Source organism: Ranitomeya variabilis, chromosome 2, assembly GCF_051348905.1.
Source record: "Ranitomeya variabilis isolate aRanVar5 chromosome 2, aRanVar5.hap1, whole genome shotgun sequence".
In the NCBI taxonomy this organism is placed as follows: Eukaryota; Metazoa; Chordata; class Amphibia; order Anura; family Dendrobatidae; genus Ranitomeya; species Ranitomeya variabilis.
This window is the reverse complement of record NC_135233.1, coordinates 780,345,128-780,489,306: the sequence shown is the minus strand read 5'-3', so window position 1 is coordinate 780,489,306 and position 144,179 is coordinate 780,345,128.

Genomic DNA, 144,179 nt, shown 5'->3' with positions numbered 1-144,179 from the left:
CAGGGCAGGCCAGCACCTCCAAGGCATAAAGAGCAAGTCAGGCCATGTGTCCAATTTGGAGACCCAGAGGTTAAATGGGGCAGACACATCAGTTAATACATGTAAAAGTATGTGTGGACACATACTCTTACACCATGATGTTGGAATGCTGAGCTCCTGCTAACAAGGACAGTATCAGATGGTGGTGTTGGATGTTGTAGAATGCTGAGAAAGTTTTTCCACATTTTGGTCAAGCTAACCCTGCCTTCCGAGGTAGTGGCAGCGCCTCAGCTACGTTTGTGACCTTCTCCATCTGTAACTTGTTTTTCCACAACATCCGCTGTCAGGTGGGAACGCCATCAGTAGTGCCTGCATTTTGCAATTCTGCTTCAGAGACAGAAATAATAATTGTATCTTGTCCTTGTAGCGGTGATCCAGCAGGGCGGCTGTTGTGGATTCTGTTTGCGGGCTCCCTCTGGTGGTTACTGCTGGTACTGGGTGACTTTGGTGGGTTGCGGCCTTTGGTTTCCATCTGTCCATCAGAGGCTGGGTGTTTCCTATTTTACCTGGCCTCTCTGTCATTTCCCTTGCCGGCTATCAATGTGTTCAGATGTGCTCTGTTTGGTTCCTGCCTACCTGCTCCCAGATCTTTCAGGATAAGCTAAGTGCTGATTTTCAGTTGTTTGGTTTTTTGTCCAGCTTGCTTAGAATGTCTCTTTGTTAGCTGGTTGCTCTAGTGGACTGAGGTTCTCCCCATGTGCCATGAGTTGGCACATGGGTTCTTGTAATCTCAGGATGGTTTTTTTTGATTAGGGTTTTTTGCTGACCGCTCAGTCCCCTTTTGTGTCATTCTGCTTTCTAGTTTTCAGCGGGCCTCTATTTGCTAAAGCTATATACATCATCTCTATGTGTGTGCCTTCCTCTCATTTCACCGTCAATACATGTGGGGGGCAACTATATCTTTGGGGTTAATTCCTCTGGAGGCAAGTGAGGTCTTTGTTTTCTCTGCAGTACTAGTTAGCTCTTAGGCTGGTGCGTGGCGTCTAGAACCAACGTAGGCACGCTCCCTGGCTATCTCTAGTTGCGTTTGTCAGGCGTAGGGCAGCGGTCAGCCCAGGTTCCATCACCCTAGAGCTCGTCCGTTATTTATTCGTACTTTGCTCGTCCTGTGCTATCCCTAGCCATTGGGGATTCATGACAGGCGGCCACCCAGTAATCAGCAGTGGTAACAATCTGGGCAACTCGGTGGTCATTGCGCAGGCATTAGGCACCAGGCCTGCTGGCCATTCTCGAGCAAGCTTTGCACTGATGTATAACTGATAGCACAGTTGAATCCTCTTTAGGAGGATGGTCATGACACTTGCTGGGCTTTCTTGGGTGTCACGAATCCTTCTTTGCAGCAATTGAACCTCTCTCTTTGAAGTTCTTGTTGATCCAAAAAATGGTTGATTTAGGTCAATTTTGCAAGCAGCAATGTTCTTGCCTGGAAGCTGTTTGGATGCAAAGCAATGATGACTGCATATTTTGCAGCTATTACATCACATGGTATAGTAGAGCCAAATAAGCAGGGAATGCTCACCTACTGTATTCTCACTCATCCCTTGTAGATTGTGAGCCTTCGCGGGCAGGGTCCTCACTCCTCCTGTACCAGTTATGACTTTTATTGTTTAAGATTATTGTACTTGTTTTTATTATGTATACCCCTGCTCACATGTAAAGCGCCATGGAATAAATGGCGCTCTAACAATAAATAATAATAATAATAATAATAAAATGCAGCAGACATTCGGTGGTAAATCTAGATAGTAAGAGGAGGTCACAGCTCACAATTTAACCAAAGATATATGCAAGAAAGATATAAAACACTGAATAAGCTGTATAAATAGTATATGATAGCACAGCAGTGAAGATTAGTGAGTGAATAACCTGAACACAACAATTTATCCATAGCCCTTCTTTTATTCATGTTGACATTACTAAGGCTATGTTTGCGTTAACGAGCTTGAAAGAGGTTGGATCCATTCTAGGAGACTTCAGAGTGTTATGCACAATTTTCAGGGCAATTGGAGGCTTTGTAGTACTTTCAATTTGCTATAAATCACATTGCAGAGCTGGAAAATTTGAATTTCAAAAGATTCACTCATCTCTAGCAACTAGAAAAACGCACTCATTGATTTGTGTTGTTTCAGCCCTTTCAGTGTGACCCTTAATTGTGTCCATATTGAGTCACACTACAGTACAAATTAATGCAATTCTTTAATTTCTATTCATAATGAAATTGTATTTAAAGGGAATCTGTCAGCAGGTTTTTGCTGTGTAAGCCGATGACAGCGTGAGGTAGGGATTGAAACATGGATTATATTCATGTGTCACATGTCATGCTGTGTGCTGTTGTTTACTTACACTGAAAGTTCTATAGCCTAGAGATTATCATTGTCTGAACTGCAGCAGGGCAAGCATGCTAGTCCGACTCCTCCCTCTCCTGTGATAAGCTGCTTACTGTCTATAGACAAGGTACATAGAGAGCCTAATGGGGGCAGTGCTAGCTTTCTCTGCTCTGCTGCATTGCTAAATCTAAGAAGTCTTTGTCAAAACCAATGCACCCATTAAACTAAGTGATACATCATTTGATTCAGTTTTTCTTCACCTGCTGACTAGTGTTGAGCATTCCGATACCGCAAGTATCGGGTATCGGCCGATACTTGCGGGTATCGGAATTCCGATACCGAGATCCGATACTTTTGTGGTATCGGGTATCGGTATCGAAACAACATTAATGTAAAAATGTGTAAAAGAGAGAATTAAAATAAAAAATATTGCTATACTCACCTCTCCGACGCAGCCTGCACCTTACCGAGGGAAGCGGCAGCGTTCTTTGTTTAAAATTCGCGCTTTTCTTTCCTTACGTGAAGTCCCGGCTTGTGATTGGTCGCATGCCGCCCATGTGGCGGCGACGCAACCAATCACAGCAAGCCGTGACGTAATTTCAGGTCATTCAGTATTTTAAAATTACGCTCCGGCTTTGTGATTGGTTGCGTTGCAGTCACATGGGCGACGCAACCAATCACAGCAAGCCGTGACGTAATTTCAGGTCCTTAAGGATTTTAAACTTACGTCCCGGCTTTGTGATTGGTTGCGTCGCAGTCACATGGGCGCCGCAACCAATCACAAGTCGTGACGTCACGGGAGGCTGGACACGCACGCATTTTAAAATGGGCGCGGGTCTAGCCTCCCGTGACGTCCCGGCATGTGATTGGTTGCGGCGCGGTCAACCAATCACAAGCCGGGAGGCTGGACGCGCGCGCATTTTAAAATGGGCGCGTGTCCAGCCTCCCGTGACGTCCCGGCTTGTGATTGGCTGCGGCGCGGTCAACCAATCACAAGCCGGGAGGCTGGACACGCGCGCATTTTAAAATGGGCGCGTGTCCAGCCTCCCGTGACGTCCCGGCTTGTGATTGGTTGCGGCGCGGTCAACCAATCACAAGCCAGGAGGCTGGACACGCGCGCATTTTAAAATTTTTAAAATGCGCGCGTGTCCAGCCTCCTGGCTTGTGATTGGTTGACCGCGCCGCAACCAATCACAAGCCGGGACGTCACGGGAGGCTGGACACGCGCCCATTTTAAAATGCGCGCGTGTCCAGCCTCCCGGCTTGTGATTGGTTGACCGCGCCGCAACCAATCACAAGCCGGGACGTCACGGGAGGCTGGACACGCGCCCATTTTAAAATGCGCGCGTGTCCAGCCTCCCGTGACGTCACGGCTTGTGATTGGTTGCGGCGCCCATGTGACTGCGACGCAACCAATCACAAAGCCGGGACGTAAGTTTAAAATCCTTAAGGACCTGAAATTACGTCACGGCTTGCTGTGATTGGTTGCGTCGCCCATGTGACTGCGACGCAACCAATCACAAAGCCGGAGCGTAATTTTAAAATACTGAATGACCTGAAATTACGTCACGGCTTGCTGTGATTGGTTGCGTCGCCGCCACATGGGCGGCATGCGACCAATCACAAGCCGGGACTTCACGTAAGGAAAGAAAAGCGCGAATTTTAAACAAAGAACGCTGCCGCTTCCCTCGGTAAGGTGCAGGCTGCGTCGGAGAGGTGAGTATAGCAATATTTTTTATTTTAATTCTTTCTTTTACACATTAATATGGATCCCAGGGCCTGAAGGAGAGTTTCCTCTCCTTCAGACCCTGAGAACCATCAGGAATACCGTCCGATACTTGAGTCCCATTGACTTGTATTGGTATCGGGTATCGGTATCGGATTGGATCCGATACTTTGCCGGTATCGGCCGATACTTTCCGATACCGATACTTTAGAGTATCGGACGGTATCGCTCAACACTACTGCTGACAGATTCACTTCAATATTAACTGCAGCAATTTAAAATCAGTATCTACCTAAAATTAGTTTTATGCATTATGTCACTTCTAAAATCTTTAAATTCCGCTTACATTTTACATATATAAATATGCATAATTATTACATGATACTAGTAAATGTTATGAAGAACAATAAATGGACCTAAAAAACACTTCTTTGACCCAACATTTTATTGATGTTTTGGGCATATTTTTGTTTCTTTTTTCTCATAAATTCTCATCTGGAGTTTTCCTTCGTATATTACATTAGTAATAATGCACTGAGCTGGTTCTTGTTTGGATTTCACCATATCTACTTAGATAACCTCTTTGCGGCTTGCACAGTTTTTAAGAACATAGATAACTTTATTCACGACATACTGTTTTTTCTGCCAAAAAGTTGTATAATTACTCCCTGGAGGCAAGGGTGAAGTGATGTATAATTTGTCTCCCTCAAACTCTTTTTTCCCTTTCCTTTTATCCCTTCTGTTTCTTATAATGGTGTGCTATTGTAGAGCAATGGGAAAATCACATTTTGCACAGATAACTATTTTCCTGTTAAAATACATGATATCATATTTGGCTCTTATTATTGGCAGTGAAATAATGTAATAATGAAAATCTGGTAGCTATGTCAAAACATTTTGTTTTATTGTTTTTCTCAGTCTACTTATGAATTAGTCTTAGGCTTAAATTAAACTTGCCTAAAGCTTCATGCACACGGCCATATTACGTCTCTGTTTTGTACAAACCTGTAATAAGGTTTCCATAGGGATTTGTTCTCATTCTTTTGTACTTCTTCATTTTTCTGATTTTATGCAGTGAAGAAGTACAAAGGTTCTGTATTCTTTCCTAGAAGCTTTCCAGCAGAACCTGTATGGCAATGCATTAAGCTTGAATGCAAGCGCTTATAAGGATACTTTCTCTTCCCTATATTTAAAAAAGGCAAGGCCACATCCCATCCTTTAGAAAAAAAAACAAATAATTTGTGAAGGAAAGGTTTATTAATGATTTCCCCTTTATCTAGACTGATATCTGTTTTATTTATTGTTGTTTGTGAGAAAAAAGCAGATTATTCAAGGTTCTCAAAGTTGAGTTTGGTGCAATGTATAAATAGAGATGAGCGGATCGATCTGCATGGGAACAAGATCAAATAGAAATTACTAAAATTTGTGGTTTCACTTCTCCATAATGCCCTGCAGTTGTGACATCTAGCGAATTATTATACCTTGTACACTGGCGGTCAGTACCTAGTTCATCACAGATCAGTGGCTGACAGTGGAGCGCAGCTTGTACGGCAGAGTCGTTATCCAGCTCCAGAGTATGTCTCATCAGTGTTTGTATGCCAAAGCCAGGAGTGGAACCTATAGAGAAAAACTATTATTGAAAGATTGACACCTTTTCTGTGTTTTGGACTCACAATCTAAATTTCCTATCAGTATAATTGTGGAGTTTCATAGAAAACTGGAGAACCTGGAAGAACCTACAAAAATTACGGCAATGGGCACCTTGAAAAAAAGAGAATCTCTATGGAACAGAAAAAAAATAGTTCGCTGTGTGGGAAAAAATTGGGGCTAGGTACATGAGGTCACTGGATAAGTCACGTCCAGTGGGGTTGACTAGCTGCATGTAAGTGAAAAGTTTTAGCTGAAAATACCCTTATTTTTATTATATTGGAGTGAAATTGCAATTGCTTGTAGATTTATATTAGAAACCGTAAGGACAACTATGAGAGCCGAGGACGAATGGGAAAACCATTAAAATGGCTTTAAAAAATACATTATATAAACAAAATTGTTATCGTTCTTTTTTCAGTTCAAGAAAATGTTCTCAGCCAGTAAACTCCATTTCATTTATTCCCATGTGTGTCAAAGTGTTAGAGAGAAAACATTAAACGAGAGCAAAAATTTAGTGATAGTGCCAGCTTAATGATGCTCATATGGAAGTTATAATGGAGGAGAATGTAGCACTGAATCCAACTCACTCATGTCTCAGCTGCTCCTTCTGTTAAAAGTAACAAACTAAGAATTAATTTTTGGTCCTTCTGATTTACTCTAATGAAAATCCACATCGAATGTAACTGATTTGATGAGGTGTTCCATTAATTTCTATTTAGAATGTGAAAATTTTTTAACCTGTGCCTGAAATTGCTGTAGTGGTAGAACTGTTTACTGGCATCTTGCCGTTATAACGGATATTAGAAAACAGTAATGTGCCATTTACTTTTTTTCAAAGCTCTAAAAAGGGATCACTCTAAAGCCAGGAACCCTTTTTAGCAATTTTTTATATATTTAATCCTACGGGGTGTTAGGAGCAAATCTAATAATAAAATAGTAATCATAATATTAATACTTAGCAGTAGTAGTATTACAATATCATAAGAGGAGTACAATACATTTATCCCAATATTATATTCATATAATAATATTCAGAAATGACAACACATTGCCTCTAATCTACCCAACCAACATGGTGCTGCACAAATGGTTACATTTCCTTTGAACCATATATCTTTTCCCACAGATTCAACGTGGTATATGGTATATACTTGATATATGGTACATGTCACAGTTTCATATGTGACTGTGGCCTAAGTATATATAGTAAGAACCTGGCACTCAACTGTTCATATGCAAGTAGATTTATTCAGTTCCAAAAACGTGGTACAGTAACAGTAAAATGTTTCGGTCACATACAACGACCTTCATCAGTTACTGTAGGTATACGTAATCTAACAAAATAAATAAATGTACAAAAAGAGAACCAACAACAAAATAAAGTATTTACAAAAAGTTATATGGCATTATAGTGGATTCAGAGGAAAAACATTCAGTGGAGAAATAGATCTGGGCACAGTCAAAATTGAGAATAGGCATTGTGAGAGATAACGTACCGTACTGTGAGTGATAGTGGGGTGGATGTTCACATCCAATAGGTGAACTGAGACTATCGAAATCAGTATCTGCAAAGCAATGAGGACATGTGTACCAAATGGGCAGGTAATAGTGATATATGAACGTGGTGTAAATAACAGCTAAGGACATACCTCGTAGATGGAGAGACTAGATCATGAGGAATGAAATGTATGCAGCCTGTGGAATAGAGCAGTGTCCTTGGTGAAAGATCCCTTTCATTAGGACCGGCATCTGTGGTGAAGAAGTAATAAGTGGCTTTACCTGTGAGACGGACAGAATGAGAGTCACGAGATCTCAGGTACAGAATCTCTGGTAGGTAATATCTCGTCGAGATCTCTGGGTATCACTGAATTGAGTGTCCTACAAAAGGGCCTTTCATTTTGTCCCTCTTACAAATGTAAAACTTTCGAACTGGAGATGGACCTACAACGGTTCTTACGTCTCCATAGATTGAAAGTTCACTTTTCTACTACTCCTACTCCAGATTCAAATCCTAGTGTAACTCAGAATACCTTATCCATTGCTAATTTGGGCTTGCGCAACAAAAGCAGTTTCTGCCCACCCCATGGGTCCAATGCTGTTGAAACATTTATTGATTTCATACAAAACTCCTTTCACTCTATATGTGAGGACATTGAAAAGGGTAGCAGTGACCATAACGGGGCATATACCATATGCTCACTGTTAGTTTCCGGCCTGTTAATGGTGACAGCTTGCGGCCCCCTTCGTTAATAATCGGATAATTGTGTAATTGTTGAGACGATAGAGGGCAGCAGAGAGCTGTTCGACACAAAGATCGCACACATGACTCACCCACTAGTGAAAAAAAGTATGAAAAAAATGCAAAAAATACAACATAGATCATCATTCAAGTTCTTAGAGGGAAATGGCATGTGATCACAGTTTAATAAAAAGATAATTAAAAGAATACCAGTAGCATTGTTTGATAAATGATCAAATGACCAAAAGTTTACCAGTCATGTAACCATGCCAATGGCAACATCAATAGAATCAATGGCCACATCATGACGTGAGCCAAAACCTCTTTGGGAAGTGTTTCTGTTGCCTTGAATACTGTTCCTATGAGTGCAATCATGGAATATAGGTGAGTGGAACATAACGAGGAAGTTGATAAATCAAGGTTAAACCTTTTTTCCTATATGGCAGATCAGGGATCGGGACCAATATAAGGAGATGTTTGGAAAGAATAAAGAATAGTGATGAGTGAGCATGCTTGTCATTACTCGTTACTCGCTCGATCATCATTGTGCTCCAGATGCTTATTACTTGGCGAGTATTTTTTTAATGCTTGAGCAGGAGTCCCTGCCCAGCATGTTTGGCACTTTTTACACAGCCAATGAACATATGAACATGTGGGGATTGCCTGCCAGTCACTGTAATGCCGTAGCCATATTGGTTGTGGCATTACTGTGATTGGCTGGCCGCATAACATCATCAGGTCTGTGTAAGACCCATGATGCTATGCTCGTCACACTGTATCCCGGAAACAGGCAGAGTAGGGAGAGCTGCTGGTGAGACGGACAGAATTGTAGCTGCGTATTAGCCATTGATTTAACCACATTTATATTTCTTTTATGTACAACAATGGCCCTTCTTAGAGCTAATTCTAATCAATAGTAATACTGCTTTTAGTAGCACTTAGGGAGAGATTGTGCTAAAGGGATAGTGTAGGACAGGATAGGGTGAATTGCATTTCCTTTATGCTGCAGCCTGCAACTGAAACCAAAATCCCTTCTCTGGACTAATAATATCTTTTTGCTCTTAATCCTGCAAATTCTTCTGAGCACGGAAATATTATACACCATTTTTACTGTGGCAGTTGTGCATCAAAAGCATATAGCCAGAGTTGGTTTGATCTCAGGTGCATTGCTATATTGATACTGCAGTCTCATATGTCCATCTGAGGTGTGCAAATTTGCCTGGCATTGTATTACTGCCTTTTTTTTTAACTGTGAAATTTTATATGACATTTATCGTGCTACAGTTGGGCCTCAAAACCCCCCACAAAAAAATGGCGTTGCTATAATTACACTGCAGTCTCATATGTCCATCTCAGGTGTGCAAATTTGACTGACATTGTAATACAACTTTTTTTTGAGCTGTGAAATTTTATCATTTTATTGTAATACTGCTTTTATTGTGATAGAGTTGGGCCTCAAACCCTCCCCCCTAAAAAATTAGTTTGCTAAAAAACGCATTGCTATGTTGATACTGCAGTCTTATACATCCATCTATAGTGGGCAAATTTCGCCGACACAGTAATACTGTCTGCAACGTTTTCTCAACAGGGATATCTCATACGTAATTTAAAATGGGCAAGGCGCATGGTAATGGACGGGAAGTGCACATGATGCTGATGTGAGAGCAAAGACTGAGTCGGTGGGCAAGGTGAAACTGTGTCTGCCGTGGGAGCACAACATACATACAAATCATGTTGATCTAGTTTTCTGTCCCACTTTGTAGGGGGGGGAACACAACTCTTGAAGCCAAACCAGTATGAAAAGGTTGTCGGATGGATAGCAGAAAATGCTGCAGTCCAGTTAACACCCAAAAATGCAATTTGCAACATCTGACATGCCAGCATCAGCAGGGGTAGCACAACTACCAGTCTGACCACCAGCATGCTCAGGCTCATACAAGCAAAGCACCCGACTACTTGGGCCAAACACTAGGGTCCAGAAATAGTGTCTGTGGGTGACACCACTGATTTTTCCCCTGTTCTAAGTGTACGCCAATCCCCTGTCCATGGCGTAGGCTAAGATGCCTCCCACCCTGCACCTGTCATTGCACACTTGCAACCACCGTCAACATACTAGTCCACGTCCTTGTTCCAAAGCAGCCTTCAATTGTCCCTACCCCAGTCCTTGAAACGCAAGTGTAAATACGCAGCCAAACACAGGCTACAATACCAAAGGGCCACATTTCCAGACTGCTTTCCCTAGAAATGTTGCAGTTTATGCTTGTGGAGATGGAACCTTTCTGAAATCTCTTGGCGGTAACCATCCCTCTGTAATTGGTCCCCAGCCGTCACTATTTCTTCCAGTGTGCCGTCCTGCCTTACACAAGCACATGTCTGTTATGATCCTTAGTGGCTGAGGATCACGAATAGACCAGCAAGTGAATAAACTAAGGACAAGCTCTAGGGAGATGGTAACTGGACTGATCGCAAATCTGAACCTATCCAACACAACTAGAGGTAGCCGGTGAACGTGCCTAAAAAATTCCTAGACGTCTCGAGCCAGCCTGAGGAACTAGCTACCCCTAAAGAGAAAGAAAGACCTCGCTTGCCTCCAGAGAAATAATCCCCAAAGATATAGAAGCCCCCAACAAATATTAACGGTGAAGTAAGAAGAAGGCACATACGTAGGGATGAAATCAGATTCAGCAAAAGAGGCCCACTAGTACTAGAAAGCAGAAAATAGAGCAGGGGTCTATGCGATCAATAAAAAACCCTTACAAAATATCCATCCTGAGATTTCAAGAACCCACGCACCAACTAATGGTGTGTGGGGAGAAACTCAGTCCACTAGAGCATCCAGCAAGCGAGGGAATCACATTTTAGCAAGCTGGACAAGAAAACATGATAAACACTGCTGATCAAAAAATGAGCAAACAAAACTTAGCTTGTCCTGGATGGACTGGGAGCAAGGTAGTCAGAAGGAATCTGAGTAGCACTGATTACATCGACAGCCGGCAACAAGTGGAAGTAAAACAGAGCTATATAGGAACCTCCCAGAGGATAACGAACCAGCTGATAGCCAGAGACCAGCAGGATAACAAACAAAGCCACCAGGGGGAGCCCAAAGCAAAAGTCACACCATACCACCAGTGACCACAAGAGGGAGCCTGAAAACAGAGTTCACAACAGTACCCCCCCTTAAGGGGGGGTCACCGAACCCTCATGAAAACCCCCAGGGCGATCAGGATGAGCCACATGGAAGGCACGAACCAAATCGGCCGCATGAACATCAGAGGCGACAACCCAAGAATTATCCTCCTGACCATAGCCCTTCCACTTGACCAAATACTGGAGCCTCCGTCTAGAAACATGAGAATCCAAGATCTTCTCCACCACGTATTCCAATTCTCCCTCAACCAGCACCGGGGCAGGAGGCTCAACCGGAGGAACCACAGGTACCACATACCTCCGCAACAACGAGCGATGGAACACATTATGAATAGCAAATGATGCCGGGAGGTCCAGACGGAATGACACAGGGCCAAGGACTTCCAGAATCTTATAAGGACCGATAAACCGAGGCTTGAACTTAGGAGAGGAGACCTTCATAGGAACGAAGCGAGAAGACAACAACACCAAGTCCCCAACGCGAAGTCGGGGACCCACACAGCGACGGCGGTTGGCAAAGAGCTGAGCCTTCTCTTGTGACAACTTCAAATTGTCCACCACATGATTCCAAATCTGATGCAACCTATCCACCACAACATCCACTCCAGGACAGTCAGAAGGCTCCACCTGACCCGAGGAAAAACGAGGATGAAACCCCGAATTACAAAAAAAAGGAGAAACCAAAAGTAGCAGAACTAGCCCGATTATTAAGGGCAAACTCGGCCAACGGCAAAAAAGTAACCCAGTCGTCCTGGTCAGCAGAAACAAAACATCTTAAATAAGTCTCCAAGGTCTGATTAGTTCGCTCGGTTTGGCCATTCGTCTGAGGATGGAAGGCCGACGAAAAAGACAATTCAATGCCCAACTTAGCACAAAAGGTCCGCCAAAATCTAGACACAAACTGGGATCCTCTGTCAGAAACAATGTTCTCAGGAATCCCGTGCAAACGAACCACATTTTGAAAAAACAGTGGAACCAACTCGGAGGAGGAAGGCAACTTATGCAAGGGCACCAAATGGACCATCTTAGAAAAACGATCACACACCACCCAGATGACAGACATTCTCTGAGAGACAGGGAGATCTGAAATAAAATCCATGGAAATGTGCGTCCAAGGCCTCTTCGGGACAGGCAAGGGTAACAGCAAACCACTGGCACGAGAACAGCAAGGCTTAGCCCGAGCACAAATTCCACAAGACTGCACAAAGGAACGCACATCCCGCGACAAGGAAGGCCACCAAAAAGACCTGGCCACCAAGTCTCTGGTACCAAATATTCCAGGATGGCCCGCCAACACTGAAGAATGAACCTCGGAGATGACTCTGTTGGTCCATCTATCCGGGACAAACAGTCTCTCCGGTGGACAGCGGTCAGGTCTATCCGCCTGAAACTCTTGCAGCACACGTCGCAAATCTGGGGAGATGGCAGACAAAATCACCCCTTCTCTAAGGATGCCAGCCGGCTCTGAATCTCCAGGAGAGTCAGGCACAAAACTCCTAGAAAGAGCATCAGCCTTCACATTCTTCGAACCCGGCAGGTACGAGACCATGAAATCAAAACGAGAGAAAAACAACGACCAACGAGCCTGTCTGGGATTCAGCCGCTTGGCCGACTCGAGATAAATCAAATTCTTGTGATCAGTCAAGACCACCACACGATGCTTAGCTCCCTCGAGCCAATGTCGCCACTCCTCAAATGCCCACTTGATAGCCGACAGCTCCCGATTACCGACATCATAATTCCGCTCGGCAGGCGAAAACTTTCTTGAAAAGAAAGCACATGGCTTCATCACAGAGCCATCGGGGCTTCTCTGCGACAAAACAGCCCCCGCTCCAATCTCGGAAGCATCAACCTCCACCTGGAAGGGAAGTGAGACATCTGGCTGACATAAGACCGGAGCCGAAGAAAACCGACGCTTCAGCTCCCGAAAGGCCTCCACAGCCGCAGAAGACCAATTAGTCACATCAGAACCCTTCTTGGTCAAATCCGTCAAAGGCTTAACAACGCCAGAAAAATTAGCTATGAAGCGACGGTAAAAATTAGCAAAACCCAAGAACTTCTGAAGACTCTTAACAGATGTAGGCTGCGTCCATTCATGAATAGCCTGAACCTTGACTGGGTCCATCTCAATAGTAGAAGGAGAAAAAATGAAACCCAAAAAAGAAATCTTCTGGACTCCAAAAAGACATTTTGAGCCCTTCACACATAAAGCATTGTCACGCAGGACCTGAAAGACCATCCTGACCTGCTTAACATGAGACTCCCAATCATCCGAAAAAACCAGAATATCATCCAGATACACAATCATAAACTTATCCAGATATTCACGGAAGATGTCATGCATAAAGGACTGAAAGACTGAAGGAGCATTAGAAAGTCCAAAAGGCATCACCAAGTACTCAAAATGGCCTTCAGGCGTATTAAATGCAGTTTTCCATTCATCACCCTGTTTTATACGCACAAGGTTATACGCACCACGAAGATCTATCTTGGTGAACCAACTAGACCCACTAATGCGAGCAAACAAGTCAGTTAACAATGGCAAAGGATACTGAAATTTGACCGTGATTTTATTCAAAAGGCGATAATCAATACAGGGTCTCAGGGAACCATCCTTTTTAGCCACAAAAAAGAATCCTGCACCAAGAGGGGATGAGGACGGGCGAATATGTCCCTTCTCTAAAGACTCCTTTATATAACTCCGCATGGCAGCATGCTCCGGCACAGATAAATTGAAAAGTCGTCCCTTAGGAAACTTACTACCAGGAATCAAATTTATAGCACAATCACAGTCCCTATGAGGAGGTAGATAATTGAGTTTGGGCTCCTCAAATACATCCTGGTAGTCTGACAAAAACGTAGGGACTTCAGAAGGAGTGGACGAAGCAATTGACACCACAGGAGCGTCACCATGAATTCCCTGACAACCCCAACTTGACACCGACATAGCTTTCCAATCCAGGACTGGATTATGAGTCTGCAACCATGGCAGACCCAACACGACGACATCATGCAAATTATGCAGTACAAGAAAGCGAATCACCTCCTGATGAACAGGAGTCATGCACATGGTCACTTGTGTCCAGTACTGAGGTCTATTCATAGCCAATGGTGTAGAATCAATTCCCCTTAGTGGAATAGGGAATTTTAAAGGCTCTAAATCAAAACCACAGTGCCTGGCAAATGACCAATCCATCAGACTCAGGGCGGCACCTGAATCTACAAAAGCATTAACCGGGTAAGATGACAGGGAACAAATCAGGGTAACAGACAAAATGAACTTAGGCTGTAAAGTACCAATGGTGACAGATTTATCAACCTTTTTTTTGCGCTTAGAGCATGCTGAGATAACATGAGCTGCGTCACCACAGTAAAAGCACAACCCATTTTGCCGTCTATAATTTTGCCGTTCACTTCTGGTCAGAATTCTGTCACATTGCATAGATTCAGGTGTCTGTTCAGAAGACACCGCCAAATGGTGCACAGGTTTGCGCTCCCGCAAACGCCGATCAATCTGAATGGCCAGAGTCATTGACTCATTCAGACCTGCAGGCGTAGGGAACCCCACCATGACATTCTTAATGGCTTCAGAAAGACCTTCTCTGAAATTTGCAGCCAGGGCACACTCATTCCACTGAGTAAGCACCGACCATTTCCGAAATTTCTGGCAGTACACCTCTGCTTCATCTTGCCCCTGCGAGAGGGCCAATAACGTTTTTTCAGCCTGGTTCTCAAGATTAGGTTCCTCATAGAGCAATCCAAGGGCTAGAAAAAACGCATCTACACTAAGCAATGCAGGATCCCCTGGCGCCAATGCGAAGGCCCAATCTTGAGGGTCACCATGCAAAAAGGAAATGATAATCTTAACTTGCTGAATGGCATCACCAGAGGAACGAGGTTTCAAAGAAAGAAACAACTTACAATTGTTCCTAAAATTCAGGAACCTAGATCTATCTCCAGAAAACAACTCCGGAACAGGTATTCTAGGCTCTGACATAGGACTGTGAACAACAAAATCCTGAATACTTTGAACTCTAGCAGCAAGATGATCCAGACTGGAAGCCAAGCTCTGGACATCCATGTCAGCAGCTGAACTCAGAGCCACACCAAGATTAAGAGGAGGAGAGAAGCTAGCCACAGAAGCTAGACACACGGCAACAAAAAAAAAAAAAATTCTCAAGGCTTCTTTTCTCCTGCTTCTGCCATGCAATTAACACTTTTGTGGCCGGCTGTACTGTTATGATCCTTAGTGGCTGAGGATCACGAATAGACCAGCAAGTGAATAAACTAAGGACAAGCTCTAGGGAGATGGTAACTGGACTGATCGCAAATCTGAACCTATCCAACACAACTAGAGGTAGCCGGTGAACGTGCCTAAAAAATTCCTAGACGTCTCGAGCCAGCCTGAGGAACTAGCTACCCCTAAAGAGAAAGAAAGACCTCGCTTGCCTCCAGAGAAATAATCCCCAAAGATATAGAAGCCCCCAACAAATATTAACGGTGAAGTAAGAAGAAGGCACATACGTAGGGATGAAATCAGATTCAGCAAAAGAGGCCCACTAGTACTAGAAAGCAGAAAATAGAGCAGGGGTCTATGCGATCAATAAAAAACCCTTACAAAATATCCATCCTGAGATTTCAAGAACCCACGCACCAACTAATGGTGTGTGGGGAGAAACTCAGTCCACTAGAGCATCCAGCAAGCGAGGGAATCACATTTTAGCAAGCTGGACAAGAAAACATGATAAACACTGCTGATCAAAAAATGAGCAAACAAAACTTAGCTTGTCTTGGATGGACTGGGAGCAAGGTAGTCAGAAGGAATCTGAGTAGCACTGATTACATCGACAGCCGGCAACAAGTGGAAGTAAAACAGAGCTATATAGGAACCTCCCAGAGGATAACGAACCAGCTGATAGCCAGAGACCAGCAGGATAACAAACAAAGCCACCAGGGGGAGCCCAAAGCAAAAGTCACACCATACCACCAGTGACCACAAGAGGGAGCCTGAAAACAGAGTTCACAACACATGTCCCTTAACATCGGCCGTGCCCTGATCAACGCAGTGACTGGAAAGGTCCACTTAACCACGGACACCTGGAAAAGTGCTTGTGGCCTGGGACCCTACATTTCCTTGACGGCACACTGGGTGAACATTGTGGAAGCCAGGACCCAGTTGGACCCTGGGACAGAATACGTGCTATCGACACTGAGGATTGTGGGCCCCTGGTTCAATCAGGGTTGCCCCCACCTTCTACAGCAGTTCCTGTACCTCCACACCCTCCATCTCACAAATATCAACGTCAGTCAAAAGGTGAAAGCCCAGCCTAATCTTATCTTCTCAACGTGGATTGGATGATGATGATGAGGCGTTACAGGAGCTAGTTGACTGTGCTACAGATATTAGTACCCACACCATGTCATGTCGACTAAGTGGCAACAAGTTCTGCTGAAAGTAATCTGCTCAGGTGACAACTGCACACCGCCGCAGAGTTGTTGAAAGGTCTAACAGACCATAGTGATCTGTGGCTCTTGACCCTAGAGCCAGGCCTGGTCATAGAAACTTGACTCCAGCTCACCCAGCCGCTCCACGCCCATCCAGCTGGGGCCCAGACACCGGCCTCGCCCCGGCCCCACACCAAGGAAAATAGAAAAAATTGGAGTCTGGTTCAACAGGACTGGATTTTCCTTTTCTTTTTATTTTTCAAGAGAAAATCTAGTGCATATAAAAGAAAAATTTACATGGTTGACATGACCCGTCGTGTTTCGACTGCACTAGGCAATTTTACTCATGACAGGCCTGGTCATGTGTGGCAATGGCCACAACCAAGTGGCAGCTCTGAAGCTTGGCAACCTCACACGGGTACCATGGGTGACCCACATGCTCAACTTAGTAGTTCAGTGATTTCTCAAAACCTACCCAGATCTGACTGAGCTACTTGTGAAAGTACGCCACGTGTGTGCCCGTTTCCACAAGTGAGCTACAGCTGCCACCACAATGGCAGTGCTGCAGCAGCGTTTGCAACTTCCAGCTCATCGACTGGTGTGCGATGTCACCATGTGTTGGATCTCAACATTATATATGTTGGCAAGGCTTTGTGATCAGTAGAGGGCAGTAGTTGAATACCAGCTATACCATGCACATCGGTATTCCAGTCAGTCTCCGCACATAAGAGCGTCACTATCCTGCTTCTCTGTCTACTGAAACGCTTGCAGCTCACAATTAAAGAGGAGGCTTTGCAGGCGGAGCAAGTTGAGATGGAGCAAGAAACTATACTGGGTGATGCTACGCTGCCCAGCGTAATCTTATCTTCTCAATGTGGATTGGATGATGATGATGATGAGGAGTTACAGGAGCTGGTTGACTGTGCTACAGATATTAGTACCCACACCATGTCATTAATCATCATGGCATCAGACATCTTGGATATCGGTATTACCTCTTGATGAACCGTGTGGACCGGGAAACGCGTCGGGTGCGCATCCGACTTATGCTAAGTTTACTCCCTATTTTCTATCATTAATTTCTATTTAGCCCAATATCTGGTCTGTATCATACATTATAATGTATAGTGGAATTGTTATAATAAAGAGGTCATTTAATTTATATCAGATTGTGGTCTGTGACCATCACCATTATCATTATTTGACACAGGTGATTTTAATTAGCAGGAGACTGCAAAGTAAGGGCTCTAGCCCATTTTGGCTCTCACTGAAGAGCAGGAGGAAGGTGAGTTTCAGTGCTCCTTTCATTTTGGTGTGGGTGCTGTGTGGTGGCCATTGTTGCTGTGGCTTTGTGCTGGTGGGGCGGCGCGGTCTGGAGTCTTTGGGACTATCTTGCAGCATAGGTGCTGTGGGGCACCAGGCTGTCTGGCCTGCTGGTGCATTGCCGCTGTGGCAGTGGTTGCCGCACAGCTCCGCTCTGTTAGGGCGGTAGGACCCACTACGAGGTTTGCCGTGATGTGTCAGTGGGCTTCATACAGTCTGATCAGAATGCTAAACTAAGAACCTCATTGTTAAGATCCTTAGTGGTTGAGGATCACGAATTACTCCAGCTAAGTAACAAACATAGGACAAGCTCTAGGGAGGTGGCAAACTGGACTGACCGCAAATCTGAACCTATCCAAACACACTAGAAGTAGCCGGTGAACGTGCCTAAAAATCTTAGACGTCTCGAGCCAGCCTGAGGAACTAACTACCCCTAGAGAGAAAGAAAGACCTCTCTTACCTCCAGAGAAATAATCCCCAAAGATATAGAAGCCCCCAACAAATAATAACGGAGAGGTAAGAAGAAGGCACATACACAGGGGTGAAAACAGATTTAGCAAATGAGGCCCACTAATACTAGATAGCAGAAAATAGTAAAGGGGTCTGTGCGGTCAGTAAAAAACCCTTACAAAATATCCACACTGAGATTTCAAGAACCCCCGCACCAACTAACGGTGTGGGGGGAGAAACTCAGTCCCCTAGAGCAACCAGCAAGCAAGGAGATCACATATTAGCAAGCTGGACAAGAAACATGATGAATGCTGATAATCAAAAAATGAACGGACAAAAACTTAGCTTGTCTTGGAGAGGCTGGGAGCAAGGTAATCACAAGGAATCTGAAGAGCACTGAATACATTGATAGCAGGCAAGGAACTGAGTATCCAGGTGAGTTAAATAGGAAACCAACCAAGGATAACGAACCAGCTGATGCAGCCAACCTGCAGAAAGACAACACTACACAGTACCGCTTGTGACCACTAGAGGGAGCCCAAAAATAGAGGTCACAACAGTACCCCCCCTTGAGGAGGGGTCACCGAACTCTCATCAAGACCCCAGGGCGATCAGGATGAGCCGCGTGGAAGGCACGAACCAAATCGGCCGCATGAACATCAGAGGCGACAACCCAGGAATTATCCTCCTGACCATAGCACTTCCACTTCACCAAATACTGAAGCCTCCGTCTAGAGATACGAGAATCCAAAATCTTCTCCACCACGTACTCCAATTCTCCCTCGACCAGCACCGGAGCAGGAGGCTCAACAGAAGGAACCACAGGTACCACATACCTCCGCAACAAAGACCTATGGAACACATTATGAATGGCAAACGATGCTGGGAGATCCAAACGAAAAGACACCGGGTTAAGGATTTCCAAGATCTTATAAGGACCGATGAAGCGAGGCTTGAATTTAGGAGAGGAGACCTTCATAGGAACATACCGAGAAGACAGCCACACCAAATCCCCAACACGAAGTCAGGGACCCACACCGCGGCGGCGGTTGGCAAAGCGCTGAGCCTTCTCCTGTGACAACCTCAAATTGTCCACCATATGGTTCCAAATCTGCTGCAACCTATCCACCACAGAATCCACCCCAGGACAGTCAGAAGACTCAACCTGACCCGAGGAAAAACGAGGATGGAAACCAGAATTGCAGAAAAAAGGCGAAACCAAAGTAGCAGAACTAGCCCGATTATTAAGGGCAAACTCGGCCAATGGCAAAAAAGTCACCCAATCATCCTGATCAGCAGAAACAAAACATCTCAAATAAGTTTCCAACGTCTGATTAGTTCGCTCGGTTTGGCCATTAGTCTGAGGATGGAAGGCCGACAAAAAAGATAAATCAATGCCCATCTTAGCACAAAAAGTCCGCCAAAACCTGGACACAAACTGGGATCCTCTATCAGACACAATATTTTCAGGAATGCCGTGCAAGCGAACCACATTCTGAAAAAATAGAGGAACCAAATCGGAGGAGGAAGGCAACTTAGGCAAGGGCACCAAATGGACCATCTTGGAAAAACGATCACACACCACCCAGATGACAGACATTTTCTGAGATACTGGAAGATCCGAAATAAAATCCATGGAAATGTGCGTCCAAGGCCTTTTCGGGACAGGCAAAGGCAAAAGCAAACCGCTGGCACGAGAACAGCAAGGCTTAGCCCGAGCACAAATCCCACAAGACTGCACAAAGGAACGCACATCCCGCGACAAGGAAGGCCACCAGAAGGACCTAGCCACCAAATCTCTGGTACCAAAAATCCCAGGATGACCCGCCAACACCGAAGAATGAACCTCGGAAATAACTCTGCTGGTCCATCTATCCGGGACAAACAGTCTCTCTGGTGGACAACGGTCAGGTCTATCCGCCTGAAATTTCTGCAGCACTCGTCGCAAATCTGGGGAAATGGCAGACAAAATCACTACCTCTCTGAGAATACCAGCCGGCTCAGAAACTCCCGGAGAGTCAGGCACAAAACTCCTAGAAAGTGCATCAGCCTTCACGTTCTTCGAACCAGGCAGGTATGAGACCACAAAGTTGAAACGGGAGAAAAACAGCGACCAACGAGCCTGTCTAGGATTCAGGCGCTTGGCAGATTCGAGGTAAATCAGGTTTTTGTGATCAGTCAAGACCACCACACGATGTTTAGCTCCTTCGAGCCAATGTCGCCACTCCTCAAATGCCCACTTCATAGCCAACAACTCCCGATTACCAACATCATAATTCCGCTCGGCAGGCGAAAACTTTCTTGAAAAGAAAGCACATGGCTTCATCACAGAGCCATCAGAGCTTCTCTGCGACAAAACAGCCCCTGCTCCAATCTCAGAAGCATCAACCTCGACCTGGAAGGGGAGAGAGACATCTGGTTGACATAAGACTGGAGCTGAAGAAAACCGGTGCTTCAGTTCCTGAAAGGCCTCCACGGCCGCAGGAGACCAATTAGTCACATCAGAACCCTTCTTGGTCAAATCCGTCAAAGGTTTAACCACGCTAGAAAAATTAGCGATGAAACAACGGTAAAAATTAGCAAAACCCAAGAGCTTCTGAAGACTCTTAACAGACGTAGGCTGAGTCCAGTCATGAATAGCCTGGACCTTGACTGGGTCCATCTCCACAGTAGAAGGAGAAAAAATAAAACCCAAAAAGGAGACCTTCTGTACACCGAAGAGGCATTTTGAGCCCTTCTCAAATAAAGCATTAGCACGCAGGACCTGAAACACCATCCTGACCTGCTTCACATGGGACTCCCAATCATCAGAAAAGACCAAAATGTCATCCAGATAAACAATCATAAATTTATCCAGATATTCTCGGAAGATGTCATGCATGAAGGACTGAAACACAGAAGGAGCATTAGAGAGTCCAAAAGGCATCACTAAGTACTCAAAATGGCCTTCGGGCGTATTAAATGCTGTTTTCCATTCATCTCCCTGCTTAATGCGCACAAGGTTATACGCACCACGGAGATCTATCTTAGTGAACCAACTGGCCCCCTTAATCCGAGCAAACAAATCAGACAATAGTGGCAAAGGATACTGAAATTTGACTGTGATTTTATTCAGAAGACGATAATCTATACAAGGTCTCAAAGAACCGTCCTTCTTGGCCACAAAAAAAAAATCCTGCACCAAGAGGGGAAGAGGATGGGCGAATATGTCCCTTCTCCAAAGACTCCTTTATATAACTCCGCATCGCGGCATGCTCTGGTATAGACAAATTAAAAAGTCGTCCCTTAGGGAATTTACTACCAGGAATTAAATTTATAGCACAGTCACAATCCCTATGAGGGGGCAGGGCACTGGACCTGGGCTCATCAAATACATCCTGGTAGTCAGACAAAAACTCAGGGACCTCAGAAAGAGTGGAAGAAGCAATAGACACCAACGGAGTATCGCCATGAATTCCCTGACAACCCCAACTTGACACAGACATAGCTTTCCAATCTAAAACTGGATTATGAGCCTGCAGCCATGGCAGACCCAAAACGACAACATCATGCAAATTATGCAGAACGAGAAAGCGAATCACCTCCTGATGTACGGGAGTCATGCACATGGTCATTTGCGTCCAATACTGAGGCTTATTCTCAGCCAATGGCGTAGCATCAATTCCCCTCAGAGGAATAGGAAATTCCAAAGGTTCCAGGACAAAACCACAGCGCCTGGCAAACGACAAATCCATCAGATTCAGGGCAGCACCCGAATCCACAAAAGCCATAACCAAGTAGGACGACAAAGAACAAATCAAAGTAACAGACAAAATAAATTTAGGCTGTATCGTACCAATGGTGACAGGTTTAGTGATTTTTTTTAAACGTTTAGAGCATGCTGAGATAACATGAGTAGAATCACCACAGTAAAAGCACAACCCATTTTGACGTCTATGACTTTGTCGCTCAATTCTGGTCAGAGTTCGGTCACATTGCATAGACTCAGGTCTCTGTTCAGAAAATACCGCAAAAGGATGAGCAGATTTGCGCTCCCGCTAACGCCGATCAACCTGAATGGCTAAAGCCATAGAATCACTCAGACTTGTAGGGGTGGGAAACCCCACCATAACATTCTTAACGGCCTCAGAAAGACCTTCTCTGAAATTTGCAGCCAGGGCACACTCATTCCATTGAGTAAGCACCGACCATTTCTGAAATTTTTGACAATACACCTCTGCTTCATCCAGACCTTGAGAGATAGCCAGCAACGCTTTTTCTGCCTGATTCTCAAGATTAGGCTCCTCATAAAGCAGTCCAAGAGCCAGAAAAAATGCATCTACATTAAGCAATGCAGGATCTCCTGGCGCCAGAGAGAAGGCCCAATCTTGAGGGTCGCCACGCAACAAGGAGATAACAATTTTAACTTGCTGAGCGGAATCACCAGAGGAACGAGGTCTCAGAGACAGAAATAACTTACAATTATTCTTAAAATTCTGAAACCTAGATCTATCTCCAGAAAACAACTCAGGAATGGGTATCTTTGGTTCTGACATAGGGTTATGAATAACAAAATCCTGAATACTTTGCACCCATGCAGTAAGATGATCCACACTAGAAGTCAGAGTCTGAATATTCATGTCTGCAGCTGAGCTCAAAACCACCCAGAGTTCAAGGGGATGAAAGAAGCTAAACAGACTGCAGCAAAGGAAAAGCGGGAGGGAAAAAAAAAAAAAATGTACTCAGGTCTTCTTTTTATCCCACTTCTTCGATGCATTAAACACTTTTTTGGCCTGCTATACTGTTATGATCCTTAGTGGTTGAGGATCATGAATTACTCCAGCTAAGTAACAAACATAGGAGAAGCTCTAGGAAGGTGGCAAACTGGACTGACCGCAAATCTGAACCTATCCAAACACACTAGAAGTAGCCGGTGAACGTGCCTAAAAATCTTAGACGTCTCGAGCCAGCCTGAGGAACTAACTACCCCTAGAGAGAAAGAAAGACCTCTCTTGCCTCCAGAGAAATAATCCCCAAAGATATAGAAGCCCCCAACAAATAATAACGGTGAGGTAAGAAGAAGGCACATACACAGGGGTGAAAACAGATTCAGCAAATGAGGCCCACTAATACTAGATAGCAGAAAATAGTAAAGGGGTCTGTGCGGTCAGTAAAAAACCCTTACAAAATATCCACACTGAGATTTCAAGAACCCCCACCAACTAACGGTGTGGGGGGAGAAACTCAGTCCCCTAGAGCAACCAGCAAGCAAGGAGATCACATATTAGCAAGCTGGACAAGAAACATGATGAATGCTGATAATCAAAAAATGAACGGACAAAAACTTAGCTTGTCTTGGAGAGGCTGGGAGCAAGGTAATCACAAGGAATCTGAAGAGCACTGAATACATTGATAGCAGGCAAGGAACTGAGTATCCAGGTGAGTTAAATAGGAAACCAACCAAGGATAACGAACCAGCTGATGCAGCCAACCTGCAGAAAGACAACACTACACAGTACCGCTTGTGACCACTAGAGGGAGCCCAAAAATAGAGTTCACAACACCTCATGTTAAGTTATATAAATTTTTTCCTAGCGGCTTTAGATCAACGTATGATTTTTGGAGGTGCTCTCCATTCTCTCTTTTTCAGCAAGAACCATCAAAAGTTGCAAATAGTCAACAGGGTCACAAAAAACGTGTTGAGAAAAAAAGATGCACATTAACTGCCAAAGATGTGATAAGGAGTGACCAGGAACTCCTCATCCTCCAGTGCTGTCAAATTCAAGAACTGCAACCTCCTTGTAGTGAGTAGAAGGAAGTACAAGGTGTTCTGTGCTCAGCCACATGTCCAAGGTAAGCAATGCTGAAACCCCACCACTGAACAAGACAAATAACTTGAAATGTCAAGAATGGGCCAAGAAATATCTGAAGACAGATTTTTCAAAGGTTTCCAAAGTCTTTATGAACTGACAAGATGAAATGACTTTTGATGGACCAGATGGATGGGCCCATGGCTGGGTCATTAATGAGTACAGACCTCCACTTCGATTCAGATGGCAGCAAGGTGGAGGTGGGGCACTGCTATGGGCTGATATTGTTAAAAATGAGCTAGGTGGACCTTTTTGGGTTAAAATGGACTCAAGATCAACTCCTAAACTTGTCAGTTTTTAGAAGACACTTTCTTCAAGCAGTGGCACAGGTAAAAGTCTGCACCTTTGAAGAAAACCATGATTTTTATGCTAAACAATGACCCCTTGCATGCATCAAAGTACTCCATTGCTTGGCTATCTTTTAATGGCCTCCAAGGTGAAATAATAATGACATGGTCCCTTCCTTTTCCTCATCTGACCTATACTCTATTGAGAACTTGTAAGCCCTTTGTAAATGAGAGATTTATGTTGAAGGAAAACAGTAAGCCTAAAGCTCGTGCTCAGCAATCTTGCTAGAGTAGAAGGTGCTGAATTAATCAAGAGCCACTTAATGCCACTTAATGAATTAGGTGCCTCTTCTCAGTGGCATGCACTTCTGTGCGCCGTGTAAGAAATAGTACTCTAGTCAGGGTTTCGGCAACTAGTAGCATTTCTGGTGTACAACTGCCTGCACATTTGATAAATTAGTGAGGAACTCTCCAACCCTGGCTTCTCTCCAGCTACACCCAATTCAGAAGAGCTGATTCAAACTGGCACGAAAATGCCAAAAGTTGCCAAATGTTTGCGCAACTCCCTGTTGCGGAAACGTTTTGTGGCTTTACAGAGCTTTTATGCCACTTTTCTGGTGTGAAAGCTTTGTTGAATTAGTCCCTAAGTGTAAATATTTTCTTCTTGCAGTTTGATTTGTTTTTGCTCCATTGACTGTAGTTCTTCTAAAGCATGTCCTAAGAACTCTAGTCCACATTTGCAATAGTTCAAGTGAGGTATGGCCCCCATTTGAAATTTCTCTGAAATATTATATGATTGGAACGTGGTTTGGTTGTGAGATATTCATTTCTAGGGGTGGATTATAATGAGAGCAATCTGGGCTACTGCTTACGGCCCCAGATTGCGGTCGGGCTCATGACTAGATTGCTCTCATTATAATATTTTGTGCACCACCATTAGCAGGGCAGGGAGAGTTCCTGAAGCTCTGCTGTGGCAAATTAAATGTAATGAATTAGGGGGACATGCAATTATAATGAATTGAGGGAGCATGTAATTATAATGAATTGGGGCAGGCAAACAAGGCAGATGCATAGGGCCCTGGCAAAGAAAGGGGGCTTTCTGCATCTGCAGCCCCTTTATAAAGTGCACAGAGGTTGTACAGCATTACTAAGAGCAAATAATGCTGTGCATCCTCTGTAGTCCCAAAGCGTCTCTCTCCCTCGCCCACATCTTTCCTTCTCCCCCGACCCAATCTCTCTCCCTCTCCCCATCTCCCTCCCTCTTACTGTCTCTCTCCCTCTTCCCTGCAGTGTCCGGTTAGAAGTTGTAAGTGAGGGGGAGGGGCTGTCTCACTGCACAGCAGAGGTCAGAGGTCGGGGGCAGGAAGATGCCTGTAGCCCTGTCTGTGTCCACTCCTCATCATCATGGCTGCTCCTAAACCCCTGTCCCGGTATCTGCACAAGTGAATCAGCAGGACCTGGTAAGTACACATATATACGTGTATCTGTGTGTGTACATGTGCAGTATATAGTGTGTGTCTGTATATGTGTATATAGTATGTGTGTACATATATACAGTATATAGTATGATTGTGTATACCTGTGGTGCATGTGTGAGGAGGAGGACTGGGCTGCAGGTACCCGTATTGAGCCGGGTCCGGAACTGTCGAGGCTGCGTCCCATGTTGCCCTGGAGAAGGAATAATGGACCGGACAGGCCCCATGACCCAGGAAGAGGGGGCATGTTTAAACCAGAAACAGAGCCGAAAGCGTGTGAAGCAGCAGTTAGTTTCACGTCGTCAGGGAGAGTGCACTAGCGTGAGCAGCACGCTCCACACCCCGGGCATCTGCCCGCGACGTACTGTGGCCTACATCCTCTGGGCACTTGAACATGATGGTGAGAGTGAAGAGTGTCGTGCGTCTGGCAAAAAGCTAGACTGCACTCACGCAGGGAAATGGGAGATGGCTGCTGGGCATTGAGTTGTGGTCCATCTGCTAGCCAGAGCGCAGCAGCCCATGCCTGACGCCGGGATTTCTGCAGCTTTATCGCTTCAGCTGCACAGGCTTATGGACTAGGGGCTCAACGGGTAAGTTGGACCGTTATTTGTGGGACTCCATCTGCGGACACTACTCTAGCCATTGTCAGTATTACAACCCCCAACGGATCATCTGTGGCTGAGGAACCAAAGAACACGATAACTTTGATAATTGGACTGTTGTTTCTTGGCAATTTCTCTTTTCAACTTAACCATTTATCTCTAGACAAGGAGTTCCCCTATTGTTTCAATTAAGCTGTTACACTGTTAACCCTTGCTCTGCCTCCCTTGCGTCACTGCATCCTGCTTACACATATATGTATATATATATTATATATATATATATATATATATATATATATATATATATATGTACATACAGTATATAGTACACTGCTCAAAAAAATAAAGGGAACACTTAAACAACAGAATATAACTCCAAGTAAATCAAACTTCTGTGAAATCAAACTGTCCACTTAGGAAGCAACACTGTTTGACAATCAATTTCACATGCTGTTGTGCAAATGGAATAGACAACAGACGGAAATTATTGGCAATTATCAAGACACACACAATAAAGGAGTGGTTCTGCAGGTGGGGACCACAGACCACATCTCAGTACCAATGCTTTCTGGCTGATATTTTGGTCACTTTTGAATGTTGGTTGTGCTTTCTTACTCGTGCTACTCGTGGTAGCATGAGATGGACTCTACAACCCATACAAGTGGCTCAGGTAGTGCAGGTCATCCAGGATGGCACATCAATGCGATCTGTGGCAAGAAGGTTTGCTGTGTCTGTTAGCGTAGTCTCCAGAGGCTGGAGGCACTACCAGGTGACAGGCCAGTACACCAGGAGACATGGAGGGGGCCGTAGGATGGCAACTACCCAGCAGCAGGACCGCTATCTCAGCCTTTGTGCAAGGAGGAAAAAGAGGAGCACTGCCAGAGCCCTGCAAAATGACCTCCAGCAGGCCACAAATGTACAAATGTCTGCACAAACGGTTAGAAATAGACTCCATGAGGATGGTCTGAGTGCTCGACGTCCACAGATGGGGGTTGTGCTCACAGCCCAACACCATTCAGGACGCTTGCCATTTGCCACAGAACACCAGGATTGGCAAATTCGCCACTGGCGCCCTGTGCTCTTCACAGATGAAAGCAGGTTCACACTGAGCACATGTGACAGACGTGACAGAATCTAGAGATGCCGTGGAGAGCGATCTGCCTGCAACATCCTTCAGCATGACCGGTTTGGCGGTGGGTCAGTAATGGTGTGGGGTGGTATTTCTTTGGAGGGTAGCACCACCCTCCATGTGCTCGCCAGAGGTAGCCTGACGGCCATTAGGTACGGAGATTAGATCCTCAGACCCCTTGTGAGACCATATGCTGGTGCGGTTGGCCCTGGGTTCCTCTTAATACAGGACAATGCCAAACCTCATGTGGCTGGAGTGTGTCAGCAGTTCCTGCAAGATGAAGGCATTGAAGCTATGGACTGGCCTGCCCATTCCCCAGACCTGAATCTGATTGAACACATCTGGGACATCATGTCTCGCACCATCCACCAACGTCACATTGCACCACAGACTGTCCAAGAATTGGTGGATGCTTTAGTCCAGGTCTGGGAGGAGATCCCGCAGAAGACCATCCGCCGACTCATCAGGAGCATGCCCAGGCATTGTAGGGAGGTCATACAGGCACGTGGAGGCCACACACACTACTGAGCATCATTTCCTTGTCTTGAGGCATTTCCACTGAAGTTGGATCAGCCTCTAACTTCATTTTCCACTTTGATTTTGAACATCATTCCAACTTCAGACCTCCGTGGGATATTAGTTGTGATTTACGTTGATCATTTTTAGGTTTTATTGTTCTCAACACATTCCACTATGTAATGAATAAAGATTTACAACTGGAATATTTCATTCAGTGATATCTAGATTTTAGTGTTCCCTTTATTTTTTTGAGCAGTGTATGTGTGTACTTATATACAGTATATAGTATGATTGTGTACATCTGTGGTGTGTGTGTGTATGTGTATATATATGTGCATATAGTTTATAGTATGTGTGTATGTGTATATTTATTATATATATGTATACTGCATGTATGCAGTATATTGTATAAATATATACTGTATATAAACTGTATGTGTATATGAGCATACTGTATATACTGTATATAAACTGAATATGTGTTTGTGTGTATATACTTTATGTATGTGCTTGTACACAATGTATGTGTCTGTATGCTGTATATACAATATATAGTGTATGTTTTGTAGGGATTTGCTCGGGTGAGCAGAGGTAGGGCCGCAGTAATGAGGCAACACACAGGCTTTCAGTCCAAACTTCAGTGGCTTATTGACACTTTAAACAGTCAGTGACAGAGAGTAAGAGAAAAACACAAACATACTCCAGCTTGGAGAACCACTGGTCTCAGACTCGCCCTTACATGGGACAGGCTTAACTAAGCGGCTGCCAGGTCAGCGGCTTCCGCCAGGTGCCATGCCCAGGGTTGCTAACAGTCATGTCACCGTCCTTTGCGGCATATGTGGCAGAGAAAAACAGTTCAGGCTCATTCCAGCCCAGCTCCAAACCCAGAATAACATGTGCCAAACAAAAGAAACTCCATTACATAGTCTATAGCCACACCCACAGGTGAGGTACCCATCACATGGGCTGATCACCTGACCGTGACATCACTGCAGGTCCTCAACCTTAGGAAAATAACAGGCCAAAACTTATCCTGCTGGGAGAAATATATCTTCCATCCATGACTACACCTTTTACTGCACCACAGTTTCTATATGTATAAAGTATATATAATGTGAGTACATATATAGTGCATATCTGTGTATATGTGTATATATAGCTCTATAATTGTAGTGTCGCAATAATAGGGATCAGCAGTTTATGTCTAATGCCTGTGTCTTACATTAGGGCCTGTTCACACTGTCTTTCTTTACTGCGACCAGTGGGTTCTGCCTGGATCCTGCATAGATTACAATAACAGGAATAGAGTTCAAATGAATTCCACTTGTAATGCTTTTTTTTCTGAACATGAAAAGTGGACACTTTTAGAAGAAAAAGCACAATCAAACTCACGAAATCCCCTGCCCACTATGCTTGCGTGCACTGATAACCGCGGCTTACCTGCGGAGACGGACATGTGGCGCATCTTTCCAAACCGCAGCATGTCGATTTATCTTGTGGAGACGCGAGTCTCCGCAAGGTAAATGTCACCCGTACAATGTATTGGACGCTGTGAATCCGCACAGTTCAGTGATCACAGAGGATTCACTTGCGTTCAACAGACGGCATGTGCTGCCTCCAAAGCGCTGCCAATTCCTGATCGTGTGCACCTACCATAAGAAAATAAATCAGTCAATTTCAGAAAATAAGAACAAATTCATTTGACCTCTGCTTGTGTCAGTGCCGTCTGTTGCCCCGTAGGGGATTTACGTGAATCCTATTTTATGGGGATTTAGGCAGAGCCCACAGACGCACTCCAGAAGCGCCGTGTGAACAGGGCTTAACCCCTTTCTGCCATTGGACGTACTATTCTGTCCATGTGGGGTGGGCCCTAATTCCCAAGGACGGAATAGTACGTCCAGCACGATTGGCCGCGCTCACGGGGGGAGCGCGGCCGATCGCGGCCGGGTGTCAGCTGCCTATCGCAGCTGACATCCGGCACTATGTGCCAGGAGCGGTCACGGACCGCCCCCGGCACATTAACCCCTGGCACACCGCGATCAAACATGATCGCGGTGTGCCGGCGGTACAGGGAAGCATCGCGCAGGGAGGGGGCTCCCTGCGGGCTTCCCTGAGACCCCCGGAGCAACGCGATGTGATCGCATTGCTGCGAGGGTCTCTTACCTCCTATCCCTGCAGGCCCCGGATCCAAAATGGCCGCGGGGCTGCATCCGGGTCCTGCAGGGATTACTTCCGGGTGCCGTGCCGACTGCAGATGAAAGCTGCAGCCTGCACGGCTGTAAGTGAGATCGGTGATCTGACAGAGTGCTGTGCACACTGTCAGATCAATGATCTGTGATGTCCCCCCCTGGGACAAAGTAAAAAAGTTAAAAAAAAAATTCCCACATGTGTAAAAAAAAAAAGAAAAAACAATTCCTAAATAAAGAAAAAAATATATATATTATTCCCATAAATACATTCCTTTATCTAAATAAAAAAAATCAAACTATAAAAGTACACATATTTAGTATCGCCGTGTCCGTAACGACCCCACCTATAAAACTATGTCACTAGTTAACCCCTTCAGTGAACACCGTAAAAAAAAAAAAAAAAAAAAAACGAGGCTAAAAACAACGCTTTATCCTCATACTGCCAAACAAAAAGTAGAATAACACGCAATCAAAATGACAGATATAAATAGCCATGGTACCGCTGCAAACGTCATCTTGTCCCGCAAAAAACGAGCCGCCATACAGCATCATTAGCGAAAAAATAAAGTTATAGTCCTCAGAATAAAGCGATGCCAAAATAATTATTTTTTCTATAAAATAGTTTTTATCGTATAAAAGCGCCAAAACATAAAAAAAATGATAGAAATGAGGTATCGCTGTAATCGTACTGACCCGAAGAATAAAACTGCTTTATCAATTTTACCAAACGCGGAACGGTATAAACGCCTCCCCCAAAAGAAATTCATGAATAGCTGGTTTTTGGTAATTCTGCCTCACAAAAATCGGAATAAAAAGCGATCAAAAAATATCCCGTGCCCGAGCATGTTACCAATAAAAACATCAACTCGTTCCGCAAAAAACAAGATGTCACATGACTCTGTGGACTCAAATATGGAAAAATTATAGCTCTCAAAATGTGGTAACGCAAAAAATATTTTTTGCAATAAAAAGCTTCTTTCAGTGTGTGACAGCTGCCAATCATAAAAATCCGCTAAAAAACCCGCTATAAAAGTAAATCAAACCCCCCTTCATCACCCCCTTAGTTAGGGAAAAATAAAAAAAATTTAAAAATTTATTTATTTCCATTTTACCATTAGGGCTAGGGCTAGGGTTAGGGCTAGGGTTAGGGCTAGGGTTAGGGCTAGGGCTAGGGTTAGGGTTAGGGTTAGGGTTGGGGCTAGGGTTGGGGCTAGGGTTGGGGCTAGGGTTGGGGCTAGGGTTGGGGCTAGGGTTAGGGTTGGGGCTAGGGTTGGGGCTAGGGTTAGGTTGGGGCTAGGGTTAGGGTTGGGGTTAGGGTTAAGGCTACAGTTAGGGTTGGGGCTAAAGTTAGGGTTAGGGTTGGGGCTAAAGTTAGGGTTAGGGTTTGGATTACATCTACGGTTGGGAATAGGGTTGGGATTAGGGTTAGGGGTGTGTCTGGGTTAGAGGTGTGGTTAGGGTTACCGTTGGGATTAGGGTTAGGGGTGTGTTTGGATTAGGGTTTCAGTTATAATTGGGGGGTTTCCACTGTTTAGGCACATCAGGGGCTCTCCAAACGCGACATGGCGTCCGATCTCAATTTCAGCCAATTCTGCGTTGAAAAAGTAAAACAGTGCTCCTTCCCTTCCGAACTCTCCCGTGCGCCCAAACAGGGGTTTACCCCAACATATGGGGTATCAGCGTACTCGGAACACATTGGAGAACAACTTTTGGGGTCCAATTTCTCCTGTTACCCTTGGGAAAATACAAAACTGGGGGCTAAAAAATAATTTTTGTGGAAAAAAATTTTTTTTTTATTTGCATGGCTCTGCGCTATAAACTGTAGTGAAACAATTGGGGGTTCAAAACTCTCACAACACATCTGGATGAGTTCCTTAGGGGGTCTACTTTCCAAAATGGTGTCACTTGTGGGGGGTTTCTACTGTTTAGGTACATTAGGGCCTCTGCAAACGCAATGTGACGCCTGCAGACCATTCCATCTAAGTCTGCATTCCAAATGGCGCTCCTTCCCTTCCGAGCCCTCCCATGCGCCCAAATGGTGGTTCCCCTCCACATATGGGGTATCAGCGTACTCAAGACAAATTGGACAACAACTTTTGGGGTCCAATTTCTCCTGTTACCCTTGGGAAAATACAAAACTGGGGGCTAAAAATAATTTTGGGGGGAAAATGTTTTTTTTTATTTTCACGGCTATGCGTTATAAACTGTAGTGAAACACTTGAGGGTTCAAAACTCTCACAACACATCTAGATGAGTTGCTTAGGGGGTCTACTTTCCAAAATGGTGTCACTTGTGGTTTTTTTTTTACTGTTTAGGTACATTAGGGCTCTGCAAACGCAATGTGACGCCTGCAGACCATTCCATCTAAGTCTGCATTCAAAATGGCGCTCCATCCCTTCCGAGCCCTCCCATGCGCCCAAACAGTGGTTCCCCCCCACATATGGGGTATCAGCGTACTCAGGACAAATTGGACAACAACTTTTGGGGTCCAATTTCTCCTGTTACCCTCGGGAAAATACAAAACTGGGGGCTAAAAAATAATTTTTGTGGGAAAAAAATGTTTGTTTTATTTTTACGGCTCTGCATTATAAACTTCAGTGAAGCAGTTGGTGGGTCAAAGTGCTCACTACACCTCTAGATAAGTTCCTTAGGGGGTCTACTTTCCAAAATGGTGTCACTTGTGGGGGGGTTTCAATGTTTAGGCACATCAGTGGCTCTCCAAACGCAACATGGGGTCCCATCTCAATTCCTGTCAATTTTGCAGTGAAAAGTCAAACGGCGCTCCTTCCCTTCCGAGCTCTCCCATGCGCCCAAACAGTGGTTTACACCCACATATGGGGTATCAGCGTACTCAGGACAAATTGTACAACAACTTTTGGGGTCCAATTTCTTCTCTTACCCTTGGGAAAATAAAAAATTGGGGGTGAAAAGATAATTTTTGTGAAAAAATATGATTTTTTATTTTTACGGTTCTGCATTATAAACTTCTGTGAAGCACTTGGTGGGTCAAAGTGCTCACCACACCTCTAGATAAGTTCCTTAGGGGGTCTACTTTCCAAAATGGTGTCACTTGTGTGGGGTTTCAATGTTTAGGCACATTAGTGGCTCTCCAAACGCAACATGGCGTCTCACCTCAATTCCTGTCAATTTTGCATTGAAAAGTCAAACGGCGCTCCTTCCCTTCCGAGCTCTCCCATGCGCCCAAACAGTGGTTTACCCCCACATATGGGGTATCAGCGTACTCAGGACAAATTGTACAACAACTTTTGGTGTCCAATTTCTTCTCTTACCCTTGGGAAAATAAAAAATTGGGGGCGAAAAATAATTTTTGTGAAAAAATATGATTTTTTATTTTTACGGTTCTGCATTATAAACTTCTGTGAAGCACTTGGTGAGTCAAAGTGCTCACCACACCTCTAGATAAGCTCCTTAGGGGGTCTACTTTCCAAAATGGTGTCACTTGTGGGGGGTTTCAATGTTTAGGCATATCAGGGGCTCTCCAAACGCATCATGGCGTCCCATCTCAATTCCAGTCATTTTTGCATTGAAAAGTCAAATGGCGCTCCTTCGCTTCCGAGCTCTGTCATGCGCCCAAACAGTGGTTTACCCCCACATATGGGGTATCGGCGTACTCAGGACAAATTGTACAACATCTTTTGGGGTCCATTTTCTCCTGTTACCCTTGGTAAAATAAAACAAATTGGAGCTGAAGTAAAGTTTGTGTGAAAAAAAAGTTAAATGCTAATTTTTATTTAAACATTCCAAAAATTCGTGTGAAACACCTGAAGGGTTAATAAACTTCTTGAAAGTGGTTTTGAGCACCTTGAGGGGTGCAGTTTTTAGAATGGTGTCACACTTGGGTATTTTCTATCATATAGACCCCTCAAAATGACTTCAAATGAGATGTGGTCCCTAAAAAAAAATGGTGTTGTGAAAATGAGAAATTGCTGGTCAAATTTTAACCCTTATAACTCCCTAACAAAAAAAAATTTTGGTTCCAAAATTGTGCTGATGTAAAGTAGACATGTGGGAAATGTTACTTATTAAGTATTTTGTGTGACATATCACTGTGATTTAATTGCATAAAAATTAAAAGTTGGAAAATTGCAACATTTTCAAAATTTTTGCCAAATTTCAATTTTTTTTACAAATAAACGCATGTAATATCAAAGAAATTTTACCACTATCATGAAGTACAATATGTCACGAGAAAACAGTGTCAGAATCGCCAAAATCCGTTGAAGCGTTCCAGAGTTATAACCTCATAAAGGGACAGTGGTCAGAATTGTAAAAATTGGCCCGGTCCATAACGTGCAAACCACCCTTGGGGGTGAAGGGGTTAATATCCTATTGTGTGGAATAGTGCCATCTACTATACTATTCCGCGCTGTCCTCGTGCAGCAGCCAGACACGACCAGCGGCCAGACACGGACATCGGCTACAAGACACTCTTTTTTACCAATCTGTTGCATGTCGTCTTTCAGCATTTCTGCAGTGTTTTTTTCCCTATACAAATGAATGGGAAACAAAAATGCAAGTGAAAAGGCTGCAAAAAAGCAGAATATTTCCTGCTAACACTGTAGATCAATCTGTAGCAAAAATGGTGCCTGTGAACCGACACTGCAGGGGTTTTCTGAGAATGTAAAATTAATTAGCATGAAATGATAAATCCCCTGCGGCTCCAGCACTGATGCTCCGGGGGTCTCTACCAGTCTCAGCACTGGGCTGCAGGCGTCTTGTGGCTCGGGAGGTCTCTGCTAGTCTCAGCACTGGACTGAAGGGATCTTGTGTCTCCGTGGGTCTCTGCCAGTCTTAGCACTGGGCTGCAGGGGTCCTGTTTCTCCGTGGGTCTCTGCCAGTCTTAGCACTGGGCTGCAGGGGTCCTGTTTCTCCGTGGGTCTCTGCCAGTCTTAGCACTGGGCTGCAGGGGTCCTGTTTCTCCGTGGGTCTCTGCCAGTCTTAGCACTGGGCTGCAGGGGTCCTGTTTCTCCGTGGGTATCTGCCAGTCTTAGCACTGGGCTGCAGGGGTCCTGTTTCTCCATGGGTCTCTGCCAGTCTTAGCACTGGACTGCAGGCGTGTTGTGGCTCGGGAGGTCTCTGCTAGTCTCAGCACTGGACTGAAGGGATCTTGTGTCTCTGTGGGTCTCTGCCAGTCTTAGCACTGGGCTGCAGGGGTCTTGTGTCTCCATGGGTCTCTGCCAGTCTTAGCACTGGGCTGCAGAGGTTTTGTGGCTCCGTGGGTCTCTGCCAGTCTTAGCACTGGGCTGCAGGGGTCTTGTGTCTCCATGGGTCTCTGCCAGTCTTAGCACTGGGCTGCAGAGGTTTTGTGGCTCCGTGGGTCTCTGCCAGTCTTAGCACTGGGCTGCAGGGGTCTTGTGTCTCCATGGGTCTCTGCTAATCTTAGCACTAGGCTGCAGAGGTTTTGTGGCTCCGTGGGTCTCTGTCAGTCTTAGCACTGGGCTGCAGGGATCTTGTGTCTCCATGGATCTCTGCCAGTCTTAGCACTGGGCTGCAGAAGTTTTGTGGCTCCGTGGGTCTCTGCCAGTTTTAGCACTGGGCTGCGGGGGTCTTGTGTCTGTGTGGGTCTCTGCCAGTCTTAGCACTGGGCTGAAGTGGTCTTGTGGCTCTGTGGGTCTCTGCCAGTCTCAGCACTGGGCTGCAGGGGTTTTGTGGCTCCGGGGGTCTCTGCCAGTCTTAGCCCTGGTCTGCAGTGGTCTTGTGGCTCTGGGGGTCTCTGCCAGTCTTCTTAGCACTGGGCTGCAGTGGTCCTGTAGCTGCAAAGTGAATAATAATAACCATCAGAGACCTCGAAACATCGACACTGAAGCCAGAGGGGATTTAGCAGGGTAGTTTGGAGGACATGTAAGACTTTTTTTTTAATCGCTTTTTATTCTGCTGTTAGTGAGGTAGGATGTAGAAAAATTCTGCTAATGTTTACTATTATGTGACTGTATGACCCCTTCATACAACCTTGTATCATGTTTTTTACAGATGCCACGTGTACCCTATTTAACCTACAGTGCTTCCCTCATGTCTGTGTTTTCCCAGCAGTACAGATGACAAGGGCCAATACAAGTCTATAGGTCCGTGTAAGCATGCAGTCTATGTGCCGTCTATGTACCGTTTATGTTTTGTATTTTTTAATCAGATAAATTTTTATTAAGGAAAACCAATTATAACAAATGACATTAAGCTGTTATTCACAGATAATCATATATTTTATGAACAAAACTCCCCCCCTTTACCCCCCTATCCCCCCCTTCGAGACCCCTTTAATGCCTTCCCAATTTCCCATCCAATATTCCTTCCCCAATTCAAATACAGTTGTATAGTATGAACATCATCTATACCATTATGCATCCTTCCCACAATTCTAATTCCATTCTATCCATGGCTGCCATATCTTTTGAAATACATCTAGTTTATTTCTCTTAGTATAGATACTTTTTTCCAATAAAATTATATGGTCCGCCTGCGTAAGAAAGTCTCGTCTAGTCGGAGGCTCCTCCCTGATCCAGAACCGAGCACCGTTTATGTTTAACACTGAAAGTATATGAGAAGCTTTGTCATTTCATTTCCAGTATCCATAGCGGAAAAACACGGCACACGATTGAAAGCACCGATATCGGTGTAACACGTATGTGTTTTATATGGACATGGCCTAATAGTGTTGTTGGTGGAATATTTCAGGATTGGGGGCCCCACTTTGAATTTTGCCCAGGGTGCCAATTTGTCTAACACCGCCCCTTGGTGGGGCATATAATTATGAATTAGAGGGGCATGTAATTGTAATTATAATAATTGGGGACGGAATAATAATGAATTAGCGGCGGGAAAATTAGTTATAATGAATTGGCAGGGCGTCTATTCATAATGAATTTGATTGAAAAAATTTAATCATAATTAATTAGGGGGATGATGTGTAATTATAATGTAATGAAAGATTAAGTGTAATGATAATAAATTGTGATATGACATATAATTATAATGTACTAGGCAGGAGGACATGTAATTATAATGTACTGGGCAGGAGGACATGTAATTATAATGTACTGGGCAGGAGGACATGTAATTATAGTGTACTGGGTGGGAGGACATGTAATTATAGTGTACTGGGCGGGAGGACATGTAATTATAATGTACTGGGCAGGAGGACATGTAATTATAATGTACTGGGTGGGAGGACATGTAATTATAGTGTACTGGGCGGGAGGACATGTAATTATAATGTACTGGGCAGGAGGACATGTAATTATAGTGTACTGGGTGGGAGGACATGTAATTATAGTGTACTGGGCGGGAGGACATGTAATTATAATGTACTGGGCAGGAGGACATGTAATTATAATGTACTGGGTGGGAGGACATGTAATTATAGTGTACTGGGCGGGAGGACATGTAATTATAATGTACTGGGTGGGAGGACATGTAATTATAATGTACTGGGCAGGAGGACATGTAATTATAATGTACTGGGTGGGAGGACATGTAATTATAGTGTACTGGGTGGGAGGACATGTAATTATAATGTACTGGGTGGGAGGACATGTAATTATAGTGTACTGGGTGGGAGGACATGTAATTATAATGTACTGGGTGGGAGGACATGTAATTATAGTGTACTGGGCGGGAGGACATGTAATTATAATGTACTGGGCAGGAGGACATGTAATTATAATGTACTGGGTGGGAGGACATGTAATTATAATGTACTGGGCAGGAGGACATGTAATTATAGTGTACTGGGTGGGAGGACATGTAATTATAGTGTACTGGGCAGGAGGACATGTAATTATAATGTACTGGGCAGGAGGACATGTAATTATAGTGTACTGGGTGGGAGGACATGTAATTATAGTGTACTGGGCGGGAGGACATGTAATTATAATGTACTGGGTGGGAGGACATGTAATTATAATGTACTGGGCAGGAGGACATGTAATTATAATGTACTGGGTGGGAGGACATGTAATTATAGTGTACTGGGTGGGAGGACATGTAATTATAATGTACTGGGCAGGAGGACATGTAATTATAGTGTACTGGGTGGGAGGACATGTAATTATAGTGTACTGGGCAGGAGGACATGTAATTATAATGTACTGGGCAGGAGGACATGTAATTATAGTGTACTGGGTGGGAGGACATGTAATTATAGTGTACTGGGCAGGAGGACATGTAATTATAGTGTACTGGGTGGGAGGACATGTAATTATAATGTACTGGGCAGGAGGACATGTAATTATAGTGTACTGGGCGGGAGGACATGTAATTATAATGTACTGGGTGGGAGGACATGTAATTATAATGTACTGGGCAGGAGGACATGTAATTATAATGTACTGGGTGGGAGGACATGTAATTATAGTGTACTGGGTGGGAGGACATGTAATTATAGTGTACTGGGCAGGAGGACATGTAATTATAGTGTACTGGGTGGGAGGACATGTAATTATAATGTACTGGGTGGGAGGACATGTAATTATAGTGTACTGGGCGGGAGGACATGTAATTATAGTGTACTGGGTGGGAGGATATGTAATTATAATGTACTGGGCAGGAGGACATGTAATTATAATGTACTGGGCAGGAGGACATGTAATTATAATGTACTGGGTGGGAGGACATGTAATTATAATGTACTGAGTGGGAGGACATGTAATTATAATGTACTGGGTGGGAGGACATGTAATTATAATGTACTGGGTGGGAGGACATGTAATTATAGTGTACTGGGCAGGAGGACATGTAATTATAATGTACTGGGTGGGAGGACATGTAATTATAATGTACTGGGTGGGAGGACATGTAATTATAATGTACTGGGCAGGAAGACATGTAATTATAATGTACTGGGTGGGAGGACATGTAATTATAATGTACTGGGCAGGAGGACATGTAATTATATTGTACTGGGCAGGAGGACATGTAATTATAGTGTACTGGGCGGGAGGACATGTAATTATAGTGTACTGGGCGGGAGGACATGTAATTATAATGTACTGGGTGGGAGGACATGTAATTATAGTGTACTGGGCGGGAGGACATGTAATTATAATGTACTGGGCAGGAGGACATGTAATTATAATGTACTGGGCGGGAGGACATGTAATTATAGTGTACTGGGCGGGAGGACATGTAATTATAATGTACTGGGTGGGAGGACATGTAATTATAGTGTACTGGGCGGGAGGACATGTAATTATAGTGTACTGGGTGGGAGGACATGTAATTATAATGTACTGGGCAGGAGGACATGTAATTATAATGTACTGGGCAGGAGGACATGTAATTATAATGTACTGGGCGGGAGGACATGTAATTATAATGTACTGGGCAGGAGGACATGTAATTATAATGTACTGGGTGGGAGGACATGTAATTATAATGTACTGGGCAGGAAGACATGTAATTATAATGTACTGGGTGGGAGGACATGTAATTATAATGTACTGGGCAGGAGGACATGTAATTATATTGTACTGGGCAGGAGGACATGTAATTATAGTGTACTGGGTGGGAGGACATGTAATTATAATGTACTGGGCAGGAGGACATGTAATTATAATGTACTGGGCGGGAGGACATGTAATTATAGTGTACTGGGCGGGAGGACATGTAATTATAATGTACTGGGTGGGAGGACATGTAATTATAATGTACTGGGCAGGAGGACATGTAATTATAATGTACTGGGTGGGAGGACATGTAATTATAGTGTACTGGACGGGAGGACATGTAATTATAGTGTACTGGGTGGGAGGACATGTAATTATAGTGTACTGGGCGGGAGGACATGTAATTATAATGTACTGGGCGGGAGGACATGTAATTATAGTGTACTGGGTGGGAGGACATGTAATTATAATGTACTGGGCAGGAGGACATGTAATTATAATGTACTGGGCAGGAGGACATGTAATTATAGTGTACTGGGCGGGAGGACATGTAATTATAGTGTACTGGGCGGGAGGACATGTAATTATAATGTACTGGGCAGGAGGACATGTAATTATAGTGTACTGGGTGGGAGGACATGTAATTATAGTGTACTGGGCAGGAGGACATGTAATTATAATGTACTGGGTGGGAGGACATGTAATTATAATGTACTGGGCGGGAGGACATGTAATTATAGTGTACTGGGTGGGAGGACATGTAATTATAATGTACTGGGCAGGAGGACATGTAATTATAGTGTACTGGGCAGGAGGACATGTAATTATAATGTACTGGGCAGGAGGACATGTAATTATAATGTACTGGGCAGGAGGACATGTAATTATAGTGTACTGGGCGGGAGGACATGTAATTATAGTGTACTGGGCGGGAGGACATGTAATTATAATGTACTGGGCAGGAGGACATGTAATTATAGTGTACTGGGTGGGAGGACATGTAATTATAGTGTACTGGGCAGGAGGACATGTAATTATAATGTACTGGGTGGGAGGACATGTAATTATAGTGTACTGGGTGGGAGGACATGTAATTATAATGTACTGGGCAGGAGGACATGTAATTATAATGTACTGGGCAGGAGGACATGTAATTATAATGTACTGGGCGGGAGGACATGTAATTATAATGTACTGGGCAGGAGGACATGTAATTATAATGTACTGGGTGGGAGGACATGTAATTATAATGTACTGGGCAGGAAGACATGTAATTATAATGTACTGGGTGGGAGGACATGTAATTATAATGTACTGGGCGGGAGGACATGTAATTATAGTGTACTGGGTGGGAGGACATGTAATTATAATGTACTGGGCAGGAGGACATGTAATTATAATGTACTGGGCAGGAGGACATGTAATTATAATGTACTGGGCGGGAGGACATGTAATTATAATGTACTGGGCAGGAGGACATGTAATTATAATGTACTGGGTGGGAGGACATGTAATTATAATGTACTGGGCAGGAAGACATGTAATTATAATGTACTGGGTGGGAGGACATGTAATTATAATGTACTGGGCAGGAGGACATGTAATTATATTGTACTGGGCAGGAGGACATGTAATTATAGTGTACTGGGTGGGAGGACATGTAATTATAATGTACTGGGCAGGAGGACATGTAATTATAATGTACTGGGCGGGAGGACATGTAATTATAGTGTACTGGGCGGGAGGACATGTAATTATAGTGTACTGGGTGGGAGGACATGTAATTATAATGTACTGGGCGGGAGGACATGTAATTATAGTGTACTGGGCAGGAGGACATGTAATTATAATGTACTGGGTGGGAGGACATGTAATTATAGTGTACTGGACGGGAGGACATGTAATTATAGTGTACTGGGTGGGAGGACATGTAATTATAATGTACTGGGCAGGAGGACATGTAATTATAATGTACTGGGCGGGAGGACATGTAATTATAATGTACTGGGTGGGAGGACATGTAATTATAGTGTACTGGACGGGAGGACATGTAATTATAGTGTACTGGGCGGGAGGACATGTAATTATAATGTACTGGGTGGGAGGACATGTAATTATAGTGTACTGGGCGGGAGGACATGTAATTATAATGTACTGGGTGGGAGGACATGTAATTATAGTGTACTGGGCGGGAGGACATGTAATTATAATGTACTGGGTGGGAGGACATGTAATTATAGTGTACTGGGCGGGAGGACATGTAATTATAATGTACTGAGTGGGAGGACATGTAATTATAGTGTACTGGGCGGGAGGACATGTAATTATAATGTACTGGGCGGGAGGACATGTAATTATAATGTACTGGGTGGGAGGACATGTAATTATAGTGTACTGGGCGGGAGGACATGTAATTATAGTGTACTGGGCGGGAGGACATGAAATTATAGTGTACTGGGCGGGAGGACATGTAATTATAATGTACTGGGTGGGAGGACATGTAATTATAGTGTACTGGGCGGGAGGACATGTAATTATAATGTACTGGGTGGGAGGACATGTAATTATAGTGTACTGGGCGGGAGGACATGTAATTATAATGTACTGGGTGGGAGGACATGTAATTATAATGTACTGGTTGGGAGGACATGTAATTATAGTGTACTGGGCGGGAGGACATGTAATTATAATGTACTGGGTGGGAGGACATGTAATTATAGTGTACTGGGCGGGAGGACATGTAATTATAATGTACTGGGTGGGAGGACATGTAATTATAGTGTACTGGGCGGGAGGACATGTAATTATAATGTACTGGGCGGGAGGACATGTAATTATAATGTACTGGGTGGGAGGACATGTAATTATAGTGTACTGGGCGGGAGGACATGTAATTATAGTGTACTGGGCGGGAGGACATGAAATTATAGTGTACTGGGCGGGAGGACATGTAATTATAATGTACTGGGTGGGAGGACATGTAATTATAGTGTACTGGGCGGGAGGACATGTAATTATAATGTACTGGGTGGGAGGACATGTAATTATAATGTACTGGTTGGGAGGACATGTAATTATAGTGTACTGGGCGGGAGGACATGTAATTATAATGTACTGGGTGGGAGGACATGTAATTATAGTGTACTGGGCGGGAGGACATGTAATTATAATGTACTGGGTGGGAGGACATGTAATTATAGTGTACTGGGCGGGAGGACATGTAATTATAATGTACTGGGCGGGAGGACATGTAATTATAGTGTACTGGGTGGGAGGACATGTAATTATAATGTACTGGGCGGGAGGACATGTAATTATAGTGTACTGGGTGGGAGGACTTGTAATTATAATGTACTGGGCGGGAGGACATGTAATTATAATGTACTAGGCGGGAGGACATGTAATTATAGTGTACTGGGCGGGAGGACATGTAATTATAATGTACTGGGCGGGAGGACATGTAATTATAATGTACTGGGTGGGAGGACATGTAATTATAGTGTACTGGGCGGGAGGACATGTAATTATAATGTACTGGGCGGGAGGACATGTAATTATAATGTACTAGGCGGGAGGACATGTAATTATAATGTACTGGGCGGGAGGACATGTAATTATAGTGTACTGGGTGGGAGGACTTGTAATTATAATGTACTGGGCAGGAGGACATGTAATTATAGTGTACTGGGTGGGAGGACATGTAATTATAATGTACTGGGCGGGAGGACATGTAATTATAATGAATTAGGGGAAGAGGAAGAGTAATTATAATGAATTGGGGGACATGTATTTGTAATAAATTGGGGGCAGGACATGTAATTATTATGAATTGGGGGAAGATGTGTAATTCTACGGAATTGGTGGGAGGGCATGTAGTTTTATTTAATTGGGGGTCATATATTTTATATGAATTGGTGGAAGACATGTAATTATGATGAATTTGGGGGAATATGTAATGATAAGGAATTGGGGAAATGGGAGGTGCACAGTTGTGTGGGGTTAATGTCAAAATAGTGACTGTTAATGAATTGGAGGAAAGAGTACAGGGGCTAATTAATTAATATATTTATTGTACAATGGAAAAGTGGCTAATTATAGTTAATGAGGGCACAGTTCTGACTTGTGACTTATTGTGAATGGTGGGCTGCACAATGTCTAATTATATACTATTGGTGGGTGCATTTCTGTATTCAGCGGTGCAGTGTGGGGGTTTTCTTAATTAGGAAACAATGTAAAGTGTATCTCAACTAATGAACGAACACACCACTCGTTCATGGGGTAAAATGATATATTGTGCAGTGTTTTTTCTGTAAACACTTGGAGTTTGCATTTTTCATTCTGAGGTGGCTAAGATATTTTTGAGGGAATGTGCTACTGTGCTTAATGGTTACTCTCTGGTCATAGACCCCTTGTACTTACTCCAGTGGACTAAATGAAACCACAGAGGACGTAGCACACTAAATTCCCAAAGCTACTGCATCCTTGCTTTAGAATGAAATAATCCACAGTATATGTTCTCTTATCTAGATTCTCCTAACCAAAGGATAGAAAGTAACCAGATCATAACTGTCAATAATTCATCTTAAAAACTCATTACCAATGATTTACTTCCTTTTTGTCATCAATCATTATTATATATTTATTTATTTATCATTTGATTATTTCTCAGCATTGGTATCATTATCATTCGCTATGTTCTCTGTGAATAGGATTTATGAATTGCTTTGTCAGCTTCTTTATATTACTGATTAATTTCCTTTATGTATTCACGCAATTCTTTCATACTTTCCACATGCTACAATGTACATAACAGTTACTAATATATTTACTAGGAGTTTCTTTACCCCCCTTCCAATCCACCCCCTGCTTTTTTCTTCTCTGCTCTATAAAACATCCCATATTTCAAAAAGAGGAAAAGGACGGAAGCAAATGTCATCTGATATTCAAATCTCAAACTTTATTAAATATAAAAAACCGAAACAGAAACAATTCTGAATATTTAAAAGTACATAAAAAATGGAGACCACATGCAAAAAGACCGCACAAAAACAGCAATGCAGCTAATTAAGTATACACAGATTTATCTATATGTGCATGGGGTACCTATTACACTGATTAGCTTCTCTATATCTGTTAAGGTGTGTAGTATCAATATTATAAAGCTATCCCAGCATTTTAGCAGCGCTGCACCACTGCTTTGGAGGCATAAAGGTTAAGTATAAAGAGATAAAGTGCATAGTGCAATATATCTAGCTATTTGCTACCATATAGCCACCAAGCTGTAAAAAGTGCATCTGCAATTGATGGAGCATCCACCTAGTCAGCAGTCCCTAGGCCCCATATACTCTGAGTGCATATACAGGAGTTAGACAGATTTAAACACAAATAAATATAAAGTGACAGTGCTACATAACCTGATTGTGCGGTCCTGAGCCCCAACGCGCGTTTCGCGTCTAGCTTCGTCCGGGGGAATGTTATCTCTTTATACTTAACCTTTATGCCTCCAAAGCAGTGGTGCAGCGCTGCTAAAATGCTGGGATAGCTTTATAATATTGATACTACACACCTTAACAGATATAGAGAAGCTAATCAGTGTAATAGGTACCCCATGCACATATAGATAAATCTGTGTATACTTAATTAGCTGCATTGCTGTTTTTGTGCGGTCTTTTTGCATGTGGTCTCCATTTTTTATGTACTTTTAAATATTCAGAATTGTTTCTGTTTCGGTTTTTTATATTTAATAAAGTTTGAGATTTGAATATCAGATGACATTTGCTTCCGTCCTTTTCCTCTTTTTGAAATATGTTAATTTAATGGAAGTGTCATATACCTAGGCCACTAGCTCTATTTTGTGACTCTATAAAACATCCCACAGATTTTTTTTGGTAAACTTGTGGACGAAACGTTTCTTTTTTATTTTACCCTTTATTTATTTATTATCATGTTTTTTTTTTTATAAAGATACCATTATGCTTGTATACCACATCAGTAAGAAGGTTTAACATCTATTTACCCACATCCCCATTCTGTCCCACTCACAGTATAATGTGCCAATAGAAATGCTATTTGAAGCAATGGAGATGCTCCCCAAAAAAGTGCTGCTCATGCTCAGGGATCACAATGAAGTAGCTGACGGCATGCCCATATATTTTACCCTCCAGTTTTCCATAGTTTCAGTCCGGGGTTGGTTCTTTGGTGACCTGGATGCTTTTCCTGGCTGAAATATAAATAGTGCATATTTGCAATAGGAGTTTGTTGATATGTACTTCGCATCTGATTTGTATTTATCACTGCTCTTAACTCCTTCATGACCTTGGACATCTCCATCATCCTGGTTGGGAAAAGGTTCTTGACCTTGGATGTATGGATACTTCAGGGAGCTGTGCCAAGAGATTGCCGCTGGGAGTTCGGCTTATGTGACAGATGACACCTGGCTCTCACAGCCAGTAGTGGTGCCTGAAGGGCCTCCGGCTCTTTAACCCCTTAAATTCTGCGATCGATATCTATCACAACATTTAGGGGGCTGGGAGAGGGAAGGGGTTCACTCTTGCATCTGATCGATGTCATCACGAGGGCCCAGTTTTTGCCATGGTGACCCGAGTTCCTCATGACGACATCCAGGTCACCAAGCTACGGAAAGCCTGTTTGGCCATGCTCAGAGCATGGTCTAACAGGCGATCTGTCAGTGCATTTATATATCAGTGGTCAGAGTACTATACAAATTAAAATTGGCAAAAAACTATGATTTATCATCATACCACTGAGCAAAAAGTGGAATAAAATGCTATCAAAAAGACAAATGTAAAAAAAATAGTATTGCTAAAAATGTCATATTGTCCCATAAAAAAATAAGCCACGATTCCGCTCCGTCAGCCGAGAAATAAAAAAGCTATAGGTCTCAGAATAAAGTGATGCAAAACAATTGATTTTTCTATAAAATAGATAATGTTGTGTAAAAGCGCCAAAACATAAAAAAAGATTTAAATGTGGTATTACTGTAATGGTACTTGCCCAAAGCTGTCTGATAAATTTTACCACACGTGAAGCGGAATAAACGCAAAATAAAATTCTGAATTGTTGTTTTTTGTTAATTCTGCCTCCCAAAAATCGGAATAGAAAGCAACTAAAAAAAAAGCTATGTGACTGAAAGCAATACCAATAAAAACATCAACTCGTCCAGGAAAAAACAAGCCCTCACATGCCTATGTTGGCAGAAATATAGAAAAATTATAGATCTAAAAATATGGCTATGCAAAAAGCTTTCTTTTTCCAAAAAAGCATCTTTTAGTGTGTGACATCAGCCTAACATGAAAAAAGATATAAATTTAGTATTGCATTAATCGCACTGACACAAAGAATAATGTCGTCTAATCACTTAAACCGTACAAGAAATAGCGTAAAATTTAATTGAAGCCAATTCTTCACCTGCTGTTGATTTGTTCACTCTGTCTCCCAAAGATCGCAGTAAGACTTGGCTCACTTTTATCCTGTGCTCTATGCTGAGTGCTTGCGCCGGGATTTCCATGTAACTGTCTGAGATATGTGATTTAGACAAAACTCCCACCTGAAGATTCCCTATAATGAGGCAGCTGGAGGCACTGTGGATACCATCTGGCCTATGGTCCAGCTGTGTCCATTTTTTTACGTGTGCACATAAGCACGGTCGACCGCAGTGTTTTTTTCACCTCTGTAAAGAAGGACACTGCAGAACAAAGCAAGATAGAGTAATGCTGTTTCCTCATTATAGTGAATGGATACCTCAGATGTTTCCTCTAAATTTCATTATTCAGAGATTTAGATGGAAGCCTCAATGTAAGTGCTCAGTGAAGAGTGCAGGATAAATGTAATCCCACCGTTATGTGAAATGTTCACAATATAAGCTTCAACTCAATCCATAAAAAAAGCAATTTCCCACTCAGGTCTGTCAATGGAAATATAGGGGGCGTCCACATTACTGGTACTACAAAGGCTCTGGAAAAGCGCTATGACTCTTCACCCCCACAAAAACAATCCATCAAATTCTGCACTCCCAAATCCAAATGCCCCCCTACCTTCTGAGATTCACAGTGTGCCTAAACTGCACTTAGCTTCCATGTTTAAGAAGGTGGTGTCATTCAATTGTGCTGCTGATAAAAGTCTCCCTGATGAAGCGGAAGCGAAACGCACATTAGATTGGTGTGTTGGGGGGGGAGTCTGTGGCGTGCTCCCCTGCTACCCTTAGGATTTTGTCCTGATGAAGAGGTCAGGCGGAACCTTGAAACATGTTGAATTGTTAGACCTGTATAGTTAAACTCCTTTGATTTTACCTCGGCCATTGAGCTTTTATCAGCAGCGCAATTGAATGACACATAATTGAATAATTCACATAACATCATGTTGATGTTATGTGAATTATCCGCTCTATTACATTTGAAGGTTTTTGCTGATAAATATTACTATTGTTAATTTTAAACATTAATAAATATTACTGCATTAAATATTATAGTACATTGTGGTTTAAGTCTTTTTGCGTTTTTTTCATGGTAATTTTAGACTTATCTTTGATTGGATTATATAATCCTATTTTATGATTTATTGGGTTTGTTTGCTTAATATTAAATGCATATTCTTTTATTTCTCTGAGAACCCCCTGAATAACTAGACAAGTAATGCATAAAATGATATTTGATGATAATGATATATGGCAGTATATACTGTATGTATTTTTATTTTTTTGTATCTCCTAGAAACTGATAATAAATAAATATTAAAACATATGAAACTGGAGTTTTGCATTGACACCAGCAATAGGACATTTATATAAAAAAGAAGAAATTCGAATAAAATAAGCTAAGGGTTGAAGCAACATTGGATATCATCCAACTGCTCTACAAACCAAACATAACTAAGAAGCAAAACAGATTTTTTAACAACTTAACAAAAAAAAAAATTCAATTACAGAATGTCTAAATTCTTATAATTACTGTTGTGGGAATACTCTTTAATGTGGTAACAATTTCATCTTGATTATATTTTCTAATACGTGTTATAAATGTACGTATCAACTGATTTTATATCATGTCAACAATTATCAGTATAATAGCAGTTACCTTCTACTATAGAAATGATGAATCACAGTTTAAGAAATGTGTTAATCCTGTATAGGAAATATGGGTTTTTAATTCAATATGTAGAGCCAATTTACTTTATTGCAAAAAAATTACTTTAAAAAAAATGATATTAATTTCCTGTATTTTTACCATAATTTCCACATATATCACTGCAAAAATGGCAACAATAAATTTTATTAACAGTTTATGCAGCACAATGTGCAGAATTCATCAGTTCTCAAAATGTTTCGCACTCTTTCCATGTAGGCTTTTTTTTTCCCTTATACTGTGTTTAGAATACAGAACAAGAGCTGACTTTAAAAGAAGCAATATTGGGAAACTTACTGACAAGTTGGGCAATAAATCGTCCTTCCCATGTAAATTACATTTCAAGCATGTTTTATGACTATGCTGCTCATAAATTTTTGTATTATAAAGTTTAAATTGTAATATTTTATCAGTGACTGAAATAAATAATATTATTTCACTGCTTTTTGCCTTTTACTTTTTTATGTGTTTGTTTAAATCTTTTATGTATGGAAATTTAGTTTTGAAAAATAAACTGAACTTAAAAATAGTCATGCATGAAAACTCTACACTAGACATTCAGTCCACATACCAATTAAGGTTGGTAGATTCTTATGTGGCTGGCTAGCTTTGTGCAGAGGTTGCTATAGATGTTAAGATTTTGCTTCCATTCTGAATGGTTTTTATTATTAATAGTTTCTCATTGAATCTAATTTCATCAGTTAAAACACATTGGCCCCTATTCACTATTTGGATTTTTGAAAAGTGACTTTTTTTGTCTTACGTTATTTGTTGCCTATTTTTTTACCAAATTCTTCAAAATGGTGCACCGCTGCTCATGAACTTCACTCAACTGTTTTTTTAATTTGTTATCACTAATCTTTTTTAGCATAAAAAAAGTTGCAAGTTTTGCAAAATGGTACAACAATTGCTTTAAAATATCTGTCATATGTAAAATGAATCCAGGGGGACTTGAGAACCCTTGCGATACATTTTGCTACTTTTCAAAAAATCATAAATGATGAATCAGGCAAAAACATCTGGAATGTATAAACACCACCCACAGTGGCGAACTAATAAAAAAAAAAAGATGATACATATAAAATAAACCAAAAAAAGTACAAATGGAGAGATGGATATGGTGCAAGCAGAAAAAAGGTGCAAAACATTTAAAACTTGACAAAAAACATGCAGATGTAATAGTGGTTCGAACTCTGTTGTAAAATGTTTTTGATTGTTCGCAGTAAACACTACAATTGTAGTACTTACGTTGCTCAGGAAAATACATATACAGCAATGCAATGATATAAAATAATAAATCTGGGAAAAAGAGTTATCCCTAAAATTTCAAATGTGAGGAATGCATAGAAGATAACTGTGGCACTCACCCAATTAAAATTTTTAAAAGACTTTAATACCAAATTTCCAAACTAGTAAAGGATGGTAGCCAGTAGAAACCCATAAAGTATTGACAACAGCCGTTTCACACACAGCCAGCACGTCTTCCTGATCTACCTAAATAGATAGGTGCTGCAACAATTTCTGGAACTCTGTGGCCTTTAAAGTATTTGTCTGTTACTTGGACAACCCCTTCTCAACCACTGTTTCCCCGTGATAAAATAATAACAGCTATACTCACCTCTTGTGTGGGCGCTGTTATGGCATCGTTGGCACTGCCTCTCCCGAGGCTTATGTGATTTTTATCTCCCACGATCCCTGCAGCTAATCAGTAGCCAATTTACTCTCACCTCCTTCAAAACTGACATCCAGAGGAAGTCAAAGCTGTAGCTGACCTATCATTTCCTCTGAATGTCAGGTTTGGTCGAAGGATTGGAAAATGAAGAAGCTGTCACGCAAGCACCGAGACAACCAGTGTCGAAATCACTATAGCGGTGCCTGGGCTAGAGGTGAATATAGCTGTTATTATTTTACTTGGGGAAAACATAATGATTGAGAAGAAGTTCTCCAACTAGTGGTAAACCCCTTTAAGTTGAGGACTGCATTGCACTTGGTGAATTATTTTAGAAATAACTGATGTTTGCATTTATGGTGTGTATATGTATATATGGCTGTTAAATTTGCACCAAATTTAATTTTTTGGAGCATGGTGGGTAGTACAGTTTGGCCCTTGCAAGCCAGTATTATTTGGGCAGTGTGCTATTATTTAAATTCTATATGGTGGCAATTTTAATTCTTTTATGCTATTTGAACTTTTCGCTGAATACTACTGTTATCTGAATGGTTTATGCTTGTATTTTGGCACCTTAATAAGATATTCTTGGCATATTTCTGGTTATTTTATGCAGTACTGGAACAGCCTTTTATCAGTTTGATGGATCAATGTGAAAAGGTTAAGGTGCAATATTATATCCTTGTGGAAGAAAAAAATAATATTGTGTTTTGGCATGAAAAAATATACAACACTTTTTGTAACCTGATGAGTTTATATGCGTTGTCAATAATTCAGTATTATTGCCTTTTTATATAATTGTTCTGGGACTAAATAGTATACTTATCCATAAAATCTCCAGTGGCTGCAAAAAAAGAATTCAAAACCTCTCAAGAAGTTTTTGACATTAAAATAACTGTAATTTGTATCTTCCCCCTAACTACAGATGAGGTCAATTCGTAACAGGCCATTTTTGGCAGCCGATTACGACCCTAGAACATTTGTAGATGCATGAAAAGATGTTTTTAGAACCTATTATATTATTGCAATGAAGGTATATCAAATTGGTTTTTAAAGAGGATCTTTCATCAAATTGGACTGGACACTAGGGTTGAGCGAAACGGGTCGTTCATTTTCAAAAGTCGCCGACTTTTGGCTAAGTCGGCGTCTCATGAAACCCGATCCGACCCCTGTGCTTGTCGGCCATGCGGTACGCGACTTTCGCGCCAAAGTCGCGTTTCAATGACGCGAAAAGCGCCATTTCTCAGCCAATGAAGGTGAACGCAGAGTGTGGGCAGCGTGATGACATAGGTCCTGGTCCCCACCATCTTAGAGAAGGGCATTGCAGTGATTGGCTTGCTGTCTGCGGCGTCACAGGGGCTATAAAGGGGCGTTCCCGCCGACCGCCATCTCACTGCTGCTGATCTGAGCTTAGGGACAGGTTGCTGCCGCTTCGTCAGAAGCAGGGATAGCGTTAGGCAGGGTCCACTAACCACCAAACCGCTTGTGCTGTAGCGATTTCCACTGTCCAACACCACCTTCGGTGTGCAGGGACACTGGAAGCTACATTTTTTTTTTCTCTCAGCGCTGTAGCTCATTGGGCTGCCCTAGAAGGCTCCGTGATAGCTGTATTGCTGTGTGTACGCCACTGTGGAAACCAACTGCTTTTTTCAAAGCACATATCCTCTTGTTCCTTCCTTTCTGCACAGCTATCTTTTTTGTTTGTCCACACTTTTTATTTAATTTGTGCATCAGTCCACTCCTATTGCTGCCTGCCATACCTGGCTGAGATTACTGCAGGGAGATAGTAATTGTAGGACAGTCCCTGTTTTTTTTTTTTTTTTTGTGGGAGATTAAGATTTGCATTTCTGCTAGAGTGCCATCCGTGTGTGTGCCATCCCTGTGTGCGCCATCTCTCACTCAGTGGGCCATAGAAAGCCTATTTATTTTTTTGCTTGATTTGGGTTCTAAAATCTACCTGAAAAAAAAACACTACATCAATCAGTGGGAGATTAATATTGTCCTCAAGGCTTGTGTGCCACTCCTGATCCTGACTCCTGTGCGCGCCATCTCTCACTCAGTGGGCCATAGAAAGCCTATTTATTTTTTTGCTTGATTTGGGTTCTAAAATCTACCTGAAAAAAAAAAACACTACATCCATCAGTGGGAGATTAATACTGTCCTCAGGGCTTGTGTGCCACTCCTGATCCTGACTCCTGTGCGCGCCATCTCTCACTCAGTGGGCCATAGAAAGCCTATTTATTTTTTTGCTTGATTTGGGTTCTAAAATCTACCTGAAAAAAAAAAAAAACTACATCCATCAGTGGGAGATTAATACTGTCCTCAGGGCTTGTGTGCCACTCCTGATCCTGACTCCTGTGAGCGCCATCTCTCACTCTGTGGGCCATAGAAAGCCTATTTATTTTTTTGCTTGATTTGGGTTCTAAAATCTACCTGAAAAAAAAAACACTACATCCATCAGTGGGAGATTAATACTGTCCTCAGGGCTTGTGTGCCACTCCTGATCCTGACTCTTGTGCGCGCCATCTCTCACTCAGTGGGCCATAGAAAGCCTATTTATTTTTTTGCTTGATTTGGGTTCTAAAATCTACCTGAAAAAAAAAACACTACATCCATCAGTGGGAGATTAATACTGTCCTCAGGGCTTGTGTGCCACTCCTGATCCTGACTCCTGTGCGCGCCATCTCTCACTCAGTGGGCCATAGAAAGCCTATTTATTTTTTTGCTTGATTTGGGTTCTAAAATCTACCTGAAAAAAAAACACTACATCCATCAGTGGGAGATTAATACTGTCCTCAGGGCTTGTGTGCCACTCCTGATCCTGACTCCTGTGCGCGCCATCTCTCACTCAGTGGGCCATAGAAAGCCTATTTATTTTTTTGCTTGATTTGGGTTCTAAAATCTACCTGAAAAAAAAAAATAAATACATCCATCAGTGGGAGATTAATACTGTCCTCAGGGCTTGTGTGCCACTCCTGATCCTGACTCCTGTGAGCGCCATCTCTCACTCTGTGGGCCATAGAAAGCCTATTTTTTTTTTTGCTTGATTTGGGTTCTAAAATCTACCTGAAAAAAAAACCACTACATCCATCAGTGGGAGATTAATACTGTCCTCAGGGCTTGTGTGCCACTCCTGATCCTGACTCCTGTGAGCGCCATCTCTCACTCAGTGGGCCATAGAAAGCCTATTTATTTTTTTGCTTGATTTGGGTTCTAAAATCTACCTGAAAAAAAAAAAAAATACATCCATCAGTGGGAGATTAATACTGTCCTCAGGGCTTGTGTGCCACTCCTGATCCTGACTCCTGTGAGCGCCATCTCTCACTCTGTGGGCCATAGAAAGCCTATTTATTTTTTTGCTTGATTTGGGTTCTAAAATCTACCTGAAAAAAAAAAAAACTACATCCATCAGTGGGAGATTAATACTGTCCTCAGGGCTTGTGTGCCACTCCTGATCCTGACTCCTGTGAGCGCCATCTCTCACTCTGTGGGCCATAGAAAGCCTATTTATTTTTTTGCTTGATTTGGGTTCTAAAATCTACCTGAAAAAAAAAACACTACATCCATCAGTGGGAGATTAATACTGTCCTCAGGGCTTGTGTGCCACTCCTGATCCTGACTCCTGTGCGCGCCATCTCTCACTCAGTGGGCCATAGAAAGCCTATTTATTTTTTTGCTTGATTTGGGTTCTAAAATCTACCTGAAAAAAAAAAAAAACTACATCCATCAGTGGGAGATTAATACTGTCCTCAGGGCTTGTGTGCCACTCCTGATCCTGACTCCTGTGCGCGCCATCTCTCACTCAGTGGGCCATAGAAAGCCTATTTATTTTTTTTGCTTGATTTGGGTTCTAAAATCTACCTGAAAAAAAAAACACTACATCCATCAGTGGGAGATTAATACTGTCCTCAGGGCTTGTGTGCCACTCCTGATCCTGACTTCTGTGCGCACCATCTCTCACTCAGTGGGCCATAGAAAGCCTATTTATTTTTTTGCTTGATTTGGGTTCTAAAATCTACCTGAAAAAAAAAAAAAAAACTACATCCATCAGTGGGAGATTAATACTGTCCTCAGGGCTTGTGTGCCACTCCTGATCCTGACTCCTGTGCGCGCCATCTCTCACTCAGTGGGCCATAGAAAGCCTATTTATTTTTTTGCTTGATTTGGGTTCTAAAATCTACCTGAAAAAAAAAAAATACATCCATCAGTGGGAGATTAATACTGTCCTCAGGGCTTGTGTGCCACTCCTGATCCTGACTCCTGTGTGTGCCATCTCTCACTCAGTGGGCACTGGGCCATAGAAAGCTTTTTTTTTTTTATTATTATTTGGTTTCTAAATTGTCCCTGAAAAAAACAATTTATCTTATTTGGTTTCTAAAGTCTCCCTGAGGGAAAAAAAAAAAAAAAAAAAAAAGGTGGGAGATTAATATTGACATTTGTGCTTGAGTGACAGTCCTGCGTGTGTGGCATCTCTGTGATTTTGTGCCACAGAAAACAGAGTGTGTAACATTGTGCCTGATTTTCCTTGTGGTCTCACCAACCTGTTAAGGGATATTGAAATCATACTGAAGTTATAGCTTACCGTGTAAGTTGTTTGACAGCAACAAATAAAGTTACTTTGGTTAAGTTTTTAAAACAATGAGGAAGTCTGGTGCAAGAGGTCGTGGCCGTGGGCGTTCATTGTCAGCTGGTAATGATGGTAGTGGTAGTGGAGCATCAGGTGGTCGTGGGGATAAAAATATTCCACGTAAGTCTGGAGCTGTGGAGCCAGTTTCGTCGTCTGGCTACACAAGGCCTCGAACGCTCTCTTTTCTGGGAGTAGGAAAACCGCTTTTAAAGGCGGAGCAGCAACAGCAAGTTTTGGCTTACATTGCAGACTCAGCCTCTAGCTCTTTTGCCTCCTCTTCTGAAACTGGTAAATGTAAAAGCAGCGCGTCGCTTGTGGATGTCCACGGTCAGGGACAAGTCGCTTCCTTGTCCTCTTCAGCAAAAACTACAACAAGAGAGAAGGATGCAGCAGGCGACACAACGGGTTACTCCATGGAGCTCTTTACACATACCGTCCCTGGCTTACAAAGTGAAACACTTAACAGGCCATGCCCATTACAAGTTGATTCTGACATGGAGTGCACTGATGCACAGCCACAGCCAGAGTACTATGCTGCTCCTTTGACTCAGAACACCACATTGCCCTCTCAGGGTACTGATCCACAATCAGACCCTGATGAGACTATGTTGCCCCGCCACGAACGCTATACCACCGACCGACACAGTGACACAGACGAAGTTGCACACGAGCTCGAAGAGGAGTTAATAGATGACCCAGTTATTGACCCCGATTGGCAGCCATTGGGGGAACAGGGTGCAGGCGGCAGTAGTTCAGAAGCGGAGGTGGAGGAGGGGCCGCAGCAGGCATCAACATCGCAACAGGTTCCATCTGCCGGGCCCGTATCTGGCCCAAAACGCGTGTCAAAGCCAAAACCTGTTGGAGGACAGCGTGGCCATCCGGTTAAAGCTCAGTCTGCAATACCTGAAAAGGGATCCGATGCTAGGAAGAGTGCAGTCTGGCATTTTTTTAAACAACATCCAATTGATCAGCGCAAAGTCATCTGTCAAAAATGTTCAACTAGCTTAAGCAGAGGTCAGAATCTGAAATGTCTCAATACTAGTTGCATGCATAGACACTTAACCACCATGCATTTTCAAGCCTGGACTAACTACCAAACGTCCCTTAAGGTTGTAGCACCCTCGGCCAATGAAGCTAGTCAGCAACGCAACATCCCTTCCGTCACTGTAAGGCCACCATTTTCCGCACCACCGGCAGTATCTGTGAAGGTTTCTTTGCCAGCCAAAAGCACTCAGGGTCAGGGAATCACCAGTTTTGTAGGAGGAAATATTGCATCTAGGTCACCGGCGGAAACAATACCATCTCCAACCGTCTCGCAGTCTGCCATGTCCACCGGCACACCCGCAAGTTCCACGATCTCCATCTCTCCAGTTCAGCTCACACTACATGAGACTCTGGTTAGAAAAAGGAAGTACTTATCCTCGCATCCGCGTACACAGGGTTTTAATGCCCACATAGCTAGACTAATATCGTTAGAGATGATGCCCTACCGGTTAGTTGAAAGCGAAGCTTTCAAAGCCCTGATGGAGTACGCTGAACCACGATACGAGCTACCCAGTCGACACTTTTTTTCCAGAAAAGCCATCCCGGCCCTGCACCAGCATGTTAAACAGCGCATCGTCCATGCACTCAGGCAATCTGTGAGTACAAAGGTGCACCTGACTACAGATGCATGGACCAGTAGGCATGGCCAGGGACGTTATGTGTCCATCACGGCACACTGGGTGAATGTGGTGGATGCAGGGTCCTCAGGGGACATCAATTTCGGGACAGTTGTGCCTAGCCCACGGTCTAGGAAACAGTTGGCTGTAGGCGTTCGCACCACCTCCTCCTCCTCCTCCTCCTCCTCCTCGTCCTCCTGCAGAAGCTACAGCTCTTCCACAGACCACAGTCGGCCAACCACTCCATCGGCAGATGACACTGTTGCACACCAGTTGTCCCATTATGGGCCAGCTACTGCCAAGTGTCAGCAGGCTGTATTGGCTATGAAGTGTTTGGGCGACAACAGACACACCGCGGAAGTTCTGTCCAAGTTCTTGCAACAAGAAACGCAGTCGTGGCTGGGCACAGTAGATCTTGAGGCAGGCAAGGTAGTGAGTGATAACGGAAGGAATTTCATGGCTGCCATCTCCCTTTCCCAACTGAAACACATTCCTTGCCTGGCTCACACCTTAAACCTGGTGGTGCAGTGCTTATTGAAAACTTATCCTGGGTTCTCCGACCTGCTCCTCAAAGTGCGTGGACTTTGCTCACATATCCGACGTTCGCCTGTACACTCCAGCCGTATGCAGACCTATCAGCGGTCTTTGAACCTTCCCCAGCATCGCCTAATCATAGACGTTGCAACAAGGTGGAACTCAACACTGCACATGCTTCAGAGACTGTGCCAACAGAGGCGGGCTGTTATGTTTTTGTGGGAGGATACACATACACGGGCAGGCAGTAGGATGGCAGACATGGAGTTGTCTGGTGTGCAGTGGTCCAAGATACAAGACGTGTCAAGTCCTTCAGTGTTTTGAGGAATGCACACGGCTGGTTAGTGCAGACAACGCCGTAATAAGCATGAGCATCCCCCTAATGCGTCTGCTGATGCAAAGTTTGACGCACATAAAGGAGCAGGCGTCTGCACCAGAGGAAGAGGAAAGCCTTGATGACAGTCAGCCATTGTCTGGTCAGGGCAGTGTACAGGACGAGGTAGCGGGCGAAGAGGAGGTGGAGGACGAGGAGGATGATGGGGATGAGTATATTTTTAATGCGGAAGCTTTCCCGGGGGCACTGGAAATTGGTTGCGTGTCACGGCCGGGTTCTGGTTTTTTGAGGGACACAAGTGACGTAGATTTGCCTGAAACTGCCCCTCAACCAATCACAACCGGAGATTTGACAACTGGAACTTTGGCCCACATGGCGGATTATGCCTTACGTATCCTAAAAAGGGACACACGCATAACGAAAATGATGAACGATGACGATTACTGGTTGGCCTGCCTCCTTGATCCACGCTATAAAGGCAAATTGCAAAATATTATGCCACATGAGAACTTGGAACTAATATTAGCAACCAAACAATCAACTCTTGTTGACCGTTTGCTTCAGGCATTCCCAGCACACAGCGCACGTGATCGTTATCACACGAGCTCCAGGGGGCAGCAGATTAGTAGTGTTAGGGGTGCACACATCAGAAGTGGCGTTGGACAAAGGGGTTTTCTGACCAGGTTGTGGAGTGATTTTGCTATGACCGCAGACAGGACAGGTACTGCTGCATCAATTGAAAGTGACAGGAGACAACATTTGTCCAGTATGGTTACTAACTATTTTTCATCCCTTATCGATGTTCTCCCTCAACCGTCATTCCCATTTGATTACTGGGCCTCAAAATTAGACACCTGGCCAGAATTGGCAGAATATGCATTGCAGGAGCTTGCTTGCCCGGCAGCAAGTGTCCTATCAGAAAGAGTCTTCAGTGCTGCAGGTTCAATATTAACCGAAAAAAGGACTCGTCTGGCTACCCAAAATGTTGACGATCTAACATTCATTAAAATGAACCACAACTGGATTTCAAAATCTTTTGCCCCACCTTGCCCGGCCGACACCTAGCTTTCCTATGAAAAGATCTTGCCTGTGGACTACTGTGAATTACTTTTCTAATGTCTAATTTTCTGCAGCTGATTGTCCGGCATATGACATGTTTACACCTCCCTAAATGGCCAAACTCCCCACACGGGGCCGTGGTATCGCGACTTGGTGCAAGCACCCGTGAGACAGCTGTTTGCCTGAAGAGGTGGGTGTGCTCGCTTTTGGTCGACGGCATTGGTACTGGGTCCCTCATAGTACAATAAAGTGTCTCTGGCGGTGGTGGTGCGCACCCAACGTCAGACACACTGTTGTAACATGAGGGGCCCTGGGCCTGTACCGCCGGCCACAAGAGAGTTCACCCACCCCCAGGTCAAACATTGCTCTACCACTTCCACAGTTATCTCTCACACTTCCACCAATGTTTAGTCTATGCCAGTGATGGCGAACCTATGACACGCGTGTCAGTGCTGACACGCGTAGTCATTTTCAGTGACACGCCGGCCGCCGGCCGCGGCCCCATAGAAATTGCTTCTTTCCCAGGGTCTGAAGGAGAGGAAACTCTCCTTCAGGCCCTGGGAACCATATTAATATGTAAAATAAAGAATTAAAATAAAAAATATTGCTATACTCACCTGTCCGACGCAGCCTGGACGTCCGCGAGGGTACCGGCAGCGTTGTTTGCTTAAAAATCGCGGTTTTCCTTCCTTCCTTGAAGTCCCGGCTTGTGATTGGTTGCGTGCCGCCCATGTGACCGAGACGCGACCAATCACAGCAAGCCGTGACGTAATTTTAGGTCCTTCAGGATTTTAAAATTACGTTCCGGCGTTGTGATTGGTTGCGTCGCCCATGTGACCGCACGCAACCAATCACAACGCCGGAACGTAATTTTAAAATCCTGAAGGACCTAAAATTACGTCACGGCTTGCTGTGATTGGTCGCGTCTCGGTCACATGGGCGGCACGCAACCAATCACAAGCCGGGACTTCAAGTAAGGAAGGAAAACCGCGATTTTTAAGGAAACAACGCTGCCGGTTCCCTCGCGGACGTCCAGGCTGCGTCGGACAGGTGAGTATAGCAATATTTTTTATTTTAATTCTTTATTTTACACACATTAATGTTGTTTCGATACCGATACCCGATACCACAAAAGTATCGGATCTCGGTATCGGAATTCCGATACAGCAAATATCGGCCGCTACCCGATACTTGCGGTATCGGAATACTAAACAATGGCATCCGATCCGATTTTTTATCGGATCGGATGCCATGCAGGAGGGTCTGTGGGTCCAAACAACAGAGCTCCGGTGCAGAGCGTCTAGGCCTGGGACTTCCGGTAGGCCAGGCGCAGCTCCCGGAAGTCCCAGGCCTCTGCGTCGGATCTGTGTTGTTTGGGCGACATTGCGCTGCTCCCTGCTGCGCCGACCAGAAGTCCCAGGCTGCACTTCTGAGGCCTGAGGAGATAGCTGTCTGGACTCAGGCCCTGTGATAGCTGTCTGGAGGCCCTGTGATAGCTGTCTGGACTCAGGCCCTGTGATAGCTGTCTGGACTCAGGCCCTGTGATAGCTGTCTGGACTCAGGCCCTGTGATTGCTGTCTGGACTCAGGCCCTGTGATAGCTGTCTGGACTCAGGCCCTGTGATAGCTGTCTGGACTCAGGCCCTGTGATTGCTGTCTGGACTCAGGCCCTGTGATTGCTGTCTGGACTCAGGCCCTGTGATTGCTGTCTGGACTCAGGCCCTGTGATTGCTGTCTGGACTCAGGCCCTGTGATTGCTGTCTGGACTCAGGCCCTGTGATTGCTGTCTGGACTCAGGCCCTGTGATAGCTGTCTGGACTCAGGCCCTGTGATAGCTGTCTGGACTCAGGCCCTGTGACAGCTGTCTGGACTCAGGCCCTGTGACAGCTGTCTGGACTCAGGCCCTGTGATTGCTGTCTGGACTCAGGCCCTGTGACTGCTGTCTGGACTCAGGCCCTGTGATAGCTGTCTGGACTCAGGCCCTGTGATAGCTGTCTGGACTCAGGCCCTGTGATAGCTGTCTGGACTCAGGCCCTGTGATAGCTGTCTGGACTCAGGCCCTGTGATAGCTGTCTGGACTCAGGCCCTGTGATTGCTGTCTGGACTCAGGCCCTGTGATTGCTGTCTGGACTCAGGCCCTGTGATTGCTGTCTGGACTCAGGCCCTGTGATTGCTGTCTGGACTCAGGCCCTGTGATTGCTGTCTGGACTCAGGCCCTGTGATTGCTGTCTGGACTCAGGCCCTGTGATTGCTGTCTGGATTCAGGCCCTGTGATTGCTGTCTGGACTCAGGCCCTGTGATTGCTGTCTGGACTCAGGCCCTGTGATAGCTGTCTGGACTCAGGCCCTGTGATTGCTGTCTGGACTCAGGCCCTGTGATTGCTGTCTGGACTCAGGCCCTGTGACTACTACAGCAACCATCATCCAGTGAACTGTGGGGTGTCATTGGCCATTACTGAGATAAGTGAGAGGGAGGCATCAGTGATGGCGAACCTGTGGCAGTCCAGCTGTTGCAAAACTACAATTCCCATCATGGCTGGCCATTCAAAGCAAAGGCTTTGGCTGTAAAGACATGATGGGAATTGTAGTTTTGCAACAGCTGGAGTGCCACAGGTTCGCCATCACTGGAAGAATTCCCCCTCCCCCTCACTTATCTTAGTTCACGGCACCCCACACAAGTTAAATAATAGCAAGACCAACAAAAGAAACCAACTGACAGATGAACAAAGAAGTCACTAAGCAGGTAAGTTAATTCTAATTATACATATTTGTTATTTAAACTATACATGTCGCAAAATTATGTTTTTTTATCAAGGTGACACACCACCCAAGTTATGCTCGGTTTTTTGGCGAATTTTGACACACCGAGCTCAAAAGGTTGCCCATCACTGGTCTATGCGCTGACATCCTTCCATACCTGCCACTGACAATACCATTGTGTTGACATGTATGATGGTACATAACATAGTCAGGGGCAGTGTCCTCTATTTACCACAGTAAATACTTTGCGCTAAATTAGTAGGTCTGAAACAACGCAGAGGATCCCACCCCTGAACCTAATGATTGCACCCTTTAGTGTCTTTGTTTTAATGCGAGACATTCACATTTATTTGTTGTTTTTTGACTACTAACTGGCAGACACTCATTACAATCGGCCACCATTGACCACACCACTGCTGCCCGTGTACCCCTGGAACCTATTTTACAGTGCCTACAGCCAGCCCATTTTATCATGTTAGGCCTTCGAAGCCTGTCTGCGGTCCCTCCTTCCACTAGGCCTCCACTGACCAGACCACTGCTGCCCGTGTACCCCTGGAACCAATTATAAAGTGCCTACAGCCAGCCCATTTTATCATGTTAGGCCTTCGAAGCCTGTCTGCGGTCCTTCCTTCCACTAGGCCTCCACTGACCAGACCACTGCTGCCCGTGTACCCCTGGAACCTATTTTAAAGTGCCTACAGCCAGCCCATTTTATTATGTTAGGCCTTCGAAGCCTGTCTGCGGTCCCTCCTTCCACTAGGCCTCCACTGACTAGATCACTGCTGCCCGTGTACCCCTGGAACCAATTATAAAGTGCCTACAGCCAGCCTATTTTATCATGTTAGGCCTTCGAAGCCTGTCTGCGGTCCTTCCTTCCACTAGGCCTCCACTGACCAGACCACTGCTGCCCGTGTACCCCTGGAACCTATTTTAAAGTGCCTACAGCCAGCCCATTTTATTAGGTTAGGCCTTCGAAGCCTGTCTGCGGTCCCTCCTTCCACTAGGCCTCCACTGACCAGATCACTGCTGCCCGTGTACCCCTGGAACCAATTATAAAGTGCCTACAGCCAGCCCATTTTATCATGTTAGGCCTTCGAAGCCTGTCTGCGGTCCCTCCTTCCACTAGGCCTCCACTGACCAGACCACTGCTGCCCGTGTACCCCTGGAACCAATTATAAAGTGCCTACAGCCAGCCCATTTTATCATGTTAGGCCTTCGAAGCCTGTCTGCGGTCCTTCCTTCCACTAGGCCTCCACTGACCAGACCACTGCTGCCCGTGTACCCCTGGAACCTATTTTAAAGTGCCTACAGCCAGCCCATTTTATTATGTTAGGCCTTCGAAGCCTGTCTGCGGTCCCTCCTTCCACTAGGCCTCCACTGACCAGACCACTGCTGCCCGTATACCCCTGGAACCAATTATAAAGTGCCTACAGCCAGCCCATTTTATCATGTTAGGCCTTCGAAGCCTGTCTGCGGTCCTTCCTTCCACTAGGCCTCCACTGACCAGACCACTGCTGCCCGTGTACCCCTGGAACCTATTTTAAAGTGCCTACAGCCAGCCCATTTTATTATGTTAGGCCTTCGAAGCCTGTCTGTGGTCCCTCCTTCCACTAGGCCTCCACTGACCAGATCACTGCTGCCCGTGTACCCCTGGAACCAATTATAAAGTGCCTACAGCCAGCCCATTTTATCATGTTAGGCCTTCGAAGCCTGTCTGCGGTCCTTCCTTCCACTAGGCCTCCACTGACCAGACCACTGCTGCCCGTGTACCCCTGGAACCTATTTTAAAGTGCCTACAGCCAGCCCATTTTATTATGTTAGGCCTTCGAAGCCTGTCTGCGGTCCCTCCTTCCACTAGGCCTCCACTGACCAGATCACTGCTGCCCGTGTACCCCTGGAACCAATTATAAAGTGCCTACAGCCAGCCCATTTTATTATGTTAGGCCTTCGAAGCCTGTCTGCGGTCCCTCCTTCCACTAGGCCTCCACTGACCAGATCACTGCTGCCCGTGTGCCCCTGGAACCAATTATAAAGTGCCTACAGCCAGCCCATTTTATCATGTTAGGCCTTCGAAGCCTGTCTGCGGTCCTTCCTTCCACTAGGCCTCCACTGACCAGACCACTGCTGCCCGTGTACCCCTGGAACCTATTTTAAAGTGCCTACAGCCAGCCCATTTTATTATGTTAGGCCTTCGAAGCCTGTCTGCGGTCCCTCCTTCCACTAGGCCTCCACTGACCAGATCACTGCTGCCCGTGTACCCCTGGAACCAATTATAAAGTGCCTACAGCCAGCCCATTTTATCATGTTAGGCCTTCGAAGCCTGTCTGCGGTCCTTCCTTCCACTAGGCCTCCACTGACCAGACCACTGCTGCCCGTGTACCCCTGGAACCTATTTTAAAGTGCCTACAGCCAGCCCATTTTATTATGTTAGGCCTTCGAAGCCTGTCTGTGGTCCCTCCTTCCACTAGGCCTCCACTGACCAGACCACTGCTGCCCGTGTACCACTGGAACCAATTATAAAGTGCCTACAGCCAGCCCATTTTATCATGTTAGGCCTTCGAAGCCAGTCTGCGGTCCTTCCTTCCACTAGGCCTCCACTGACCAGACCACTGCTGCCCGTGTACCCCTGGAACCTATTTTAAAGTGCCTACAGCCAGCCCATTTTATTATGTTAGGCCTTCGAAGCCTGTCTGCGGTCCCTCCTTCCACTAGGCCTCCACTGACCAGATCACTGCTGCCCGTGTACCCCTGGAACCAATTATAAAGTGCCTACAGCCAGCCCATTTTATCATGTTAGGCCTTCGAAGCCTGTCTGCGGTCCTTCCTTCCACTAGGCCTCCACTGACCAGACCACTGCTGCCCGTGTACCCCTGGAACCTATTTTAAAGTGCCTACAGCCAGCCCATTTTATTATGTTAGGCCTTCGAAGCCTGTCTGCGGTCCCTCCTTCCACTAGGCCTCCACTGACCAGATCACTGCTGCCCGTGTACCCCTGGAACCAATTATAAAGTGCCTACAGCCAGCCCATTTTATCATGTTAGGCCTTCGAAGCCTGTCTGCGGTCCTTCCTTCCACTAGGCCTCCACTGACCAGACCACTGCTGCCCGTGTACCCCTGGAACCTATTTTAAAGTGCCTACAGCCAGCCCATTTTATTATGTTAGGCCTTCGAAGCCTGTCTGCGGTCCCTCCTTCCACTAGGCCTCCACTGACCAGATCACTGCTGCCCGTGTACCCCTGGAACCAATTATAAAGTGCCTACAGCCAGCCCATTTTATCATGTTAGGCCTTCGAAGCCTGTCTGCGGTCCCTCCTTCCACTAGGCCTCCACTGACCAGATCACTGCTGCCCGTGTACCCCTGGAACCAATTATCAAGTTTATAAGCGTGTCCCGAGGAACACTCCGGTATAAAACATCAGAAAATATAAAAATAAGTATTTTGCTTATAATAAAGAAAATACTGGAGAGATATCAAATGCATACATTTTAACATTAAAAACAAAAACACATACAACCAAAAACTGGTACAGTACCAAAATTGGCCACCAGCTACAAAAACTTTCTCCTGCAAGTAGTTAACTGAAAGGTTTTTTTCCATTGAAAACACAGATATGGCATCCACCGAGTGTTGTCCTGTCGCGTCTTCTTTATATTATTGCAAAGAAGCTGCAACTGAATAAAGCTGTGCTTCAACCTTCTGGCTTTCGGCCTATAGTATCAGATATTAAACTGCATTTGGCCTTCAACTTTGGTTACGGCCTATTAACGGTGTCTGCCCCTCCCTGGTGTTGTCCTCAACTGAATACAGCTGAGCTTCAACCTTCTGGCTCTCATTAAGTGTTTTTTAAAAAACAAAATGGTGGTTAGGGCCTACTAACGGTGTCTGCCCCTCCCTGGTGTTGCCCTCAACTGAATAAAGCTGTGCTTCAACCTTCTGGCTTTCGGCCTATAGTATCAGATATTAAACTGCATTTGGCCTTCAACTTTGGTTACGGCCTACTAACGGTGTCTGCCCCTCCCTGGTGTTGCCCTCAACTGAATAAAGCTGTGCTTCAACCTTGTGGCTTTCGGCCTATAGTATCAGATATTAAACTGCATTTGGCCTTCAACTTTGGTTACGGCCTACTAACGGTGTCTGCCCCTCCCTGGTGTTGCCCTCAACTGAATAAAGCTGTGCTTCAACCTTCTGGCTCTCATTAAGTTTTTTTTAAAAAACAAAATGGTGGTTAGGGCCTACTAACGGTGTCTGCCCCTCCCTGGTGTTGCCCTCAACTGAATAAAGCTGTGCTTCAACCTTCTGGCTCTCATTAAGTGTTTTTTAAAAAACAAAATGGTGGTTAGGGCCTACTAACGGTGTCTGCCCCTCCCTGGTGTTGCCCTCAACTGAATAAAGCTGTGCTTCAACCTTCTGGCTCTCATTAAGTGTTTTTTAAAAAACAAAATGGTGGTTAGGGTCTACTAACGGTGTCTGCCCCTCCCTGGTGTTGCCCTCAACTGAATAAAGCTGTGCTTCAACCTTGTGGCTTTCGGCCTATAGTATCAGATATTAAACTGCATTTGGCCTTCAACTTTGGTTACGGCCTACTAACGGTGTCTGCCCCTCCCTGGTGTTGCCCTCAACTGAATAAAGCTGTGCTTCAACCTTGTGGCTTTCGGCCTATAGTATCAGATATTAAACTGCATTTGGCCTTCAACTTTGGTTACGGCCTACTAACAGTGTCTGCCCCTCCCTGGTGTTGCCCTCAACTGAATAAAGCTGTGCTTCAACCTTGTGGCTTTCGGCCTATAGTATCAGATTTTAAACTGCATTTGGCCTTCAACTTTGGTTACGGCCTACTAACGGTGTCTGCCCCTCCCTGGTGTTGCCCTCAACTGAATAAAGCTGAGCTTCAACCTTATGGCTTTCGGCCTATAGTATCAGATATTAAACTGCATTTGGCCTATTAGTGTGTTTGGGCCCTTAAAACAGTGTCTGCTGCTCCTGGGTTTGCTACTCCACTCAACAAAGCAATGCCGCCTGTTTAGTCCTGTTACCAATTTTGAACTGCATTTAGCCTACTTTATTCTTTGGCCCTATATCTGTTTCCTCCTCATCCTGCCCACTGCCCAGCCACTGCTACATGAGTCTGCTGGTACATTGACCTAGACCACTACATTCCCCTTGCACTCTACACAGCCAGAATCTGACCCTGCTGAAAGTCAGGTTCCCCTTCCCGCATGTTATACCACCTTACACAGGGACAAAGAGGAAGGTGCAGATGAAAGTACAGGTTCCTTCATCAGGTGGGGGGGGCATACTCGTTGGCGACGTCACTGGCACAGGGCCCCTCAGAGTACGCAAAAGTGTCGCTGCTGGTGGGAGGCGCCCCCGCTGTACTTTGAGGGGCCCTGTGCCAGTGCCAATGCCAACGAGTGGGCCCCCCTGCTTGCTTAGGATCACAGCACTTGCAAACTTGACATACTTACCTCTCACTGCTCCACCGCCGTGACGTAGTCCATGTTTCCTGTGCCCACTAAAACCTTGAACCAGCCCTACCCCCCACAACTTTTGCCAAATCACCCCCAATTTCCAGTGCCCAACTATTATTATAAAGTTAATTTAGATTGACAAGCTTCAGAAAACAAGAATGGATGTTTTTGGCATTAAAATGGGCACTGTAGGTGTTTTCCTGGCCTCCACTCACTGCCGGCTATGCTTCCCCATTGACTTGCATTGGGTTTCGTGTTTCGGTCGATCCCCGACTTTTAGCGATAATCGGCCGACTTCACTCGACTCGACTCTGGACAAAATCGGGTTTCCCAAAACCCGACTCGATCTTAAAAAAATGAAAGTCGCTCAACCCTACTGGACACATGATGTAATAGTGGCTGCAGAGCAGAGTAAAAGGTTTTATTATTATTATTATTATTATTATTATTATTATTAATATTATTATTTATTATTATTATTTATTTTATTTTTTTTGCTTCTCTGAAGCAGACATATTGATAATCAAAGTATTTGGCACCTAATGAGTTAACTTTTGCTAAGTCCAAGTGGGTGTTATCAGAGAAGGAACCCATACAGGAAGAAGAAGTACAGCTCCTCGTGAAAACACCCACTTGGGCTTAACTAAAATGAACTCATTAGGTGTAATGTATTATTTCGCACTGCAGCCACTACTACATCCTTGGTCCAGTTCAACATGAACAAATTGATCCTTTTCAACTTACTATACACCTAGCTAAAGTGTGTTTCAAGAACAGATATGTGCTTGTGCAGTCGTAAATGTATTTTTTTTAATAAAGCAAAATAACTGGATGTTGATCTTGTTTATCACTTTTCTGGTTGTGGCCTAGGAAGAAATATAAATAAAACTGAGAAATCTGCAATTGCTATCTCTTCTTAAAAACATCTCAAAGAATTGAGAGTTTTGGATGAAGAATTTCTGGGTATGGAACAGAGTCAGAGTGTGATTTGCTTCACTTAGGGAAATACTGGAATTAACATTGATTTCTTTTCTCCACACAGTACCTCATTGTTATAAAAAGAGGTGAGGTTCACGAAACTGTAAAACATGTGTTAAAATGTAAACATGTTGATTTTATTACTGAACACATTTGTGGAAATAGGGTGTGGAGCTGTAAGAGCTGTACTCAAAACATGGCACCTATTTAATGGCATTCTCTCTTCACCTATATACCTTTGCACTAATCTGTTGCAAATGTGGAAAATGCACTAATTATTACAATTCATAATGTGCATTCACTGAACTCCAGAACACTGCTGAAAGTAGGATGTCAAATAGCCAAAGTAGTTTTTGATTTTACAAATCTATATTTTGGACATCCATTACACCACAAAATTATGCTGGGAGTTGTAGTTGTTGTAACTAGACAAGTATAGAACCTCATTCATATTTGTATATTCAAATTGTAACACAACCATTTTTTGGGATCCTATACAACTTGGTTAGTCAAGTGTTAGTTAATGTGGCAATACACTCATGAATATGTATTCATGAGGTCTGCATAACTGAAAACATATCATGGCATATCACATACATAACTGTCAGAACATAAAACCACCTGCCTTGTCCCCCTTCTGCTGCCAAAACAACTCTGACCATTTGAGGTATGGACAGGATAAGCCCTCTGAAAGTATCCTGTGGTATCTAGCAGCAAGATATTATCAGAGGAATATTTATCTCCTTCCACTTGCAAGGTGGAGCCTCCATGGATCAGACCTGTTGCAATGCATCCCACAGATAGTCAATCAGATCAAGGTCTGGGAAATTTGGAGGCCAAGTCAACAACTTGAACTTCTTTTCCTCAAACCATTATCTTTATGAAGGTCATTGTGATTAGGGTTTACCATTGCCATGGTGTACTTTGTCTGCAAGAGTGCTTAGGAAAGTGGTACATAATATTCACAAGAGTGTCAGTGACCAAGTTTTTTTATAAAAAAAAAAAACATTTCCAACTGCTCAGACAGCTTGCCTTCTTCCCACCTTGCATCTTGGTGTTATCTATTCCCCAGGTAAGCAAAGCACATGCATAACAGACACCTACATCAGTTGCTCCTTGGACAAGTTCTGATATTCATATGCTTCAGCGTGGACAGTGGTCATCATTGGCGCATGAATGGGTGATAGAAAAGATTGGAGTCTGGCTCAACAGGACTGGATTTTCCTTTTCTCTTTATTTTTCAAAAGAAAATATAGTCCACTATATTTTTTTTAAAAAAGAAAAAAAAAATCCAGTCCTGTTGAGCCAGACTCCATTTTTTTCTATTTTCCTTGATGTGAGGCCAGGGCGAGGCCGGTGTCTGAGCCCCAGGTGGATGAGCATAGAGCAACTAGGTGAGCTGGAATCAAGTTTTTATAATTGCATGAATGAGTGACCTTATAGTGTGATTTGGCACCTTTCTACCATAATCAGTTTCAGTTGAATAAGAATAGGTGTGCTAACGTTTAGTATTGACTTGTATTATTAATCATTGAGACTGTTTTTAATTCACCCATTGTTCCTTTTAGGACAATCTTCTATAGGTACTAACCAGTGAATACCAGAAACACTCCCAAATACCTGCTATTTTGGAGATTTTGTCATCCAGTTTTCTAGCCAACTCAATGCGGCCCTTGTCAAACAAGCCCTTATTTCTCTGACCCTTAAGCTTTCCCATTTTTTCTTGCTTCCAACATATCAACCGTAAAAAAGCTGACTGTTCATTTGTTGTTTAACATATCTCACCTCTTGATGGGTGCCTTTGTCACAAGATAATCAGTGTTGTTCACTCCTCTTGTCAGTCTTTTAGTACTAGGGCAGATCCTCGTAAGTCTCGTATGAGTCACCCGTCAGGGCCGTGGGGTACTCGGTACCGGGTCCGATCACAATTAAAGGGGAGGTCATGGTGGCAGCGACCTGGTTCATGGCACTGGGTGCTCAAGTAAAAGGGATGGTCTTTAAAGGGGTTGTGGAAATAAGGAAAGTTTGTGATGCCACCTGTAGTTCTCGGTCAGAGGTGACCAACGCTGCTTAAAGGGATCCTCTGGGGGTGATGGTGCTGCAGCAAAGATGGTGTCGCTTCCCACAGATGAAGCGGTGTCCCCAGGGTTCCCGGTGTATGTGGCAGGGAAGGTGAATGCCGCAAATAATTAGAGGTTGCAGTCTTTACCTGGTTTACTGAGATGGTATTCAGCCTCAGTCCAGGGTACCAGTAACAGGTGTAGCTGGAGTCCAGGCAGTCTGAAGACAGGTGGAAATCCCCTTTGACAGGTCAGTTTGGGAGCCTTCCACTATGCACTGGTCTGTGGTCCCTTGCAGCCTGTAGCTCTCTAACAAGGCCCTCTTTCTTCCCTGTCCAGGGACAATACCTGCACAGTAGGCAACTTGAGCCATCTCTTTTGGGTCTCTATTCACGGTGACTCTTGACTCTGATTGATGCTGTACCTCAGGTATTATGTGGGCAAGACCCTTTTAGTTTCCTGCCCTCCTTTTCTGCCATGGGGCTTGCAGTCCCCCTCAGCCTCGGGCTCTCAGTACCCGGTTTCTGCGCTCAGCTTAGAGAGGCCCAGTAGCAGTCTTTCTCTAGCTCCTAAGTACCTCTGTGCTCCTTCACTGTCTGCTACCAACTGTCTGCTTGTCTGCCTAGCAACTGCCTAGCAACTGACCCATCCTCCCGACCAGAGAGAGCAGCTCCCGTCAAGTCGGGTGTAAAGCTCCCCCTTCTGGCCTCGAGTCAGAATGTGTTGCATGTAAGGTTACCTGCCAAAGGGATTCCTCCTGTCTCCAGGCATGGCATTACGATCCCCGAGAGGAAGGCAATACCGCTGTGGTACCTGAACTCCTGGGGTGCCACACATACTGTAAATTTGTATCAAGAATGTGATAAAAAAACTTTTATAATTTTAAAAAAGTATAGTCTTTCCGTATTCCTAATGTGTTCCACAAGTCATTGTTGAAGGAGTTTATACCCCTGTTCTGTGTTCCTCACCCCCGCCTCCTCCAGTGTCTATTGAGGGAAGCTTGGAATATGAGGTACAAAGGATCATTGATTCCCGAATGGTCTAAAATTCCCTTCCTTCAATATCTGGTACATTGGAAGAGGTATGAACCTGAAGAGCTGATCGGTTGGTCCAGTCCTTTCATCAGAGGTTTCCTGGGAAACCTGGGGGTCTAGTGGCCCCCCTTTGAAGAGGGGGTACTTTTACGATCTCCACTCTGTTCCTGTCTGATATGTTACTTTGTGTAGAGGTTGTAATAACTGGGTTTGTGCTGCATCATCTGTGTTCACTTTCCTTGATTAGTATTCTACTTAAGCTTTCTAGCTCCTTTACTCTGTGTCAATCGTACACTTGCTGCTGCCTGTGTAAGTCTGATCTCTCTGTGCTCTGCGCCTGACCCAGCCTGACTTTATTCCCTTCCTAGACTTGACTCTTTGCTTGTGGCCTGACTTCTCTTTTCCCTGCTCCCTATAAACTATATTTGCCTTTCTGGTTTTCCTAACCCCAGCTAGTGAATTGGATTTTGTCTCTGACTACCCCCCGTTGTACTGCGCCACTTCCTGGACCTGACCTCGGATCGTTTGACCTCCCTTTACTAATCCAGTAAGTAGTATTATATTACTATTTGTTATTGTAATCTTTCGCTCCGTTTTTGGGACTTATTACTACTATAGTGACTCGCGTCCCACCAATGTACTGGAATAAAGGACTCTTGAATTGCATACCTCGTGAGTGCTAATTTTCTTCAGTTTTCTTAGATGCACTATTTTGGTTTCAAACAAAACAATATGGAGCATATTCATGACTTCTACTCTTATTTTTATGGTTGCTCAGTGTGCAACATTGTTTTCTTTGCGTTTCCTAGTGCGCAAACAAGTCATTGTGTGTATCTGACACAAAAATGCTCTGTCGTTGTTTTAGAGAGTATCAAATAAAGGGAAGCAGAATTCATAATATCACAGCATCTGCCTTTGGAACACGCACATTTGATTGTTTATAATGAATCATGAGGTCCTTAGTACAAGAGTACATTAAGTTCTGTGGCCACCATGCTATTTGAGGCAGCCAGATGTGAACCTCATCATTGTTGCTCATTTCCATAGATCGTCTCACTGCATATAAAGGCCTTAAAATCACCTACTTTACAAACAATAATAATTAGTATCAGCAAATGGCTGGAGCCAATGCCCAGAAAACACATATGATTCCAATTCATTGAGGACAAGTTTTATATTTAAACCAGACCTAGAATTTAAACATATAAGCTCACTGCTTACAATGGAATGGAAGAAAGGTGCTGCAGACTCCATCACCACTGTATTTCCTTTCCTGATCTCTCTTCCCATTCGAATGTTATTCTTAAAGACATTGTGGAACAACGATACTGTGAAATTAATGTGATAGTTACTTTTTGGATTAACATCGGATTACAGATTCTTAATTGGTTAGTCTAATAAAAGAGTGTAATGTACAACAATTTACCAGATAGAAAGCTGCGCATTTATCCTTAAAAACAATATGAGGGACCAAAGTTCTCCAGTTCAGAAAACAAAAACAGCAAGAAAATACCGCTTTAATCCCCGGCTGATAGACATGAGCAAATTTATATAAGTGGAATTGAATTATCATCAAATTTTAACAAAATTTGTATTCTCAAGAATATAAATTCTTTGCAATTTGCTGATTTCAGCAAAATGGCGGCCAACTGCAGCCTCCATTTTCGAAACTTTACAGGGCCAGGGAAAGGGTTAAAAAAGTTTATATCTCATTGCTCACATATGCTGCCATCCTCACAACCCGGCGTCCATTCGTCAAAGCCTCTTCTTTTTCCCTTCTTCTGTCATTCACAATCTCTTCCGGAATCTCCACTGTAGGCTAGGTCTTGGATGTTACTGAGTGTTGTGACGTTGCACTGAATGTCATGACATCATGATGTTACAACACACATCACCTGAGTGATGTCACCGTGTACAGTGATATCAAACAAACATTTGTCAAGCTGGAAGTAAAGGTCTGGAGTTAGAAAACCCAAGGAGAATGCACGTGAGAGGGGAAGGAAAATAGAAAAGGTGCCATGGACCGGACGGTGGACTTCCGAGACAGATGATCGATTGTCACACTGTGACAGTCTTAGGTAAGGGAGGGAGGCCACAAACTGTCCTTGGAACTGGGACCCTAATTATCTATGTCCCGGGGGTACTCTTGTAGGTAGAGAGGCCCAAGTCTTCAACCTCACTGTGCTACTGTTATTCCCTCGTCTGACCCTCCCCCACCCTATGGAGCCTGGACAGAAATGTAATGTGAACAAGACACACAAGACAAAACAGGGATAACAGAAACCCTCTATCATACAAAAGCACCAACAAACAAGGGAGAAGGATACGGACAGAGAGGAAGAAACTAAGCAGGAAACAGGGACTAGGGAATAAACACACATGTACAACAGAGCATCTCTACAACAACTTCTCTCCAAAACACTTAGCTTAAGTACACAGCACAGGAGGACGAATCTCAAATAGCAACACTGAACTCCTATATAGTACAGCGTCTCCTAAGAGCAAGGAAGCAGATCTTTCACTGGCAAGACAGACCGTCTGGTCAGATTTTATAGGAAGAGTTAATGATCAGATCAGATGCAGCTGAAATGGAGCTGCATGTTTCTGACCAGCATATAAAGGGTCGTTAACCTCTTCAGCACCAAAGGAAACCAAATTCGTTATATATATATATATATAGCTGAGTGTATGTATGTGTGTGTATGTTTCAAGCCATGCCCACTCCACATATCCCTGCCCACTCCGCATAGCCACACTCACTCTACACACAAAGCTCCATCTACACGGCCAACATTGTTAGCGCACATGAACAGAGACACATTCACCTTGAAAGCCACCCTGCAAAACTCACCGGCTGCGACGTCTCAGCCGCTGCGAGCTATAATCGGGGCCGTCTTCAGAGTATCAGTGCACAGCAGGCACAAGCCACATCTAGCTCTGTCGTGTCTATAATGGAGTTGCTCCTGTGAGCCATGACGTCAAGGGAAAGGGAGGAGCCTCATGGATTACACTGCTATGCTCATAACAGGAAGTTGCTGTGCACGTGTGAGGGGAAGAGAGGAGTGAGGGAAAAATGAGAAGCGTGAGGGGAAAATGAGAGGAGTGAGGGAAAAATAATGGAGTGATCGGAAAATGACAGGTGTGAGGTCAAAATGACAGGTGTGAGGGGGAAAATGAGAGGATTGAGAGGGAAATGAGAGGTGTGAGGGGGAAATGAGAGGAGTGAGGGGAAAATGAGAGAAGTGAGGTGCTGCTGCAGTATGAGGCTGTGTTTAGAGAAGAGTGAGGTGTTGCATGTGGAGGCTGTGTATAAGGCCACTTTCACATGTTCAGTATTTGGTCAGTATTTTACCTCAGCATTTATAAGCCAAAACCAGGAGTGGGAGAAAAATACAGAAGTGGTGATGCATTTCTTATATACTTTTCCTCTGATTGTTTTACGCCAAGTTTTAGGTTACAAATACTGAGGTAAAAATGCTGACCAAATAACGTGTGAACGAGGTCTAAAGGAGAAAAGTGTGCTGCTGCAGAATAAGTAGGCTGTGTATGCAATGCGCTTTATTGCAATTAGTGCAATTTCTCTCAAGATCAAGTGTTTCCAATTGTATATGGAAGAGGAGTGTGAGGTGCTGAAGGAGGAGGCGACAGTAAAGGAGAAAAGCTGTGCTCTATGTGCAATATAATCATTATAATTTGTTATAACTAACCAGTAATAGTTAGTTACTATGCCCGGGCAACGCCGGGCTCTTCAGCTAGTTTAATATAGAATCCAAATACATAGGCTAAATGGAAGATCTGCGATTAAAAATGCACAATGATATTCTAGCCCAAGATCTCCCAGGTTGGCATGACATACTTGTGACATCGATGAGGTGAATATTATTTTATTCATCCTACATTTTATATCCCTTTGGTTTTTCAGAAACCTTAAAGCATGATAACCCCTTCTCATGTACAGCACCATGGAATCAATGGTGCTATACAAATAAATAATAATAATGATAATAATAATAATGATAAGGAATATTCAATTCATAGAGAATAACTTCTCTGTGAATAGAATTTTCCTGTAAAATCTGCATGATTTGCATGAAATTTGTATCTAGACAGATCCGCTCATCTCTACCTGCTGATGCATTGCAGCCCCTCCCAATCTTTGTGACCACTGCAGCCAATCATAGGCCATTATGCTGGCATTACTGTAAAGCAATGAACCATGAAACGAGTATGAATGATACTTGACCACTGCAGAAAAGCAGCCAGTATAATTGAGCAGTGCACAGTTATCTCTCATTTCATGCTGTGCCACAATGGGATGAATGTAATTAAAAAGACTTAAATGGGAAAAATATTTTTGTTTTTCATTGGTTAAACTAACAAGTTTCAGATAAATTAACAATGATGCAACTTATACTAATAAAGACCTACATAAGGAAAAACATTTAAGGTTTCCACACTCTCAGATTAGATTCACACAAGCATATAAAAAATTGTTTGGATTCCATTGCCGAAAACTCGGATGATTTTTTTTTTTACTTGCCATCTGTGTGCAGTCCGTATGCAATCCTTTTTTTTTTTTTAGAGCAGCAACAATTAATAATTTACAAGTCCATTTACAGTTTCCTATGTTGCCGAATAATAATGTATTAATAAAATTGCATGCTATACTGTGGCTCCGTATAGATTTTTTTTTTCACACCCATAGACTTGAAAGGGTGAGTCTCATCCAATTTACGACAGAAACTAGTACATGCTGCAATTTTTTTACAAGCAGATTCCTTCAGTGAAAAAAAATCTCTTATCTGAACAGACCCATTGAATAACATTGGTCTGAGTACTGTCCGATTTTTACACAGACAGCACTTGGACTGAATAAGGCTAGGTTCACATTGCGCTAGGTGAGTCCGTCTAACGGACACGTTTTTAAGTAGTGAAAACGCAATATAACGCACATACTAACGCGCCCATAGACTTGCATTGTCTGACGCCTCGTGACGCATGCCAAATTTGGCATGCGTTAGTCACATAACGTTTTTTTCTGACGGACCTTGGAACGCGGCTTGCAGCGTTTTCGGGTCCAGCCAAGCTAACGCAATACTAACGGAAGCGTTAATTCTGCCATTGATGTCTATGGCAAACGCAGCCAGACGCAAATCTTGATAAATTTCCAAATGGAACCATACGTTTTAATAGCGTTTGAGGGAGGTCCATGTGGTCATGTGACAGGAAACAGGATTTCGGCCATTAATGTCCCCAGCACACATCCTGAGGCCTGCTCCACACCAGAGAAAAAGTGTCTTGCAAAAGATCACAGGAAATGTAAGTACATTTGTATATATATATATATACTAGATGGTGGCCCGATAACGCATCGTGTATTCTAGAATATGCATGTCCACGTAGTATATTGCCCAGCCACGTAGTATATTGCCCAGCCATGTAGTATGTAGTATATTGCCCAGCGACGTTGTATATTGCCCAGTGACGTAGTATACATCACAGAGCCACGTAGTGTATTGCACAGTGAAATAGTATACAGCACCCAGCGACGTAGTATACAGAACCCAGTCACGTAGTATATTGCACAGCGACGTTTGTCACAGTACCCTGTGTGAGTGGTGAGCAGAGGGGTGTATGCGGGCGCCGGGCAGTGAGTGCGGGGCGGCCCTTTTTTTTCTGACTGTGCACGTCGCTGATTGGTCGCGGCAGCCATGACAGGCAGCTGCCGAGACCAATCAGCGAATTAATACCGTGACAGAAGGACAGAAAGACGGAAGTACCCTAGATAATTATATAGTAGATATCTCTGTATACATCATGGGAGTCTGTATTGTACGACGGATGTTTGTGTACTAAAAATGTATTGCTTTGTTGCAGATGTCGGATAGTGAGGGAAGCAGCAGCAGCAGCGTGTCTGCGGTTTTTTCTTCTCAGTCGGTAGGCTTGCACTTCAAAAAACCACTAAAATTTGTGTGAAAATTCAGTGTATTAAGCTAAGCACGTGTATAATCATGTTTTTATTGCAAATAGGAGTCTTCGGAGCCCGAGGCTGCTAGGCCCCCCCCAAAAAAACAGGCAAAACCAACAAAGGTACATGGCAGACATTTTTAAGTTTTGCAAACATAAATTTATTGATCAAAGAAATGTAATTTTTTTTTCCATTTACATACACAATAGGTTGTGGCACATGGAGGACACAAGAGGAAGAAGGTTCCTCGCCGTCTGTCGTCTCCACAACTGCCAGTGGTAAATATAAAACTTGAAATTTTCTATCCAATATTTATCTACAATCTATCTATCCACTATCTATCTATCTATCTATCTATCTATCTATCTATCTATCTATCTATCTATCTATCTATCTATCTATCTCTCTCTTTCGCTGTATCTATCTCTGTATCTATCTATCTCTGTATCTATCTATCTCTGTATCTATCTATCTCTGTATCTATCTATCTATGTATCTATCTATCAGTCTACCAATAAACTGAAATTGAACCTTTCAACATAACGTTTTGTGTTTACATAGTCCAAGTCAGCGAGCCAAAAAAAGAAAAGGATTGTGGTTGACGAAGAGCCGTTGACCATTCACAACGAGACACTGATCAACCTTGTGGAAGCCAACCCCTCAATATGGGACCAAAGCGACAGCTCCCACCATGACATAGTGAAGAACCACAAGTTGTGGGATCAAATTATCTCTCACTTCGATCCCTGATACATGGAGAAGTCGTCAACCTCAAAGAAAAAAATTGATAAATATTGGTGATGTTAAATTGTCTACTATCTATCTCTGAACTATCAACTACCTATACACTAAACTATTTCTCTATCATCTATAATTACTATCTATCAACTATCTATCTACTAGCTATATATCAACTATCTAACTATACACAATTTTTAAACTATCAATATAAGAACTGTCTACTAATATATATATATATTTTTTTTACCTTTTTTTAAAACTTACAGCGGATGCGGTCCATACCCGTTGGAAATCAATAAGGGACCGCTTTGTCCGTGACTACCGGAATAGTCAAAATGCACCAAGCGGAGCAGGTGCAAAACGAGTGACCCCGTATGTGCATTACGAGCAATTGCTCTTTCTTCAAAAAACAGTGTCTCAGCGCTCGTAAGTACAAATTGGTCTGTGTGCGAGACAAAATTGTTTAAAAATTTAAGCAAAATATATATATTTTTTTTGGTTACAGCACGATATGCAGTACCCCCGCGCCTAGACAGGCAGAAGAACTGGAGCCATCTCCACTGGAACCAAGTCAGCAGACGGGCGCTGAAGACGTGTCTGTCATCAGCGAGCCACGATCTGGGGCGAGAAGCACTGTGGCTTCAGGTGTGAGTGCCCGGTTGCAATCACTGTGTGGACGCAAGCGAGCTTCACAAAAAGATGAAGCTGATGCCATTATTGTCGATGGACTACAGCGGGTTGAGGACATGTGTCGGAGTGAACTGAAAGACCTGAGGCGGGAAATTACCGACTTGCAATCTCGCGAGTCTGTATATTCTGCAAATGAGTGGAAGCTACTTTTTTTGTCCTATGTTCCTGTAGCACAAAATATCCCGGCACACAGAAACCTTTTGTTTCAGCAAAAGACTGAATGACCTTCTTGAGGAATTTGTGGGCCCCCATGAACCAGCTCCATCGAGAACCAGAAGCATAGACATGCCGGCCTACAACCCTCAATATAGAGCCCGGTGTGAACCGAGCATGGAACATCAGAGACAAAGTAGCAGTCCATCATACACCTGGGCAGACAATACGCCCGCGCAATACCAGAGTCTATAGTACAGCTCACTGTCCCCAGCCAGGTGCAAACTGTGTTTCACGGTTTTTTTTGTTTATTGTTTTTTTTCCCACCCAATTTCGTGTGTTTTTTTACATCCCTATGGGATATCATATGTAACAAGTTCACAACTGTTCTTTCATAAAAATTTGGAAACTTAAGTAAACTGTTTAAAATCTGATTCTTGTATGACTGTGAACACAACATAACAGTAATGTAACATTTTACAAGACATATTTTACAAGACATATGGGAAATAAAAAAAACCCCAAAAAACAAAAACACATCAGGACACAGCTTCAGACTTTAAATAAATGTTACACGTGTCTGTCTTGCCATGGAACATGCCCCTCATGTATGAAGTACTGTGCAAATTGGTCACGAATCCTCATTATTTGTGCTGTAGACCGAACAGCAGTAGATTCAATGCTCATGAGGTTCGACTCACATTCATCGGGGTCAACCACCTGGGGTTCATGTCTGGCCACAAAATTATGCAGACAGATGCATGCCTTCACAACACGGTCCACATTTTCTGGTTGCAGTTGCATGCACGTTAGTAGAATTCGCCATTTTAATGTCAAAATACCAAAGGCGCACTCCACATAACGTCTTGCCTGACTCAAGCGATAATTAAAAATGCGCCTGGTGGAGTTCAGACTGCGGCTTGAGTACGGTTTGAGGAGATTTTGCCCAAGTTGGAACGCCTCATCACCAACTAAAACAAAGGGCAAACTTGGGTCTTCGGTCCCCGGTAGAGGTCGTGATGAGGGTAAGTTAAAATTGTTGCTGTACAAACATCTCCCCATGTTGGAGTCTCTGAAGACTCTTGAATCGTTAGTACGGCCATACGCACCAATATCCACAGCTACAAACCGGTATCTTGCATCCGCAATAGCCATCAAGATTATCGAGAAGTATTTTTTATAATTATAGTACAGGGACCCACTATGTGCTGGTTTCTGAATCCGAATGTGCTTGCCGTCCACGGCACCAATACAATTGGGGAAATTAGCCACATCCTCGAACTGTTGGGAAATCGCTAGCCACATTTCTGATGTTGGGGTTGGTAGCACAAGTGGTTGCAAGTTGTTCCAAATGGCATCACAAGTTTCCCGAACCAGTTAGCAAATTGTTGACTTCCCCAGTCTAAATTGGTAATGCAGTGACGCAAAAGATTCTCCAGTAGCCAGATATCTGTTGGCATTCAAAAAGAAAAAAAAAAGGAAATTGTTTAGGATTTTAAAGGACAACTAAAAGGCTACATACAATAGAATATACAATTGCTAAATGAACATTATGCCCCACGATGCCTAGATCTAGTCTTTGTCAATAGAATGAGAAAAAATTTTATAATTACCTCACAGTCACTACTAATCGTTCCTCCGCACAGATGCTTTCACGGAATGTGCTGCGATGATGATGTATCTCATCCTTCACATGTGAAAGCAGAACATCAAAGGTCTCAATGGACATCCGTAGATAGCGTTGGAATTTTGAAGGGTGATCCCGAAGCTGAAGATACAGGGTGTGAAAGGCACCATATGTACTCCGCAAGAAATTAACTTTGTGGATCCAATATCTCCTTTGCGAACTACGCTTTCTCTGCCGAAGTCGCAACCGCATCAAGCGAAATCGAACCAGCTCAGACACAAACATCTTGCTAGCAGAAGTTGACTCAATGCTTTCAAAATGGAGAATGAGTCTGCACCCACACCCCGACGAGGAGAAAAGGAGAAAAAAAAACCAAAAAACTTTATTGACAGTGACAAACGCAGACAAACGGATACATCGCGAACGGACATCAAAATGAGAAAAACGCTGTCAAAAGCGTTAACGCAAGCGTTAACGTTAAGCCGATTTTTCGACAAATTTGATCCTTTTCTGTACATGCGTTTAACGGATCCGTTTAACGCCATGTACTTGACGCAATGTGAACCTAGCCTAATAAACGTTCATGTGAACGAGCCCTTATCCTGTTCTCCTGTACATGTCCCCTGCTGGTTCTGTTCACTCATTGTAGTATTTAAAATTTTTGGAAATTAGCGTTAAGATCTTTTTTTCACAAAACCATCTTAAAAATTGTATTTGCAGAAGGACAGTTGGAGTTTTTCTGTTCCTGCGGAAAGGTCACAACAGTATATTTACATTTGGAGAAAGCTTTATATTTTTCCTGAATTTGAGAATTTTGCTGAATTTTGAATTCGCATCGTTCCTCCAAAATCTGCAAAACATTTACAAAGCGTATTGACAATTCTTTACCATTATGGGTTTAAAATGTATATTTTTCTGCTTTGTGTAGATGAGATTTGTTTTAATCTCATCTACTTTGCTGCTACTGTATTTTGTTGTGGGTTTTCACCAGCAAATCAAGATGCAAAAACCAGAGCATTTCCGCTACATGTGAACATAGCTTCCTATTTCCCAACATAACATAAAAGCAAACCAATGAAGTGCCAAATTCCAGTGGTACCAGTAATAAGTTAATGCTGAATGTGTGACCCTATCAAATGAAAGTGTTACTATCATCAAATGCACCTCCAGCATCTGCGGTAAAATGACTCATGCAATAACCCATAGGATAAAACACCTCATCCGATAATTATCACGCGCAAACTGTGGGTCTACATTCTCCATGTCAGCAGACCACGTAATAAACCTTCCCAATACATAAAAGTGCATTTGCTGATGCTTTCCGATTTCTCTACCACACATTGCTGCAGTAAAGAGGACTGGGAGCTACTTTTTGGTAACCAAAAACAATCGTTACCAAATGGGAATGTTGAGTATTAGCCAGCATTTTTCCTTTTGTTATAGAATTTGTTTCCGAGGCTTCTTTATTCTGGTAATATGTTGTACGGCACAGGACGTGTTGGCCAATATGCCACATCTATACCTGGAAACAGATTAATTTAGAAGTGCTAGTTCATTCTTCAAACAATAAGTCAGTATAACACACAAATGCGTCTATGTCAGCAGCATTTCGTGAATGTATATAGCTTCCAAGCTGCATTATTATAATATAAAACGAGAAAGGAAATGCAAACAAGAATGTTTCCTGTATGTCTAATTTACCAATAGTTTGTGATGCTTTAGGTTTAAGTACAGCAGGTGTCCAAATAGGATTGTTTTTATACTGCGGAGTGATTTCCTTGGTTTGTATCAATTACACATTTCTGAGATACCTACATAAAGTCACATGCATTTATATCCTTGTCCTGTCTTAGGTATTTCCTTCCTTGCCACAAAAGATAACATAGGATTTACATGTCGCTGAAACTCTCAAGACAGCGGAAAAGAAGTCATTAACATCAGATGTATCCTAACAAAACCTTAGTAAACCACCGTTTAATTCCAGTTTGACATTCAGCAGAAACAAGCAGTTTTCACTTGTAGGAATATGAAAAATCCATGAGATTGGAGATATTGTGAATGATGAGTTTTTTTTCAGCCCCACAACATTTTTTAAGTAAAAATTGCTTTACCTTCAGATCTCCCAACACGCCCTTGCAATGGTTCTTTCTGAACCTTAAGTTTTTGTCTATCACGACAATCAGTGACCATAGTTGGGATTAAGCGAGTCTCTTGCCTCAATACCCGGCACTGCCGCCGGAGTGTGTGGCTGTATGTATTTCTATGCAGCTGAACGCTCCGGTCCGAACTGCCGGCGGCAGGTTATATCTTATTACAATTATTCTGGGGGTCACTGAATGATGAGATCACCATATTGGCTCTTTCTTTTATTTGCAATTTAACAAAGTCCATAAATAAAATGGAAAAATATGTTTTTATAATGTAAGATTTCTCCAATTGTCTATTTGTGAAAATCGCCATTTGGTCTGTTGGTTAGTAAATCAGTATGTTCAGCGGTCTGATACAGTATTCTAACAGAGACACATCTGGGCTGATTTTAAAAATAGGCATGTAATGGGAGAAGGTGCAGTTTTAAAACGTCCTGAAATTTAGGAAGGTCTGTACTATTTAAGCATAAAGGACAGTAAGGGATTATCATACATTTTGTTTGGGCTACAGTCTTCCTAAAGACAGTTGTTTTATTTAGTAGCCAAATAATTAGAAAATTTGCCCATAATCTTATAATCTTGTAAAGCAATAGGTAAATTGAAGGTATCAGCTTAACATGTAATTGATATCACTGCATGTTAGTGAGTGCACATTGCTAAGAGATGCTCCATGGTAGTAAATATGGTAGTTATCTTACTATTCTTAAAAGCCCCATTCTATAAAATGTATTAAAAAATGCTAAACTGAGGAAATATCCTAAAAGTTAAAAAATAAAGTGTAAAGAAGGGAAAGGGATTATCCTATAGAGTAAAAGTGACCTTGCAATATGATTCTCTAGGTCAGTATGATTACAACGATACCAAACATGCAGATTTTTTTTTTATTTACGTAGTAATTTGAATTTTGTGGAAAACAATTTGCTTTCCCATTTTTCCGAAACCTAGAATGTTTTTAATTTTCAGATTATGGAGCTGTTTGAGGGCTTGTATTTTTGCTCTCCAATCTGACTTATTTATTTATTCCACTTTGGAGTACATATGATTTTCTGATTGCCTCTTATTGCATTTTTTGCGCTTTACAATGGCCAAAAAACGTAGTTTTGGAGTTTTGATTCCTTTTCTAATTACAGCATGTAACAATTAGGATAATTAGTTTTGTATTTTGGTAGATCAGACTTACAGATATGGAGATTCTAGTTTTTTTTTTAACTTTTGTATTTTTAATGGAAAGGAATATAAATAAAAAATGTTTTTAATATATATATATATTATTACTGTATTTTGTAGCCACTTTAGGGAACTTGAACTTGCAAATGGACAATAGTTATAGATAGTTAAAAATTGAAATGTGCCCTATAGGACTTTAATGATATTATGAATGGCATAATGCATGAACTATATGAAAAATAAATAAAAAACAGGAAAAAAATAAAGCAGGAAAAAAATAAATGAATGAAAAAGCATCTGCCAATCCAAATTGCTGTTACTAGCCCCACCCCAACTGAAAAAAATCCTAAAACATGTCTCTGCTATATAAAAGTTAATTGTTACGGAAAGGGGAATGCATTTTAACTGTATTTTAGTTGTCTTTTGTGGTCATAAAAAAAGAAAATGTTGAAAACAGACACATATTTTATTTATTTTCCCATTGATATTGGGGAAAAAAGTAAAAAAAAAGAGTATAAAAACATAAAACAAAGATGTAGAAATTATTTGAATATCTGAATGGGATGGTTTTTTTTACAGATCTTTAAAGCACATTTACGAAAAACCCTAAAAATGTGCCTGGTCAGGAATGGGGAAACTGGTGTTGAATTGGCTAAACAAAAGGATGTTATATTATTGTTTAAACTCAGCAATAATTTTTTTATTTATAGGATTTTAATTCTCCTGACTTTTCTCACAATATATATTTAATTGTTTTAAATACTAATACTTTGACACTTTGGTAACAATCTACATTAATGGAATGTAGTTTAATGCTGTTTTGCGAAGAAAGATTTGTCTTATATTTCTCTATCATTGGAAACTTTCTTCAATTTATTTCAGTGAGCTAAGTGTTAAATACGCTAATGATAGCTTTGGTCTGGGAATCACTTGATCCAGGGAATCACTTGATCCAGTGATTCCCAAATGGTGATTCATAACTATTGGCTTAATCCTTAGCAATCTTAAACGAAACACTCAAATAAATGTCACTGCACTTATTGCATAGTATGTAATGTACCTCCGAGCAGATGTCTTTGCTCTTTGACGCACAGCTGGCATCTAAGGGGGAAAATGCAGTAAAGAAGGCCTATCAAATGCCAGAACGAGACAGACACAAAAGACAATACAATTGGCAGACGTTTAACAAACGACTATAAGAGCAAAAACACCCAAAAGTCCATCACGCTACTTTTCATGTAATTAAATTTAACCAGTATAGCTAAATGCTCTGGGGAAAAGAATAGCTGTGGTATTGTCAACATGTATCTCCTTTATTGTTCAGTGTCAGTCATGTAAAGACCTGATATAGCCTCTCTAACAGAGCAGTTGTTCTGAAATGTTGGCTGTAAGGCAGCATTTCTATAAAATCCACAATGAGAAGTGTCCCTCTCAAAAAAGGTTCATATACATTGTATATAAAGGAACTGAACAAAATAAAACTCGGGAGAAATCTCATCTAAACCAAGAGTAGGCTTTTCAGAAAGGTCTTTTGTTTTAGAGGTTTTGAGGAGTGAAGGATTGAACTTCTTATTATTACCTACCTGTCCTGGCTCAGGCACCGGCTCTTGGTTACGTCTAGGAGTCTTTCCACTTGTGCAATCCATGCTGACATCATCATCAAAGGATTTTGTGTCTGACTCAGACAGCCATGTGCTGCCTGAGTATTCAGTTAGCATGACATTTAGCTACCATGTGTACTGCATTGTGCCTCATCCACTTCTCTTAGGTGTGTAATCATCTCTTCACCAAACTTAAGTCTGCTATTCAGTTTTCTGCAACTACATCTTAGCTCGAACTTGTGAATCCTGGTGTTATTGCACTTTCAACTCGTCTGAAACTCTTCTGATACTGTTAAAACTCTGCTCTATCAGATGCCTGATAATGAACTGTTCCCTACTAATACTGATGCGGTTCATACTTACAAATCTACTAGCTAGTAGTTTACCCATTCATCACTGTTGTCCTGTGATTAACCATTTGTTTGCCATTTTTCATACCTTGCTATTCTGGCACTTGCTCATCCACCATACCACCACCTCTGTTCCGTGCTGCTTGCCCTGAATTGCAGCTTAGAACATCTAACTTACAAGGTGAAACATAATACATGTATTTCATTTACACACTGACTTAGTGTCATCCTCTTTTACCAATAGATAGTACAGTGTTTATAATTGTATGTCATTTATTAAAAGCTGCATAATTAGTTAAAAGGGTTGTCTATTAACTGTCTGGCTACTAATAGCTTTTTTACAATAAGCGACCAACCAATGCAAAAGAGGCTACATTTTTTATAAGGTTGTTTCTGATGATGGTAATCCCTTAAAGGGAACTTGTCACCAGGAAAATACCGTCTAATCTGTACTCACCATGTTATAGAGCAGGAAGAGCTGACCAGATTGATATATAGTTTTGTGGGAAAGAATTTAGTATAACTATCATATTAATCATTTAAACCTCAGCATGTTCTGGGATTTTCAGTCCAGTGGGTGGTCCTTTCATTGACTGATAGCCATTTCTCTATGCTCACTTATATAAAGAAAACTGTCAATCACTGATAGGACCACCCACTGGACCAAAAATCCCAGCAGGATCAGAGGTTTAAATGATGAAAATGCAGATTATACTGAATCTTTTCTCACAAAAACTATATGTTATTCTACTCAGCTCCTCCTGCTCTGTGACATGGTGGCAACAGATTGGACTGTATTTTCATGGGGACAGGTTCCCTTTAATCAGCAATAGACATGAGCTCCTAATATTTGGGAGAACGCTACAACTTTACTAAGGCTACTTTCACACTTGCGTTTTCTGCTTTCCGCCGACGTGCAGTGAAATTACATATCGACAGATGTCATGAAAATAGTGAAAAACGTATGCGACGGATCCTGTGAAATGACAGATGCGTCGTTCTGATTTGTCAAGGGAAAATTCCCGGAATTCAAATGTCTGGGGACACGAGAGAGAGAGAGAGAGACTGACTTTTTCCCAGTCTTGAAAATCCTTCCAGGCATGCTCAGAAGGGAAAAACTGGATCAGTCGCTGGATTCCTGTGTGTGACGGTCCGACGTGGACAAAAAACGTTACAATGAACGTTTTCTCTGCACGACGGACCGCTATTTTACGACGGGTCCAGTGCACGACGGATGAAACGGATGGCCATCCGTCACAATCCGTCGCTAATACAAGTCTATGGGAAAATGCAGGATCCTGCAAATTTTTTTGCAGGATCCTGCATTCTTAAAAATCGACGGATTGTGACGGATCTGAAAAGACAGAAGTGTGAAAGAGGCCTGCGGGTTGTGAAAGACAACTTGGGTAGAAAACGAGTGATATGGTTGGCATCGATATGAGATCTGAATAATTTTTTATGTGTAGGTTAGAAGTTATTAAACCCAATGAGCACCTGCTTCACTCGCTTTGTTCTCACCATCTTTTAAGCAAAATAGGTTTATTGGACAGAAGGTAGCTTATGAGAGAATAGTCAGATTTCCAGATATTTATGAGTCCTGAATAATCTCTTTAGACAAATTCTAGATTTTGAATCTTTTTAATGATGTGATCACCATCACTTACCAAGTATTTTAATGTCCTGTTACTTTTCATGTGTTTATACAGTGAGCTAATGTGCTTTTTTAGCTAGTCGTGGGCGAATTATTGAAGATGTTAAACCGATACACCACAGACTCTTTTAAGCTGTCTACATGGAACTAGAATAGAGAAATATAGAAGTGTTTTTTCTGGACTGACAAACTCGTTCGGTGTAGACAGCTTTCAATTCCAAATAGCTGTGTATTTCCAGTAGGTAACACGAGGGCCATTTTTTAAGTGCAGTAGCGTATAAATATTTCTATTTAATGCAGTATATTACATCAGTTTAGCCATTTACATGTAAGTTAGCAAGCAAAAGAATGTTTCACAATGTTAGCTGCCAGGATAACTGTGAACTTTGAGTGGAAAGATATTACGAATACAAATAGAACTGGCAGTAGCTCTACAGAACTTAACTTTTTACATTTTTGAGTTGTATTGCTGAAATGAAACTTTTCGAGGAGAGTGTTAATTTCCATCTTATAGACTGATGACATTTTTCTAAGACATGCTATCAATTTATGACTCGTGTTGATCTGGCCTCTAGGACCATTGGCTATTCTAAGAATATTGAGGATGAGATGCTGATTTAGAAGTGCATCCATTGAGGTGAATGGGTACATTGTTGTGAATTCTGCTCTTGGGCTCCCTCTGGTGGTTGTAAGTGGTAGCGCTGCTGTCTCTGAATCACAGCATTTATCAGGTGTTTTCACTTTTTGCAATTTGGACTGGGCTATTTAGTCTTGCTTCACCCTTTAGTCAGTGCCAGTTGTCCATTGTTCCTGGAGGATTCACATCCCTGCCTGGTCTCTTCTGCTTTGCAGTTCTTTTCAACAAAGATAAGTTCTGGCCTTGATTTTGCTGTCCACATGCTGTGGTCTTATTGTTCAGTTATTTTCCATGTTGTGTCTTGTCCAGCTTTGTCTGTATAAGGATTTGTTTAGCCAAGCTGGTATCTCTGGAGATGCAGATATACCCTCCATGTCTTTAGTTAGCTGTGGAGTTTTTGTATTTTCTGTGGTGGATATTTTCTAGTGTTTTAATACTGACCGCATAGTACTCTGTCCTGTCCTTTCTATTTAGCTAGAAGTGGCCTCCTTTGCTAAATTCTCATTTCAGTCTGTGTCTGTTTTTTCCCTCTCCTCTCACAGTCAATATTTGTGGGGGGCTGCCTTTTCTTTGGGGATTTTCTCTTAGGCAAGATAGTTTTCCCTTTTCTATCTCTAGGGGTAATTAGTCCTCCGGCTGTGTCGAGATGTCTAGGGAACGCTAGGTACATTCCACGGCTACTTCTAGTTGCGGTGTTCGGTTCAGGGTTTGCGGTCAGTACAGGTACCACCTTCTCCAGAGTACGTCCCATGCTGCTCTTAGGCCACCAGATCATAACAGTACAACTGGCCCACAATGAGTTAACTGCATCTCAGAAGAAGGGAAGGAAAGTGCTGAGCCATTTTTTTTTCTGTAGTCTGTTGTGTTTTTTTTTCTCTTCCCTCTTTGCCTCTGGGTGGCTCAGGAGTTCGGCGCTGGTATGGATGTTCAGGGATTGGCTTCTCGTGTGGATCAACTTGCTGCTAGAGTACAGGGTATTTCCGATTATATTGTTCAGACTCCAGTTTTATAGCCTAGAATTCCAACTCCTGATTTGTTTTTTGGGGATAGGTCCAAATTTCTGAGCTTTAAAAATAACTGTAAACTGTTTTTTTCTCTGAAACCCCGTTCCTCTGGTGATCCCATCCAGCAGGTTAAAATGATTATATCTCTGCTGCGTGGTGACCTCCAGGATTGGGCATTTGCCCTGGAACCTGGGAATCCGGCGTTGCTTAATGTAGACACCTTTTTTCAGGCGCTTGGGTTATTGTATGACGAACCTAATTCAGTGGATCATGCAGAGAAGACCTTGTTGGCTCTGTCTCAGGGTCAAGAAGCGGCAGAATCATATTGCCAGAAGTTTAGAAAATGGTTTGTACTGACTAAATGGAATGAGGATGCCTTGGCGGCAATCTTCAGAAGGGTCTTTCTGAAACCGTTAAAGATGTTATGGTGGGGTTCCCCACGCCTGCTGATCTGAGTGATTCTATGTCTCTGGCCATTCAGATTGATCGACGCTTGCGTGAGCGCAGAGTTGTGCACACTATGGCATTGTCTTCCGAGCGGAGTCCTGAGCCTATGCAGTGTGATAGGATTGTGTCTAGAGCTGAACGACAAGGATTCAGACGTCAGAATAGGTTGTGTTTTTACTGCGGCGATTCTGCTCATGTTATTTCTGATTGCCCTAAGCGTACCAAGAGAATCGCTGGCTCTGTTACCATCAGTACTGTACAACCTAAATTTCTGTTATCTGTGACCCTGATCTGCTCATTATCGTCATTTTCTGTCATGGCATTTGTGGATTCAGGCGCCGCTCTATATTTAATGGGCTTAGAATTTGCCAGACGTTGTGGTTTCCCCTTGCAGCCTTTGCATAGTCCTATTCCTTTGAGGGGCATTGATGCTACACCGTTGGCTAAAAATAAACCTCAGTTTTGGACACAGCTGACCATGTGCATGGTGCCAGCCCATCAGGAAGATTGTCGTTTTCTGGTGTTGCATAATTTGCATGATGCTATTGTGCTGGGTTTCCCATGGTTACAGGTGCATAATCCGGTATTAGATTGGAAATCTATGTCTGTGACTAGTTGGGGTTGTCAGGGGGTTCATGGTGACGTTCCTGTGATGTCAATTGCCTCCTCCCCCTCTTCTGAAATTCCTGAGTTTTTGTCAGATTTCCAGGATGTATTCAATGAGCCCAAGTCCATTTCCCTTCCACCGCATAGGGACTGTGATTGTGCTATTGACTTGATTCCAGGCTGTAAGTTCCCTAAAGGCCGACTTTTCAACCTGTCTGTGCCAGAACATACCGCCATGTGGAGCTATGTGAAGGAGTCCTTGGAGAAGGGGCATATTCGGCCATCTTCTTCACCATTGGGAGCAGGTTTTTTCTTTGTTGCCAAAAAAGATGGCTCCTTGAGACCCTGTATTGATTATCGCCTCTTGAATAAGATCACGGTCAAATTCCAATACCCTTTGCCTTTGCTTTCTGATCTCTTTTCTAGGATTAAGGGGGCTAGTTGGTTTACTAAGATTGACCTTCGAGGGGCATATAATCTGGTTCGTATTAAGCAGGGGGACGAATGGAAAACTGCATTTAATATGCCTGAAGGCCATTTTGAATACCTTGTGATGCCATTCGGACTCTCTAATGCTCCATCTGTGTTTCAGTCCTTCATGCATGATATATTTCAGAATTATCTTGATAAATTCATGATTGTATATTTGGATGATATTTTGATTTTTTCAGATGATTGGGAGTCTCATGTGAAACAAGTCAGGATGGTATTTCAGATCCTTCGTGATAATGCCTTGTTTGTGAAGGGGTCTAAGTGCCTCTTTGGAGTACAGAAGATTTCTTTTTTGGGCTTCATTTTTTCTCCCTCATCTATAGAAATGGATCCGGTTAAGATTCAGGCCATTCATGATTGGATCCAGCCCACATCCGTGAAGAGCCTTCAGAAATTTTTGGGCTTTGCTAATTTTTATCGCCGTTTCATTGCCAACTTCTCCAGTGTGGTTAAACCCTTGATCGATTTGACGAAGAAAGGCGCTGATGTTACGAATTGGTCCTCTGCGGCTGTTTCTGCCTTTCAGGAGCTTAAACGCCGATTTACTTCTGCCCCTGTGTTGCGTCAGCTGGATGTTTCTCTTCCTTTTCAGGTTGAGGTTGACGCTTCTGAGATTGGGGCAGGGGCCGTTTTGTCTCAGAGGAATTCTGATGGTTCCTTGATGAAACCGTGTGCCTTCTTTTCTCGAAAGTTTTCGCCTGCAGAACGCAATTATGATGTCGGCAATCGTGAGTTGTTGGCTATGAAGTGGGCATTTGAGGAGTGGCGACATTGGCTTGAGGGGGCCAAGCACCGTATTGTGGTCTTGACCGATCATAAGAATCTGATTTATCTCGAGTCTGCCAAACGGCTGAATTCTAGACAGGCCCGATGGTCCCTGTTTTTCTCCCATTTTGATTTTGTGGTCTCGTATCTAGGTGCCCTCTCTAGGAGCTTTTTGTCTGATTCTCCTGGGGTCCTTGAGCCGGTCGGTATTCTGAAGGAAGGGGTGATTCTTTCTGCCATCTCCCCTGATTTACGACGGGTTCTTCAGAAATTTCAGGCTGATAAACCTGACCGCTGTCCAGTGGGAAAATTGTTTGTTCCTGACAGATGGACTAGTAAAGTGATTTCGGAGGTTCGTTGTTCTGTGTTGGCCGGTCATCCTGGGATTTTTGGTAACAGAGATTTGGTTGCTAGGTCCTTTTGGTGGCCTTCTTTGTCACGGGATGTGCGTTCTTTTGTGCAGTCCTGTGGGACTTGTGCGCGGGCCAAGCCTTGCTGTTCCCGCGCTAGTGGGTTGCTTTTGCCTTTGCTGGTCCCTGAGAGGCCTTGGACGCATATTTCTATGGATTTTATTTTGGATCTTCCGGTTTCCCAGAGGATGTCAGTTATCTGGGTGGTTTGTGACCGGTTTTCTAAGATGGTTCATTTGGTACCTTTGCCTAAGTTGCCTTCCTCTTCTGATTTGGTTCCGTTGTTTTTTCAGCATGTGGTTCGTTTGCATAGCATTCCGGAGAACATTGTGTCCGATAGAGGTTCCCAGTTTGTTTCTAGGTTTTGGCGGGCCTTTTGTGCTAGGCTGGGCATTGATTTGTCTTTTTCTTCCGCATTTCATCCTCAGACAAATGGCCAAACCGAGCGAACTAATCAGACTTTGGAAACTTATTTGAGATGCTTTGTGTCTGCTGATCAGGATGATTGGGTGGCTTTCTTGCCATTGGCCGAGTTTGCCCTTAATAATCGGGCTAGTTCTGCTACCTTGGTTTCACCCTTCTTTTGTAACTCTGGTTTTCATTCTCGTTTTTCTTCAGGGCAGGTTGAGCCTTCTGGTTGTCCTGGGGTGGACTCTGTGGTTGACAGGTTGCAGCAAATTTGGGCTCATGTTGTTGACAATTTGGTGTTGTCTCAGGAAGGGGCTCAGCGTTTTGCTAACCGTCGTCGCTGTGTTGGTTCCCGGCTTCGGGTTGGGGATTTGGTCTGGTTGTCTTCCCGTCATGTCCCTATGAAGGTTTCTTCCCCTAAATTTAAGCCTCGGTTTATTGGCCCTTATAGGATTTCTGAGATTATCAATCCAGTGTCTTTTTGTTTGGCCCTTCCAGCCTCTTTTTCCATCCATAATGTTCTTCATAGATCTTTGCTGCGGAAATATGTGGTGCCCGTTGTTCCCTCTGTTGATCCTCCTGCCCCGGTGTTGATTGATGGGGAGTTGGAGTATGTGGTTGAGAAGATTTTGGATTCTCGTTTTTCGAGGCGGAGGCTTCAGTATCTTGTCAAATGGCAGGGTTATGGCCAGGAGGATAATTCTTGGGTTGTTGCCTCTGATGTTCATGCTGATGATTTGGTTCGTGCCTTTCATTTGGCTCGTCCGGATTGGCCTGGGGGCTCTGGTGAGGGTTCGGTGACCCCTCCTCAAGGGGGGGTACTGTTGTGAATTCTGCTCTTGGGCTCCCTCCGGTGGTTGTAAGTGGTAGCGCTGCTGTCTCTGAATCACAGCATTTATCAGGTGTTTTCACTTTTTGCAATTTGGACTGGGCTATTTAGTCTTGCTTCACCCTTTAGTCAGTGCCAGTTGTCCATTGTTCCTGGAGGATTCACATCCCTGCCTGGTCTCTTCTGCTTTGCAGTTCTTTTCAACAAAGATAAGTTCTGGCCTTGATTTTGCTGTCCACATGCTGTGGTCTTATTGTTCAGTTATTTTCCATGTTTTGTCTTGTCCAGCTTTGTCTGTATAAGGATTTGTTTAGCCAAGCTGGTATCTCTGGAGATGCAGATATACCCTCCATGTCTTTAGTTAGCTGTGGAGTTTTTGTATTTTCTGTGGTGGATATTTTCTAGTGTTTTAATACTGACCGCATAGTACTCTGTCCTGTCCTTTCTATTTAGCTAGAAGTGGCCTCCTTTGCTAAATTCTCATTTCAGTCTGTGTCTGTTTTTTCCCTCTCCTCTCACAGTCAATATTTGTGGGGGGCTGCCTGTTCTTTGGGGATTTTCTCTTAGGCAAGATAGTTTTCCCTTTTCTATCTCTAACGGTAATTAGTCCTCCGGCTGTGTCGAGATGTCTAGGGAGCGCTAGGTACATTCCACGGCTACTTCTAGTTGCGGTGTTAGGTTCAGGGTCTGCGGTCAGTACAGGTACCACCTTCTCCAGAGTACGTCCCATGCTGCTCTTAGGCCACCAGATCATAACAGTACATGCAGTATTTCTCCTCTAGTGATTGGGAGTGCTACTGTGCAGGGAAAAACTGTGAAAGTCAGTGCTGTGGCCTTATAGTCCAAATTAGTGTTTACAAAAATATATAACCAAAACTAATATTTACAATACCTTTATTTAAATCAAAAAATAGGAATAAAAACTGACACAACACCCAAACCCCTTATAATGAGAGTGGGTCAATAAAAACCTGGCCCGATGACTAGAGGGCAATGGGTGGGAGCAAAATAGTGGAGTATAGGCTCTACACGTCCCTAATATGCTCCCTGCCTGTCTGCGGAGGTTGGCACCCTCTTGGACGCAATATGGCGCCCCCGCTCCTCGATGGCTAGCCCTTTAAGCCCTATGGGTCCCTCAACTGATATGGGAATGCTATATTACTGCTGATAACCCTAAATTGCCCACACCTTAGGGCCCAGAGATACTACACACAAATCTATGCCAGGTGGTAATTCACCAATGTGTCCCAGTCAAAAAGGCCTGGTCTGACCATACAAAAGCCCTTACCAGTGCTGTGGCCCCATCATTCTCAGAAGAATCGTTGTGATTCCTACCAACATGAAGGATGCCACATCCTAGCGATACATCATCACTTTATCAGATGAAAATACCTTTTAACAAATGTGTTAAACTGAGGCCCATTATGGTCAAATAAGGAAAAAGTATGTTAAATAGAATAGTTCTCCAAGAAGAATAAACTGGCTTTTAGGCAATACCTATATTTTAACGTCTGACTACTTCAAACAAAGACAGTGTACAGATGGGTATATGTTTCGGCTAAAAACTATCCATATATATCTAACAAGGTATAAGTGGCACCTAAAAAAAATCTTTCCAAGGAAGACAGGCTTAAATTAATTTGCCTACAAACAACATTGATCACCTTTTCACAGGTTGGTAGTAAATGTATGATGGCTGGGACCCCCACTGATCACGCTAAACACTCTTCCATTTGAATGGAGCAGTGGTAATACATGTACAATACAGCCACAATTAAAACCTTTAGAACTAGCAAAGCTGACCAAGCATCAATCGTCAGGCATTAGACATTTATCCTCTATCCTCTATAGATAAGTGACAGGCATACAGTACGTCAGAACCAACCCTGTTATGACCTGGTGGTTAAGAGGCCACACTGATATGACCTGGTGGCTAAAACGCAACATGGGACGAGCTCTGAGAAGGTGGTATCTCTACTGACCGCAGTCCCTAATCCTAACAACAACACTAGTAATAGCCGTGGGATGTTCCTGACTCTCCCTAGACACCTCTTCACAGCCTAAGAACTAACTACCCCTAAAGAAGGAAATAGAAAGCTATCTTGCCTCAGAGAAAACCCCAAAAGGAAAGACAGCCCCCCACAAATATTGACTGTGAGTGAAGAGGGAAATGACGTACACAGAAATGAAATCAGATTTCAGCAAAGGAGGCCAATACTAAACTTGATAGACAGAGAGAAAAGGATACTGTGCGGTCAGTATTAAAAACTACAAAATCCACGCAGAGTTTACAAAAATGAACTCCACACCGACTCACGGTGTGGAGGGGCAAATCTGCTTTCCCAGAGCTTCCAGCTAGCCTGAATATGACATAGTGACAAGCTGGACAAAAAGAGACATATTTGCAGAGCAATAGAGTCCAAGCAAATGGACAAACAAAAACTAGCAAAAACTTATCTTTTGCTGACAAGGACAGGCCATATGAGAAATCCAAGGAGAGAACCAAATCCAACCAAGAACATTGACAGCTGGCATGAACTAAAGCCCAGAGCAGGTTTAAATAACAAACCCAGGCAAGGCGATTAGTGAAGGCAGCTGCCACAGCTACCTAAAGGAGCAGCAATTCCACTCGAAACCACCAGAGGGAGCCCAAGGGCAGAACTCACAAAAATACCATTAGCAACCACAGGAGGGAGCTCCAGAACGGAATTCACAACACAACCCCTTCAAACCCTTTTCTGTCAAGAGGAATCAATATAGTTTGTCAATGTCATGAGGTTGTACTTAGTGTATGTACTGTAAAACACTGTAACATATTTTTTATGTCTAGATACATTATTATATTCTGATAATTTTTAGATTTATACTTTGCTTTTGAATTTAATTGAACCTCATTGTATGGCCACATTTGGTTTGGGCCCGGTATCTCCCCTTTACTATGGAATCTTCTTGATACAACATTGTACATACAATCTAATCTGTGGATATCATGGTACAAAGAAGGGTATGCTGAGCAGAATGACTTATAGGTTTGTTGGAAGAGATATGAGTCCAGTGGGCAGTCCTGCTCAAAGATTGACAGCCTTTCTCTTCGTGCAAAGGCATACAGGTAATACTGTCAATCAATGAATAGGACTGCCTACTGGATTCATATACAGAAACACCAGAGATTTCAATGAATAAAATACTAGTTATAGTGAAAATGCTCCCATAAAAATGTAGAACCATCTGATCAGCTCCTCTTGCTCTATAACATCCTCCTCTATAACATCCTTAATGCAGATCAGATACTATTTGTAACATGGCAAGTTCCCTTTAAAGAAATGGAAACCGTTTTGCCCTGGCTAATAGTGTTACATATTTTTATGACCATAACATATTGTAGTTGAGCGTATAGAGATGGCTAACCATATTGCGATAACCCCTTTAATTCTGCTAAAACCTTCCAAACAGCAGCACCTTGAGAGCTTCACATTTTGATTCTGAACCAAATTCTATTAGTCACAGTTCCCTTTTCAGCCACGCTCACCGGAGTAAAATAAGAGGATCAGTCCTTGCTTGTATAAAATTCTGATTTATTTAGCCGTATAAAGCATATTAGAGAAGGTTTATTTTACCATAAGTATTCTTTCTACATTTTTTTCTACATAGAATGCAATTGCTATCAGAAAAACTTTTTTAAGAATGTTAAAGCCATTTCTTTAAGCATTGTTTGACCCAAATATTGGCAGGATAATAAGCGCTGAGATCAGGTACTATAATTTCTCCAGGAAGAAATAAGTTCTTTATACCAGCCAAGTTTCTGAAATAGGTTTCCAATACAATTACTGGACGTAGTTTTAAGCTTTCAGTATAATAAGATGCAGATTTTCATTCCAACCACACTTGTCTATAGCGAATGTACTATTCTTTAAGAGTGTGATTTGAGTAATATCTGAGGAGTGGGTTTCCACCTCAAAAATGGTGAACCTTTCCAAAATGAGGAGAACACATTAATGTGTTAAATTTACACAGTGGGTTTTGATGTAGTGCGAATACTTTTATGGAAGAGAAAGTACAGAAATACTTACATATGTCGATTTTCACTTGATACGTGCATCGGAAAAGCTTTGTTCATAGACGTGATATAACTTTCCGTTGATTCACTTTCCCACATGATGATCTAGTTTTGATTTCTTTTATCATAGCCTCATCAATGAAGTAATATGTCATTTACTAATCATACTGATTAATATACTTATCTTCAAAGCCTAGTTGTCTCATTACTCTTCTTTACTCAAAGACAGTCTTATCTTCTGTTTCAATCTGTTATCTTATATGCAACTCAGTAAACTTTACTTGCTGGGAATCTCAAGTCCCATGCTTTATTAGGCTACTTTTGGGAAATTCTAACTAAAGGTCCGTTTATATTAGCCGATCGATGGCAGTTACTACCAATTGGTGACTCGTTTGCTGATCGGCTGTTGTTCAGAGGCACTTCAGATCTGAGAACTGAACAATCTGTATTAAATGGTTCAGTGCGCTTAGCGCTTAATGGTGATTTTTTGATGCAAACCAAAAGATCGTTATACCCAAGGAACTAGCATTTTAGTCTTACAGTGTAAATGGTCTTTTATTTTTTATGCGTATTAACAGTAGAGAAAGACCATGGTTGCTTAGTGTGTTAATCTAATAACTTTTTCTGATGATTTCTGCCTTGTATGATTACAATTTAGACCATTCTGGCTATGTGGTCTATAAAAGCCAATTTACAAGGGGGAATAATTGGCAAACAAGCAATCATAAGAATGCGTTTTCACGTTCATTAGCCTGTGCAAACATGTTGACGAATAGCCAACAAACGAGCAAAATGCTTACTCCTCATAATTAGAATATTCATACAAGCCACAAAACATCATTGTTGGAAGCATATCACACTGTAAGATCTTCTTGTATATAGCTGATCAATGGCAGTTTATGGGCAGAAATCGGCCAGTATAACTAGGCCGTATTCATATCACTTTTTTGGCTTTTTTTAGCATGTATGCATGAAAAAGTGCCTGATGTAAACATGAAAAGTATCCATAGGGTTCTATTACAGAGGATGTCTACCACTATTTTATTTTGATATAAAGTGGCCAATCATAGTTTAAAAATAAAAAATACAGCCTACCAACCTAGCAATCCCCTGTCATTCTCTTAACGGTGCCTAGGTCTCCTGTTAGTCTGATTGTTTCTTCTTCCATCAGCAGATTACATGTGTCTGCTATGGCCAATGATTGACTACAGCAGTCATATGTCTGTTCAAGGGGAAAAACACCAGACTTGTGACCGCTACATCCAATCACTGGCCACATGTGCCTTTACCCGAGGCATGAAGAAGGAGACTAAACGAGGGAACATCCACTTCTAGAAAAGGAATAGAAGAATAGTACTCTACTTCAAGTACTGGTATCCATTAAAAAAAAAAATCAGGAGATCGTATGGATAACTGATTCTATTTTATGGCAACTATAGGAGGTATACGTCAAGAACTTTTACAAAATACAGACCATTTACATGATCTGATCAAGGTGTAAGACCAATCTGTCCAATAGGCGGTTTTGTATTTTTTTTAATGAAAATATTTACTAAGCATGGTCTGCTTTTGTCACCAGTTAAGATAAGCCATGATGATGGCATTATTGACTTTATTGCAAGTGTGTTCCTTTTTATTTTACAAGCTTGATGGTCTTATCTACATCAGCTGATTTGCTTGATTTGTTTCTAAACCTTGGCTATATTTGAAACATGTCACATTTTTAGCCAAGTAACTTTTCCAGCCTCCAAGTAAAGACATGACTCCTGTTAGAATGAGCCACAATCCGCTTTGATACATAATAAATTTGCTTATAACTACTTATGCCAAAATTTGGTGTAAAAGGTTGAGGAGCCTTATGACAAGTAAATCTGCCCCATTGCATCTACTGGGAATACTTTTGTATACATGATTCTACATTAATCTGAGAAAAAAATCATCCACTTGCCTCTGAATAAAATGAAAAGGCACAAGGAGGTATACTGTGTTACAGTAGGTGGCTTATTACTGATATATATGACAGGCATCCATTTCACTGATATGTATGTTCCCTAATAAACGTCACACGTCTAACTGATTTGAGCTTTGTCTTGAAGTTCTATTGGCTGACTATTAATCTGAAAGTTATAATATTTGTATTTTTGTATTTAAAAGTAAATAGATAATAGTAATATTAATAATAAATCATAATAATAAGTCAAAAACGTTGTGCCATTTGGTACAGAAGAAGACCTTCTTTGTAATGTCTGTGTAGCTACATTCCTATTAGTTGTCCCCCTCCTTTTTTAATACAACAAATGTCCAGAGCACACAATTGATTTGCTGGAAACAAAACAGTAACAGCCACAATATGTTCTGATGACAGCTGATTTACTTGTGAGATCTGTTGTAACAAAATGTTGCTAATGATTAGAACAGATGGACAGAAATAAGGCAGAATGCTAGAATGTGAGAGAAGTTAAAGGTCAACACAAGCACGCTAAATGATTTTTAAGTGATGTGCTGGCCATTTACAATAAACAAAAAGGGAAATGATGTCTAAAAATTAGTTTTTGCAATGCTGGACAAAGTAATAGTATTTTAACTATCACACATAGCATTATAGGACATACGTACTTAGCATAAAATCCAGTTAACAAATTTACGAAAAAAAATTCCATATAATGTATGTTTTGATGTATGGGCCTATGTGATGAAATGATAGAATTATTCTGCCAAGTGTTTATTATAGTGATTAGACACCTAAGAACTAATTCCCAAAAAGAAAAAAAGGAAATCCCATGCACAGCTGCAACCTAGACATAAGGTTCACAGTTGGAGATGGAGAAGAAAAAATTGTTGAGTAGATTTTCCAAAAATAATTTTGCATACGTGTAGTATATTGGACATGTAGTATGGAGTACGGTGTAGACCTATAGATAAAATGATTTTATTGTTTTTTTATTCAATATTCAAATCCTGATCTCTACTTACAGCAGTAAAGTTGATATAAAGAACATGGCATAAATTATACCCTAATTATGAGAAAGTGATAAAAATTAATAGCATAAGTAATTTAAAACATTATTGTATTTACGATCACTTTGTGCTACAAATTTTAACATAAAATTATTGATATAATATTGTTTTAAGAAATTAAGTTTCCTTTCAATGAGTCATCCAGGCTTATGATATTGATCTCTCTATAAAATAGGCTTGAGAAAGGTTGGTCACAACCGAAACTTTGCCACACCATATGGGCAAATAAAGTCCACTTTTTTCACAAAAAACTTCTTAGGTCAAGCCACTCATGACCAATAGACAACGCCAGAAGAGTCTTACTTGGGCCAAGGAAAAAAGAATTGGACTCTTGCTCAGTGGTCAAAGGTGTTGTTTTCAGATGAAAGTAAATTTTGCATTTCTTTTGGAAGTAAAGGTGCCAGAGTCTGGAGAAAGAGTGGAGAGGCACTCCATCCAAGCTGCTTGAGGTCTGTTGTGAAGCTTCCACAATCAATGATGGTTTCGGGAGTCATGTCATCTGCTGGTGTAGGTCCACTGTTTTTTACCAAGACCAAAGTCATCACATCCATCTACCAGGAAATTTTAGAGCACTTCATGCTTCCCTCTGCTGACAAGCATTTTAGAGATGGAAATTTCATTCTCCAGCAGGACTTGGCACCTGTCCACGCTGCCAAAAGTACCAATACATAGTTTAAAACCAACAGTATCACTGTGCTTGATTGGCCAACAAACTCGTCTGACCTTAACCCCATAGAGAATCTATGTGGTATTGTCAAGAGGAAGATGAGATACACCAGGCCCAACAATGCAGACGAGCTGAAGGCTGCTATCAAAGCAACCTGGTCTTCCATAACACCTCAGCAGTGCCATAGGCTGATCGCCTCCTTGCCATGCCGCATTGATGCAGTGATAGATGCAAAAGGAGCCCCGACCAAGTATTGAGTGCATTTACTGAACATATATTTCAGTAGGCCAACATTTCGGATTTTAAAATAATTTTTCAAGCTGGTGTTATAAAGTATTTTAATTTACTGAGATAATGACTTTTGGGTTTTCATTGGATGTAAGCCATAATCCTGAACATTAACAGAAATAAACACTTGAAATTGACCACTGTGTTTGTGATGACATTTTAATGATATTCTAATTTTGTGAGAAGCACCTGTAGATCATCAATAGCTGATAGGAGGTGGTCCAACACAAAACACACCCAACAGCGCGCTATTGTCTGCTCTACTCAGATAGATGTAAACAGTAAACTTAATTATTCAAGCACAGCCTCACCCATTGTGCAGTGGCTTTGACCGAAAACTGTATATCAGTTAGTTGAAGAGGCTAGAAGTTGAGCTTCATTTTTCATCAACCACCATTACATTGTGAAAGTGTGCTGTTCGATCTCCATTCGCTGTTTATATTTGACCTCCACCAGACCTGAAAAAGCTGGTCAGTGGAAAAGATGGGTGTCAGACTCCCTCATATCGGATATTGTTGACTTAACCTAAGTAAATGTTATCATTATTATAAGCCTGGTCAACTACTTTAATTCAGTTATTTTTAGAACTACTTCTCTCTCTTTTTATAAACATTCTATGTGCTGTCATATGAAAAACTTGGCATTATGAAATATGTAATTCAATGGACAGTAAAAAATACAGTAGGTCTATCTTTACTAATTTATGAAAAAACACCATATGCCCACAGTATGTGCTGTAATACATAAGTGCCATTTTGTCCTTACGCTACACGTTCATCAATGGAAAAGAAATGTATACATTTGTGCTCATAAGGCCTAAGCTGAGGCACATGTATATTGCTATGGAACAAACTGATATGAAGTTTGTGTTTTCCCAGCATCTACCTATCTTCATTATATGCTATTCTTAATTATTATAAGAGGGAAAATTAAATAAAATTCAATATCAATATTGCTAATATTAATTTATCTAATTGGCGGTCATTTGAAAATGAGAATTATATCTATTAATCTTACTTGCGTGTCCTAAAGCAACAGAAATTGAGACAGTGAGGGCAATAAGTTCCATTTGGAGTTGTCCCCCCTTCTCTTTCCAATGTGCTCTCTTGTCTAGCTTATCTAGACTGATAAGTTAAGGAAAATATAGGGTGCAATCTGAAGCCAGGATTCTGAAGTTAGTGGTTTCTGTCCTCTTTTAAGTTAGGGCTTAAGAATGTTCTTTAAAGGCATTGTCCAGGACTTTAAGATTTGATGGCATATCCTTAGGGTAAGTCAGCGATGTCTGATCAGTGGAGGTGTGACACCCGCAACCCTGTCAATCAGCTGTTTCTGGTGTCAGAAGTGGCCGTAGCTGCTCAGTTATGTAACGGAACTTCACAACGCAGCTCAGTCGATGGAATACAGGCCGGGGCAGGGTACTGCACATTCACACCTTATTTACTTGAATAAAGGGCGAATGTGCAGTACTCGGCAGAGGCCATTATAGAGTAGATGGAGCTGTGCTGTGCAGCTCCATGTCGAGCAGTTCTGGCCACCGCAGACATTGGGAACAACTGATCAGTGGGGGTGCCGAGTGTGGCACACTCACCAACCTGACATTAATGATCTATCCTAAAGACAGGCAATGTTAACCTCCCAGACAACCCCTTTAACCACTTTCTCTTGCCACCTTATGTTCTCTTATTTTTGTTTAGCTGTAAATATAGTACTTGAGTTGATAGATGGGAGAGGAGCATTCTAATGCAAGAGCATCAATAAAGTTGTTTCTGTATGATTATAGCTTCATTATATGTGTTGTGTTTTGTAGGTCATTTGTGCCTTTCTAAGGATGCTGCAAGTAGTGCATCAATTCTCCCAGTTCAAAGGAACTGCTGATGGAAACTCCTGAGAGTTTTCTGGTAACATCAGTAGGCTACTCAGGTTGCACTGCAATACAAAAAAATTATGACATGAATAGCCTCATAGCTAGTGTTGAGCATTCCGATACCGCAAGTATCGGGTATCGGCCGATATTTGCTGTATCGGAATTCCGATACCGAGATCCGATACTTTTGTGGTATCGGGTATCGGTATCGAAACAACATTAATGTGTAAAAGAAAGAATTAAAATAAAAAATATTGCTATACTCACCTCTCCGACGCAGCCTGGACCTCACCGAGGGAACCGGCAGCGTTGTTTGCTTAAAATGCGCGCTTTTCCTTCCTTCCGTGACGTCACGGCTTCTGATTGGTCGCGTGCCACCCATGTGACCGCGACGCGACCAATCACAAGCCGTGACGTCACGGGAGGCAGGAGACGCGTGCATTTTAAAATGCGCGCGTGTCCAGCCTCCCGTGACGTCACGGCTTGTGATTGGTCGCGTCGCCCATGTGACCGCGACGCGACCAATCACAAGCCAGAACGTAATTTTAAAATCCTGAAGGACCTGAAATTACGTCACGGCTTGCTGTGATTGGTTGCGTCGCGGCCACATGGGCAGCACGCGACCAATCAGAAGCCGTGACGTCACGGAAGGAAGGAAAAGCGCGCATTTTAAGCAAACAATGCTGCCGGTTCCCTCGGTGAGGTGAGTATAGCAATATTTTTATTTTAATTCTTTATTTTACACATTAATATGGTTCCCAGGGCCTGAAGGAGAGTTTCCTCTCCTTCAGACCCTGGGAACCATCAGGGATACCGTCCGATACTTGAGTCCCATTGACTTGTATTGGTATCGGGTATCGGTATCGGATTAGATCCGATACTTTGCCGGTATCGGCCGATACTTTCCGATACCGATACTTTCAAGTATCGGACGGTATCGCTCAACACTACTCATAGCCTATTAACATGATTTGCTTTTGAAAAAAAAAGCTACTAAAATAAAGGAAGGGGCAAACAACCTCCAATATTAATAATCAACACCATAGATATTTTGGTAGCTAAATGGCATTTTTAAAATTTGCTGCATATTCCTAAACATTTTTTTAAATTCCAGTTATGCTCCATAAAATAAAGAATAGAAAGCAATACTTGGGTGTGATTCTGATTGATTTATACAACATAACTAGGACATTATTCAGATTATAATAGTTTTTTCTTTCCTTAAGGCCTCCTTCACATGCCCTGGTGTTGCCTGTACAAGAAAAATTGGTACTGGTGAGATCCGTGGTCCGTGTGCCATCCATATGTATATATGTAACATCCATGTGACATCCGTGAATTAGTTTGCTGTCCATGTGTCACATCTGTGTGCAGTCCATGTGACCCGTACCGGCACGTGGGAAAAGCAGTACAATCCACGCTGATCCCAAGCACCGGTTGCTGAAGGCAACTTTCATCATTGTCGCCTGGTCTCCCTGAGATTAGTGCAACCAGGTAACAATGATGGGAGTTGTTTCAGAAACTGCTATGTACATGCTGTGTGAAATTAAGAATTAAATAAAAAAAATGGTGTGGGCTCCCATGTAATTTTGATAACCAGCAGAGCAAAAGCCCACGGCTGTAGGCTAATTTTAATAATCTGGGAAAAGGGAAAATATCCCAAAAAGTTCCCAGGCTATTAATAACAGCTCACAACTGTTTGCATAGCCTATACTGGTGAGTTTATGGGGGACCACAGAAAAAAATGACCTAGGGTCCCCTTATAAATTCAAGCCAGCAAAGGCTAAACATACATCTGTGAGTTGATATTTATAGCCTGGGAACTTGTCATGGATATTGCTCCCCCTCCCTGGCTACCAACATCAGCCCTCACCCCAGAAATGGCATATCCATAAAAAGTGCCACATCTGGTGCTTAGCCTTGCTCTTCCATTGTGTCCTGTGGTGGTGGAAAGTGGAGTAATAGGGTTGGGGTTGATGTCAGTTTTATATTGTCAGCTTACAACAAGTCCAGGGGTTAGTAATGGAGAGGCGTCGATAAAATGCCCACATTACTAACCCCATAGTAAGTTTTGAAATAAACACACAGAATAATAAAATCCTTTATTTGCAATAAAGCTCAACACCCTCTTTTACACATTTGCAAAAATATCCCTTGAAGGCCATGTCCACTGTAAAATAAACAAAAATAATAAACAACCATATTCCTTACCTGTCCCACAAGAAGATAATCCTCTCATGCCCATGTCCCCTGTAATAAAACAAAAATAATAAAGAACCATATTTCTCACCTGTCCTACGAGAAGATAATTCATACTGTCCCACGCCGTTATCCATCTCTGCTACAACTGGATTTCAAACTGAACTGTGCCATGATGTGACCTGTTCAGGCTGAAATCCAGGAGACAATGATCTGCTGAGAGTGTAGCTTCTTCTCTGCTAGTGGTGATCACATTAAGGTCTCCGCACTTCATCAGGCCTCTCACAATGAGCTGCTCTTGGTAACCACACCTTCCTATCTGATGTCATGGCTCGTCACTGAAGCTGCGCTCTCCACAGCTCATTGTCTCCCGGACTTTAGTCTGAACGCTCCCATACTTTTGGAGTATGGAAGAAATACTATGGGAAAATCCACACAAACATGGAGATAACATAACAACTCCTTGCAGATGTTTTCCTTTGTGGAACATAACAACTCCTTGCAGATGTTTTCCTTTGTGGGATTTGAAGCCAGAACCCCAGTGCTGCAAGGCTAGGGTGCTAACCACTGAGCCACCGTGCTGGTCTATGTCTATCCCATTCCCAGTCATTTTTTAAATGCATGTTATGATGTTACCATATACTTATGAATTCAGTGTCACATCAAATTATGTTTACAACATCTGGGATTTAGAGCTTATATTTCCAGAAGTTTAGCTGTAAAAGTAGGAGATTTTAAAGTTTAAAACAGACAGCATATTTATTGGATGTTGCAGTAGACTGGTAAAATTTTCCTATCCTTGGGTGGGTGCCAGAGAAGCTGTTACTATACTAAATTAGGTGTTTAAAGTACTGTGGTGGATATATCTTTCAAATGTAGTCAGTGGTTAAAGTTTACATTATATTACGTTTGAAGTAAGTCCTTAGTGTCTTACAGTATCCAAAAGTTCAACTACTATATTGGTAAGTGAAATTATTTTTGCAACGGTTAACACTTCACAACTTTATAACACATATTATACATGGTGTACATAAATATATATATATACTGTATATATATATACATATATATATACTGTATATATATAATGTGTATATATAATCTTCTTTACCATCTTTTCTCTGATTAATATTTATATGTATTTTAGATATATTTGGAATAAAGTAATTTTTCTTATACGCTTGAGTTTGAAACACTTTTTGGTCTATATGTAATATACAGGATCAGTATGTCTATTCATCTTGTAGAGTGTTACCCATTCCTTGTTTAAGGAAAATGGGTGTGGGTATTATGTTTACATATAAACACATATATATGTGTGTATATATATATATATATATATATATATATATATATATATATATATATATATTTATATATATATATATACACTCACTGGCCACTTTATTAGGTACACCTGTCCAACTTCTTGTTAACACTTAATTTCTAATCAGCCAATCACATGGCGGCAACTCAGTGCATTTAGGCATGTAGACATGGTCAAGACAATCTCCTGCAGTTCAAACCGAGCATCAGTATGGGGAAGAAAGGTGATTTGAGTGCCTTTGAACGTGGCATGGTTGTTGGTGCCAGAAGGGCTGGTCTGAGTATTTCAGAAACTGCTGATCTACTGGGATTTTCACGCACAACCATCTCTAGGGTTTACAGAGAATGGTCCGAAAAAGAAAAAAAATCCAGTGAGCGGCAGTTCTGTGGGCGGAAATGCCTTGTTGATGCCAGAGGTCAGAGGAGAATGGGCAGACTGGTTCGAGCTGATAGAAAGGCAACAGTGACTCAAATCGCCACCCGTTACAACCAAGGTAGGCCTAAGAGCATCTCTGAACGCACAGTGCGTCGAACTTTGAGGCAGATGGGCTACAGCAGCAGAAGACCACACCGGGTACCACTCCTTTCAGCTAAGAACAGGAAACTGAGGCTACAATTTGCACAAGCTCATCGAAATTGGACAGTAGAAGATTGGAAAAACGTTGCTTGGTCTGATGAGTCTCGATTTCTGCTGCGACATTCGGATGGTAGGGTCAGAATTTGGCGTAAACAACATGAAAGCATGGATCCATCCTGCCTTGTATCAACGGTTCAGGGATGTGCAGCCGACAAATCTGCGGCAACTGTGTGATGCCATCATGTCAATATGGACCAAAATCTCTGAGGAATGCTTCCAGCACCTTGTTGAATCTATGCCACGAAGAATTGAGGCAGTTCTGAAGGCAAAAGGGGGTCCAACCCGTTACTAGCATGGTGTACCTAATAAAGTGGCCAGTGAGTGTATATATATCTCACTCTCTCTCTCTCTCTCTCTCTATATATATATATATATATATATATATATATATATATATTCACACATATACATATATATATACACATAGCTATATAAATACACATATATGTACACACACACATTTATATATATATATTTATATATATTTTAATATGTACCATATATATTAGCAGTTTATTTTACATAATTATTTTCTGAAACGTCATAATGTAATTTACCGACTGCATACAATCTTCTGGTGGGAATTAAAAATAAATTGAAAGAGTTTATACTTCAGGGCTCTAGGTGGCCAAAACATTTAAAACTTTATATTCTTTTGGCTAAATTCTTCTAAACCTCAGGCCTGGCTAGCAGGCTTGTGGCCAGACGATTTTCATTTTCAAAACATTCACATCTAATAAACTGCACAAAACCTAGTGTGAGAAAAAAAAGGAGACAGGAAATGGTTCTGTTGCCGTTATTACATCCCATTGCCTGTGGGTTGCTTTGTTATGAATTTTAACTGTGTAAATATGACGTATATGACATCAGAATTTAATCTAAAGCTACTAGGTGGAGATTGAGTGTGACTTTATTGTTAGGGCTAAAATCAACTGGGTGCTGACAGATTTCAAAAGTCACAGCGCAAAAGCTTGAAAAGTAAAAGCTCAGACTGATAAGCTGTTCCTTGATTGACAGCTCAAGGTTTGACTGCGACTATTAGAAACAGTTGGGCATGGTGGAAAAAAGTTTTATGTTATAAGGAGCTATACTGGGAAATAGAAGTGAATTTATTGGCTGATTTAGTACAAAAACTTAAGAAAAAACAGGTGTGACTTTATAAAACTTGGACGGTTTGTTGTTTGTTGGGAATGGTGGGGTTTAAACTTAGTAATTTCTTTAGTATATAGAAATGACGGAAAATCAATTGGTGCAATGAGATTTGGGTTAATTCTGCTATACAGAGCAATGAATACATTTATAACTAATTATATAAGCACATGGTCTCTCATTATTGAAATGTTGTAATAAAACACACTGCAGTTACATCCAATATTTTTGAAGGGTAAAATTTCGTAAAAAAAAAAAGGTGACTTAGTGCAATAATTCAGTTATTCATAATGGAAATATAAAATGTAGGTTAACCGATTCAACCACAGGGAAACATTTCATTCATGAAGTGTATATCACAAAGATATCTGCACCATAAACTTTTACAGTCGAATATGGAATGTCACTTGGCTAAAACACCATTTCAGTTGTAGCATCATCACATTGAGATGGAAAACATACTCCGTTGTGGCAAAGTGTTAAAATATTGCAATTCTCTAGAGATAAATGAAAGCACTATGGTTCATCATAAGCGTATAAATAACAATCCATGAATGCAATATTCATTTCCTAAAGTGGGTACAAAATGAAACCTCATATGAAATCTAAAGCATGCCAGACCTTCCTAGTTTATGTGATTTAACTCATTGGTATATTAGAAAGTATTTAGTTTTATATAATGCAGTATAGTTTTATAAGCTGAGTTTATAGGTTGAATAGTAAATCCTTCACTATTCTATTGATAATATACAAACAAGCCATGGAAAGGCAAGCTGATGTTCTTTATATCTGACTCCCTTTGTAAGAGAAGCATGGAACTCGGTGAACTCTAACTAGTGGCTGCTTCTTGGTGATTTTGTTGGTTTGACTGGAGTAACAAAATTGGCACCATGTATTCAGATATGGAATACAGGCCGTGCAGTTTGGAACAATGGGCCTGATTCATCAAGATATGGCGATGTTCTTTCCGGTCTTGATGAGGTGACGTGCTGGAGTCAGACGCTCCTGATTCAAGAAGAGGAATGTAAGGGGATGAAGAAGTGAAGAAACACATATAATAGTGTTTAAGCCGAGTGTCTGTAAGCAAACACTGCAAATAGATAATGGCTGCACTCAATTTTACTGTGCTAAAGCAAGGAAATGTGCGATACATGAAATGTGAATAGCATAATGGCTTGTGAAATCTATGAAAAAACACATGAGATGCTTGCTTAGCACAAGATTTGGCCAAAAATTGTAAGCCCATCCACCAAATGTCAAGGTAATCTCAGATTGCATGGGTAACTGACCTGTCTGCCTAGTGTGAACACTTACCTATGACAAATAATAACATGGTAAAGCCTGCATTTATAGGAAGGTTAGAACCAACTGTGTTTGGATGTAAATACAATCACAGCATGGTGAAGGGCGGGGTGTTCAAGTCAGAAAAAATAATACATAGTAAATATAGGAAAACTGACTGAACAGCAATGTAGTCTGAACTGGTGCATAACCAAAAAAGTCTTACATAGCAAATAGATAATGGCTGCACTCAATTTTACTGTGCTAAAGCAAGGAAATGTGCGATACATGAAATGTGAATAGCATAATGGCTTGTGAAATCTATGAAAAAACACATGAGATTCTTAGCACAAGATTTGGCCAAAAATTGTGAGCCCATCCACCAAACGTCAAGGTAATCTCAGATCGGATGGGTTTTTTCTGACTTGAATGCCCCGCCCTTCACCATGCTGTGATTTTATTTACATCCAAACACAGTTGGTTCTGACCTTCCTATAGATGCAGGCTTTACCATGTTATTAGCCATAGGTAAGTGTTCACACTAGGCAGACAGGTCAGTTACCCATCCAATCTGAGATTACCTTAACATTTGGTGGATGGGCTCACAATTTTTGGCCAAATCTTGTGCTAAGCATCTCATGTGTTTTTTCATGGATTTCACAAGCCATTATGCTATTCACATTTCATGTATCGCACATTTCCTTGTTTTAGCACCGTAAAATTGAGTGCAGCCATTATCTATTTGCCATGTAAGACTTTTTTGGTTATGCACCAGTTCAGACTACATTGCTGTTCAGTCATTTTTCCTATATTTACTATGTAAGCAAACACTGCTATCTGCAGGTGTCAGGTGACACCTATGGCACAGATACTAAATATAAAACGGTGTGTCCAGGCCAGAAGGGGGGAGTTAGCCCAGAGCCCGTACCAGGAAGGTCATATGGTGTGCAAAGTGGGCTTACAGCCACCATCGCCACAGAAGGGTCCAAGAGTGATTACATCCCAGAAAAGGCCTGAATTTCATAGTTGCATAGGATGAAAAAAGATCTAGGTTCAACAATTATAACCCCCAATGTTATGCATATTGAGGAAACCATCCAGACCTTTTTTAAAGGCTGTTATTGTGCCTGCCATTACTACGTAGGGCATTCCACTTTCTGACTGCTCTAACTGTAAAGAACCCTTTCCTATTTAGCTGCCAGAATCTCCTTTCTTCCACCCATAATGAGTTTCCACTTGTCCTTAGAATGGTGTTTGAAAGGAATGAATAAGTCACGTACCAGTCCCTTTTACTGATCACACATATAAATGAGATCTCTTCTGAGGCGTCTTTTTTCTAAGCTAAACAAGCTTAGTAATAATCTTTTTGGCTGCCTTTGAACTGAGTTTAACTTATACCTGAACTGAGAGGAAGATAATTCACCTGAGCCGAGAGGAAGATCAGTTACCCGAGCTCAGCAGAAGACTGTGACCAGTGCCAGTAAACGACTGTAACCAGATCTGAACCAGGCTCGAGAGACAATCCAGCTTTAACGGAGGACCATTCCTGTGTGCCGTTACTTTCAGCGTAGATGTATGGTACAAAGCGTGAGTCGGGGCTGTGCTTCAGGGAACGAAGACATCCATTGTGACAAGTACACTGTTTACCAAGTAACTCACATATCTTGAACTTGCGGCCTAGGGAGAGATACTGGTGACCCCCATTAGGACCAGTGCAAAGATTGGAGTTGCTTAATGAGAATATGAAGGTGATGGGCCTGGTAGTGAGAGTGACCCCTTTTTAGCTGAGACATAAAGGCTAAACAGTACTGAGCAACTTACTTGCTAGATAATAAAGACAGTGTATATAAATAGAACCTTGAATAGATATCGTATTTAGTCGCATCGCTGTGTTCGGACAGCTTCCTAATACAACTCCTGGCAAAAATTATGGAATCACCGGCCTTGGAGGATGTACATTCAGTTGTTTAATTTTGTAGAAAAAAAGCAGATCACAGACGTGTCACAAAACTAAAGTCATTTCAAATGGCAACTTTCTGGCTTTAGGAAACACTAAAAGAAATCAAGAACAAAAAATGTGGTAGTCAGTAATGGTTACTTTTTTTTACGAAGCATAGGGGAAAAATTATGGAATCACTCAATTCTGAGGAAAAAACTATGGAATCATGAAAAACAAACAAATAAACACTCCAAAACATCACTAGTATTTTGTTGCACCACCTCTCACTTTTATAACAGCTTGCAAGTCTCTGAGGCATGGACTTAATGAGTGTCAAACAGAATTCTTCATCAATCTGGCTCCAACTTTCTCTGATTGCTGTTGCCAAATCAGCTTTGCAGGTTGGAGCCTTGTCATGGACCATTTTCTTCAACTTCTACCAAAGATTTTCAATTGGATTGAGATCCGGACTATTTGCAGGCCATGACATTGACCTTATGGGTCTTTTTTCAAGGAATGTTTTCACAGTTTTTGCTCTATGGCAGGATGCATTATCATCTTGAAAAAATGATTTCATCATCCCCAACATCCTTTCAATTGATGGGATAAGAAAAATGTCAAAATATCAACATAAACTTGTGCATTTATTGAAGATGTAATAACAGCCATCCCCCCCAGTGCCTTTACCTGACATGCAGCCCCATATCATCAATGACTGTGGAAATTTGCATGTTCTCTTCAGGCAGTCATTTTTATAAATCTCATTGGAACGGCAACAAACAAAAGTTCCAGCATCATCACCTTGCCCAATGCAGATTCGTGATTCATCACTGAATATGACTTTCATCCAGTCATCCACAGTCCACGATTGCTTTTCCTTAGCCCATTGTAACCTTGTTTTTTTCTGTTTAGGCATTAATGATGGCTTTTGTTTAGCTTTTCTGTATGTAAATCCCATTTCCTTTAGGCAGTTTCTTACAGATCAGTCATAGACGTTGACTCCAGTTTCCACCCATTCGTTCCTCATTTGTTTTGTTGTGCATTTCCTGTTTTGGAGACATTTTGCTATGTTTCAGGTCTTGACGATTTGATGTCTTCCTTGGTCTACCAGTATGTTTGCCTTTAACAACCTTCCCATGTTGTTTGTATTTGGTCCAGATTTTAGACACAGCTGACTGTAAACAACCAACATCTTTTGCAACATTGCATGATGATTTACCCTCTTTTAACCCCTCAGTGACAGAGCCAATTTGGTACTTATTGACCGAGCCAATTTTTACAATTCTGACCACTGTCATTTTAAGAGGTTATAACTCTGGAACGCTTTATCGGATCCTGCTGATACTGAGATTGATTTTTCGTGACATATTCTATTTCAAGGTCGTGATAACATTTCTTTGTTATTACTTGCGATTATTTATGAAAAAAACGGAAATATGGCGAAAATTTTTAAAATTTTGCAATTTTCAAACTTTGTATTTTTATGCCCTTAAATCAGAGAGATATGTCACAAAAAATAGTTAACAAATAACATTTCCCACATGTCTACTTTACATCAGCACAATTTTGGAAACAAAATTTTTTTTTGTTAAGGAGTTGTAAGGGTTAAAAGTTGACCAGCAATTTCTCATTTTTACAACACCATGTTTTTTTTAGGGACCACATCACCTTTGAAGTCATGTTGAGGGGTCGATATGATAGAAAATAACCAAGTGTGACACCATTCTAAAAACTGAACCCCTCAAGCTGCTCAAAACCACATTCAAGAAGTTTATTAACCCTTTACGTACTTCACAGGAACTGAAACAATGTGGAAGAAAAAAATGAACATTTAACTTTTTTTGCAAACATTTTACTTCAGAACCATTTTTTTTAATTTTCACAAGTGTAAAAACAGAAATTTAACCACAAATTTTGTTGTGCAATTTCTCCTGAGTACGTTGATACCCCATATGTGGAGGTAAACCACTGTTTGGGCGCACCGCAGAGCTTGGAAGTGAAGGAGCACCGTTTGACTTTTTCAATGCAGAATTGGCTGGAATTGAGATCGGATGCCATGTCACGTTTGGAGAGCCCCTGATGTGCCTAAATAGTGGAAACCCCCCACAAATGACACCATTTTAGAAACTAGACCCCTTAAGGAACTTATCTAGATGTGTTCTGAGCACTTTAAACCCCAAGGTGCTTCACAGAAGTTTATAACGTAGAGCCATGAAAATAAAAAAAATCGCATTTTTTCTACAAAAATGATCTTTTTGCCTCCAAATTTTTATTTTACCAAGGGTAACAGGAGAAAATGGACCCTAGAAGTTGTTGTACAATTGGTCCTGAGTACGCCGACACCCCATATGTGGGGGTAAACCACTGTTTGGGCGCATGGCTGAGCTCGGAAGCAAAGGAGTGCCATTTGACTTTTCAATGCAAAATTGACTGGAATTGAGATCGGACGCCATGTCGCGTTTGGAGAGCCCCTGATGTGCCTAAACAGTAGAAACCCCCCAAAAGTGACCCCATTTTGGAAACTAGACCCCCCATGGAACTTATCTAGATGTGTAGTGAGAACTTTGAATGCCCAAGTGCATAACAGAAGTTTATAATGCAGAGTCATGAAAATCAAAAATATTTTTTTTTTAACAAAAAAGATTTTTTAGCCCCCAAGTTTTTATTTTCACAAGGGTAACAAGAGGAATTGGACCCCAAAAGTTGTTGTCCAATTTGTCCTGAGTATGCTGGTACCCCATATGTGGGGGTAAACCACTGTTTGGGCGCATGGCTGAGCTCAGAAGGGAAGGAGTGCCTTTTTGGAATGCAGACTTTGATAGAATTGTCTGCGGGCGTTATGTTGCGTTTGCAGACCCCTAATGTACCTAAACAGTAGAAACCCCCATCAAGTGACCCCATTTTGGAAAATAGACCCCCCAAGGAACTTATCTAGATATGTGGTGAGAACTTTGAATGCCCAAGTGCTTCACAGAAGTTTATAATGCAGAGTAGTGAAAATAAATAATATATTTTTTTCCCACAAAAAAGATTTTATAGCCCCCAAATTTTTATTTTCACAAGGGTAACAAGATAAATTGGACCCTAAAGTTGTTGTCCAATTTGTCCTGAGTATGCTGGTACCCAATATGTGGGAGTAAACCACTGTTTGGGCACACGGCAGAGCTCGGAAGGGAAGGAGCGCCATTTTGGAATGCAGGCTTTGATAGAATGGTCTGCGGGCGTTATGTTGAGTTTGCAGAGCCACTGATGTACCTAAACAGTAGAAACCCCCCACAAGTGACCCCATTTTGGAAACTAGACCCCCCAAGGAACTTATCTAGATATGTGGTGAGAACTTTGAATGCCCAAGTGCTTCACAGAAGTTTATAATGCAGAGTAGTAAAAATAGAAAATATTTTTTTTTCCACAAAAAAGATTTTTTAGCCCCAAGTTTTTATTTTCACAAGGGTAACAAGAGAAATTGGACGCCAATATTTGTTCTCCAATTTGTCCTGAGTATGCTGGTACCCCATATGTGGGGGTAAACCACTGTTTTGGGCGCACGGCAGAGCTCGGAAGAGAAGGAGCGCCATTTTGGAATTCAGACTTTGATAGAATTGTCTGTGGGTGTTATGTTGCGTTTGCAGAGCCCCTGATGTACCTAAACAGTAGAAACCCCCCACAAGTGACCAAAGTTTGGAAACTAGACCCCTAAGGAACTTATTTAGATATGTGGTGAGAACTTTGAATGCTCAAGTGCTTCACAGAAGTTTATAATGCAGAGTAGTGAAAATAAAAAAATATTTTTTTTCCCCACAAAAAAGATTTTTAGCCCCCAAGTTTTTATTTTCACAAGGGTAACAGGAGAAATTGGACCCCAAAAGTTGTTGTCCAATTTATCCCGAGTACGCTGATTCCCCATATGTTGGGGTAAACCACTGTTTGGGCGCACGGCAGAGCTCAGAAGGGAGGGAGCACCATTTGACTTTTTTAGCGCAAATTGGCTGTCGTGTTTGGAGACCCCCTGATGTACCTAAATAGTGGAAACCCCCCAATTCTAACTCCAACCCTAACTCCACCACACCCTTAACCCTAATCTCAACCCGATCCATAATCCTAATCACAACCCTAACGATAATCACAACCCTAACCCCAAAACAGCCCTAATCTCAACCCTAACCATAACCCTAATCAAAACCCTAAATCCAACACACCCCTAACCCTAATCTCAACCCTAACCTCAAACCTAACCCTAATCCCAATACACCCCTAACCCTAATCCCAACCCTAACCTTAACCCTAATCCCAACCCTAACCCTAATCCCAACCCTAATCCCAAACGTAACCCTAATACCAACCCTAATCCAAACCCTAACCCTAATCCCAACTCTAACCCTAACTTTAGCCCCAACCCTAACCCTAACTTTAGCCCCAACTCTAACCATAACTTTAGCTCCAACCCTAACCCTAATTTTAGCCCCAACCCTAGCCCTAACCCTAACTTTAGCCCCAACCCTAACTCTAAATTTAACGCTAACCCTAGCCCTAACTTTGGCCCCAACCCTAACCCTAAGGCTACTTTCACACTTGCGTCGTGTGGCATCCGTCGCAATCCATCGTTTTGGACAAAAAACGGATCCTGCAAATGTGCCCACAGGATGCCTTTTTTGCCCATAGACTTGTATTACTGACGGATGGCCACATGTCGCGTCCATCGTGCTCTGGATTCCTTGTGTTTTGGCGGACCGTCGTCACAAAAAAAGTTCAATGTAACCTTTTTTTTGTACGTCGCATCCGCCATTTCCGCGTATGCGTGGCCGTAACTCTGCCCCCTCCTCCCCAGGACATAGACTGGACAGCGGATGCATTTAAAAACTGCATTCGCTGCCCACGTTGTGCACAATTTTCACAACGTGCGTTGGTACGTCGGGCCGACGCATTGCGACCGCCCCGTACCGACGCAAGTGTGAAAGAAGCCTAAGGCTACTTTCACACTAGTGTCATACTCGGCCCATCGCAGTGTGTCGGGCCGACGTACCGACGCTAGCGTTGTAAGCGCCGCACAACGGGTGCAGCGGATGCTGTTTTTTCAACGCATCCGCTGCCCCATTGTGAGGTGCGGGGAGGCAGGGGCGGAGTTCCGGCTGCGCATGCGCGGTCGGAAATGGCAGACACGTCACACAAAAAAAGTTACATGTAGCATTTTTTGTGCCAACGGTCCGCCAAAGCACGACGCATCCGTCGCACGACGGATGCGACGTGTGGCAATCCGTCGCAATGTGTCGCTAATGCAAGTCAATGGAGAAAAAACGCATCCTGCAAGCACTTTTGCAGGATGCGTTTTTTCTCCAACGACGCATTGCGACGGAAGCCAAAAAACGCTAGTGTGAAAGTAGCCTAACCCTAACCCTAACCCTAGCCCTAACCCTAAATTTAGCCCCAATCCTAACCCTAAATTTAGCCCCAACCCTAGCCCTAACCGTAGCCCTAACCCTAACCCTAACTTTAGCCCCAACTCGTCTCTCCTGCCGGCCGGCAGATGGCAACAGATGGCGGGCGCACTGCGCATGCGCCCGCCATTTTCTTTCCCGAGGAAGAAGCCGGCCGGCAGGAGGAGGCGCAGGAGGACCCAGGGATACTGGGTGAGTATGATAGGTTCCCTGAATCCCCCTATTTCTCTGTCCTCTGATGTGCGATCACATCAAAGGACAGAGAATTACAGATCGCTTTTTTTTTTTGCGGTCGCCGGTAAACAGTTAATTACCGGCGATCGCAAAACAGGGGTCGGTAAAAACCGACCCCGATCATGTTCTTTGGGGTCTCGGCTACCCCCGGCAGCCAAGACCCCAAAGATCTTCCGGGTGCCGGGCGGCGGGCGCACTGCGCATGCGCCCACCATTTTTTCCCATCGGGAGCCACGAGGAGCACCGGGGGAGATAGGTGAGTATTGGGGGGCGGTCGGGGACCCTCTTTCTCTGTCCTCCGATGTGCGATCACATCGGAGCACAGAGAAATTAAATGGCAAATCGCGTTTTTTTTTTGTTGCGACCGCCGGTAAACGGTTAATTACCGGCGATCGCAACTCGGGGGTCGGTAAAACCCCCCCAAATCATGTTCTCTGTGTTCTCGGCTACCCTCGGAAACCGAGACCCCAGAGAAAATCCGACTCTGGGGGGCGCTATTCACTTTTTCCACAGCGCTGTTAATTAACGGCGCTGTGGTTTAAGTACCCTTAGCGGCTGTCGTTAAAAGGCGTATCGGCGGTCGTTAAGGGGTTAAGAGTTTGATAATCCTCTCCTTTGTTTCAATTGACATCTCTCCTGTTGGAGCCATGATTCATGTCAGTCCACTTGGTGCAACAGCTCTCTAAGGTGTGATAGTCCAAATCAAATATACACAAGTATATGTAGGGATAGTAGACTCACACACACCCACAAGATAAAATGAAGCAAAGGGTATTTAGGCATTAGGCAAGAAAGTCTCCATAGAATGGAAAGAAACCTTGTGGTAAATCCCTATAATGATAATCATGGCAGCAGAGAGGTATCAAAAGAAGCCCGGGGTGTGTGGGAGAGCCCCTCACATGCACATGCAGCTTCGGCAGGGGAAAGTGCTGACTGGTGTCAGTGCATCTGCATACACAGTGTGGGGAAGGCTTTTGGAGACTGACCTGATGTGAAGTAGGACAGCAAAGAAACCATTTTGATCTAATAATAACATCAAGGACCCATTGATATTCTGTATGATGTATAGGGATGATACTAAAGAGGACTTGGATGACGTTATTAGACCTGATAGTCAGACTGCCAAGGACATCTGAAAGAATGATTGTCCAAAGAAGAAAATACAACATTAAATGAGGCCCTTTGAAGATGGCACCACAGTGGGACTATATGAATTCTATATAATGCAACTGAAAGCAGCAAGATTATGCTCGGCAAAGGTTAAGCAATGACCGGTATTCTTTCCTTGCTGCTCTGTATTCATTAGAAATCCTCCTATGTCATACATTGCTTCCACAAGATATGTACTGTCATGGTTCCCAATGGCAGGGACTTAGGCAAAAACGGACTAGCTCTAGGAAGATGGTAACTCAGATGACCGCGATGCTGAACCTAACACACAAATAACAGTAGCCGGGGGCGTGCCTACGTTTTTATCCCTAGACGTCTCGCACCAGCCGGAGATCTAGCTACCCCTAGTAGAGGAATACACAGACCTGACTTGCCTCCAGGGAAACCCCAAAAGTGATAGTAGCCCCCCACATATAATAACGGTTAGGTAAGAGGAAAACACGTACGCAGTATGAATATAGGTTCAGCAAAGAGAGGCCCTCTGACTAGATAGCAGAAAATACAAAAGAGGACTTCGCGGTCACCTCAAAACCCTAATCAGCCATCCTGAAATTACTTTAACTCCGATATCAACTCATGACACCGGAGTAGTAATTTCAGATCACTAGAGCTTCCAGCAGCAAGAGTGTATAAATGCATGCTGGACAAAACAAACACAAAAATACAAAAGATCCAACTTAGCTGAATTGCAGACTTGGAGCAGGTAGCAAGCAACAGAGGTGCTCTGATAACATTGATTGCCGGCACTAGAATGACTGAGAAGCCAAACTAAATAGGAAACTCCCAAACCCTGATGGGAACAGGTGCACTGGAAACAAAAGACAAAAGTAAGCCAGTACCACCAGTAGCCACCAGAGGGAGCCAAAAACAGAATTCACAACAGTACCCCCCCCTTAAGGAGGGGGCACCGAACCCTCATGAGAACCACCAGGGCGATCTGGATGCGCCCTATGAAAGGCGCGAACCAAATCAGAGGCATGAACATCAGAGGCAGTCACCCAAGAATTATCTTCCTGCCCGTATCCCTTCCATTTAACCAAATATTGGAGTCTCCGTCTGGAAACGCGAGAGTCCAAAATCTTTTCCACAACATACTCCAATTCACCCTCCACCAGCACAGGAGCAGGAGGTTCAACAGAAGGCACAACTGGTACCTCGTACCTCCGCAACAACGACCGATGGAAGACATTATGAATGGCGAAAGATGCTGGTAGGTCCAAACGAAAAGATACAGGATTAAGAATCTCCAAAATCTTATAAGGACCTATGAACCGGGGTTTAAACTTAGGAGAAGAGACCTTCATAGGGACAAAACGAGAAGATAACCACACCAAGTCCCCAACACGAAGACGATGACCCACACGACGATGACGATTAGCAAACTGCTGAGTCTTCTCCTGAGACAACTTCAAATTGTCCACCACATGACTCCAAATCCGGTGCAGTCTATCCACCACAGTGTCCACTCCAGGGCAATCCGAAGATTCCACCTGACCAGATGAAAAACGAGGGTGAAACCCTGAATTGCAAAAGAAAGGAGAAACCAGAGTGGCAGAACTGGCCCGATTATTAAGGGCAAACTCTGCCAACGGCAAAAAGGCGACCCAATCATCCTGATCAGCAGACACAAAACACCTCAAATAAGTCTCCAAGGTCTGATTAGTTCGCTCCGTCTGGCCATTAGTCTGAGGATGGAAAGCAGACGAGAAAGATAAATCAATGCCCATCCTGGCACAGAACGCTCGCCAGAACCTAGACACAAATTGAGATCCTCTATCAGACACGATGTTTTCCGGGATACCATGTAAACGAACCACATTTTGAAAAAACAAAGGAACCAACTCCGATGAAGAAGGCAATTTGGGCAAGGGTACCAAATGAACCATCTTAGAAAAACGGTCACACACCACCCAAATGACGGACATTTTCTGAGAAACCGGGAGGTCCGAGATAAAGTCCATAGAGATGTGCGTCCACGGCCTCTTCGGAATAGGCAAGGACAACAACAATCCACTAGCCCGAGAGCAGCAAGGCTTGGCCCGAGCACAAACATCACAAGACTGCACAAAAGTACGCACATCCCGAGACAGGGAAGGCCACCAGAAGGACCTGGCCACCAAATCTCTGGTACCAAAGATTCCAGGGTGGCCTGCCAACACAGAAGAATGAACCTCCGAGATGACTCTACTGGTCCACTCATCTGGAACAAACAGTCTCCCAGGCGGACAACGATCAGGCCTATCAGTCTCAAACTCCTGCAAAGCACGTCGCAAGTCTGGGGAGACAGCAGACAAAATCACCCCATCCTTAAGGATACCCGTAGGCTCAGAATCACCAGAGGAGTCAGGCTCAAAACTCCTAGAAAGGGCATCTGCCTTCACATTTTTTGAACCCGGCAAGTATGAAACCACAAAATTAAACCGGGAGAAAAACAGCGACCAGCGCGCCTGTCTAGGATTCAGACGCCTGGCAGACTCAAGGTAAATCAGATTCTTGTGATCAGTCAAGACCACAACCTGATGACTAGCACCCTCAAGCCAATGACGCCACTCCTCAAATGCCCACTTCATAGCCAAGAGCTCCCGATTACCGACATCATAATTTCGCTCGGCGGGCGAAAACTTTCGAGAGAAGAATGCACATGGTCTCATCACTGAGCAATCGGGACTTCTCTGCGACAAAACCGCCCCCGCTCCAATCTCGGAAGCATCAACCTCGACCTGAAAAGGGAGCGAAACATCAGGCTGGCGCAACACAGGGGCAGAAGAAAAGCGGCGCTTAAGCTCCCGAAAGGCCTCCGCAGCCGCAGAGGACCAATTGGCAACATCAGCACCCCTCTTAGTCAAATCAGTCAGAGGCTTAGCAACACTTGAAAACCCAGTTATAAATTGACGATAGAAATTAGCAAAGCCCAAGAATTTCTGAAGACTCTTCAGGGAAGTAGGCTGCGTCCAATCACAAATGGCCCGAACCTTGACAGGATCCATCTCAATAGAAGAAGGGGAAAAAATGTACCCCAAAAAAGAGATCTTCTGAACCCCAAAAATACACTTTGAACCCTTTACAAACAAAGAATTGGCCCGCAAAACCTGAAAAACCTTCCTAACCTGTTGAACATGCGACTCCCAGTCATCCGAAAAAATCAAAATGTCATCCAAATACACAATCATAAATTTATCCAGATATTCACGGAAAATATCGTGCATAAAGGACTGAAAGACTGAAGGGGCATTAGAAAGACCAAAAGGCATTACCAAATACTCAAAATGGCCCTCGGGCGTATTAAATGCAGTTTTCCACTCATCTCCCTGCTTAATCCGCACCAAATTATACGCACCCCGAAGATCAATCTTAGAGAACCACTTTGCCCCTTTAATACGAGCAAATAAATCAGTCAATAGTGGCAAAGGATACTGGTATTTGACTGTAATCTTATTCAACAGGCGATAATCAATACAGAGCCTCAGGGAGCCATCTTTTTTACCCACGAAAAAAAAACCTGCTCCTAAAGGAGATGAGGATGGACGGATATGTCCCTTTTCCAAGGACTCCTTAATATACTCTCGCATAGCAGCATGCTCAGGCACAGACAGATTGAACAAACGACCCTTAGGAAACTTGCTGCCAGGAATTAAGTCTATAGCACAATCGCATTCCCTGTGAGGGGGGAGAGAACTAAGTTTAGGCTCCTCAAAAACATCACAATAGTCAGACAAAAATGCCGGAACTTCAGAGGGAGTAGATGAAGCAATGGAAACCAAAGGTACTTCCCCATGAGCCCCCTGACATCCCCAGCTTAACACAGACATTGTTTTCCAGTCAAGAACTGGGTTATGAGTTTGCAACCATGGCAATCCAAGCACTAAGACATCATGCAAGTTATGCAACACAAGGAAGCGAATCACCTCCCGATGGTCAGGAGTCATACACATAGTCACTTGTGTCCAGTATTGTGGTTTATTCCTAGCCAATGGTGTGGAGTCGATACCCTTCAGAGGGATAGGAACTTCCAAAGGCTCTAGGCTAAACCCACAGCGTCTGGCAAAGGACCAATCCATAAGACTCAAGGAAGCGCCAGAATCCACACAGGATCCACGGTAATAGATGATAATGAACAAATCAAAGTTACAGACAAAATAAACTTAGACTGTAAAGTGCCAATTGCAAAAGACTTATCACCCTTTTTTGTGCGTTTAGAGCATGCTGATATAACATGAGCAGAATCACCACAGTAGAAGCACAACCCATTTTTACGTCTATAATTCTGCCGTTCATTTCTGGACAGAATTCTATCACATTGCATATTCTCCAGTGCCTGCTCAGAAGACACCGCCAAATGGTGCACAGGTTTGCGCTCCCGTAAACGCCGATCAATCTGAATAGCCATAGTCATGGATTCATTCAGACCTGTGGGCGTAGGAAACCCCACCATGACATCTTTAACGGCGTCAGAGAGACCTTCTCTGAAATTCGCCGCCAGGGCGCACTCATTCCACTGAGTAAGCACAGACCATTTTCGAAATTTTTGACAATATATTTCAGCTTCATCATACCCCTGAGAGAGGGCCATCAAGGCTTTTTCAGCCTGAATCTCCAAATTAGGTTCCTCATAGAGCAACCCCAGTGCCAGAAAAAACGCATCCACATTGAGCAGCGCAGGATCCCCTGGTGCCAATGCAAATGCCCAATTCTGGGGGTCACCCCGTAACAAGGAAATCACAATTTTAACCTGCTGAGCGGGGTCTCCAGCGGAGCGAGATCTCAGAGAAAGATACAATTTACAGTTGTGCTTAAAATTCAAAAAACGAGATCTATCTCCAGAAAAAACTCAGGTATAGGAATCTTGGGTTCAGACATAGGAGCATGTATAACAAAGTCTTGGATATTTTGAACTTTAGAGGCAAGAGTATTCAGGTTTGAAGCTAAACTCTGGATATCCATTTCTCAACAGCTGAGATCTGAGCCATTCAGGGATTAAGAGGAGAGAAAAAAAAAACAAAAAAACAGCAGATTGAAATTATGGCTAGACAGAACTTCTGAGTAAAAAAAAAAAAAAAAAAGTGTCAGAAACTTCTTTTTTCTCTCTTTCTTCCGCCAATACCTTTAATACATTTTGGCCGGCAATACTGTCATGGTTCCCAATGGCAGGGACTTAGGCAAAAACGGACTAGCTCTAGGAAGATGGTAACTCAGATGACCGCGATGCTGAACCTAACACACAAATAACAGTAGCCGGGGGGCGTGCCTATGTTTTTATCCCTAGACGTCTCGCACCAGCCGGAGATCTAGCTACCCCTAGTAGAGGAATACACAGACCTGACTTGCCTCCAGGGAAACCCCAAAAGTGATAGTAGCCCCCCACATATAATAACGGTTAGGTAAGAGGAAAACACGTACGCAGTATGAATATAGGTTCAGCAAAGAGAGGCCCTCTGACTAGATAGCAGAAAATACAAAAGAGGACTTCGCGGTCACCTCAAAACCCTAATCAGCCATCCTGAAATTACTTTAACTCCGATATCAACTCATGACACCGGAGTAGTAATTTCAGATCACTAGAGCTTCCAGCAGCAAGAGTGTATAAATGCGTGCTGGACAAAACAAACACAAAAATACAAAAGATCCAACTTAGCTGAATTGCAGACTTGGAGCAGGTAGCAAGCAACAGAGGTGCTCTGATAACATTGATTGCCGGCACTAGAATGACTGAGAAGCCAAACTAAATAGGAAACTCCCAAACCCTGATGGGAACAGGTGCACTGGAAACAAAAGACAAAAGTAAGCCAGTACCACCAGTAGCCACCAGAGGGAGCCAAAAACAGAATTCACAACAATGTACTGAATTTAAAACATTGTATCAGTTTTACCAAAATTAATTCATTAAAGTATTATTCACATAAAACACATTGAAAGTGTATCAATATAAAATATAGATGAGATGAGGTGTCTATGCATGTGAACTACAGTTGTGAAATGCTCTGACGTTTGTTTTCTACTACTATTTATCCTAAAAAATTAAAAATATAGATCTTGCAAATTTCACCCTAGCCACTAACTTTTTTTTTAGGAAATCTAAATTTTTGAGGAAATCAACATTAACATTAATTAACATTAACAACAATGAAAACACTTTCATCTCTTTTGTATGAATGAACCAACATATTTTGTGTTGAAGCATTTAAAGAGCATGTGCAAAGGTCAATGTGAAGGGAGGGGGAGCATTTGGGAACTATAAAATCACCTCTTGTTATCAGTGAATTCTTTATTAATAGCTGCATATAGAGATGATACCCCTAATAGTAATGTGCCATCTGCTGGCAGGAGCCTACTGAATACTGTTCCAGGAAGGACAGAAAGTATGAGTCTAATGAAAAGCCCAAGTGGACACTATGAAAATTGCAGGATGACTCATTTTGTTTTCAATTAAGATCGCTATGAAAAAATTGCTGAAATTGTAATAAATTAAATACTTGTAGCAGAAGAACCTACTTTAACCCCTCTCTGACCTTAGACATACTATCCCGTCGAGGTGACCTGGGTCTATCTGACCCTCGACGGGATAGTACGTCATAGCGATCGGCCGCGCTCACGGGGGGAGCGTGGCCGGGTGTCAGCTGACTATCACGGACCGCCCCCGGCACATTAACCCCTGGCACACTGCGATCAAACATGATCGCAGTCTTCCGGCGGTATAGGGAAGTATCGCGCAGGGAGGGGGCGTCTCTTACCTCCTATCCCTGCAGGCCCCAGATCCAAAATGGCCACGGGGCTGCATCCGGGCCCTGCAGGGACTACTTCCGGGTCCAGAGCAGGCACTGGTAAGCCTGCAGCGCTGTAAGTCAGATCGCTGATCTGACAGAGTGCTGTGCAAACGGTCAGATCAGCGATCTGTGATGTCCCCCCCTGGGACAAAGTAAAGAAGTAAAAAAAAAAAAATTCCACATGTGAAAGAAAAAAAAAATTCCTAGATAAAGAAAAATATATATATATTATTCCCATAAATACATTTCTTTATCTAAATAATAAAAAAAACAATAAAAGTACACATATTTAGTATCGCCGCGTCCGAAACGACCCTACCTGTAAAACTGTCCCACTAGTTAACCCCTTCAGTGAACACCGTAAGAAAAAAAAAAAAACGAGGCAAAAAACAACGCTTTATTATCATACCACCAAACAAAAAGTTGAATAACACGCGATCAAAAAGACAAATATAAATAACCATGGTACCGCTGAAAACGTCATCTTGTTCCGCAAGAAACGAGCTGCCATATAGCATCATAAGCTAAAAATTAAAAAAGTTATAGTCCTCAGAATAAAGCGATGCCAAAACAATTATTTTTTCTATAAAATAGTTTTTAGCGTATAAAAAATGATATAAATGAGATATCGCTGTAATTGTACTGACCCGAAGAATAAAACTGCTTTATCAATTTTACCAAACGCGGAACGGTATAAACGCCTCCCCCAAAAGAAATTCATGAATAGCTGTTTTTTGGTCAATCTGCCTCACAAAAATCAGAATAAAAAGCGATCAAAAACTGTCACGTGTCTGAGAATGTTACCAATAAAAACGTCAACTCGTCCCACAAAAAAAAAGACCTCACATGACTCTGTGGACCAAAATATGGAAAAATTATAGGTCTCAAAATGTGGAGATGCAAAAACATTTTTGCTATTAAAAGGGTCTTTTAGTGTGTGACAGCTGCCAATCACAAAATTCTGCTATAAAAAACGCTATAAAAGTAAATCAAACCCCCCTTCATCACCCCCTTAGTTAGGGAAAAATAATAAAATTTAAATTTTTTATTTATTTCCATTTTTCCGTTAGGGCTAGGGTTAGGGTTAGGGCTAGGGGTAGGGTTAGGGCTAGGGTTAGGGTTAGGGCTAGGGTTGGGGTTAGGGTTAGGGCTAGGGTTAGGATTAGGGCTAGGGTTAGGGTTAGGGCTAGGGTTAGGGTTGGGGCTAGGGTTGGAGCTAAAGTTAGGGTTGGGCTAAAGTTAGGGTCAGGGTTGGGGCTAAAGTTAGGGTTAGGGTTGGGACTAAAGTTAGGGTTAGCGTTGGGGCTAAAGTTAGGGTTAGGGTTTGGATTACATTTACGGTTGGGATTAGGGTTGGGATTAGAATTAGGGGTGTGTCAGGGTTAGGGGTGTTTTTAGGGTTACCGTTGGGATTAGGGTTAGGGGTGTGTTTGGATTAGGGTTTCAGGTAGAATTGGGGAGTTTCCCTGTTCAGGCACATCAGGGGCTCTCCAAATGCGACATGGCGTCCGATCTCAATTCCAGCCAATTCTGCGTTGAAAAAGCAAAACAGTGCTCCTTCCCTTCCGAGCTCTCCCGTGCACCCAAACAGGGGTTTATCCCAACATATGGGGTATCAGTGTACTCAGGACAAATTGGACAACAACTTTTGGGGTCCAAGTTCTCTTGTTATCCTTGAGAAAATAAAAATTTGGGAGGCTAAAAATCATTTTTGTGGGAAAAAAAGGATTTTTTATTTTCACGGCTCTGCGTTGTAAACTGTAGTGAAACACTTGGGGGTTCAAAGCTCTCACAACACATCTAGATAAGTTCCTTGGGAGGTCTAGTTTCCAATATGGGGTCACTTGTGGGGGTTTGTACTGTTTGGGTACATCAGGGGCTCTGCAAATGCAACGTGATGCCTGCAGACCAATCCATCTAAGTCTACATTCAAAATAGCGCTCCTTCCCTTCCGAGCTCTGTCATGCGCCCAAACAGTGGTTCCCCCCACATAGAGGGTATCAGCGTACTCAAGACAAATTGGACAACAACTTTTGGGGTCCAATTTCTCCTGTTACCCTTGGGAAAATACAAAACTGGGGGCTTAAATATAATTTTTGTGGAAAAAAAAATATTTTTTTATTTTTACGGCTCTGCGTTATAAACTGTAGTGAAACACTTGGGGTTCAAAGTTCTCACAACACATCTAGATAAGTTCCTTGGGAGGTCTAGTTTCCAATATGGGGTCACTTGTTGGGGGTTTCTACTGTTTGGGTACATCAGGGGCTCTGCAAATGCAACGTGACGCCTGCAGACCAATCCATCTAAGTCTGCATTACAAATGGCGCTCCTTCCCTTCCGAGCTCTGCCATGCACCCAAACAGTGTTTCCCCCCCACATATGGGGTATCAGCGTACTCAGGACAAATTGGACAACTATTGGGGTCCAATTTATCCTGTTACACTTGTGAAAATACAAAACTGGGGGCTAAAAAATCATTTTTGTGAAAAAAAAAATTATTTTCATGGCTCTGCGTTATAAACTGTAGTGAAACACTTGGGGGTTCAAAGCTCTCAAAACACATCTAGATAAGTTTCTTAGGGGTCTACTTTCCAAAATGGTGTCACTTGTGGGGTTTTTTAATGTTTAGGCACATCAGGGGCTCTCCAAACGCGACATGGTGTCCCATCTCAATTCCAGTAAATTTTGCATTGAAAAGTCAAACGGCGCTCCTTCCCTTCCGAGCTCTGCCATGCGCCCAATCAGTGGTTCCCTCCCACATATGGGGTATCAGTGTACTCAGGACAAATTGCACAACATCTTTTGGGGTCCAATTTCTTCTCCTACCCTTGGGAAAATAAAAAATTGGGGGCGAAAATATCATTTTTGTGAAAAAATATGATTTTTTATTTTTACGGCTCTGCATTATAAACTTCTGTGAAGCACTTGTTGGGTCAAAGTGCTCACCACACATCTAGATAAGTTCCTTAAGGGGTCTACTTTCCAAAATGGTGTCACTTGTGGGGGGTTTCAATGTTTAGGCACATCAGGGGCTTTCCAAATGCAACATGGCATCCCATCTTAATTCCAGTCGATTTTGCATTGAAAAGTAAAATGGTGCTCCTTCCCTTCCGAGCTCTGCTATGCGCCCAAACAGTGGTTGACCCCCACATATGGGGTATCGCCATACTCAGGACAAATTGCCCAACAACTTTTGTGGTCTAATTTCTTCTCTTACCCTTGGGAAAATAAAAAATTGGGGGCGAAAAGATCATTTTTGTGAAAAAATATGATTTTTTATTTTTACGGCTCTGCATTATAAACTTCTTTGAAGCACTTGGTGGGTCAAAGTGCTCACCACACATCTAGATAAGTTCCTTAGGGGGTGTACTTTCCAAAATGGTGTCACCTGTGGGGGGTTTCAATGTTTAGGCACATCAGGGGCTCTCCAAACGCAACATGGTGTCCCATCTAAATTCCAGTCAATTTTGCATTGAAAAGTAAAATGGCGCTCCTTTCCTTCCGAGCTCTGCCATGCGCCCAAACAGTGGTTTACCCCCACATATGGGGTATCAGCATACTCAGGACAAATTGTACAACAACTTTTGGCGTCCATTTTCTCCTGTTACCCCTTGTAAAATAAAACAAATTGGAGCTGAAATAAATTTTGTGTTAAAAAAAGTTAAATGTTCATTTTTATTTAACCATTCCAAAAATTCCTGTAAAACACCTGAAGGGTTAATAAACTTCTTGAATGTGGTTTTGAGCACCTTGATGGGTGCAGTTTTTAGAATGGTGTCACAATTGAGTATTTTCTATCATATAGAACCCTCAAAATGACTTCAAATGAGATGTGGTCCCTAAAAAAAATGGTGTTGTAAAAATGAGAAATTTCTGGTCAACTTTTAACTCTTATAACTCCCTAACAAAAAAAAATTTTGGTTCCAAAATTGTGCTGTTGTAAAGTAGACATGTGGGAAATGTTACTTATTAAGTATTTTGCATGACATATCTCTGTGATTTAAGGGCATAAAAATTCAAAATTAGAAAATTGTGAAATTTTCAACATTTTTGCCAAATTTCAATTTTTTTCACAAATAAACGCAAGTTATATCAAAGAAATTTTACCAGTATCATGAAGTACAATATGTCATGAGAAAACAGTGTCAGAGTCGCTAAGATCTGTTGAAGCGTTCCAGAGTTATAACCTCATAAAGGGACAGTGGTCAGAATTGTAAAAATTGGCCCGGTCATTAACGTGCAAACCACCCTTGGGGGTAAAGGGGTTAAACAATAGGTCACTTTCTGATTACACATTCCCATGCCCTACCCTTCCCTGCGTTAAAAAAAAATCACTATTTCTATAGTGGTCAGTTACTATAAGGCTTCAATCTTTGATCCACAGTGAGTATGCATATCACCAAGGATGGCACCAGTTCTTTTTATTGGCACCAATCACAAAAATGAGTGGGGATCTCACTTTTTCACATTAGTGAAACCTAGTGTTGAGTATTCCGATACCGCAAGTATCGGGTATCGGCCGATACTTGCGGTATCGGAATTCCGATACCGGGATTCCGATACTTGCCGCGTATAGGATACCGGAATCGGAAGTTCCCAGATTCAAAATGCACAAATTCAGCCAATGAGAATGATTTCAAGTGTGGGCACATCCTGTTCAGCATTGAGGGCATGAAACTACTGGCATGGCTGTGATTGGCTGCTGAAATGATGTCATGATGCAGTTTAAAAGTCGCTGGCGCCATTTTGCGATCACTCTGCTGTGAATTCAGTTAGTGACAGGACGCTGTTTGCTGACTGAGGGCCAGTTTAGAGATAGCGATTTGCTTCTTTGTGCTTTCCAAAGGCTAATTTAGCAACCGCTGTGTTCACCTACTATTCACCTTGCTTTTGCCTTGTAGCGCTGTTTTCACAGCGATCTGCAAGGTCTGTGTGTGTGTGTGTGTGAGTGCAGCCCACTCTCTAGTCTGAGTGCAGTCACATAGGCCATCCATAGCTGGTTGTATTCAGTTCAGGGAGGGTGGTTCATTGCCTCATACTGTTGTTTTTTTTTTGTTTTTTTCCAAGTAGTGTAGTCTGCTGCTAATTTTTAACAAAAAATCCTATTAGTGTCTTTCCACCCGTCTCCAGCTAATTTGTGGAAAAACACTACATAGGATAACGTAGAGGAGGGTTTTTGGGCCTTGCAGCGCTGTTTACGGCTGTCTGCACGGTCTCCGTGTGACTGCAGCTCGCCCTGTAGTCTGTGAGCAGCCATAGCCTGGTTGTCTCCAGCTCAGGGTTGTTCACTGCGTCATACCGCAAAATCAATTTTCATTTTGTTTTCAGTAGTGCAGGCTGCTGCACATTTTTTCAAAAAATTCCTATTAGTGTCTTTCCACCCGTCTCCAGCTAATTTGTGGAAAAACACTACATAGGATAACGTAGAGGTGGGTTTTTGGGCCTTGTAGCGCCGTTTACGTCTGTCTGCACGGTCTCCGTGTGACTGCAGCTCGCCCTGTAGTCTGTGAGCAGCCATAGCCTGGTTGTCTCCAGCTCAGGGTTCTTCACTGCGTCATACCGCAAAATCAATTTTCATTTTGTTTTAAGTAGTGCAGGCTGCTGCAGATTTTTTCAAAAAATTCCTATTAGTGTCTTTCCACCCGTCTCCAGCTAACTTGTGGAAAAACACTACATAGGATAACGTAGAGGAGGGTTTTTGGGCCTTGCAGCGCCGTTTACGGCTGTTTGCACGGTCTCCGTGTGACTGCAGCTCTATCTGTTGTCAGTTCAGCCCCCAAAAAATAAATAAATAATAAAGTTCACCAAACACACCAGTGACACCACTTTACATTTGTGTAGGCCACATTAGCTCATATTAAAGTCTAGTCCACACTTTAGAAAATTAGTGTTTCTTATACCTGTTAGGAGTTGTTCAGGAATAAGCACACAAAGCCGTTAGTACTTTTCTGCTTATCTTTATCAGTCACCCAAGATGAAGAAGGCAGTGAGTAAGGCACGTGGGCGTGGGCGTGGGCGCGGAGCAGGGAGGGGACGTGGGGATTCTGTGCCCGCTGCGGGCACCGGTGACTCATCAGCACCCACTTTCACCAGGGAACAGTCATTCATGCGTAGCTTTGTCGCAGAGCGCCGTACACCGCTGCTGCGTGAAGACCAAATTGAAGCCGTTGTCGGATGGATGGCAGCTAATGCATCAACTTCAATTAGTGCCACATCCTCTCAGACACAGAGCACTGGAGAGCAGCCATCTGTCTCTTCACCACCTGCCAAATTGCCCAGGCAGACAGAGAGCCCAGGACAGGAGCCGTCTCTACTTCTGTTCTCTGAATCTCTTGGCTTGGAAACAGGGGGCCAGCCAAGCAGCATTGGAGAAATGGAAGAAGAGGCAGGGTGCAGTGATGCCCAACAGCTTTTTCTCTCTTCCTCTGAAGAGGCGGGTGGGCCAGTGGCTCCGGTCACCACATCGCAGGCCGCATCAGCTGATGATGACACTCAGGTGCCACTTACTGGTGCGTGCTTTGCTGCTGAGACTACCCAGGAGGAGCAGTTGGGGGCAGAGGGTAGTGTAGATGATGAGGTCCTTGACCCATCTTGGCATGAGGGACAGGAAGGTGGTGGGAGCAGCTCTGAGGAAGAGATTCCCCGTACGGCCCAAAGAGGGAGAGGGAGGGGGAAGACTGCGGATCCTGCAGCCTCTGCTTTGGCAGCCGTTAGGAGCATGTCTCTTCCAAAAGCCAAAAAGGGCGCTCCCAAGACTTGCAGTGCCTGGTCCTTTTTTGACACAGTTGCAGCTGACATTTGCTATGTCAAATGCAAGGTGTGTCATCACAAAGTCAAAAGAGGTCGAAATGTCAGCAACCTCAATACCTCCAACATGTGGAAACATGTGCGCACCAGGCACCCGGCGGAGTTAGAAAAACACACTGAAGAGCTAGGCCAACCAACAGCGGCAGCTACCACCTCTTCAGCTCGTGTTGCCTCTTCCTCCAGCTCACACGCAGCTGGTTCGGCTTCCTCCCAGGATCGCCGTGGAAGAACCTCTGGCCCTGTTGTCCAGAGACCCGCTGTAATTCCACCCGCAGCACCACTTTCCCAGTCATCCACACACTCCCAGCCCAGTCTACAGCCATCGGTAGTACAGGCATGGGAGAAAAGGCGGCCTTTCTCGTCAAACCACCCACGAGCACAGGCTCTGACTGCAGGCATTGCCAAACTTCTGTCACTGGAAATGCTGTCATTCAGGCTGGTGGAGACTGACAGCTTCCGTGACTTGATGTCATTGGCAGTCCCACAGTACAATGTGCCCAGCCGCTTTTACTTCAGCAGGCAAGCCGTCCCTGCCCTGCACAAGCATGTGGAGGGACACATAAAACACGCGCTACTGAACGCCGTCAGTAGCAAGGTCCACCTCACCACCGATGCGTGGACCAGTCAACATGGACAGGGGCGATACCTTTCCCTCACTGCCCATTGGGTTAATGTTGTTGAGCCGGGTACAGACCGTGCGAGTGGCGCAGGACGTGTCCTGCCCACTCCAAGGATTGCAGGAATCCATTCTGTACGCATTGACTCCTCCTCCTACACCAGTTCCCCAGAATCATCGCTGCAGGAGCCGTCACAGTCCACCTCCACATGGACCCGTGATGAACGTGTACCTGTTACGACCGACATGAGCACAGCCGTGGCCAAACGTCAACAGGCCGTCTTGAAATTAATTTATTTGGGGAATCGAAGCCACACAGCGCAGGAGCTCTGGAATGCCATCAAGCAGGAGAGCGATGTGTGGTTTGTGCCAGCGAATCTCCAGCCAGGCATGGTAGTGTGTGATAATGGCCGAAATCTGGTGGCAGCTCTGGGCCGCGGCAACCTCACTCACATCCCATGTCTGGCACATGTGCTCAATTTGGTCGTGCAGAGTTTTCTGAGGGACTATCCGGATCTTGATGCACTGCTGCACAAGGTCCGCCTAGAGTGTGCTCACTTGCGGCGTTCCAGCACGGCAAAAGCACGCATTGCGGCTCTGCAGCGCCGACACCGCCTGCCGGAACATCGCATCATATGTGACCTACCTACCAGGTGGAATTCCACGTTACATATGTTGGAGCGGTTGTGTGAGCAGCAGCAAGCTGTAATGGAGTACCAGCTGCTTCAGGCGCAAAGAAGTCGCAGTCAGCGCCGTACAGACTTCACAACCACAGAGTGGGCCACTATGAATGACGTCTGCCAGGTTTTGCGTCCCTTCGATTATTCCACGCGGATGGCGAGTGCAGATGATGCACTAGTCAGCATGACTGTCCCCCTTATCTGCCTGCTTGAAAAATCACTGCAAGCGCTAAGGGATGATGTTGTGGAAGAGGTGGAGGATGAGGATTCAGCATTTCCATCATCTTCTGGACAGTCAGCGCCACGTGGTTCCTCACAAACGCGTAGGCAGGGGACAGTTTGTGAGGAGGATGAGGAGGAGTCAATGGAGGAGGAAGACATCCATCCAGAGGAGGGAGTTACACAATTGTCCAGTAGTCAGTGTGTACAGCGAGGGTGGGGTGATGATGAGCGGGCAGAGATCACGCCTCCAGCAGGGGACAGCGTTTCTTGGGCAGTTGGCAGTCTGCAGCACATGGTGGATTACATGCTGCAGTGCCTGAGAAACGACCACCGCATCGCCCACATTCTCAACATGTCTGATTATTGGGTGTTCACCCTCCTCGATCCTCGCTACCGGGACAACGTAGAAAGCCTCATCACACCGTTGAACCGGGAGCGAAAAATGCGGGAGTACCAAGACACACTGGTGAATTCCATCATCTTCTCCATTCCAAGTGAGAGAAGTGCTGCTAATGCATTACAAAGCAGCTCAGTGCGTCCAGGCAGTGGTGGAGGCTCTGCACAAAGAGGGAGCAGAAGCAGTGCCTCTGCCCAAGGCAAGACCAGTATGGCCCAACTGTGGCACAGTTTTCTGTGCCCGCCACAAAAGTCTACACCATCACAGACGGCTCCAGTCAGCAGGAGGCAACGGTTCCGTCAGATGGTGACAGACTACATGTCTTGCCCTCTTGCTGTACTCCCAGACGGCTCTTCCCCTTTCAAGTTTTGGGTCTCAAAGCTGGATACATGGCCAGAGCTAAGCCAGTATGCATTGGAGGTGCTGTCTTGCCCTGCGGCCAGTGTATTATTGGAACGTGTCTTTAGTGCTGCAGGTGGTGTACTAACTGACCGTCGCATGCGACTATCCTCCGATAACGTTGACCGGCTTACTTTCCTGAAAATGAACAAGGCCTGGATCTCGCAGGAATTTGCCACTCCTCTTCCTGATTAAATAATTAGGTGACTGTCTACAGTATCCAGGTCTCCTGTTGTGTTCATCTTTCTACCACCTGAACTTAAATTCCTGGGCTCCAACACCGCCAGTTGAGGCTCAGAAGTGCCGTCTGCACAGTCAAAACATACGACCCAGTGTTATTGGGTTTCAGTAACATCAGCTGATCCCCAGCTGTGTAGCCGGCAATGTGTCCTGCGACCGCCACGCTGACACAACTGAAATGTAAGGGAACCTGTCCCCCCCCCCCAAGGCGTTTGTTACTGAAAGAGCCACCTTGTACAGCAGTAATGCTGCACAAGGAAAAGGTAGCTATTTTTGTTTAGCTCCTTGCACACGCAGAACTTAACACTTATAAAATGTGTCCACTGATACCGTAAAACCGTCCCGGAGGTGGGACTTTCCTTCGTAATATGACGCAGCACAGCCGTCATTCCTACCCCCTTGGCGCCATGCCCCGGCTCCTCAGCGTTGTTTGATTCCGTCCCGGAGCCTGCGCTGTTATGTTATCCCTTGGCCAGGCACACTTAGCGCTGCCCGTCTTCTGACATCATTTGGTGTCAGGATGGCTGCGCCTGTGCGGCCGCGCTGGCCGAGAGCCCGCCTCGCAGTGTCTTCTGATTTCATCCCACTGGGGGCCTGAGATCCATGGACATGCGCAGTGCATATCTGAACCTCCACCTCTCACTCATCTCCCTACGGCTTCTTCAGACTGTGCGGTGTCAGCTGGTCCCTAATAGCATGCCACGGCCGTGACACCGCACAGTCTTAAGAAGCCGTAGGGAGGGGAGTGAGAGGCGAGGATATGCACTGCGCATGGCCACGGATCCCAGGCCCGCGGTGGGATTACATTAGACGACACTGCGAGGCGGGCTCTCGGCCAGCGCGGCCGCACAGGCGCAGCCAGCCTGACACCAAATGATGTCAGAAGATGGGCAGCGCTAAGTGTGCCTGGCCAAGGGATAACATAACAGCGCAGGCTCCGGGACGGAATCAAACAACGCTGAGGAGCCGGGGAACGGCGCCAAGGAGGTAGGAATGACGGCTGTGCTGTGTCATATTACGAAGGAAAGTCCCACCTCCGGGATGGTCACACGGTATCAGGGGACACATTTTATAAGTGTTTAGTTCTGTGTTTGCAAGGAGCATCATGAAAAGAGCCACCTTTTCCTTTTGCATCCTTTTTGCTGCACAAGCTGGCTCTTTCAGCTACAAACGCCTTGGGGGGGGGGGTTATAGGTTCCCTTTCGACTTTCTCCAATCAGGCTTCGGCCTACATTGTGTTCCTCTGCTTCTCCTCCTGTCCCTGGGCTCCAACACCGCTAGTTGTTGCCTGGTAGTGCTGTACGCACAGTCAACAGTCGCTCCTCTGTTATTGGGGTTCAGTAACGTCAGCTGTTCACCTGCTGTGTGTGTGGCAATCCCTCCTATCTCCTCCACCTCCACCTCCCCCTCCTGTCCCTGGGCTCCAACACCGCTAGTTGCCGTCCGGTAGTGCTGTACGCACAGTCAACAGTCCCTCCTCTGTTATTGGGGTTCAGTAAAGTCAGCTGTTCCCCTGCTGTGTGTGTGGCAATCCCTCCTACCTCCTCCTACCTCCTCCACCTCCTCCTCCTCCACCTGTCCCTGGGCTCCAACACCGCTAGTTGTTGCCTGGTAGTGCTGTACGCACAGTCAACAGTCCCTCCTCTGTTATTGGGGTTCAGTAACGTCAGCTGTTCCCCTTCTGTGTGTGTGGCAATCCCTCCTATCTCCTCCACCTCCCCCTCCTCCTCCTGTCCCTGGGCTCCAACACCACTAGTTGCTGTCCAGAAGTGCTGTACGCACAGAGCCAAACACCTCGCCAATGTGTTATTGGGGTTCAGCACCGCCAGCTGTTCCCCTGCTGTGTATACGGCAACGTGTACTGCGACCGCCACGCAGGCACAACAAGTTAAATTTAAGGGAACCTGTCCCCCCCCCCCCAGGCGTTTGTTACTGAAGGAGCCACCTTGTGCAGCAGTAATGATGCAAAGGGAAAAAGTGCCTCTTTTCGTGGTGCTCCTTGCACATGCTGAACCTAACACTTATGAAAAGTGTCCCCTCCTACCGTGATACCGTCCGGTTGGTGGAACTTTCCTTTGTGATGTGACGCAGCACAGCCGTCATTCTTACCCCCTTGGCGCCGTGCGCCGCCTCCTCAGCGTTGTTTGAATCAGTCCCGGAGCCTGCGCTGTTAGGTTAGCCCTTGGCCATGCACACATTTTGCGCTGCCCGTCTTCTGACATCATTTGGTGTCAGGCTGGCTGCGCCTGTGCGGCCGCGCTGGCCGAGATACCGCCTCGTACTGTCTTCTGATTTAATCCCACTGGGGGCCTGAGATCCATGGACATGCGCAGTGCATATCTGAACCTCCACCTCTCACTCATCTCCCTACGGCTTCTTCAAACTGTGCGGTGTCAGCTGGTCCCTAATAGCATGCCACGGCCGTGACACCGCACAGTCTGAAGAAGCCGAGTGAGAGGCGAGGATATGCACTGCTCATGGCCACGAATCTCAGGCCCCCAGTGGGATTAAATCAGAAGACAGTACGAGGTGGGATCTCGGCCAGCGCGGCCGCACAGGCGCAGCCAGCCTGACACCAAATGATGTCAGAAGACGGGCAGCGCAAAATGTGTGCATGGCCAAGGGCTAACCTAACAGCGCAGGCTCCGGGACTGATTCAAACAACGCTGAGGAGGCGGCGCACGGCGCCAAGGGGGTAAGAATAATGGCTGTGCTGCGTCACATCACAAAGGAAAGTTCCACCAACCGGACGGTATCACGGTAGGAGGGGACACTTTTCATAAGTGTTAGGTTCAGCATGTGCAAGGACCATAATTAAAAGAGCTAAGTTTACCTTTTCCAGCATTAGAGCTGTACACGATGGCTCTTTCAGCTACAAACGCCTGGGGGGGGGTTAAAGTTTCCCTTTCAACTTGCTCCAGTGCAGGCTTCGGCCTACACTCTGCTCCCTCTCCTCCTCCTGCTGACCCTGGGCTCTAACACCGCCAGTTGGGGCCCAGATGTGCTAGCTGCACAGAGCCAAACACCAGCCAATGTGTCAGTGGGGTTCAGCACCGCCAGCTGTTCCCCTGCTGTGTAGCCGGCAACGTGTCCTGCAACAGCCACGCAGACACAAGAACTGAAATTGAAGGAAACCTGTCCCCCCTCCCCCAGGCGTTTTTACGTTTTACAGCCACCTTGTACGACAGTAATGCTGCATGTGTGCAAGGTGGCTCAGAAACTTATTCTCCTTGCCCATGTTGAAGTGAACACGTCTAAAAATGAGTCCTCTGCGACCATTAAAACGTCCCTCAGGTGTGATTTTCCTTTGTATTGACACGCAACAAGCTCCTTGGTTGCGCTGCCCGTCTTCTGGCATCATTGTTTGGCTGCCTGCGCCTCTGCGGCCGCCTTGCCCCACACAACGCCCCTCGGTGTCTTATTTATTGGGACTGCGAGGGTGTGATTGATGGGCATGATCGGTGCATTTCTTCGCCTGTCCCTCATCTCCTTCCGCCTTCTTCGGACTGTGCGTCTTCATGGCCGTGGCATGCGATAAGGGATCAGCTGACGCCGCATAGTCTGAAGCAGGTGTAAGAACCCAAGCGAGAGGCGAACATATGTACTGCGCCAGGCCATGAATCCCAGCCCCGCAGTGTTTTAACAATGTTAAGACACTGCGGGGCTGGGATTCATGGTCATCGCGAACCGCACCGGCCGACATTAAATGATGTCAGAAGATGGGCAGCGCTAACAGCGCTAGGCCAGGGGATAACACGACAGCGCAGACTCCTGTACAGCAAATAACAATGCTCAGGAGGCTGCACCCAGCACCAAGGTGGGATTCTTGACATCTGTGCTGCGTCTCATTACGAAGGGAACTCGCGCCTCCAACACAGTTTGACTGTATAAAGGGCTAAATGTTATACGTGTTTCATTCAGCGTGTGCAAGGAGAAAAATTAAAAGAGCAACCTTTGACTTGTGCGGCACTACTGCTGCATAAGGCGTGGCTCTTCTAGTTTGTAACACCTGAGGGGGGGTTAAAGGTTACCTTTGAAATTGGTTCAATTAGGCTTCGGCCTACACTCTGCTCCCCCTGCAGAGCCCGGGCTCCAACACCGCCAGTTGGGGCCCGGTACTGCTAGCTGCACAGAGAAAAACACCAGCCAATGTGTCAGTGGGGTTCAGCACCACCAGCTGTTCCCCTGCTGTGCAGCTGGCAACGTGTCCTGCAACAGCCACGCAGGCACAACAGACCCAAAGCTGCCGCCAGTGCAGGCTTCGGCCTACACTCCCCTCCCCCTGCTCCTCCTCCTGCTCCTCCTCCTCCTGCTGACCCTGGGCTCTAACACCGCCAGTTGGGGCCCGGTACTGCTAGCTGCACAGAGAAAAACACCAGCCAATGTGTCAGTGGGGTCCAGCACCGCCAGCTGTTCCCCTGCTGTGTAGCCGGCAATGTGTCCTGCAAAAGCCACGCAGACACAAGAACTGAAATTGAAGGGAACCTGTTCCCCCTCCCCCAGGCATTTGTACGTTTTACAGCCACCTCTTACAGCGGTAATGCTGCATGTGTGCAAGGTGGCTCATAAACGTATTCTCCTCGCACATGTGGAACTGAAAACACGTCTAAAATGTGTCCTCTGTGTGACCATTTAACCGTCCCGGTGGTGTGACTTTCCTTTGTAATGACACGCTGCAACCCCCTTGGTAGCGCTGCCCGTCTTCTGGCATCATTGTTTGGCTGCCTGCGCCTCTGCGGCCGCCCTGACCCACACAACGCCCCTCGGTGTCTTATTTATTTGGACTGCGAGGGTGTGATTGATGTGCATGAGCAGTGCATATCTTCGCCTGTTGTCACTCATCTCCTTCCGCCTTCTTCAGACTGTGCGGCTTCATGGCCGTGGCATGCGATAAGGGATCAGCTGACGCCGCACACTCTGAAGCGGGTGTAAGGACCCGAGTGTGAGAGGCAAACATATGTGCTGCGCCAGGCCATGAATCCCAGACCCGCAGTGTTTTAACAATGTTAAGACACTGCGGGGCTGGGATTCATGGTCATCGCGAACCGCACCGGCCGACATTAAATGATGTCAGAAGATGGGCAGCGCTAACAGCGCTAGGCCAGGGGATAACACGACAGCGCAGACTCCTGTACAGCAAATAACAACGCTCAGGAGGCTGCACCCAGCACCAAGGTGGGATTCTTGACATCTGTGCTGCGTCTCATTACGAAGGGAACTCGCGCCTCCAACACAGTTTGACTGTATAAAGGGCAAAATGTTATACGTGTTTCATTCAGCGTGTGCAAGGAGAAAAATTAAAAGAGCAACCTTTGACTTGTGCGGCACTACTGCTGCATAAGCTGTGGCTCTTCTAGTTTGTAACCCCTGAGGGGGGGTTAAAGGTTACCTTTGAAATCGGTTCAATTAGGCTTCGGCCTACACTCTGCTCCACCGGCAGAGCCCGGGCTCCAACAACGCTAGTTGCTGTCCGGAAGTGCTGGCTGCACAGAGCCAAACACCTCGCCAATGTGTCAGTGGGGTTCAGCACCGCCAGCTGTTCCCCTGCTGTGTAGCCGGCAACGTGTCCTGCGACCGCCACGCAGGCACAACAGACCCAAAGCTGCCGCCAGTGCAGGCTTCGGCCTACACTCCCCTCCCCCTGCTCCTCCTCCTGCTCCTCCTCCTCCTGCTGACCCTGGGCTCTAACACCGCCAGTTGGGGCCCGGTACTGCTAGCTGCACAGAGAAAAACACCAGCCAATGTGTCAGTGGGGTCCAGCACCGCCAGCTGTTCCCCTGCTGTGTAGCCGGCAACGTGTCCTGCGACAGCCACGCAGACACAAGAACTGAAATTGAAGGGAACCTGTCCCCCCTCCCCCAGGTGTTTCTACGTTTTACAGCCACCTTGTACAGCAGTAATGCTGCATGTGTGCAAGGTGGCTCGGAAACTTATTCTCCTTGCCCATGGGGAACTGAACACGTCTAAAATGAGTCCTCTGAGACCATTAAAACGTCCCTCAGGTGTGATTTTCCTTTGTATTGACACGCAACAAGCTCCTTGGTAGCGCTGCCCGTCTTCTGGCCTCATTGTTTGGCTGGCTGCGCCTCTGCCGCCGCCTTGCCCCACACAACGCCCCTCGGTGTCTTATTTATTTGGACTGCGAGAGTGTGATTGACGGGCATGAACGGTGCATTTCTTCGCCTATCCCTCATCTCCTTCTGCCTTCTTCGGACTGTGCGGCTTCATGGCCGTGGCATGCGATAAGGGATCAGCTGACGCCGCATAGTCTGAAGCAGGTGTAAGAACCCAAGCGAGAGGCGAACATATGTACTGCGCCAGGCCATGAATCCCAGCCCCGCAGTGTTTTAACAATGTTAAGACACTGCGGGGCTGGGATTCATGGTCATCGCAAACCGCAACGGCCGACATTACATGATGTCAGAGGATGGGCAGCGCTAACAGCGCAAGGCCAAGGGATAACACGACAGCGCAGACTCCTGTGCAGCAAATAACGATGCTCAGGAGGCCGCGCCAAGCACCAAGGTGGCATTTTTGCCAGCTGTACTGCGTCTCTTTACGAAGGGAACTCACGCCTCAAACTCAGTTTGACTGTGTAAGGGCCTAAATGTTATACGTGTCCCTTTCAGCGTGTGCAAGGAGAAAAATTAAAAGAGCAACCTTTGACTTGTGCAGCACTACTGCTGCATAAGGCGTGGCTCTTCTAGTTTGTAACACCTTCTGGGCGGGGCTTAAAGGTTAACTTTAAAATTGGTTCAATTAGGCTTCGGCCTACACTCTGCTCCCCCTGCAGAGCCTGGGCTCTAACACCGCCAGTTGGTGCCCGATACTGCTAGCTGCACAGAGGAAAACACCAGCCAAAGTGTCAGTGGGGTTCAGCAACGCCAGCTGTTCCCCTGCTGTACAGCCGGCAACGTGTCCTGCAACAGCCACGCAGGCACAACAGACCCAAAGCTGCCGCCAGTGCAGGCTTCGGCCTACACTCTGCTCCCTCTCCTCCTGCTGACCCTGGGCTCTAACACCGCCAGTTTGGGCCCGGTACTGCTAGCTACACAGAGAAAAACACCAGCCAATGTGTCAGTGGGGTTCAGCACCGCCAGCTGTTCCCCTGCTGTGTAGCCGGCATCGTGTCCTGCAAAAGCCACGCAGACACAAGAACTGAAATTGAAGGGATCCTGTCGCCCCACCCCCAGGTGTTTGTGTGTTTTCCAGCCACCTTGTACAGCAGTAATGCTGCATGTGTGCAAGGTGGCTCATAAACGTATTCTCCTCGCACATGTGGAACTGAAAACACATCTAAAATGTGTCCTCTGTGTGACCATTTAACCGTCCCGGAGGTGTGACTTTCCTTTGTAATGACACGCTGCAACCCCCTTGGTAGCGCTGCCCGTCTTCTGGCATCATTGTTTGGCTGCCTGCGCCTCTGCGGCCGCCCTGACCCACACAACGCCCCTCGGTGTCTTATTTATTTGGACTGCGAGGGTGTGATTGATGGGCATGAGCAGTGCATATCTTCGCCTGTTGTCACTCATCTCCTTCCGCCTTCTTCAGACTGTGCGGCTTCATGGCCGTGGCATGCGATAAGGGATCAGCTGACGCCGCACAGTCTGAAGCGGGTGTAAGGACCCGAGTGTGAGAGGCGAACATATGTACTGCGCCAGGCCATGAATCCCAGCCCCGCAGTGTTTTAACAATGTTAAGACACTGCGGGGCTGGGATTCATGGTCATCGCGAACCGCACCGGCCGACATTAAATGATGTCAGAAGATGGGCAGCGCTAACAGCGCTAGGCCAAGGGATAACACGACAGCGCAGACTCCTGTACAGCAAATAACAACGCTCAGGAGGCTGCACCCAGCACCAAGGTGGGATTCTTGACATCTGTGCTGCGTCTCATTACGAAGGGAACTCGCGCCTCCAACACAGTTTGACTGTATAAAGGGCTAAATGTTATACGTGTTTCATTCGGCGTGTGCAAGGAGAAAAATTAAAAGAGCAACCTTTGACTTGTGCGGCACTACTGCTGCATAAGCTGTGGCTCTTCTAGTTTGTAACCCCTGAGGGGGGGTTAAAGGTTACCTTTGAAATCGGTTCAATTAGGCTTCGGCCTACACTCTGCTCCACCGGCAGAGCCCGGGCTCCAACAACGCTAGTTGCTGTCCGGAAGTGCTGGCTGCACAGAGCCAAACACCTCGCCAATGTGTCAGTGGGGTTCAGCACCGCCAGCTGTTCCCCTGCTGTGTAGCCGGCAACGTGTCCTGCGACCGCCACGCAGGCACAACAGACCCAAAGCTGCCGCCAGTGCAGGCTTCGGCCTACACTCCCCTCCCCCTGCTCCTCCTTCTGCTGACCCTGGGCTCTAACACCGCCAGTTGGGGCTCTAGGAAGACAAGCTTGAATAGGTCCCCATCCTGGTTCCAGTACCGTCAGCTGGTTCCGGGCAGAGCCTTTGGCTTAGGTGCCTCCCTCTGGGTATCCAAGTTCCACCAACGTCAGGTGGTCCTTGGTAGTGCTTTCAGGCACGGGTACCTCCTGCTTAGTAACCGGGTTCCAGTAACGTTAGCTGGTCCTCGGTAGTTCCATTGGCTCTTGGACCTTCGGCTACCCATCCGGGTTCCAGTACCGTCAGCTGGTTCTCGGCAGTGTCTTTTGCTCTTGTACCTTCTGCTCCCCATCCTGGTTCCAGTACCGTCAGCTGGTTCCGGGCAGAGCCTTTGGCTTAGGTGCCTCCCTCTGGGTATCCGAGTTCCACCAACGTCAGGTGGTCCTTGGTAGTGCTTTCAGGCACGGGTACCTCCTGCTTAGTAACCGGGTTCCAGTAACGTCAGCTGGTCCACGGTAGTTCCATTGGCTCTTGGACCTTCGGGTAGCCATCCGAGTTCCAGATCCATCAGCTGTTTCTCGGCATTTTCTCAGCCTTCTTGTACCTTCTGCTACATTTCCAAGTTCAAGACCCTAAAGACGATGACCCGGAAGACCACCCCTAAGATGATGACGACACCAGAGACGACAACCACCGAGATGACGACGACCCTGGAGACGATGACCCTGAAGACGACCCCGATGACGACGACCCCGATGACGACGACCCCGGAGACGACGACCCTGGAGACGACGACGACATGGGAGACCGAGAAGCAGAAGAACAAGAGGCTGCAGAACAAAGGGCAGAAGAACATTAAGCATAAGACTAAATATCAGAGCAACAGATATTATCTAAATTATAAGCAGAAGAAGACTAAGCAGTGTATGGGGGTGAGTCCGTTCCTCCTCGTGGTGCCCCTGGATAAAGCCTGATGCTGCAGGCCAAACTGAACGTGGACAAATGTACCTCTTTTGTGACAGGCAGAACGGAAGGTGTAATCTTCAAACTTTTATAGATAACAACTACGGGAATGCCTGTCACAAATAAGAATATGATGAAGAAGTTGAATATGAAAAAGATAATAGTTAAATAAAAAGAATATGAACAATGTAAAAAAAAAAAATTAGAGGTAGAAGATGAATAAGGTGAAGATAGTTGATGTCAAAGAAGCTGATGATGAGGATAATGAAGAAGAAAGTGTGGGAGAAGTAAAAAAGAAGGTGAAGGACGTGGAAGTAGTGAAACATCAATATCTGACAAAATAAAAAAAAAAAAATAGTCAAAATCTTTCTAACGCCGACCGTCATAAAAAAAAACAAAAAAACCTGCTATTCTATTTGTTTGGGCTAAACCTCTGTGCCTTTAATGTCTCCGCCACCTCCCCCAATACATCCTACATTATTCTTAGTTGTTTTCCTTCATGTAGAATGAATCTACAAGGAAAGAAAGGGTTTAGTTTAATTCCGATATTTTCATCCCATTGACTTGCATTGGGATCGGGTATCGGTATCGGATTAGATCCGATACTTTGACGGTATCGGCCGATACTTTCCGATACCGATACTTTCCGATATCGGAAGGTATCGCTCAACACTAGTGAAACCTCATTTCAACAAAACTT